The sequence below is a fragment of the Pteropus medius genome, unplaced genomic scaffold (assembly GCF_902729225.1).
Source record: "Pteropus medius unplaced genomic scaffold, Ma_sr-lr_union100, whole genome shotgun sequence".
NCBI lineage: Eukaryota > Metazoa > Chordata > Mammalia > Chiroptera > Pteropodidae > Pteropus > Pteropus medius.
The window spans coordinates 9508804-9611632 of record NW_024351729.1 but is presented as its reverse complement, the minus strand read 5'-3'; the positions used below and the strand labels follow the sequence as shown (position 1 = coordinate 9611632).

The 102829-nt window shown below is 40.6% G+C and overlaps 2 protein-coding genes and 2 pseudogenes across 4 annotated transcripts; all 4 read right to left on the bottom strand.

The window, feature by feature from the left end:
* Positions 1-940: 940 nt before the first annotated feature.
* Positions 941-15480, bottom strand: BZW1 (basic leucine zipper and W2 domains 1). 2 transcript variants are annotated; one of them, XM_039844374.1, is made up of 12 exons: positions 15358-15480; positions 14100-14173; positions 11819-11995; positions 10502-10596; positions 9711-9776; positions 8281-8416; positions 7526-7635; positions 7233-7403; positions 6623-6769; positions 6133-6271; positions 4616-4738; positions 951-4195 (listed from the first exon to the last, which is right to left on the bottom strand). In XM_039844374.1, the coding sequence occupies exons 2-12, from the start codon at positions 14161-14163 to the stop codon at positions 4164-4166; spliced, it is 1260 nt and encodes a 419-aa protein (XP_039700308.1). In that variant the 5' UTR covers positions 14164-14173; positions 15358-15480; the 3' UTR covers positions 951-4163. The 2 variants fall into 2 exon arrangements, with proteins under 2 accessions (XP_039700309.1, XP_039700308.1); XM_039844375.1 differs by lacking the exons at positions 14100-14173; positions 15358-15480 and having other exon boundaries at positions 941-4195; positions 10591-10596; positions 11819-11896.
* A 12253-nt stretch (positions 15481-27733) lies between these two features.
* On the bottom strand, positions 27734-98832 carry LOC120587516 (aldehyde oxidase 2). Of its 2 annotated transcripts, none has more exons than XM_039844362.1 (36): positions 98647-98832; positions 96253-96310; positions 94555-94651; positions 93415-93523; positions 91955-92081; positions 89994-90055; positions 87257-87346; positions 84770-84850; positions 82886-83030; positions 81561-81653; positions 76505-76656; positions 74783-74876; positions 72703-72812; positions 71135-71319; positions 70168-70351; positions 68884-68976; positions 67597-67766; positions 66870-66984; positions 65219-65341; positions 62391-62487; positions 61774-61898; positions 60920-61053; positions 58838-58925; positions 56534-56620; positions 56169-56360; positions 53672-53899; positions 49522-49617; positions 47564-47692; positions 45094-45168; positions 44305-44357; positions 43032-43146; positions 40410-40475; positions 40105-40293; positions 37763-37930; positions 29640-29716; positions 27734-27817 (listed from the first exon to the last, which is right to left on the bottom strand). In XM_039844362.1, the coding sequence occupies exons 1-35, from the start codon at positions 98698-98700 to the stop codon at positions 29663-29665; spliced, it is 4038 nt and encodes a 1345-aa protein (XP_039700296.1). In that variant the 5' UTR covers positions 98701-98832; the 3' UTR covers positions 27734-27817; positions 29640-29662. The 2 variants fall into 2 exon arrangements, with proteins under 2 accessions (XP_039700296.1, XP_039700297.1); XM_039844363.1 differs by having other exon boundaries at positions 87263-87346; positions 98647-98825.
* On the bottom strand, positions 29275-29392 carry LOC120587839 (uncharacterized; annotated as a pseudogene).
* Positions 55796-55914, bottom strand: LOC120587856 (uncharacterized; annotated as a pseudogene).
* Positions 98833-102829: the final 3997 nt, after the last annotated feature.

The window sequence follows — 102829 nt, the reverse complement described above, 5'->3', positions numbered from 1 at the left end:
AAACAGAAATAATGCAGCAATATAACTACTGACTTGGATGGCTGTACTTGAGCTTGTTCAGTGCCAACAACTATCTGGATTATCAGCTACCCAGTTTCTCCATTCTTCAAATGTTTGCTATGCCGAGATCCATTACTCCCAACTAGAATGGAAATGAGCTGTATTTACAGAGAAAATATTTTATTCTTAAGATGTCAAAGAACGTAGAACATCTTTTTGAATAGAGGTGTCAGTCTCTAAATGGGTTACTTACTTCCCCAATCGGTTTACCTCTAAATCAGCTTTTTAAGCACAGCCTTCAGGATTTCAGCTTAAAAAAAAGTTTAAACAATTTTCCTTATTTTAAAGTTGAAATTCCCTTAAATGGAACACTTCTATTACATTTGATAACTATGTAGCACCCTAAATTCATTATACACATTTAATACATAGTTCCCAAAGCTGCACTAATACAATGATAAACATTCTAATCATATCAGCTTAAGATACTATTCCCTCCAGATAAAGTCTACAAAGGATTCAGATTTTACCACTGTTTCCTCTAGGGCACTATAGTAGGCACAACAAGCAGGAGAGCTTTTAATTTAACTAAGGTTCTTATTAAGTTATTAAATTGACAGTGACTGAGTGCATTTTTAAAGCATCCTCATCCTTTTTTCAATTTATTATCAGGATTATCCTAGAATAAGAATAAAAGGATTATAAGTGCACTGGAAGATTAAGATGATTTTAAATGGTTGCCAATTGCCCATAGTTAAAGGCGTGGGGGGGTGGGGTGGGAAGTGGGGAGGGAAAGGGAGTTGGGAAGCCTGTCTGATCCACACCAATTTTTATACAATTATGCATAGAATTGTATTTAGGTAAAAATTCATTGCAATTCAAGTTTTTAGACAAGCCAATTATAAATTATTTTGAAATCAGAAGTACTTATCACATCTTCTAGGTTCCACTTAAAGCCGACTGAAAAACCTTTTATTTCTTAATTTTAAACCTTTAGGCCTGAGTAGGCTGATGAATTTATATCAGTACAACAGGATTAATACATCACATGAAAAATCATAGCAAGGTATTTAACAGGATTCTCACAGAAATGCTTATTAACCTATTATACATGGCACTTGTAAACAGCATCTGAGGAAAATTTTTACAAAGATAATTTAGTAGTCTAAGCAATAATACACACTAAACTTTGGCACCTGTTACATTTAAAGCCCAACAGTTCTGCCATTTCCTGCAAGTAGCCTATTTGAGTATGACAGTGGATTCATCAGTAAAATTTCAATACCATTTATTAAAGGGCTATCCTCAACGTTAATTAAATCACTCGCCTAGAATTTTGATTTTTACAGATTAGAAGAAACCCAAATGATTCTATTTATGATACATTTACAATCAAGTAAGAAGTGTCTTAAGACTTCCAAAGTCAATAGGAAATGACATGTCTGATGCCTGTATGGTATTCTAGGGTGTAAAGCACAGTTACAAGATGGTGAGTGGCAGAAAACAAATTTCCTATTTTCTCATCACCCTGGCAGAAAAAAAATACTTCTTCAGGATATGGATCCGCATAAAGATGCCTGCCAATGCATGTCTATCTCTAGGTCCCCCCTCTTTAAAAAAGTGGGGGTGCTATCACCTCAAAGTATGACCAAAAAACTTTACTCTTTCCATGTATAAAGCAGATATAATACACATACAGCATAACTATATTAAAATTTATTGGGGCGCTATTAGAAAAGTCTAAAAAGGCTTCCTGGGGAAGGGTGATAATGAGCTTTGAGAAACACTGAATTAGAAATCTCAGTCACATGCATTTCCTTTCGCTACCATCATTATGCTAAATCCTGTGGCATTTTTAATATTTGGAGTTTTCATAAGAACAGAATAAATCTCTAGGACAACACTCCTAGAATAATTAAGAAACTTCTGATCAGCTCTAAACGCATATTTAATTATGGCATCTAAGAGACTTATTCTTAGAAACCGACACCAAGTTAGGAAAATCAATTAACATTTATCCAACATAATTACAAATACAGTTTTAACATCCATATTAAGAATTACATTTTGAGGCCAAAGGATGGTGCTGGCAGCTGAATTCCAAAATCACCACTTAAAATCCAAAATGAAAATCTGCAGTCTTTTTAGAAAGCATTCCCTTTCTTTATACTGTCACAGGTGACTTACCCATTTACTATAATATTGTAGTAAGTAAACACTACTTTGTCATTATGAAGAAACTATGATCAGACAAAGATCATAATGTAGTTCTGGAAGACTACACACTCACTATACACAGTATATAATAAAACAGGGTACACTTTGAACGGCAATAACATGCAATGATTTGGTTGTAGAAATGTTAATGTCGTTTCTGCTATATCAGAATTCTATGTTGGTGTTTACAGTTTGAGAGTTATAAGGACAAAAGAGCAATTATTTAATGCTTACATAGTAGAGACACCTGAATGCATACCATACAGTTACCATGGGGTATTAATATGGAATTTACAAAAAAATAAAAAATTAAAAAAGACTGACCTATATAACCTTAAGTGTAAGGATGGACTTTTATTTAAAAAAGTCTTTTGAGGACTACAAATTACAAAGTAAAAGCAGATCACACTACATAGAAACCTAGTGAAATACATTTTGCCTGTGCATGAAAACTTTATCAGAGTTATTCATTTAACAATTTCACCCCATTCACAATGCTCGTTTCATAAGGTTATTATATATCTTTATTTCAAGTTATACTACACCTTATTCCTTCCAGGTGAACTTTTAAACACCAAATTCTTGGCTCATAAACATGGCACCTTTGAAAGGGGCAATTTCCCAGTCTCTGGTGGCATTATTCCAAGCTAATTTCTTTCAACAATCAAAAAAAAAACTTTCAAAATGTTCACTTTTAACATTGTTTTTCCACCAAAAAGTGTGGTCACATTTTGTTTTCTACTGTCTATAATATATATAGATAGGTGGCAGCAAGAAAAGAAAGACAAAAATTAAAAGGCAGCCATTAAAAAAAATGGATCAATTGTATAGAAGACATACTTGGCTCATGGCAATTAAAAGAAAAAAAAAAAAGGCAACTAGGGCATGTTAATAGTCAGATGCTTGAATCATTTGTTAATGTTACAAGAATGAAGCTGGTCTTATATGACCAAGTGGGAATATATCATTATTACACTCCATTCTTTACATCAAATACGCTTAACCCACAGGAAATGAGTTATATTTAAGAGTTCCCAATTAGACCATGCTGATCACTTAACATTTCAACAGTCATTTTCTTTATTCACTATTTCATGAGTCCTTTCCTATCTAAGCATATGACAAGTGTTAAATTCGTTAAACGACAAAACTTTTTAAGGTACAGTTGAAAACGGTATGAAAAAAATACCCATTTGCTTTTCCTGGAAAGACACAAACTGAATGCAGAAGTTTCTCAATGGGAAAAAGCTCAACTTTCTTCTTCCTATCACATCTGCCACATACAATTTCCCAGAGACCTCACTTTCAAGATTGTTCTCCATGGCTTTACCAAGGAATGAAAACCAGAGAGCAAACAACTGAACTCGAGGACATCTGGGGTTAAAAATGCAAGAAAATATTAATATGTAAGCAATGGTTCAAATACTCAAGATTCATGTTAATGAATTCAATCACTGTATGAGACTGTCATTGATGAGGAGGGCTTTGGGCATACCAAATTATCACACAAATCATTGCCTTTTGAGACTTTGGATACTTTTACAGTTTAATTTGCAAACAAAATTCTTATAACAAATTATTTTTAACCAAATCATATCTTGAAAACTGTTTATATAGAAAACCCAGGGAAAAAGTGAACTGTTCATTGTGGAAGGCCTTAAATTACATTATTACAGTAGAAAATACAGGAGGTAGAAGATAACTGAAAAAACTAATGCAACATTAGATTCAAATCTATAGCTCCTGTAGCTACTTAAAACATGGTTTTAGAAACTAAACCCAACATATCCAGTAACCATAGAAACAGTTAAAATAAAATTTGCCATGAAAGCCCTTATATCATGCTTGATATAGGGAGGTAGGAAGATGTAAGAACCAGGACACATGAGACATGACATTTTATCTACAACTCCCTGTTTGCTTTACTGAGGGTGTAGTTTCAAAATTCAGTCACCTTCTTCAGCTTCAGACTCAGATTCTAGAAAAGGAGAAAAATGCAGTCAAGTATTGTATGATATCAGAAAGCAAAAGTTGTGATTTATAACCTTGAAGCTTTTTATTATACTTAAGGAATTTTATTAATAATATCCTACTTATATGTGGGGTATATTCAAAAGCATTTATAAATCTCAAAATTCACATTTATTATAGTCTCAAAACTTTCAATGTTCCTAAGAACATTTAGTATTATTAGAGCCATCAAAATACTTCAATAACTAACATCTAGTTTTCCTCATTTGCCTTAAAGCAAATGAGTATTTGTAGGTCTGTCAAAAATCTGTACTCTATGTATTAAATGGTATCTGAATGAAGGCAGCATGTGTGGACACATTCTATGGCCATACTAAAACTAGTTCTCAGGCTTTACCAAACAAACTGCACAAAGAAAAAGACTTACCTTCTTCAGCATTTTTGAGCCACTCAACAAACTTTTTCATTTGCTCAAGGAAGACACTTTTCCCCTTTGCAACATGTGCATCTTTATACCACTTCAGAATGGGTTCTTCACTCAGGACTTCAGCTATAAAGAGAGTGATCATTACATTCAGGCAGTTTTCATTCACTTCTCTAACTCAGGCAGAGTTAGGACCCATCCTAAAGGTGCACATGCCTGCACGGCAAAGAAGATCCTACTGAAAAGTTAGGTAAAAGCAATTATTTTTGTCACTTAAAAAATAAATCTGTATTCAAAACACTGTTTACTAGTTTCTTCAAATTAATTTTGAAAGATAAAATGACAGCCCTATATTAAAAAACTTTTTAATAAAGTTGTTGCTAAGTATGATCCTACTGCTAGAAAAAAAAACTTAATAAGCTAGTGATTCTCTCAACTGAAGGCAATTTTACCCCCAACCCCAGGACATCTGACAATGTTGAGAGACACATTCATGGTTACTGCACTTGGGAGAGGTGCTACTGGCATTTATTGGGCAATGTCAGGGATGCTGTTAAGCACTCTACAATGCATAGGATAGTGACCTACAAAAGTTATCTGGCCCAAAGATCAGTAGTACCAAGGCTGAGAAATCTTTTGAATGATCAGGGATATCTCATAATTTGTTAAAAAAACTAAGTGTGAAAATGGTACTATGATTTTATGGTAAAAAGGTCCATGTACCTTACAGATCTATAATGGAAAAATTAAGAATTAAATGAAGATTTCTAGGATTTCTTTCTAAATAATCTTAGTGGGAGAAAGTAACTAGGGGTATATTTTCAAGAAACCTAACCACAAGCTTATCACTGAAGCATGGGATATTGAGTTCACTTCATTCTTTAAAAAAAAAAAAAAAAAATCTGGAATAGGGATAGAGCTCTCTTCTAAGTTTAGAATATAGGAACCAACAAAAACATTTATGAAAACCAGGTGATACAAGTAATATGTGTGCACACAAACTATACTTACTGGGATCAAGGCTGGTCTGATTTGTGGAGGAAAAAAGCATAATCACTAACCATAGTAAATTAAATACTGTAATGGGATCTCTCCTAACAGAAGTCTTTTATTTATTCAACACTTTAGACCAGTTTTTTTGAAACTGGGAATCACAGAAAAGGTAAACAGTTAACTGAAATAGGGGGTTTTACATAAGTATTTTGAACTGGTCTTGAAAGACAAGTATAAGTCTACATTGGATAGTGGGGTAGAGTAAAGGAATGACTTCTCATAGGCCAGACTACAAAGAGATATGAAGAGTATGTCTGGGAAGAGAACTGGTAGAGTACAGAAGGTGAAGTTTGAAGCTGCACTAAGAAGGCTTTAGACTTTAACTTGTAAGATTCAGAAATAGACAACTCAGTCCTGTGACTCGAGTAACATTTTAAGGAGCTGTTCAGACAACTACTCAGTGGAATTACTTTGAATATTCTAGGAGTTTTATTAAATGTATTTTCAAAATTGAAAATTTAAATTACCTTTATAAAAAAGCACCACTATTTTCTGGAAGGCTTTCATGAAATGAATGTTATCATAGCAATACTCCTGAATCTTCAGTAACAGAGTCAGTTCAGACTGACCTTGAGTAGTAAAGGCAGCAAGTAGAGGGCTGTATTGCTTTTGAAGGGAAGAGAGAAAAAGATTGTCATTCATTTTGATAACCATCCATTATAAAATTCCTAAAATACAGAACATAACTCATCTGTTACAATCACTGTAAATTATATTCTACTTACTGGAAATAATAAGCTACTTTTAAACACATATTCATTTTTAACCTGTGAACCAAAGAAAGCCAAGTAAGGCTTTTTAGAAGGTTATACCAGTAGTTAATATGTTATTTGTCTATTTACTAGTGGGTTATCCCCAGGAACCACAGATGTAATAAACCTTCTTAGAAAAGTACAGTAACAGTTCACTTATCCCCACTTAAAAGCAGAATGTTTTGTCAAGGCACAGTTCTAATACCTTCAAGTGCTTGATGGCTTGCTCTGCTACAAGCTCCTCTTTTTTGTTCCATTCTACCGTGCTCATTACACTGGACCAAACTATTCCAATGACAACGGGTTCTGGGATGTTGTTTTTTTTCATCTCCTCCTTGACATACAAAATTATCTGCAAAAGAATCCAAATTTAGTAATAGAAATTAGTTTTGATATGTACATACTCCTCCAAATATCAGACTTAGATCTTTTACAAGAGTATAAAAACGCCTTTCCATGCAACTGGCAATCACCACATGTATACCATATATAATCAGAGAACTTTAGAACTGGAAGTATAGACTTCTAGTTCAAATCTTATTTTACAAATGGGCAAACTAGCTAGGAAAAAACTGAGATAGAAACAGAAGGTCTGACCACTGGCTTATACCCTACAAAATCCCCAAGTAGTATAATTTCTGGGCACTAGTAAGGCACTGAATATGAAACAGACTGAGGCAAAGCTTCAGCCTAACACCCTATAGAATTAATTAAAACTTTCTGGTGAGAAATACTCTGAAGTTTCGCAAATGAGTAAAAATTTTCTTTGCCACAAACTTAGCCTTATAAGGATGGTTTAAAGAAAAATATCTTACATCCTTAAATGGATCACCACGGGACATCTGTTCTTGAAGTTCTTTCTGGAGTTCTTTACGAGCTCCTATGGTTTGTTGATTCCGAACATATTCTGAAAGCTCTTTCAAGCCTGCCTCAGTAAAATACTTTGTGAAGTGTTCAACGCTTTGTTTATTGGCAGGAAAAAGTTCCTGAAAGGAAAATTCAGATTAAGAAAAACATTTTTCTTCTCTTTACATATTAAAAATGACAAAGTTTCCTTATTACACTTTCCTTAAATGTAAGAATGGGAAAAAGAATAGAAATTACAAACCATTAATCTGTTATCCATGCTGACTTTCCGAAGACTTGCAGCTACTGCATTGATATCTTTTTCATTTATCCATGATTTAAAGAGCTTTACAGCAAAAGCTGCTGAAACTCCTGTGGAAGAGAAGAACATACTTAACAGAAGCACTTCCTCCCTCCATAGTTCAACCACAAAGGATTACTCACTTTATCCCCACAATTACCCCTGAACTTCCTTCTGCCACTGCTTATCACTTCACTCTTAATTTCTCTATTCTACCATTTGCTAGTTGTGTATTCTTAAGTCAAACTACTTTAAAATGTTTTCTGATGTTAAATGAACTCGGTACTCTAATAGTATAAAAAATTGTTTTATTACTGTAAAGAATTTAACTATGGAAATCACAATAAGGAATATATTTTCCTTTTCAGCTTGACATTCTCTCTAATGTCACTTTCTCTAATAAACATGTTCCCAAGTCTCCCAATTGGAATTAATCTCTTTCTGGGTTACCAATGAATTTACTTTATAATCAATCACATTTGCATCTAGACCCTGGATATTTGCTGTATGCCTAAAGAAAGCCATTAATCCTGGATGCCAAAGGTATACATTAAATATCTAATGAATCTGAATAAACCTATTAAATTTAAGGATAGTTAAAAAGACTATTACACAAGTCAAATCTAGATAAACTATACCCTAACTTTTCTATCAGTTTATCTTTCATGCTCTTATCCACCCCACCCTCAGCCAACTAAAGATAATCCTTTAATTACCTTCTTTCACCAAATTCTCATTGTAAAGGCTATTAAGAATGGACGCATTAAGTGTTCCATTAGCCAGAAGAACACCAGTCAACATAGCCAGCTTGTTCCTCTCTGACTCCGAAAAACCCTTTAGAAACAGCAACAGCTACAAAAATAAATAGTTAAGGGTTAAAAGAGCAATTGCATTACATAAAGAGAAGCAGTAAAACATACTATATTGGTTAAAAGTGTGGGCTCTGGGTACCAGAGTTTGTATCTGTTATATACTCACTAGCTAAATGATCTTGGGCAAGTTAACCTCCGCGCCTGTGTCTTCATATGTAAAATGTGGATAAATGTAAAACTTGCCTCACAGGATTTTTGTGAATGTTAAATGAGTTAATAATTAGAATAGTGCCTGACATTTAATAAAAATTGCTATAAACATTATCAGATTTTCTGTGCACCTAGATATAGAATACCTAAGACTGAAACACAAGTATGCTAAATTTCTTTCTCAATGTGTTAGGTCTGATCCTCTATCCTCTCTTTTAAACAAATCCCACTTGATTTTTATAGCCATTTGTCACTTGTTTAGACTCAGAGCTAAGGAAGTATACAAATTAAAATAAATGATCTACCCCAAAACTGTATTTCAAAGAGAGCCTACCTAAATATCAAATAATCAAATCTAAATAGTACGAAGGTTTCTCAAAAAATTAAATGTAGAACTAGCATATGACCCAGTAATCTCACTTGAGTATTTAAAGAAATTCAAAAAGTTAATTTAAAAAGATATACACATCCCTATGTTCACTGCAGCATTATTTGCAACAACCAAGATATGAAAGCAACCTAAGTGTCCATCGAGAGACAAACAGATAAAAATGTGGCACATATACACAATGGACTATTACTTGGCCATAAAAAAAGAATGAAATCTTACCATTTGAGACACAGATGGACCTAAAGAATATTATGCTAAATGTAATAAGTCAGACAAAAAAACAAATACCATATATGATTTCACTTATAAAAATACAACAAACAAACAAAACGAATAGATAAAACTCATAGATACAGAGAACAAATTGATGGTTGCCAGATGGGAAGAGGGTTAGGAGGATGAGTGAAAAAGAAGGGATTAAGAAGTTCAAATTGGCAGTTACAATATAGACACAGGTATGTAAAGTAAAACATAGGAAATATAATCAATAATATTCTAATAACTATGTTTAGTGCCTGGTGGACATCAGACTAATTCCGTTTGGGAATCACTTCTTAACTTATATAAATGTCTAACAAATATAACTATGCTGTACACCTGAAACTAATACTGAATGTCAACTATAATTGAAAAATAAGAAATTTAAAATGATCTCAAATCTGTGGCTGAATTAGGATTTAACACTTCCCTTTTTGACCTTTTATTTTCCAAAAATGTACATTGCTCCACATACCTTTTTCACTTCATCTTCAAAACCTTTCTCCAGGTATTTATAACGCCTGATTAACTTGTTAAAAACCTATGAAGGATAGTAAAAGAATTTAATGATAACTTCATACATATAAATGCCAGATTCCTAAAATAAGATCTAAGTCAGGGCCACTGAGAACTCTTCCATAGTATCTCTAGAACAAGAAAGAAGCGAACTTTCCACTAGATATAATAGTTTTAAGCTGTATAAAACAGCAATAGATTTTTATTGACAAATATTAAAGCGAAGACTAATTGTTGCTTAAATACAAGTCATTTACCCATTTGTAGGACAGTAACAAAATAAGATCATAAAATATAGTTCTAATTTCCTAATAACATAGATAACAACATCTAAGTTAGATGCACTTGAATTCTTTGCTTACAGTAATGTAAACATAACTATGTATGAAACCTTGAAATGAGATTTTGATTAATAAGCTCATCTGCCTATAACTCATTCATCTTTTGAAAAATTATATGCAGAAGAACTCGATGTTGGAAATCAAGACGGAACTGATTTTCCTATTCAGCTTGACATTGTTTCTCAAAAATGGATTAATTTCAGAGGGACAAATAAGAAAAGAGCAAATTCAAACTTTTTCTACTGGTTTCAACACATTTTAGGCTTCTAATTCATCATACTACACCAAGATTATCTCTAAACCTTTAGTTCAAATTCCTTCAATTCTACCTGCAACCTTAAAAGTAGACTCTTTAAACATTAGAAAATGGATAGTAGCTAACTGAAATAATTACGTAAAGTTTCATTACCTGAGCAAATGCTTGCATGGTCTCTAGGTCTTCTTGTGCTGCGAATACACAGACATCTGTACGCATCATGTCATCTGCCAGTGTACCACCTGGGGCTAAGGATATTTTACAAAAAATTTGCAGTGACTTTCATTTAAAATTAGTAACCATTTCAATCTTACTTTCTGTGAGATTCTCATTATAAAATAAAATGATAAAAATTCTAAGAGATGATTTGAAAGCAAAGTCAATTTCTCAGTAGGAACATGGCTAGTTGGGGTTCAATGTGTGAATAAAGCGATATAATTTACAGGAATAAAATAACCCACTTTAGCAACTCAATGAAACTGCTGCATTAACCATTCAATCAATAGTGCCAAATCTGTCACTCTAGTGGAGATGTTCATAGTTGGTTTTGATATATGACTTTCCATATAGAAAACAACTCTTCAAGCTTCCAAAGAGGCTAGGCTATGAAAACCTACAAATTAGAGACTATCTTTTAGATACGTTTGTAAGTATTTATGGATAAAATAATGTTTGATGAAATTGGTGGGGGCACAGACAAAGTAAGATTGTTAATTACTGAAGTTGGGTAACAGATTAGAATACTATTTTCTCTAGAGTATGTTTAAATATTTCCTTAGTAAATGTTTAAAAAAGGTTTTAAAAACAGGATTATTAATTGCAGTATTATGCATAGTAAATACATATTTTTCATATTTCTTACTACAAACTGGCACTACAACGAAAAACATACTCATGTGACTAGGCATTAGAATGTATGAATATAAGTTCCTGGTTCCACCAAGCAATTGTTTGACTGCATGCAAGTCGCTGAAACCTTTCTAAACCTCCATTCTGCATATATACAAATGGAGTTCTGATTCTGTCAGTTTGGCTGTGAGGGTCAATACAATATTACTATCATCGTTTGAAGACACATAACTAAGTAGCACACTCTGTTAAGATATCCTGAGCTGTTGAGTGTGGAGGTAGGAGTAAGTTAGATTAGGGCAGCACTGTGCAGCAAAAATATGTGAGCCACACAATATAATTTCAAATCTTCTAATTTCAAAATATTAAAAATGGGTAAAATTAATTTTAATATAAAAATTTACCTCAACATATCAAGATGTTTTTAACATTTCAGTATTCAAATTATAATTGAGATGTCTTACATTCTTTTTTATATTGTTTTTAAAACTGCACATCTCAATTTGGACAAGTCACATTCCAAACTGATGCCAACCCAATTTGATAGGCTTGTCAAACAGTTCGTATTCTGGATTCTAACAATCTTCTCCACAGAGCACTCTTTCCACAAAACCCACTTACCCAACATTCCGCCGGCCACCAGAATGTCAAAGAGTGTTTCTGCATATCGGCGGTAATCAAGTTTTGCCCCAGAAGCATCGAGAAACTTTGCTACTGCTTCCAAATCAGTACCAGTTTCAGTTAAGCCTTGAATAATACAGTCTTGAAACTGAGTAGGGTCAAACCTCTCTTTTTCATCTGAGGGAGGAAAACCCCAAAAACATCATTTTAAAAGGCTTACCAAAATGCCATGAAACCACCACCTTATGAAGTTATAACCATGGAATAAGTTAACCACAACCATCACAATGTCATTTATTTCAACAGCTGGAAAAAACAAACACAAGCTAGATTACCCAAGACCTGGAACTCTAGCAAATACAACAGAAAACTAAACAAACATCCTTTGCAAGTTTCATTTCTGCTAGTGCAAGGCAGGATTGCCTAGTCACAAGAATTGTACAAATTGTACCTTTCTTACACTATTTTTTTTACATTAGTCTCATAAGTGAGCCAAATAAGCTAGTGTGTTCCTACCGTCAGAAGACAATTTCTATCTGGAATGCTCTTCCACTGCCTCCGGGCTTTTCTGAAATTCAGAACATCCTCTAAACCTCAGGTAAACTTTATTCCTGAGTGATGTAAGTGATCCTAGTAATTCATATACTCAAGAGAACCAACACTAGAGCTCTTGATTCTTTTCTTTAAATGACTATAACATTTTGTTCTGTTTTTTTTTAAAATCAATCCTTTGCTACTTACTAAGATAATTTTTACACTTATTGGGCGTCCAACATAGAAACTGCAGTAGATGCCTTGCTTTGACCTTTATAACGACCTTGTGATGTAGATCTTTTTGCTCTCACTATTCAGAAGCAGAATGGAAGGCCAGAGAAATTAGAGACTATACTGGGTAATAGCTAAGAGCAAGGGCTCTGGAGTCAAACTGCTTGATCCAAATTCTGGTTATAATCTGAGTAACCAGTCTCATTCTTTATGACTTTTTCTATTGTAAAATGGTGATTAAGACTAGTACCTATCTCATAAAGCTGTTGTGAATGTTAAATAATAGAAATAAAATAGAAAGCACACAAAACAGTAGCCCTGGGTACACGCCTAGCTTTTACTGAGTTGCTGTCACATACTCCATGATAGGGTAAGTGTCCCTATCTAGGTTAGATGCTATCTTAATTTTCACACAGCACTAAGGTGACCAACTCCTCCCTGTCTGCCCAGGACTTAGTTTTTAGCACTGAAAGGCCCATGTTCTGGGAACTCTCTTCAATCCCAGATAAGTCGGGATGGCTGTTCACTCTACCCAGAACCCAATCATCAAGAATTAAGAGGGCACGATCTAGAAGGGGATGTGACATCTCTTCCTGATGCTAACAATAACATTACTAGATACTATATCTATATAAAGGTGATGCCAGTAATTCACATACTCAAGGGGATACAGACTTTTCCCTATTATTGCTGAACTGCTCTGGTTTCCAACTTCTGTTTCTCCTAAGAAAAATCTACTGGCTTAAATGTAAATGAATCTGCAAAGACTAGAACCAAATCACCTTCTGATCTCCCCACTACAAGATGACAGACTATAGAGACTACAAAAGATTCTAAAATATGTACATATCTTAAAGGATCTCTATACAGGGTGGAAAAACACAATTTATAACCAGTAGCTGTTTCCTCAAAATCTCCTCTAAAATAAGGTCAACAGGTGCTTTTGAGCAATAAAATTAAATAGTTTTTGGGAAAATATCAAGCCCAATACAAAATATGAGAGACCCACATCTCATTTAACTTTGCATCATTAGTGCAGTGTCTTGCTACAAAATTCAATACTCATCTAACTGCCCACTAATAAATAAAAATAGTTCATATAATTCTAGTATTTTTCTTTCAAAGCCAGTGAAAAACATTTAATTAAAAAAAAATTAGAATGTTAACTGTTTCATAATTAACATCCATAAGAAAAGTCTGATTTCTTCTCAAACATCTTTACAAAGTTTGGCTGAAATCAGTGATCAAATTAGGAGCTCTTTCTATAAGTTAACCTTTTACCTCTGGCAAAAATTTGCTTAAATGAAACCTAGCTACTGAAAATGCAGCCCATAATTAAAAAAAAAAATACTTAGAAATATTAGGGGTACATCTGAAATAGCAACCAAGAAATTCAAGTCCTTTTCTGGTATTTTCTCTTAAGGTTTTAGTACTGAGCAATTGCCAGCCAGAGGAACCAAGATACAATGTTATGCTGTAAATTTTAAAAGCGATATAATTACAACAAATTATTTACCTCTTTTTCTGGTTTTAAAACGCTGGCCTGATAGCGTTGGCTTTTGCTGCTTTTGATTATTCATAAAAGACACCCTAGGAAAAGAAAAATAAGGCCTTAAAAATATCAATGCCATAACATTCATTTTAAAAACAAAGCATCAAATCTTGGTCTAGTCACATATAAATCAAAGTGAACAGTCAGCCTGACAATAACCTGGGCAGGCAAAAATAATTACCTTCACTTGAATTAAATATAAGTTCAAAACTTGCATTTCTTCCCCCAAGAAACCCTTTAAAGATGTAATGTGAAGTGTACTTTTAGGTTGACTCTACAGCACCGACAGGCGGCAAATCACCCATTATAAACATAATTGTTTGGTCTCTTCCTCCTTTCTCTTTAAATTCACCAACATCTTCCACTACTTCTAAGCACCACAGGAGGATAACAGAAATTACCACCATAGTCAAACGTGTATGTCGATTTCAAGACACTGTCAAAAGGCGAATCGCTTCTGTTGAAGGGCCTGGTTATGGCCACCACCACCCTACCCTACCTTCAAGTCGTGCCTGTGACCGCAACGGCCGCTTCACCACTCCCGCCTGCAAAATGAACTGACAGCAGGCTTCATACCCTACAGTCCAAGCCTCCTCCAAGGGCACGTGTCTCTTATCCATGCCCTTCCTGTGTCTCCCGCACTAGCGACAGATAACCCGCCCCCGCCCAGGATCCCCTTGGTCACGGCCGGGCGCCGGAGGTGCTGCTCCTCGCCCCGCAGACCCTTCTTCACTGACCCCGTCGCCGGCGGTGGCGGCCGCCGCAACGAGCGGACCACAGGCGCCGAGGCGCTTCGCGCCGGGGGCCCTGCCGCCCCGTACATCCGCCCGCCCTCCAGAGAAAGCAGCGGCGGTGGAGGCGGCCGCAGTGGTGGTGGAGGCTCCTCCGCCCCACCCGCAGGAACCCCCCACGCGTACATCACCCAACAGAGGCCGCGGCGGCTTTGTTACCCAGGCCGGGCAGGGCCGGAGGGGGGCCTGTCTCCGCCGCGGCGCACCTCCGGGCCCCACGTTCCGGCTCGGGCCACCGCCCCTCGGCCTTCCTGCTGAAGCAGCGGCCCCGGCCCTACTTTCCAGGCTCCGGATCCTGCTCGGCCTCATGCGGCGGCCTCCGCTCGGGCCCATCCAAGCGGGGCCGCACAGGGCCTGCCAACTCCCTCGCCCTCTGCCCGGCGACGAGGGGCCGCAACCTCAGCCCAGGACGAGCGGGTGCCGACTCTCACCGAATTTAAGGCGAAGAGAAAAGAGCCAGAAATCCGCGATGTGGCGACAACTGCGGCGGTCTCTCCTCTGCGACCGGAACTAACGCGAGGAGGAGGAGGAGGAGGAGGAGGAGGAGGAGGAGGAGGAGGTAAAGAGGTGCCACCCCCGCCCGGGCTGGTAACCTATCGCGAGATTTCTTTCTCTGGCGCCCTGCCCCGCCCCTCCCGTATCACTGCCCCGAGCCCCCGCCTTTTCCACTTTTGGGGGCTTGGGGTGGGAAAGCAGGAAAAGAGAGGAAGAAGGATTTTCAATCATTTCTTATTCCCTTATTGGGTTCCAGGTTTCCTGGACATTTATCATCGACTAGGCCATCGTTCGTTCACTGCCTCGTTATCCGGCGTCTTAGCGCATGGAGGGATTAGGAGGAAAGGTATCTCTCATCCCCACCAGTCTCGAGAAAGTTGGACACGTCCGCTCCAGTCTCCCCTCGCCCCCTATCGACCCCGCCTCTTGAACCGGAAGTGGACGTTAGTGGGAGAGGGGCTGGGGCGGGGGGTGGTGGCGTCCTGGGGCCCTTAGTGGGTAAAAGTTAAAGTTTGTTTGGCCTGCCCTCGGTTCCAGGCAGGGTTGGGTAGAACTCGCTCAGACTAAGGCCAAAGCGGGGAGACAATGCCCTGCGGGGCTGGCTGGTTGGCGGCGGCGGCGGGGGGGTGGGTCGTGCACTTCCCTCTTAGAAGCAAGGGAAATCCGGACAGAGGGTTGAGAAGGAAATTCTGTCCTCCGACTGTGACCACCACGCCTTTCGTGCTTTGTCGTTCTCTCTTGAGTGTGGTGGTTGTAGGGACTTGGAGGGCATCAGAATCCCCGGGAGGACTTTTAAAAACACAGTTTGCTCTGCCTCACCCGCGATGATGAAGGTCTGGTGTGAGACTCAAGAATGCATTTCTAAGAAGTTCCCAGTGATGCCTGTGCTGCCGATCTAGTGACCACATTTTTGAAAACCACTGGATTAGAGAGCATATCATCAGAGAGCTGGGAGAGACGATAATGCGTGTGAAAGCACTGGACGTTATAATACAGTACAAATAATGTCTCCAGGATATAGCCTCATGTTTTTTTTCCGTTTGTTCCTTAAGCTGTTTGCCTCTCTATGGCTTCCTTACGCTCCTACCAGAGAAATCCCCAAAACAGGGTTTGTCCCTAAAATTACATTCCCTGGGGCCTGTTTCTCCTCTTTATCATTTTGGTAAATTAGTCTATGTAAGTTGACTTATTTTCCTTAACTAACCTCCCAACTTCATGGAAAATTACTTTCTCAGAGTTCTTTACTGAAATTATTGCCAAATCCAGTGATTCTGTCCTCACCCTTTGCCTCCTCTGAGCATTTAAAGTGGTATTACCCATCTCTTTAAGACTTCGCAGCAACTGTCCTGGTTACCTTTCCCAATATTCCTTTGTATTTGCTGGTTTCTCTTTTCTGTACTCACACCTTTTATCTTCTTCCATCATGTTTTATTACATGTGTCAATTTAAGAAATGTCCAAACCTGTAGAGAATTTTTATAAGAGCTTATTTGAGCCAAACTGACAGATGACAGAGTGGGGAAGCAAGATCTCAAGTGCCCTGGAAAATGACAGTTTGCAGTCTTTTATGCCTTTGGAATTAAGGAGGGAACAGGAAGTTACAGGAAGGTGAGAAAAAGCAATGTAGGAGTGGATTGGATTACAGGATAGTTAACAAGGATATGTGCTCCCTTGAGGGTGGTTTAAGCCTTTGTGGGGTCTAAAAAAGAGGATTACTTCTAGTATATTAACCTAGATGCACAAGAACAATGAACAGAGCTCGCTTATTAAAACCCTTTTACTAAAGAAATTATAGGCCTGGGACATGACTACCCACCATGACCTGCCCAGTTAGAAATTTATGATCAGATCACCTTACAAGGTTACTTTCAGATTTATTACCATGACCCTTTTTTGTCCACACGTCAGTTTCATACATTCCCAGGGACTTAACTTTTATCTCCATTTGAAAGAGTTCCAAATTCATCTATCGAATCATTAAATATTTGTTGAGTCTAAATTCTGTGCCCTTCCAGGCTGAATGAACAGCAGTGTGAAGGTACTGACATGTTGGAGGAACCAAAAGAGGCTAGTGTTACTGGAGCTTGGTGAGATGAGAGGGGTCTGAGGAGCAGAGGTAACTGACAAAGAGTCAGATCTCTAAGTCTATCCTTATCCCCAAATCCCTAATCTACACTACCTGGTATCTTGTCCACTGAGCACCAAACTAAAAACTTAATACTATTGATTACTCTTCCCTCAGAGCATTTTTTTTCACTTCTAAATTCTGTTAAGGATATAATGTTTCATTAATAAAAAATATTAGCTACTTTTATATACCGACCTAGAGTCCTTAGGCTCTCTATGTAATAGAAATTGACAAGAGGCCAAACCAGAAGCTCAGAGAAAGTATGTTGGGGCTTATATTCAAGCACAAGGGAGACGGCATGGTCAGAGAGGGTCTCTAGCTGCTCAGGGCATTATATAGGACACAGTGAGGGAGGACTTGACATCAGATGGGGTGATCCTCTCCTTTCTTCCTGGTTATGGTGCTTGCATAAATGCAGCTGATGCTGAGGTCCTGGCGCAATCTTGGTAGGCCCAAAATGGTGGTGCTGCTCATTATCATCAACCTAGGAAGGTCGTAGAGTGGTCAACTCAGGGTTGCGTGCACATGTGGATGTGAGGGTCGACTGCCTGGGGGAAGTTTTGTGGTCGGAAAGTTACCTATCTTGGCCTACGAAAGCTGCGGAACTAGCTGAGTGGTACCGGATCTGGCAGTTAAGAGTGGAACCAAGCTCTGTTCCTATTCTGTCTCAATTTTACTTCTCAAAACAACCCTATGATCTAGAAACTATATTAGACAAAAAAGGGTGATCTGATCATAAATTCCTAACTGAGCAGGTCATGGTGTGTAGTCATGTCCTAGGCATATAACTTCTTTAGTTAAAGGTTTATCTTTGCTTTAAGCAAGCCCTGTCCATTGTTTTTGTGCATCACAGTTAACATATCTTTGAAATAAGCTAACCACTCTCAAAGCACATAACCGTAACTATCCTACAATCCAATCACCGCCTTGATTTCTCCCACCTTCAAATAATGTTTACATTCCCTCCTTAATCCCAAATGCATAAAATAAACTTCAAAACTGTCACTCCTCAGAGCATTTGAGATCTTGCTTCCCAGCAATTATCATCAATTTTGGCTCAAATAAACTTATAAAAATTATCTACCAGTCTGAACACTGCTATGTCGACACTCTTATGAGCCCCATTTTATAGATGAGAAAACTAAGATATAGAGAGGTCAAGTAACTTATCCAAGGTCATAGAGCTAGTAAATGGAAAAGCTTCCCTTGCTAAAAAGATTTTATTTATCTATTCAACAAATATTTATTGAGCTAAATAAAGACCACTTAGAGATACAGAGGTGACAAGTTAGACCTGTGCCCTCACAAAGCTTATCTTCTGTATTTGTCACATTTCTCAATTATGTCATCTTTTTTTAGTACCATCTTGATTTAGGCCTCTATTACCCCTAACCAGGACTTTTGCAATAACTTTCTGTCTCATTCCTTTCTCCACACTTCTAGAGTAATTTTCTCAAATGCTGCCTGAATCATTTCTCTTCAATGTTTAAATGCCTTGGTTTGTACTTGAGACCACCCAGGGATAGCTCTAAGCAATGCTTTTAACTTTACTTCCCATTATATTGGTGGTTCTTAACCCATTATTACCACCCATTGTGGGGTGTATAGCAAGCAATTTTTGAATAAAAACTATAAGTTAGCAAATTACTTTCTTTAAAAATTAAAGCAGATTGGAGATTATCTGTTGTAAATTCATTCCTATTTGCACTCTGATGTGTTCTTGGAAGTGAGAGAGGGAGAAGGGTTGCTGGTAATTGTATGTGGCAGGCAGCCTATCTTATCTATGCTTTCGGGTGTGCCCACAGGAGTAGGTACAGTGGGCTGACGAGAAATGTCCTTTTTAAACTGTATTATGGCAGAAAAGATTCCCAACAACTAAAATCCAAGCTTTAGTTTGACTGGACACATTGTGTTTTTCCCCTTCTTGAGTTGTCCTTGCCTCATTTTCTACAGTCAAAATTCTACTTACTATTTCAAGCCTTATCTCAAATATTGCCCTTTCCCTTAATCCTTTCTTAGTCACTGCAGCTGATGTGAACACTCCTTTTGGAATTTCCTTTGCACTTTGTACTTTCTTTCTGATATTTGATCTATTTTTGTATTTGCAGTTGTCTTATCTTTTGTCCTACACTGAACTTCTTTATGACAATAGCAACCTCTTACTAATTTTAATGCTGCCTCAATGTATGACAAGCAACATGTTTTAATAAGTATGGAATGAATTCGATAAAGTCAGTATGTTTATCACAATCTTAGTCTTTACCATGGAGAAAGAAAGGTGACAGGGAAGTTTAAGCTGGTATTCTTACAAGAGTGCGGAAATGTAGACATTTAAAGGAGATTTTAGTCTCTAGCTATTTTTGTGATTTCATACAAGTACTTAACTTCTCTAAAATGTGAGGGCTGATACTTTACATGATGGGTAAGACCTTTCTAATGCTCATAAATGGGATTCTATATGTGGACGAAAAAGTGGGTCTGTGTAAGGTAATCTCACAGGGCGATCTGATCATAAATTCCTAACCAGGCAAGTCATGGTGGGTAGTCACACCCCAGGCATGTGATTTCCTTAGTAAAAGGTTTATCTTTGCCTTAAGCAAGACCTGTCCATTGTTTTTGTGCATCTAGGTTAACAGGTTAACACACCTTTGAAATGCCCCCTTGCAGGCCCCTCTTTCTAAATCATGACCACATCCTCAAGAGAGAACGCAGTCCTAACTATCCTTTAATCCAATCCCTTCCTCTTTTCTCCTACCTTCATGTAACCTCCTTACATTCCCTTCTTAATCTCAAATGCATAATTTGTTGGCATAATGTTGTTCATAATATTTTCTTATAATCCTTTTAATATCTGTAAAGTTGGTAGTTGTGTCCTGTCTTTCATTCCTGATTTTGGTCATTCATGTCTTCTCTTTTTCTTGGTCAGTAGAGCTAAATATTTATTAGTTTTGTTGATTTTTTTCAAAGAAATAAAATATTTTGGTTTCACTAATTTTTCTCTATATTTTTTGTTTTGTTTTTTATTTCATTGATTTCCATTCTGATTTTTATTATTTCTTTCCAGACAAGAGTGCCACCTCCCCCGATCCCCTTCCCGGTTTTAACCTGGAATTTAGCAGCTTTTCGTGAATAAACACTTCTCTTTTTGTTGTTGGCCTTTGGTTTATTTCTGGAATTCTGAAAAGGTAGTTTTGGACAATTTTGTCCAGTTTTGTAGTATTTTTGGAGAGAAGATTTGCTGACTTCTTTACTCTGCCACAGCTGCAAGTTTCCCATAGTACTTTTAGATATAAGATTTTGACTTATATAGATGAAAAATGCTAGGTATAACATGTGAACTTGTTACTGCTTTTAACTTTCATAGTGGAAGTAGATAAATGTTTCTTTTTCAAGGGCAAGTAACAATAGGTCTTTATTCCAGCAACTAGAAGATGCCAAGGGCCTGTTTTAAAAAGCACATTGCTTCCCTTGAAAAATAATCTGGGAAAAATATTTATGCTCCTATGCTTTGGGTAGATGATTGTAGAATACCTTTTGAACCTAGCTTAAAAATTGTAGCATATCTGTATTTATACCTATAGATATAGATATATGTGTGTGTGTGTGTGTGTGTCTAGAAGTATTTTTGTAAACTCCACAAAATGTTTACAATGAAAAAACTTTGAGGTGCCATGAACTTTCAGATACATTTTAGATGAAAATGTGTTAAATGGTTGCTATGTATTGCATGTATACCATTTTTTCCACTTGCTGTATAGAATGATTTTAGTAGTTATTTGTCTAGTAATGATATTTACTATTAATAATATTCGTTATAATCGAGATAATGAAAAATAAAAAATAAGCATTGCTAATTACCTGAACATTTTAATAAAACTTGCTAAATAAGTTATTCTTTTAAGAGGATTATTTCTCTCCTTTTAAACAAACACACTCTATTATTTAGATTTTTGAAACTTAGGGATTCAAGAAAATTAGCATTCTATCTTTCTCATGGTGGGTTAAGATGAAAACTCTTTACTCCTGAAAAGTGTTTATTTAGAAAATATTTTGAGGTGACTTGCCAAGTAAGTAATATTTTGGATGACCATAATATCTACATTCTAAGTTACATAATATTTAAGGCAGTCATTAAAAAAAAAAACCAAAACCAACAAAGTTAACTGTCATGTCATATTATTAGCTACAGCATTATTTAGGACTATTTATTGCTTATTAATTCATATCTCATAGTATTAAACTGCAACTAAAGAACAAGAAATCTTACTGATGACCCAGATCTAAACATCTCTGTGTTAGAAAATTATCTCAAATATATGTTGAACTGTTGCTTGGTATATAAAGGTGACCATCTTTCTTCGATGTCTTTATAAATTCAATTTTCACTTTTTAGGAGTCTCTGTGTGATATAAAGTTATATATGAAAAAGCAACTAAACTAAATAGAACTTAGTACTGCTGTATTATTATTATTATCATCAGTCATAGTTGCAGTAGTAGCAGCAGCAGTAGCAGTAAGTGGGATTGTTTTACTTTCAAAATAACTTAAGTATAATATAACTGATGATGATTATTCTTCCAAAAGAAGGCCATGGACTACCATTAAGTAAATTTAGTGTCAATTTATTTGATGAAAAAAAAGTAGAACCTTTTACTTATGGTGCATTTCAGGTTCCACCTTTATAATGCAGTATTAAAACTGTCTGGAAGAATTTCCCAGGTCTTTCTGGGAGTAAAAATAGTCTTCTTTTATAATATAGCTTAATTTTTCAGAATCTGACCAGTGCTGAAAGTTATACCCTCAGAGGACATTATACATAATAAGGCTTGCCCACAGCAGAGGTTCTCAGCACAAGGGGACTTGTGATAGGAAGTGCTAACGTGAAATTCTCCATCAGTTCTCCACATCTATTACTTTCAATTCAACTCACATGTTTAAATACATAATTTGCATGAAGAATTTTAGAACCCAGGTAAAGAGGTCTTTTTTTTTTTTGTATATACATCAAATCTCCTCAATATTTATGGATGTGAACAACTTGAGAATTGAAAGTTGAAATAAACTCCTAAACTTTGATTCATTTAGTCCTTGGTTAAAAATATAAACTATTGTCACAGTGGTGTTTGAAAGATCTGGAGAAGATAAAATCAAGTACTTTGCATTTTCAATGTGTTGTAGGTCTGGATGAGCCTTGGACAACATTTATATTCCAGAAATTTCTTGAGCACATGAACTAAGAAACCAAACAGGTGGGAAAAGGTCTTATTTAAAATGTCAAAGGCTCTGCTTTTGTTGTATTTTCCTTAAAACAGAAGAAATTTGTCCTTAGTTATAAGTTTAATGTTAATTACATTGGGCTATTTGTTCAAAATTAAGATAAAGTTCCTTATATCTTCTCCCTGGAATATAATCGTCTACAGGTTACATTTAGTTAATAAGTTATATTTGTTGTAGGATATGAAGTTTATTCTATTAAATTGTAAATGTACTGTGTTCATCAGATTCATCATTATATAAATTATGTGAGCTCTTCTGACATAGAAAAATCTGAGTCCTGTCTGTTTTTCCTTGCTAGCTTCCTGTGAGCATCTAACTTTAAAAATATTAAACCGCGACTCTGATACAATATGTCGTGAGCAAGGCCAAAGATATAGTCAATGAGGGAGTCAAGATGATAACACAAGCTCAAAAGAAGACACAAGAAACCATTATGGAAAAAGAATATCAGAATAAGTTTACAGAATTAGGCCCAAAACCCAAAACCTAAAAACCCAAACAAAACTGGTTAATGTCCTACAGGGCAATAAAACTGACACCTTTGGGATCGTTTTTTAAACCATACAAAAATCATTTGCAACTTGTCAATGCCCTACAAATTAATACTGGTATTAGTTTCCTGCTGCCATAACAAATTACCACAAACTTGGTGGCTTAAAACAACACTGATTTATTATCTTATAGTTCTGGAGGTCAGATTCCAAAATGAGTCACATAGGCTGAAACCAAAGTGTCCTGGGTTAAAATCAAAGTGTTAGAAGGGCTGTATTCCTTCTGAGCACTCTAGGGGAGAATTCATTTCAGTCTTTTCCAGCTTCTAGAGACTGCCTACCTCAAGAACGAACTTTTCAGAGTCTGAACCCTAATAAATGGCAGATACATAAAGTTCCATTTCCCTAGAGCAGTACTATCCAATACAACTCTCTGGGATGATGGATATGGTCTCTGTTGTGCAGTTCAATATTGTCTTTGCTAGCCACATGTGGTTATTGAGTACTTGAAAGGTAGCTGGGCAACCTAGAGAACTGAATTTTTTATTTCATTAATTAAAATTAAAATTTAAATAGCCACATTGGACAAGGCAGCCCTAGAACATCAGATTACTCTTTAAAGGATTTATTAGTGCTGGAGTACAGCATTGAAAGAGCACGGAGTATTTTTTCCCCTTTCCAAGTTTTGGAAAATTTTTCTTAACATGCGAAAGTGAAATAGAGACTCCAACAGATTAAAATCCAATAACAATGTGAAGCCTGACTTCTTTGTCAAAGAACTATAGCTTCCTCCTTTTTATCTTCCTTACATCTCCTGGCTCATGGGTATCTGAGTTACATAGCATAGGTTTCATAAATACTTTCTTTTTGAATAGAGCACATTAATTTGCCCTTGCTTAGTCAAACATATGTAAGTATCAGTTTGAGATACACTCTGTGCTAAAGGATGTACACAATACAGTCCCTGACATTATCAGTGGGCCAGTAGTCTAGAAAGAGAGAACACACATGTAGATAAATAGACGATGTGATAGAAGAACCAGGTACAACAGGGGTATGAGGGAGGAAAGGTCACTTCTACACTAAAACTATATCTATTAGCCTCAAAAGAAGGTTTACTGGCATAATGGGTTGAATAATGTCCCCCCAAATTCATGTCTACCTGGAACCTCAGAATGTGGCTTTGTTTGGAAATAGGGTCTTTATAGATATAATTAGTTAAGATGAGGTCATACTGGATTGGTGGGCCCTAAATCCAATGGCAGGTGTTTTTAAAAGAGAAAGGAGAGGAAGAGTTGGACACAGATAGGCAGGGAAGAAAGCCATGTGCTGATGGAGGCAGAGATTGGAATGATGCAGCTACAAGCCAGGGAACACCAGGGAACCACTGGAAGAGGCAAGGAGGGATTCTTCCCTAGAGCCCATAGCCCTGCCAACACCTTGATTTCAGACTTCTAGCCTCCAGAATAAATATTTAAGCCACTCACTTTATGGGTATTTGTCACGGCTACTCTAGGAAACTAATACAATTGGCGATAGTGGGTAGCCCACAGAATTGAGGACAGAGTTAAAGAAGCAGGCCATGAGATGCACAGGGACAGGGGCACCTCTAGGATCTTAGCAGCAGAGCTGGGGGACTTAGTCTCCACGGCCTGGCAACCCTGGGGATCTGCCCCAGTGGCCTTTTAACCCAGTGTACCTTACTCAAAAGTCTAACTCTCAGTAAGGACTGAACATACCCTTTGCCTTTTCTAGCAGCCCTCCTGGAACATGTGGAGTGAAGGACAGGCAACTTCTCAAAGGAAAAGACCCCATGCAGATAAAAACAATAGGTGGCCGCTACACAAATGTTAGTACAATGCTTTACGGAAGAAGAAACTGTCCTGTTGAATGCCCAGTGAGGATGAGGAGTTACAGATATTGAGAAAGATTATCCTGGCAGCTATGTGCAGAATGGTCTGGAGCAAGACCAGCTAGACAGCTGGTGGCACCATTTAAATGTGAAGTTAAGGGAGGGTGGGGGTGTCTGTCCTGCTGTGGTGCCAAGGAAAGAAAACTCTTGTTTTGTACTCAGTGAAATCTTAATTTTAACTCATTCAATGTTGTGCAAGGAGACTGGAAAATGCCTTATATTCTCCAGTGATTTCCGCCTAATTTTTTTACTTTGTTTTAGCATCTTGAATCAAAAAGCACATCTTGCTATTGTCTGTCCAATGTTATGAGACTGTTCAAGAGTTAATTTTCACTGTTTCAGGTGGTAATGCTGGGAGCAGGTTTGTTTTTTCCTTTACAGGAGAGAAACCCAGGCTCAGAAGGCAAGGCCCGGAAGGCAAGAGTATAAACGCCTCCTGTGCTTGCAAGACCTGGGCCAGGGGCAGTGGGGATGGGGGAAGAAATAGGAGGATCCACAGAGCTGAGATGAATGTTAAGGGTCCTAGTTCCTCACTATTATGGGCACCAGGGTACTGCTGAGGTGTGGAAGGGAGTGGAATTGTCTAGACCAAAAGAGGGGGAACGGCATTTTGCTCAGTGGGTCTAGGTGGTGTAACAGGCAGGAACCAGGTGCTTGTCCTGTCACCTTAGACTTCTCCTAACACTTAATATCCCAACATTTGGCCTTTGTGTCCCATCCCATATGTGGGACCAGCCAAGAGTAGCTCTAATCTTGACACGAGTGGCTGGGCATTCTGGGATCAGCTGTTCCTGAAGGAAAAAAAAAAAGAAAAAGAAAAAGTAGCTAATAAAAGTTTTTATACTCCGTGTTTGTGTGAGGATTGGCTGGATGGGGGTGGTCTGAGAGTAAGTCTTTGCACTGTATACCTTTTCATATTTTTGAACCATGTGAATGTATTAATTACTAAAAAAATTCAGTAAGTTTCATTCTTTTACAATGCTTATATTGAGCCCAAATAACTGTTTTAAAGTATATGGCTTTAAATATGTCTTTTAAAAAAGTATTTTCATATCCATGCCATCCAGATTTTAGTGTACCAACTCACACAAATAATTTTTATTCAGATATATCTATTTTTAATGTTTTATAATTCTCAAAGATGACAGTGGAGAATAAATGCCCAGTAGCCATCTTTAGCCCGATTAACCAAATTAAAAAAAATACAAATTATATTCGCCATCATTTAAAATGATACAAATGATAAAACACTTTTCTCACATTCATATTAGATTACACAATTAAGGATTTTATTTTTAAGAGCCAAAACATTTGTTTAAAATTTCTTTGAACTTATTTCACCCCGGCTACTCCCACTAAGTTGCCCAGCTCTTCTGCTCATGTATGTAAAAATCTTGCGTAATTTTTGTCCTGTCCATGACCCTTCTGCTCCTGTCTCCTTTCTCTCTGTGCTCCTGTACCACTTCTTCCCTTGGACTCCTGTGCATAGGAGAGCCTCCAAAGTCAGCAGACTGGGCCTTGAACAGCTATATCCCAGTTCCTTCAATCAGACAGATTCACTGCCTCCTGTGACCTTCTGCTTCCTCCTGGCTTTCCATGCCTGATCTTTACCTTCTCTCACCAATCACCAAGGGCTCAGCTCAGCCTCTCCTCCTTCATTTTCTTCAGAGTCCACCAAGAGGACTGCTTGGTGAAACTGATCATGTGAATTCTGGCTGGTAGAGTGTCAGTTTACCTCCTGACTTTCTGGTCAAATAAGGCCTAATTCATAAACTGATTTCTCTTTTTCTGAAGGAGCTCAGAGAAATGGAATTTAGTGGCTCTTATATGTTTCCAACTACAACTTATGCGTGATTATGTTGTAGAATTCTCTTGCTCCATGTTACCCACTTCAATATATGGGAAAATGAACAAGAAGTATTTCTGAAATTCTGATACCAGCTCAGATGTTTTTCATGAACAAATTTAAAAAATAAAAGGGTTCATGAAAATACATTGAAAATGTTTTTACGCTGTTTTCTCCCTTCAAATTCCAAAGGAATGTCAACCAGTTGAATAGCTGATCTACATGAGGAAAGTGCCACTCCTTTGCGGTCAAATGCACATACGCAGACCCATAGCTAATCCACAGTAAAAACCAAACCAAACAAAACCTTGTAGAACTCTTGTGGTGTCCATAGCTGTGGCCACTGAATCAAACACATCCCTGGGAAAAGCAATCGCATGTTCATCTACTGAGAATTGTCTTTCATTCTAGGATTGTAACTGGTATTACCAGTCCAGTTGCATGGATATGCAAAGGAAAAAATTGCTTTTATAGCAATATTTACATGATATCTTCAGAAACATATCAGTTTTAAATGTGATTGCTGTGACTATTGCAGTGGTTTGTCTCTAGGCTGGTGGCCTCTAGGCTAGAAAGTCTAAGTAAGTAATTTGCAGATAATAAATCATCTTGTTAATGTAATCAGACTTGAATAATGTTTCTAAATTGTGTGTCATTTCTTTTCCCAACAGCATAAGAATATCAGTGTAGAGTCCAGTTAGGATCAAAAAGCTTATCTTTTCACTTGTGAAAAATTGAAACACCTGGAAAAAAAGAAAATAGAATAATTATAAAATGTGCACATCCCTCAACTTTTATGTGTGAGAACAACAAATAGCTGACAATTGGATTGGTAAGCTTTACTGATATGAATAAGTATGTTTAGTTACTTATTTATTCACCCTTGGCTTCCATATCTTCATTTTTAAAATGAAAAGCTGGATGAGATCAGAGGTTTTTACACATTTTTTTAGCTGTGGTTTAAAACGTTATGGGGAACATACATATATGATTTTGGTATAGTATAAATTTAATAAGGTCAACGTTTAACATTTGTTTATAAAGCAAATACAAGTACTTTGAAGAATGCAAAAATTTGAAATTGCAGGTAAAGGATGACAGCTAAAGATTCAGAATGCAATTTATATCTGCATTTTGTCTTAATTGCTCTACATGGAGAGAATTCTGCACACAATAGTTGTATGTGGTAAAGTGGCAAGAGTTTTTTTGTTTTGTTTTTGTTTTTTAAAATTGTCTTGCAGTCTGAAGACAGTCTTTATTTTAAAGTCTGTACAAAACTTGACAACCCAGTTCACTCATTGGTGTTTGCTAATTTGTTAAGATTTGGTATTTAGCGCATCTGTGTGTGTATGTGTGTTTGTGTGTTTAGCTATCTTTCAATGAGTAATAGTGTCAGACATAATGCTATATGCTTCACATACCTTGTTTTACGTAGGAAATATAATGGATTTGCCATCATATTCACATTTATTACTCAGAAAGAGAGAGGTAGAGAGAGAAAATAATTGAAGAATTCAAAAATTCTGCCCGCCATACTTGGGTGTATGTTTTAAAATATAATTTTAAACATTGCCTATTTTTATTTTTGTTGTTATTGTGAAAGGAGAAACAAAAATCTCATCAATTATTTAATCTGATTCAGCAAAACCATCAGTGCAAGTTCTCTGACAAAGCACAACAGAATTAAACATACATATGTTAATATCTGTGGGTTGTTTTAGACATTTAATTGGAAAATTAGAATTTGATTAAAAAAACCTGTTTTCTCTAAATCTGTGATGTAGTTCTCTTGGGTTTCTTTAATGTTGCCCATTAAGTATGCAGAAAAGCAGAAGTTTGATTTTCTAACAATGAAAATGTGTTTCTTTTATCAGCATATATTTCCCAGGTCCTTTCAGGGTTGACTCGCCAAAGTTTTCAGGGCTCTGTGTTTCGTGTTCAGCAGCAGTACAAAACTGTAGCAATTGAACTCAATGAATACAAATAGGTAACTCCCTCAAATAGCGCTAGTTAATTATAAATGTAGTAATCAACAGATTTTATTGTGATGTTTTGCACTCAAGTTGTGGTTCTCAAAAGAATCAGGGAGTAGGATCTTTAAAATATCTTAATCCACAGCATTCTCATTTTAAATTTTATTTTATTTTATTATTTATTTAAAAAAATTTATTTTATTTTATTTTATCTTATTTTATTTTTACACATACAGCACCCAGTCTTCCTTGGTGGTTTCCAATCCAAGTACTAACCAGGCCCGACCCTGCTTAGCTTCCGAGATCAGATGGGTCGGGTGTGTTCAGAGTGGCATGGCTGTAGTAAAATATTTTATTTTAAAATAAAAAGAAAAACTGCTATGTTGGGTTAAACACCCTGACTTTACTCTGTCAGCATCAAAGCCATGCTTGTTTATTGTTAAAGGATTAAAATATTGGATAAGATTTAAAAATGAAACTTGATTTACATACTTGCACAGTCCTAAATTTCCATAGAACACAGTTGGAAAGTCACTGGACTGGCTGATTTTTTTTCTTTCTGAGTAATTATCTTTCAGCTTATTGATCTTACCTTTTAAGGAAATGACAGCAGTGTTATGCTATAGGGATAGACCAAGGTTTAAATGTCTTAGGGTCATCTCTTGGAATCTAAGAAAGAAAGAAAATCCAATACTTAGTATCATAATACCATTGTGTTACCAAACTCAAGGGATTCGTTTTGCCTGCATGCATCAAAGCCAAAGGAGACACAGACAAGAGTTTGCAGCAAAGAAAGTAATGGTTTATTTAAGGAAATGGCACCAAGCCTGAAGACGCAGGTGAGCTAGTGCTCAAAGACCTGGCTCCCCAATGGCCTATAGGGGATAGGTTATATAGGGGAAAACTTGTTAGCTAAGGGAGCTGGGGTTGTGGTCTCTATTGATTGGTCAGGGTTAGGGTAGGAGGCAGTTGATCATTGCATCAAGTCCTGCTGTCAGTCATGGATCATGTCTGGTTTCAAGGGGATGCCGGTAGGGTCATTCAGCCTTCATGGGTGTGGAACTGCAAGGTGTTAACTTTAGTTTGACCGAAACTGTTTCTGTAGTCAACAGACCTGTAGCTTTGTTCCTAAGACTGTTTGATGCTGACCTAAGGGCTCAATGACTAAGGAAGTGATCTGGCAGGATGCAGAAGGATAAGGAAAGAAAAGAAGCAAGTGAGCCCAAGATCAGTTTGAATCAAGGAGAAAGGGAAGAGAAAAAGTCATTTTAAAGAAGTGAAGATTTGCACAGTCGCAAAGAAGATAGGTAACTAATTGAAGTACCCTCTTACTTAGCAATATTAAGTGTAGCAGAAATCATAATACTGATCCACTGCCTCTTCAGAGTTGTCACTAAAAAGAAATGGTACAGTCCCATTCCCCAGGAAGATCCTGCCTCCTTCCATCAGAAAATTTTTCCAAAACCTACAGATTTGATATAATTTTCCTGATGAAATGCTGCATTCAACATTAGTTCTTGCAGTCCTCAATTCCTGTCTCCTGTGCTGGGAATTTTTCCCCTTAGGTTTGGCCAGAAAGCATAACATACATTCCTCGCCTCTACTGTTATCATGTTTTTGTATAAAGAATTGACTTTTAGTTACAAAGGTGTTAAAAACACAAACTTCACATAACAGAAAGTCGTGAAGATTCTCAAAAGCTTTTTTCCTAATATTTGTTTCACAAAAACAAAATCTCCAAATAAACAAAACAACAACCCAACTCCTGTCAGGATACCTTTACCTTCTTAATCTGTATTGGAATGTAAATAGGGGGCTAGGTTTACCCTTCTCTCAGGGCCTTCCCTAATTCTCCACTTAGCTCCTGTGTTGGGAGTTGCCTGGCTATTTTACTTAGAATCAGCCTGTTCTACCTGGACTGGGCTGGACACTGGACAAAGCTCCTCCGTCTAGTCTGAGGTAGATTCAGGTCAGCTCTTCTGACAAATGTGATGGGAATTTTTAGCCTCTTTTAAAACCTACTTCCTATTCTTTTCACAAGATCTAGGTTCCTGGAGTACCCTTCTGCTTTGGGACTCAAATCAATACTCCTTATCTTGCTACAGCAGCTTTCTTGGCTCTCACCTACTCTCTAGCTCTTGAGTGAGGACATCACTTCTTTTTTGGTCTCAAAGATCCAGACCTGGGACTTGAGCTCCTCTTCATTGGCCTTTGGTGATCTTCTTTTTTTCTTCTCCCTTGCTTAGTGCCATAAACCCCTTCCTCTCTCCTTCTCTTTCTCCCCGGTTAGTTCTTGATAGCTATAACGATGGCAATATATTCACTATGGTGTCAGGACTGATTCCACTTTTAGTTAAATTTCAGCTTCTGAGATATGTCTATGCCCAGTCTCATTGGTGTCAAGGCCTAGGTCAGTGGTAGTTGCCATCAATTCGGGATTATTCAACATCAATTTTGTGCAGTAAAGGATTAACTCAGCAGGCCTGCGGTGTGCAAGCCCTGAACATTCTAAAGAAAAGTTCAGCCCTTGACCAGCTCCTGGGAGATAACACCTAAGCCTTTGAAATACTCTGCCTGAAAAGAGTGTCATTGTTTATCTGAGGTCTTGGGCCATATGGTATTTTTGACCTCTTAAAAGGGTTGGACACTGGGTAACTAAGGTTAGCTATGCAGGTCATAACCTTTGCCTATGTGACTTAGTCCTAATAAGAACTCTGACACCAAAGCTCAGGAGAGCTCCCTGATTGGTTATATACTTTGTGCGTTTTCTCACACATCGTTGCTGGGAGAATTAAGTGCTATCTGTGTGACTCCAGTGGGAGAAGACAACTGGAAGCGTACACCTGGTTTCTCCTGGACTCTGTCCTATGTGCCTTTTTCCTTTGTTGATGTTAATTTGTATGCTTTCACTGTAATAAACCATAACCATGCGTGTAACAGTTTTCTAAGTTCTGGAAGTCCATCTAGTCAAACATTGAAATTCAAAGGTACTTTTGGGGACTTTTAATCAATCATCATCATCATCAATGTACATCGATCACTTCCTATGTGTGACAACTGCTATATGCTTTTCATGTGTTAAATTATTCAAATCTTTCAACAATCCTGTAAAGTAATTAGTATTATTCTCTCCACACACCTGTCCCCTCATTTTATAGATAGGGACACTGAGCGATCAGAGAGGTTAAATACATCTTTAAAGGTAGAGCTGGGATTGCAACCCAGGTTCCTCTGATTCCAGGGCCATGTCTTAACTGAGTTAAAACAGTCTATTATTTCTCCTTCCCCCGACCAGATAAGATGGCTGCCTTTCTTCTGTTTCACATACTGCATTGCTCATTCTCTCTCTTAATCTGAGGAATGCCTCCAGCTTTGCCCTCTTCCTTTTTATGTGCTTCCTTTCTCCTGATTCCCTCAGCTAAAGGAAGTAAAGGAGGTCCAGAGACCAGGTAGGAGAATTTTTAGATATAAAAATATGCATTTAATAACAGTATTGGATAATCCTCCTTTAGTAGTAAGAACGGCCACTGTGTGAAGTGCCACCAAGCATTAAAGAGCACAGATTTAGTCCCTGCATCCTGAGACAAAGCATGTTCAATGTGGAACCAGTTTCACAGCCTGTTTTAGTGCCAATAAACCTCTTCTAAAACTGCGTAAGGGGTAGGTAAAGAAGAAGTACACGCCTGTCTGAGTATGTGTGCGCTGTGTGTTTGTGTGTGTGTGCATGCATGTATCTCATTGGAACAGGATGATAGGCTCAGGATTCTGGGGAAGGCACTATGGACGCCTCCACTCTGTGTTGTTTCCTGAGTCCTGTAGCTTGGTCCTGTGTGTTCCATCTCACAGAGTCCATGTGACTGGGTGTGTTTGTGCAGCTTCGAGGCTCTGCCAATTACCCGTGGCATAGCTTTTAGCAGAACAGGCAGGAGACTGCATGTTTTTACGTGCTGTAGGGGTAAGTTCCAGAATCATAGAAAATAGAATGCAGTCTCGTAGGACTGGCAGTACATCTCTCCCAGGTCAGGGAAATGCAAGGATATGGGGTTGAAGACTAGCATTTTGGAAGGAACCATCTGAGACTAGTGTAGGTAAACCAGGCTGCCTGCAGCACAGGAAATGTTTACACGCCTCTCCTCCTACATCTGGCAGAAAGGGCTTCCTTTATTGAACTAAACAGGTGGCACTTTTCGTGCTGCCAACTCTCACTGAATCTGGGCATCTAGAAATACAAAAGATGAGGCTCGGGGGTGGTAAGGGTGGTGGTGATGTAGAGCAAGGGGAGTAGGTGGAAGGAAGCCGGAGTAGGGTTTGCAGAGCAGGGAAGATAAAGGCCTTTAGAAACTACACACTTGCCTACCTTATAGAATACCAGGGGCAGGACAGGTATGGCTATTTTGAATTGGGTACTGGTCTAGAATGAAAGGACTTTTCCCCATTAAGTTACTATAAAATCAGGGCTTAGCCTAACCTAGTCATTTGTTGTGATTGCAAGGATTCCTCATGAGTCAGCATTAAAAGGCTGCTTCTTTGAAATGTTGGGTGAGCTGAAACCTTTTACAAACTTGTTTCTAAGCTGAGTTGTCTGATTTTAGCTTCCAGGAGAGGGGAAACGGATCTGCTAGTTGGCTTTACATGGCCTCCCACTATGACAGCCCACACATACCGCGTTTCTGTAGTTACTTTAATACTTTTTGCTGCTAGTGATAACAAGGTAACAAGGTTTTTGGGTTCGTCCTACTGAAAACTCGCTAAAGCAGTATTTTTGTAATTTTTAACCCATTTCCCGTTTGCTGTGAAAATACTCGCCCGCGGCGCTTGTTTACCCCAAGATAACTCGCAGATTACAGTCCTAACCTTAACCCCAAAGCTTGCCCCAAAGAGAGAAAAATAGTGCTTTTATTATTATTTCCGCATTGCTCTAGTATATCCATAGTCTTTGGAAACAAATGACATCATTCTATTGATAGCATTCTGTTTTTAGTGGCAGTTTTCCATTTACAAAATATAGTAATTCTTGATCACTGAAAATGTCAAATGCTAGAAAATGCAGCGTTCCTACACATGATGTTAAATCAACTGGCAGCAAGCTGCACTTTTTTTTTTCTAAATGGGAAAAGTTAAGGCTGTGGAATTAATTCTCCATGTCTCTGAATCCTGAAGATTTTTTAAAAAATGAAATCTGTTTCTAAGGAAAAGTCCTAATTTGAAAATGTTAATTATGTATTTTTATCTTTATGTATGTTTATCTTTAAGGGACATTTCCTTCTTGGGGTGGGGAATTTAAACGACTATATAAAACACATTTCCCAAGAAATGCATTTTTCTTTCTTTTCTCATCCTCCCAAAGGAAATTATATATAGATATGATGTTCGTGGCCATGTCTGGGTGAGCCAGGCTGCTCTGCTGGGCTCAGAGCAGAAACCATCACCAGCACCACTGCTCTGACCTGGGGTTAACCACCTGAGAAAGGGCCCCAGCCTAAAAGCAACAACCCAGAACCCAGAACCCAGAACTCTGAGCAAGGTAACCAAGGCCACACATGTAGAAAGGTTTTGCTCAAATAATAGAACTTTTTGTAACAAAAGTGTTCTAGCCTTCCTATCAATGTCTGCTCTTTGTTGAAGCTGGAAGCTAATTATCGGTGAAAATGAGGCCGCTAGTCTTATGAGTTGTTTTTTCTGCCCTCAGCAGCCCAACTTGATTTAATATGGGAGGGGCACATTTTGAAGAAGGTCATTAATAGTTATGGGTACTTGATGGAGACCTTAACCCTAATATTTTCAGAGTGACTTTACACAATATTTTTACATGCATTTAAATGCATATTTTACTTAATTCCAAAAGGAAAAGTACTGAGTGTTTGCTATTTCTATTAAAGAAATAGACATAAGCAGGCTGTTATTTACCTTATGATTATTAGAAGATTATTAAAAGAGGAGATTTTGGACTTTCCAATATTCACATTCTAGTATACTCACCTCACTTGTCAGAAAAAAAGTGTGTTTTGATAACAATACTCAAAGATCAAATACAAAGAGTGTTAGTATCTATGTTTCTCGGAAAAAAATTTTTCTGTATAGTATAGTATTGTATGCCAGTGTGAATTATTTTATATTTCAATTAAAAAAACATCTTGTAGTTCGAGCAAATGTAAATTCTGATACAGGCTCAGATTTGTTCCAAGATGCTATAAAAAGACTGGTCTGAGTAGGGAGCCAGGCTGTCAGAACTTCGGGAGGCCTCCAGTGTGAATAAACGGTAATATTTTAAATCTCTGAAGAAGTAGATCTGAATCGCCATAGAGGGTGGGTGCCAGGGAAGCTGCGGATGGAAGGACTACCAAGGTCTCGCCTGCCGATCTGAAGATAAGGGTAGAACCACAGATTTCTATTTCTTTTATTTCTACTTCTTTTATTTCTATTTCTTTTTATCTCTCTGCCAGGGAGAACAATTGCAGTCTTTCAGTTACAAGTTTTCTACCACAGAGGCAAATTCGGAAACTTAATAAGTAGGCTGTTTATTTTTGAGGGCTACTTAATCTCAGCCTACTTTGAATCCATTGAAACTGTCTCAGGGCCTTTGCATTAGCTAGTCTCTGCCTTGAGCACACCATTATCAGCTTTATGCTTGCTCTTTCACTTCATGCAGGCCTTGGCTCAAGTGTGAACACCCAGAGAAAACTTCTCTAATAAACTATCTAAAATAATCTAAAATAATCTCATCTCATTCTAGCTCCCTACTCTTCTATTTTGCTTTACAGTATTTATGATCACCTGAAATTGTATTGTGTTTGTTTACTTGTTTACTATCTGGTTTCCTAAATAAAATGTAAGCTCCATGCAGGTAAAGATTGGCTCACTATTTCTTTAGGTTCATAGCACAGTACCTGGCACATGGAAAAGGCTGAATAAATGTTAGATGAATGAATTACGTGATGAATGATCAAAGCTGGGGCCACATCCATGACCCCTTTGACTTTAAGAAAAGGTTAAGGCTAAGTTAGAAAAGTTTTGTTTTATTGACACACTGGGATAGTCCAGAGTCAGCCAAGCACTTACACTTTACAGTAATTGTTTGTCTTTCTCCTCTGCTATGCTGTAAACAACTTGAAAGCAGGGACCTGTGTCTGGTTCACTATTGTACTCTTGGTTCCTCAAACTATGCAAGAAGGAAAGTATCCAATTAATTTCTTGAATATGATTAAAATATGAAAGGTGGGTAGGGGTTAGCCAGGTGAAGAAAAGAAAGAAGATGGTTCCAAGCAGAGGGAGGAGCATGGCAGAGGTCTCTGTTCTTGATACAAAGAACAGACAGAAGATGGCAAGTGTGGCTGGCATGGAGAGAGAAGGTGGGCTGGGGGACCACGTGTGGCTGGAGAGGTGCATGGGGGCCTGCCATACTGGACTTTGTAGGTTTATAGGCTTTGCATGGCAAATTAAAAAGTCCAATCTTTAACCCAAGAGCAATGGGAACCTTTTCGCTTTGTGTATGTGCTAGAGTGACATGATATTTGTCGCACCACAGGTTTCTGGCTGCAGTGTGCATAGGGAGACCATTAGGAGGCGGCTCTGACACAGGCCAAAGAGATGGTAGTTGGACTTAGGGTCTCTAGAGAATAAGTAGAGATAACTCTACTTTATTCACCTCTGGATTCTCAGCACCCAGAACAATGCCTGGCACCTGTTAGATAGTCAAAAAATGTTTAATGAGTGAATAACATACTGGTTAGAAATGGAGGAAATAGACTGGTACAAGAGATTGTTACGGGTTAAAATGAATGGGACATGGAGAAAGACTGGCTACTGAGAATGAGAGAGAGAAATGTCAGGCCAACTCCCAGATTTTGGGTTTGTGTTCCTACACGTGTGGAGTGGTATTGCCATTTCCTATGACAGGAAGCAGCAGAAGAATCTATATTTTGTGTGCTTCTGCTCCTCTTTGTTAAGCCAAAAGTCAGGACTTCCTCCTCTTTGCTTCCCTTGGCAGGCTTCTGGTTGTCCTCTCTATTGGTGTCCAGCTGAGGACAGAGGGTCTGGAGCCCAGAACAGAGTAACTCATGGATCTCTCAAGTCTCCCTAAGGACTTGAATGGCCTACATTCTCCTGTTATCAGATATACACGAGGTCAGTGGAATGGCTAGGGATATTGTGGGTCAGGATCAGTACAAAGGATAATGGTCATTCTCAATGTGGTCTGAGTAGCCTTATTACCAAGAGCCTATTGTTAAGAAGTTAAACATTCTGCCCTGCCCTTGCCTCTAAAACTTATTCCACTGCCTAGAAATAAAGGTTATGAGTTTGTGAGATAAATGATGTTGGCTAGGTATTTTCTTTTTGTGTTTATTTTTTGAGGGATCTTATGTGGGGAAGAAGTATCTTCTCAATTTAGATTTCCTGTGAATAAAAAAGGCTCAACAGAGTCACTCCCAGTTACAGTGTTTAAATCTTTTCAAACATTTATGCCAGGATATCCTGATTTTTTGAAAACATAAATAAGGTATATTTTACATATAAACATGTGAATTAAAAGATGGTTAAAAATGTGTGTGTATGTGTGTATGTTATGGTGATTTCTAGTTAGTGGGCTTATGGCTGCTTTTAACTTTCATCTTATAATTTCATTAGACTCAGATTAGGTTAAAAATTTACCTCAGAGGTCTAAGAAGCAGGAAATAGAAAAATCACCTATTAGGAAAATAAACAATAATTCCATACCATCTCTGTAAACCGATCTGCACAGGCCATTCGAACACGCTCTGGCGTCGCTGGACTCTTCGCTGTGAAGTCCTCGGCTATGTCTCTCTCCCTGCGTGCTGTGGCCACAGCGTCAGCAATGGCAAAGAATACAGATGACCCTAGGAACATCCCAGACTCCCCCAGGCCCTGCAAAAAAGTACCTTTGTTTTAGAAGCTTCCACACTAGACTATAAGCTGCTAAAAGTCAGGGGCCAGGTCTTGTTCACCATTGTATCCCCAATCCCTAGCACTGGGTCTTGCACACAATAGGTTCTCAATAAATATTTGTGGACCGACTTATTGACTGAATGAAGCTTAAGTGCTCTTAAAATCACAATTTCACATGAACTTCCCCTATCTTTAATAGTGTTTGGGTTACATCTTTGTTCTATAGGAAAGAGGGGGGTGTTTGTGTGTGTGTGTATGTGTGTGTGTGGTGAGGGGAGGGTACCCTATTTAGAAAAACACATTCAGTGGACTGAACTAAGTCAGCTTCATGAGCAAAGAGAAAAATTATAACTCCAGGGTCAGGGAGGCAAGGTACTTTAGAAGAAAGAGTACAGACTTTGGTACCAGATGATGGGTTGAAAGCCCATCATCTGCAAGGAATAGTCAGGTAATACAAATGAGTGATGCGAGGAGATGAAGGGCTATAAGGAATAGTAGGGATTATGGTGAAGTAGAGATACACCCATGTCCTGTCTAAAGGAGGCAGCTGTTCTTCAGTTCTAGCTAATTATTGCCTTTCAGAAATGTAGCTAAAATGATCAGATCATGCAATTTTCCAACAGAATTTAGATATTCATATTTTCATATAAAATTCTCTGACTTTAAAAAAACACTGTATAGGACAAAGAAAACACATCTCCAGGCTGGATTTGGTCAGTGGCCTCAATTTGCAATCCCTGAGCTAAGAGTGACTGAATTTGCATCCTGACCCCGACTCCCTGTGTTTCTCTGGGTGAGGCGTGGGCAAAGACACCTACTTTACAGGGTGCCGTGAAGTTCAGGAAGCACAAAAGCACATAGCAGAGCACTTGGTACCTGGTAGGTCCCTCTTATTATTCTTAGGACACTCCATGGTGCCTATGAGTGGCTGGCCACAACCACAAGGACCCAAGGGCCCTGCTGGCCCTGTTACTGTTGGTGGCCTAAAAGATGCTCTCTGTGGGCTCTGGCATCCTTTTGCCTTTTTCCTGTTGAGTGATTTCCAATCCAAGAAGAATCGAAAGGACCTATTGATTGTCCTTCCTTTCAAATTTTCTCCACCTCACCACCGTCTGTTCAGCGAAACTTTCTGGGCTATAAGAGGGATCCAGTTTGGAAATGATAAAATTCCAGCAGGTAAAATTCCAGAAGAAAAATCATTTATTGATTTTTAGTATTAACTTGCCACCCCTAGTAAGAAGTCTCCCGAAAGATTTTAGAGAAAATTTTAACAGTATATCTCAAACCTAAATGAAGTTTCTATTCCCCGGATGGTTTTCACATCGAATCTGCATCTAGCAATGCAAACACATGCTGACTTTTATTTTAATTTGTAATTTCACTACTTTAGCAATTACCAAGGGCTGGTATGTTTACTTATTGATACTGTTGCCATCTGGACCAGATAATTCTTTGTTGTGGATGGCTGTCTTGTGCCTTGAAGGATGTTTAGATGTCACTAGTAGTAACATCTTCACTCCTAGCTGTAACCAGAAATGTCACTAGTAGTAACATCTTCACTCCTAGCTGTAACCAGAAATGTCTCCAGACATTGCCAAATGTTCCTGGGGGAAGGGGAAGGAGGGAAATCACCCTTCCCCATTGAGAACATTGCTTTAGATCATTTCTGGGTATGGCTGAGGATGCCAAGCCTCTCGGAGGTGAGTGATTTGCTTCACATCATAGGGCGTTGGTGGGGTTGGGGCAGGAATCAGATATTCTAAAGGCCTAGTCCGGAATTCTGTCCATGCTGCCACTGCTTTCTAAGATTTCAGGAGCATTGTGACTTCAATCCAATTTAATATTTTCATCTTATGGCTCTTAAGTGAGAATATTATTCTAGCAAATCAAACCTTTTTGCTGAATTTTAGAGTTCTCAGTGAAAGAGGATTTAATAAATAAAACCCTTGGCCCAGAATTGTCATTGGGTAGGTCATTGGTCTTCTCTGAAATCTCTGAATTTCTCTAGGTGAGTCACCTCCAAATTTTAATAGTCTATCTTGATTTGGTCCCGATAAAGCTTGACATTTATTTTTCATTTTATCCACCTGCTTTCATTTATTATGCTGCCTGATCCGCCACATTGTGCAGTAGTAGGTGGTTTGGGTGCTTACCTTGGATGAATAGATGGTTAGTGGGGTTTGTGATGATGGCAACAAGGAGACATTGAACTCCTCTGGGACATCAGTGATGGTTGGAATTTTGTACTCATCTGGACCTCGAGAGTATAGGACACCTTCTGGAGAATATTTTAGCTCCTCAGTGGTATAAAGGCCCATTCCCTGAATAAATGAACCTTCAATCTGAAGGAGGAAAATGTCAAGTTCTGTGATACTGTATGCTTTTCAGAAGGCCTTTACCTACCCTGCAGTGACTCTCAGGAAGGAAGCAGCATCCGTCTAAGTGGGCCAGCACCTACCTGCCCAATATCAATGGCTGGATTTAAGCTGCAACATGCATCCATGACGATGTCTGTTCTGATTTTCTGCCAAAATTTAAAAATACCTCACTCAGCATAAAAACTTGAATTAAAAATATTGTTTTAAGGTTTATTCGAATGGTCTCAAATTATTCCAGAACTCCTGCTGGTTAATTAACTCTTCATTGAATTCCAGCAACATTACCACAGCAACAATGTGGTAAGTCATTGGCTATGCTCTTCATATTTAGTGCTAGGACTGTCGATGACCCCAGAAGGTCTTTTGCATTCATGATTTTGAGTCCTCTAAAGTGACTCTAAAGTCCATGGCATGTTGGTATGTTTGAGTGTTACTTAGTAAATAATTGGACCTGGTTGTTCATCTGATTCTCAACCTGGATTTATTGCTCTAATGTAATTCATGAGATCATCTAGTCCTCATAATGGTTTGATGTAGGTGGTATTATTGCATTTTACTGAAGAAATCATAGCCTATAGTGGCATATATGAATTTGGGGATGTGTAAGGTCTTGGAACATTATTAGGGCGAATGTTGAGAACACCGTCGACTTTGCTAATCTACTTCCTTCCCTAAGAAAAATCACTCTAATCTAGCCCTTCCGTTTTGGCACTGGGCATGAGCCACAGAAAGCCCCTAAGTCCCTGTGGTCTAACTCAGGAGTATCTGTGGGCTTTCCTTCTGCTCCCACATCCAGTGCTTGTTCTGATATCACTATTCTCTGTTTAGGCCCAATACTTGGGCTCCTATTTCCTATCCAGCCCTTTGGATAGGAAATTCTCTTTTGACTCAAACGTTGAACTCTCAGACAACCTACTGTGGGCACTGGCACAAGCCTTCATCCATTCTCAACCTGGATAGGGCAGGAGATTGGACTCACTTTAGAGTGGGCCTTCAATTTACTTGTAACTTGAAACCTGGTTTATTTTGCATTATGGATGTTGGACAATGGGAAGAGGTGGCTGTGCACTAAATGAATTGTCAGATGTTTTAGTTCATCAACCACAAATAGCTAGTAGCAATAAAGCCTGTCATTTCATCTCCTGTTTCTCTTTAATTAAAAGAACAAAGTATTTCAAGGGACCAAAGCGATATTGAAATGACTGAACCTTAAACTGTAATAAGGGAGGCACAGGGAAGACCAAATTTAGAATTTTCTGGTACCATAAATTCTGGAAGATCCCCATGAGGTTCATTTCTTCAGATATTTATAGCAAGGCCCGAAGGTGAAATTGCCAGATTAAATAAGTATGTCCCAAATATTTCAGGGAGCATAATTATACCAGAAAATTACTTTTGTTTTGTTTATCTGAAATTCAAATTTTTACTGAGCATCCTATATCTTTATTTGCTAAATCTGGCAACACCACCTTCAGGATGGAGGTTTAGAAAACTAGTTGATTTCTCAAAACAGCTTCCCACTAGTGTGGAGTCTTGCAGCGACACTGACACTTGGTCTTTTGGGAGGGCCTGGTGCAGAACCCCCAGGCTAGTCGCCTGCAACCACAGCTTTCTTTTTTGCCACACCATGCTGTGCAAACATTATCACTATCTATATGTGTCATGATGTGAAAAACATTAGGACACACAGTCTGAGCAACTGTGATTCTAATTTCATGAGTTTACTTCTTAACAATGATCTGGAATGAAAATGGAGACATTATACTAATGTATCCTAAAGATGAGCCTGAGTGAAATGCGAGGACAACTGCTCTCCAGATACCCCTTCATTTACTATATTTTTAAAAGCCCTATTCATATAATATTTAAGTGGCAGACAAGTTAACCAACAATGGGGTAATAAAAGACATTTTGATAAGATTTACAAGTCAGTATTTGCAAAGTCCTTTCTATTTTACATGAATAGGCCATTTCTGTTTTGGGGCAAGATGGTTCAAGGTGATGTTGGAATAATTTGTGTATGGAATTTAGATATGTCATTGATCCATCCTGTAAATTTACTGTGCTTTGGACTATACTATATTCTATTTAAGATTTCTGTAATCCCTGTCACCAGAATGATATTTGGCATATATTCATGGATTTATCCTTTATGGTGGAAGGTGTTAACTTTTGCTTAAATATGACTCCCTGTCTTCAATAGGTGGTTTCTTGGATGCTCAATGAAATAGCAAACAAAATTATTTTTACTTTCCCTCTCTCTTCCCTCTAATCTTTAGATGCCTATAAGTACCTTTGGGATACCTGACTTTGAAGAAACGGTATCACATTGCCATATGCTTTTAAAATGTTTACTCGAAACAGTTTGCTAAATTACCTATTCCTTCAGATTAGATAAACTGACCTACCTTTAGAAAAAGAACTTTTTTTTTTTTTGCAAAAACTTTAGAAAGTGGTTTTATCTGAAATGAAATAAGAAACAATGCATTTTAGGCTGTCGTGAGCAATTCCTTTTTAACTATTTCTTTTTAAGTGGAAATTCACTATAAAGCTGGATCTCTAGTCATTCCCATGGAATTGAAAGAAGCCTTATTCTTATTGTACAAGTATTATATAATGAAATTGGGCTACTAATTACAATGCAGTTTTGTTATTGTTTTAACTTTGTAATTGTTTTAAGAGGAAAGTTGTGTTGGAGTTACCTTGTGAGCTCCTGTCAGACAGTCAATTTCAACCTCAGAACAGGCTGCTCCATAGACATAGTATGGAAACGGGTCACCCTCCCCCTTCTCCCAGTCTATGAAGGCCTTGTAGCCCCTGTTGGAAGAAATAAAGCCCTTTTAGCTTGGGGTGTGGGAAGGATACAAAGAGTATTGATTCATTTTCAAACTTTACTCAAGTTTTATGATAGCGTTTCTTTTGATTGATGCTTTTTTCAACTGCCTTTTCAACTAATTTAAACTACTACCTGTATTGACAACCTAGCTGGTTACAGCAACACCTCGTTTGCCTCCAGTTTAAAGAGGATACTCTTTGTGCTGCAGTTTGGACACCAAAAACAGAGAGAGGCCAACAGACTGCTTTGGTCCAGACCTCACGGGATGTCTGTATCTTGATGGTTTAAAGGTTGAGGTTTAGCTCTTCCCATTGAGAACCTCAATTGATTTTATCAGCATTCCCAGAGGGACCCTCCTGCTGGTTAAAAGGGCTGGTAATTTAATGTAGTAATGCATAATGGAAGATGTATTCAGCTAGAGAGATAATTTGCTCTCTTTTTGGGTAACTGAACTCAGGAATTTAGAACTTATTATGTACAGGTCACTGGGTTGGGCTGTTACTGTCCACTTTCCTTCTTTCTTCATGAGCATTTGCTTTACTGCTAGCTCCCCTCCCCCCACCCCCCTCTGTAGTTTGGTGGTTTGCTTCACTAGATTGTTAAACTAATGTCATACAAACACTTCCTGAATTTGATAACCAGCTCTCCTCTCTGTGCTTCATTCAGTTAACATGCATTTACTGATGGCCTCCCACTAACAGACATGGCACAAATGATGACTGGTGATGACCATCTTATTCATCTCCTCCTGCCCAGCAAGGAGCTTCAACATAGAAAGATTTTATGGTAAATGGAGGGAGATTTGTAAAATTGAGTGCAAGTTATTTCTAATGATATCTTTTTACTATTCACAATAAAGAATATTATTCTTTACTTTTTCAAAAGTAAAGAAAAGTAAATAATGATTAGATATCATAAGTCATGTTAAATTATTTTTCCCAATAGAGGTATTTTTATTATTCACTATTTCTTTGAACATAGCATAAAGGCCTATGTGAAGTCATAAAATTTGGAGCCTAGAAGGGACCTCAAAGGTCACTTAATGAAAACTTATTTTACAAATGAGGGAACTGAGGCCCAGAGTGATTGGGTTACCTCATATTTTCTCAGTTATGTCAAGACATTATTGTAATTTTTACCTGAAGTATCCGGTGGCTGAAAGACTGATTCTTTGTTCAAAAGCAGCTTCTATCTGTAGAATGGGCACATTTAATTAAAAAAATATATATATACCATTTGATAGGTGAAAATGAAAATATCCTATGTATCAAAACTGACATCTGATCATTGTTGTTGGTGCTTTGTTACCAAAAATAGAATTCGCCATAATATTTTCTTTCCTCAGCTGGTACACTAACGATTTCCTTCTGACTAAGTTCAGAAGTCTGAATTAAACAAATAAAGTAGAATACTGCTGCACATCCATAATGTAGAGGCTTAGTTCACAGGGTATTTAGGGCTTTATTTCTAAATGTTAGAATGTTACTGTGTATGCAAGTGACATAACTGTACTAATGAAATAATATCTAGGGTATTGTAAAACTGGATTAAATGAGTCATTTCCCTTGAGACTTACTCAATAGCAATTATGGCTTTTAGTTTTCCTCCTCCCTACTTGAACTTCAATATTTTTTTTGTGGCTCAGGAAGTCTCAGTCTTTTCCTCTTTGCAGGGTGGGTAAGGCCTTCTGGGTATTCTTTATACGCTTCCATTTCACCTCTTAGTGATGCTGTTCCATGTGTGCTCTCTCCAATACATACCTAGTATACATCAGGAAGCAGTCTCAACTTTTGGTGATCTTGCCCTTTGGCAAAAATTCACTCTTGACCTGTCTCTACAGGGTGCGGCTGTGCATGGCCATGGTGCTCTCAGCACTGGGTTGGGGGGTTTTCTCATTTGTAGTAACAAAAAAAAAATGAAACACTTACCCAGTCCTCCCATGTACCATCTGGATTTTTCTTAATGATGGGCTCAAGGCGTTTCAGAAGGATCTGACAAGCATTCTTAAAAGAGTAAAGATGTGAATCTCCATTAGAGAAGAACTCAGTGGTTAGGATTTGTTAAGAAAAGTATTTATTTATAACTGATTAGGTCCGTGAATGCTCATGCAGTGGCTGATACTGACACACTGGGAACACAGAGACCATAACAACACAACCCCTGACCTTGAGAAGAGTATGTTACTGGAGGATTTTCTCCCTTCCTAGTTCACTTCCTGTGAAAAATATAGGCTAAGATGAATTTCTATTCTCAGTTCCCCTTTCTAAAAATATTCATGTTCTTAATATTTTCTTCTTCTCTTTTTCTACATTTTTGACTTATATCTTCTTTTGTATTTTCCAGCTGTTAAAATAAATAGAACAAAACATCTTATTTTCATTCAAATTTGTGTTTTCCAATCTGCAACAATGACATGCCACTACCCTTCTGGATCTGAAATGTTATTCGACTCTCTGTCCATCCCTCTGTCTACCATCAAACTACTGCAATTGTTAGGTAGCTAGTCAGACATGAGTGACAGAGGAACAAAGGAATGGAGTCCCAGCACAGAGGCGCCCCAATAACAGCCTACTGGTAGTTTGAGAATCCCTCCTGTCCTGGGAGACAAAGGACAGGAAGGCCATAAACCTATAGCTGGTTTAATCTGGCCACAGATGCTTGTGCAGAAGGTACTACCCTAACCTGCCCACAATCTCAGTCTCATTATACTATCATTATAATATCACGTTTATACTCGGAAGTTCATGAATCTAATTATAACAGACCGAATTCTGGGTAAGCATATGCTCACTAGACAAAGAGTTATATAACAGTCAAGTGTCAATCAATCATGCCAATCACCTAGGAATGCCTTTGTAACCACCCACTGTGGCCTCTATATAATACAGACCTTCCCACTTCTGCATTGCTACAGCTCTCTCTCTTCCCTGGCTGTAACCCGTTCCCCCAGTGGGTTTGTGTCTTCATTTCCACGTGGTTAGCCAGTTTTAGGCTTGACCTGTCTCCTACCTCAAAACGTGCCTTTAATAAACAATACTTCTCATAATTGTCATAGAGTGAAAATTTATTTTTTCATCAGTGATAGGGACCAAGACCTGTGTGTTACCAAAACTCTGATTGCTGCAACGGTAACACAATGATGGCCTTTGCTTGAGCATGAAGTGAGAATATAATTAACTTTGTTTTTTAATAACCTAGATCTACAAAGTTTTTGATACTCAAAACAGAAACGTAAAACTCAATGTCCCAGAAGATGGATTAATGCTTAGTTTGGGCTGACAACTTCCATACACACTGAGCTATTCTTAACTTGTGTTTGATTCTACCCAAAATTGGATCTCATGAATTTGAGATTTTCCACACATTTGTTTTGAGTGAAAGGTATTTCTGGTTTTTGAGCCCCTAAGGGGTGTCTGCACAAAGATAAGATGGATTTGAAGGTGGTTCCTCTTGGTAGCTTAAGTGCAGTGTTCTGGGAGTGAGGGAATACGCTCCCCCACAATGTCCCAATGGAAAAAATGGAGAGTTTATAACAGATGCATGACAAATAGATATTACTTCAAAAGTACATGCAATCGGATATTTGAATTAAGGACTATGAAGTCATGGTTCTATTCTGAAAAAGTAAAAATTTGTCAGGTTTTTTTTTCTTTCTTTTTTTTTAATATCGGTTAGAAAATAAGTACAAAAAAAAAAGAATGAGTACTCTGGTAGAACTCCACTGATGTAGACACTTAACTGCACTATATCTACCTGGCTGTGGCTCTGTCTGCTGACCTGCTTGCAAGAACTTGTTTGTGTCAGGGAAAACTTGCATAATTCTGTATTACTTGGTACCCAAATTTCTTCTTTCCACATCTCCCAGGGACAGAGACTGCCTATGCACAAAAATTCAGTCTCCTCTTCCATAGTTGCTAGGCATATAGTTTCCTACCAGTCTACATTTTCCCAAACTCCCCTGTAATTAGCTGTGGCCTGAGACTGGTTCTCCTAATGGGTGATATGTAGAAGTGACTTGCATCACTTCCAGGTCTGGCCTCCACATTCCCTCCCTTCTCCAGGTCACCGGAATGATGACACTCAGGTCAACTTTGAAAGCCACATGTTGAAGACGGAGGAATTGCCATCAATCTGGGTGCTTGATTGACCAAACACTCACTCTGGATGGTTATATGTACAGGAAAAGGACTTTTGTTGTGTTTCAGCCATTATGTTCTAGGTATATTTGTCACCTCAGTTAGCATACTTCAACTAACACACACTCTCGACATTTTGGTTATCCCAAGCCTCTTTAGTGACACAGATGACTTCTCTGAAGCCAACCACTTGTGTCTGTATCCAGCTAAGAAAACCAGGGATGTGGTAAAAGTACCCAAGGAAAGAGACAGAAGGAGGCACCTGCACAGCTCTGCCGTTGACATCTGAACCTATGGATGCTGCTGTAGCAATTGTATTAGGCACCATGGCTGTACTTGTTTCGCAGATGTGCACATAAGACATGGGTATTTTTAATTCACGGCTGGCCACCTATAAGAAGAATAAATATTTTCAAGTTCAGCAGAGTTCTATGAAGATTTGAGTCATTGTTTTTCTTAATAAAAAAATTACTATTTTTATTATGGTCAGGATATCCTTTAAAGTCTAAAATAATGTGTCTTATAAAAATTAAAACCACTTTTTAGGAGAGCCTTATGCTAATTTTTAAAGTGTTTTCTTAGTAATATTCCACAGTGGTTCTTTCATTCAAATTTAGTGTATTTAGGATGTTAAGGATTTCCTTTTTTCTAAATTTTACATGTGTAGAGAGTAGGCCAAGTTGAGATTATTCAGATTTATTTTGTGGCAGTGGCAGGAAGAGAGCCAGGGTCTGGACTGACTGACTCAGAGTTCGGTTTTAAATCTCTTGGTATCAGTATCAGAAAAACATAGATTGACCCTGAGGGCCTGTCTTCTTGCCCTCACCCCCACCTTAACTTTAGCTTCCTCTCCCTTTTCTTATATTCCTCTAGTATTTGCTGTTCATTCTTTTTTCTTTGCTGTTCTTTTCCTTCCAGTTTCTTTAGCAGATGCATGTGGACATGAAGACTTTTAATCAAGAAGAAATGAAATAAAAAGAAAGAGAGGTAAGGAAGGAAAATAAAAAAGCATTATTTTGGCTGATGTTGTCTTTTCTTTCCAAAAACACCTTCTCCAGATGTCTGCAGATTCCCAAATGCCAATCTTCAGACTAAGGCCACTCAATGATTAAAATTCCCCAGAAAGATGCAAAATGAAAAAAAAAAAATTATTGGTTCTCGGTGATGAAAATCCAAAGGGAATTTATTGGTTCACATAACTGGGAAGGACAGATGGAACTGGTGTCATGTATGTCTGTATTTGGGGCTTTATGGTCTCATCAGTGTCCTCTCAGAGCCTCTAACATTTGCTTTTCTTTATGATGGTCATGTTATTTCCAACAGTAGACAGACTTTCTCATGGCACAGGAGAATTGCCTCTGACAACTCCTGGCTTCTAGTGTAGTAGCTAAATAACCACAGGGGAATAATAGTTCCTTTCTCCCAAGATCTACATCAATCCCAGGAAAGGACTCTCATTGGCCTTACTTGGTCATGTGCCTTCTTCCCAGACCAGTGCCTGCATCCAGCGGGATTCAGGAACCATAACTGGCCAGACCTGGGTCATATGCCTATATCTGTGGCAGGAGTTGGGGCAAGGAGGGGGATGGGGCTAAAAGGTATGAGAATTGAGGAGTTCTCCAGAACTATGGGGAATGTGGGAGTTGTAGTCCAAAGGAGCTGAGGGGCTGGATAATCAAAGGCTGCAGATGTGCACTATAACAACCCAGCAAATTAGTCAGAAAGTTCAATTTGTTCAATTTAAAGGATTATTATTTTTACCGCTTGGATTATAGATCTTCCTACATTGTGTGTACATGTGTATATGTTAAAATATCCTTTAAAAATTATAGGACAATTGAAATACTTGTCCTTACTAGTTAAAACAATATATTAGCAACCTAATATTATTGTCCAACATTTAAAATTATACATACTGGTCTCAAAAGAGAAAAGTTGAGAAACTCCTACTCTGGGTAAGCCTGCATGGCACAACCACCACAGTGCTCCAGGGGCTCATAACTGGTATTTTCACTAATAAGCACCGGCCAAGTTCTAAGAGTATTCGCATATGTGTGCGATTTCTGCTATTCTATTTGATATGTAAAATGTTTTTCTAACTAAATAGTCAAGATATTAGGGTTTCAGCACAGGGAGTTGTTATTTACCCTAAAATTAGTGCCAAATGTCAGTCATGTCAAGAATGTATGGAGAGATTAATGGCAATTTTATTTGTCTTACCTGTAGCATTTTGGTGTGAATACCTTGTCCCAGTTCATTGCCTCCATGTGTGACCAATACAGACCCGTCTGTGTAGATATGAACGAGTGCAGCTGCCTAGTAAAACAAGCCAGAAGGCACAACTCAGTGCATGTTTAGTGAGGTTCAGTATAGGAAATGAGGTCATAAAACAGCAGTCTCATGGAGCAGGGTGGGTCAGAGAGACAAGCTTTCCTGGTAGGATTCTGGGGCTTAGTTCTGTTTTGTAAAAAGTTTATCTGTAAAGAACATTCTTACTTAGGAACCTGGTTTTAGTAGGAGTTCCTTTGGATACTCAGGAGTTGTGAGTATTGGTTCCAATGACTTGAAAGTCTTCCCCTGCTTAAAATCTCTGGCAAACCACTCGACTAGCGAATTAAACATTTTTAAGTACTTGCACGTGTTATGTGCCAACCTGGGCTCAGCTCTAGATATATAAAGATGAACAAGATGTGCTTCTTCTTCAAGTAGCTCGCAGTGCAGGCCGGGCCAGGCTGGAAAGCAAGTCATTAGAATTCAGGATGACTTGTGAAATAAAGGGGTGTGGCACGAGGGGCCCTGGGGACCTGGAAGGGCAGATCTGACTGCTTCTACGAGTTGAGGGAAGGGTCCCCAAAGTGACGACTGAATGGAATTGTGAAGGCAAGAAGGGTTTGCCTCTGGGCGAGGTAGGCAGAAACTCCTCTACTTCCTGCAAGGGAGTTTCTGAAGGGAGAGCCCTGCTCCCTTTTATAGTATGAGGCCCTGTAGGGTTTGGTCTCTTGTCCTTTTCCAGTTTCATCCCTGTCTTTTCCTGCTTTGTTTCTATGTCTGGCCTTGCCCGTGCTCCTGTCTGACCCGTGCTCTTGCTTATGCTGTTCTGTCTTCCTGGCCCGCTCCTCAGCCTTCAGACCCACGCCCCATGGTCTCTACTCTTGTTAAAGCTTCCTGAACACTTCTTTTTCCCCTCTGGGAAGGATCAGTGACCCCCTTCTCTGCACTTACTCTTAAAGGAGTATACTGGGTTGAATGGTGTCCCCTCACCAAATCCCTGTCCACCTGGAACCTCAGAATGTAACCTTATTTGCAAATGTAATTAATTAAGATGAGGTCATACTGGATTAGGGTTGGCCCTAAATTCAATGATCATTGGCTTTATAAGAGGCCATGTGAAGATAGAGGCAGAGATGGGAGTTATGTTGCCACAAGCCAAAGAATACCAGTAGCCACCAAGAGCTGGAAAAAGCAAGGAAAAATTCTTCCCTGGAGCCTTCTGAAGGACCATGGCCCTTCTGAGATCCTGATTTTGAACTTCCAGCTTCCAGAACTGTGAAAGAATAAATTTGTTGTTTTAAGCCACTCAGTTTGTGGTTCTTTGTTACGGCAGCCACAGGAAATAAATGTAGGGAGTGATAAGTTCTTCTGTAAGAGTCTCTTGGAAGACAAGCACCTGGCCTCATTCATCTTTGTGTCCTGAAGAGAACTTTGAGCAGGGCTGAATCATAGAGACACTAAATAAAGGTTTGTTAAACTGGACAAATGGAAATGTGGTATTTTTTCTTCCAGGAGGAGGAGGAAGAATTAGGACTTCAGTCTATTCTGTCCAGAGATGCCTGGAGGCCCAGGATGGCTTGGAGAGGGTACTGGCCATCAGGGCTTATAGGTGTTAATAATAGTATTTATTCACTGTGGGACTTTTGACTCCCTCTGAGGACAGTGCTCCTATACCTAGTTTAGGGAGTAGGTGTTCCAGCTTTGTGAGTCATCAGCTGACCTGGAATAACAGGCTTCAGTTCTTAGCCTAGTGATTCTTGAGAACATCAATTTGGAACTCTGTGGGGAAGCTGGAGGCCTTTCAAATGGAGACTTAAAGTCATTGCTTGATTTAAAGTTTTTTTTTGTGGTGAAAAGAGAAGTTGGTAGGAAGTAGGCTATAGTTTAGGTGAGCAGCAGCCATACAGGTGAGGGGAGGTGTGGTACAATAAAAAATAAATATGTGGTCTTTGCCTCTGGTTTTTAGCACAGAGTTCCTAAAACCCTTGAAATTTACTGACTTTTGTACACTAATGAGATGACTGTGGGAGAAACTTACTTAGATTGGGGTGAGGTGGGGTGGAGGGTGGGGTTGGGAGTTGCTACAAAGATCAACCACTGGTTAGAGAATCATAGCTTTTAGCTCCACCCTCTGACCTCCAGGGAGATGTTAGGGACTGGAGATTGATCTCAATCACCAGCGGCCAATGATTTAATCAATTGTACTTATGTAATGAAATCTCCATAAAACCCCCCAAACAAGGTTTTGGGAGCTTCTGGGGGTAGTGAACACATCCACAAGGTGGAGAGCAGCATACCTAGAGAGAGAGGGGCATGACAGCCCTACACCCCCATACTTTCCCCTATGAATCTCTTCCACACGGCTGTTCTTCTGTTATACTCTTTATAATAAACTGATAACGTGCTTTCCTGAGTTCTGTGAGTTCTAGGGAATATTCAAACCTGAGAGGACGAGTAGTGGAAACTCCCAAATTTGTAGTCAGTTGGGCAGAAGTACGGGTAGCCTGGACACCCAATTTGTGTTGGCATCTGAAATTGGGGCAGTCTTGTGGGACTCAGCCCTCAACATGTGGGGTCTGTGCTAACTCTAAGTAGTTAATGTCAGAATTGAACTGAATTGTTGGTTACCCAGTTTGTGTTGGAGAACTACAGAACTGGTTTAGAAAAGACACATTTGGTGTCAGAGGAAAGACCACACAGACATCTATCCCCTCACCAAAGAGGATCTCTTATGCCCTAGCTGTTGATTCAATCTAGGCTTGTAGACGTGACAATGAACTTTTTTGCACCTCTATAAAATGGGCACGTTGGACCTGAACAGGAGTGTGACCCAGGAGTCAGGGAGCCTCATCCTCCAGGCCAGGGGAGCCACAGCCCTGAGAGATGTGTCTGACAGCTCCTGGGGTGGGGGATGGGCTGCCCTGGATAACTACATGGTGTTCCAGGAAGCCTGCCAAGTGCTTAACAGTCATTTTCTCATGAATCCTCTTCAGTCCTGAGAGAGAGGATGATTATTCTCATTTTATAATTAAGGAAGCTGAGGCTCTGAGAGGTTAAATAACTTATTTAATATCACACAGCTAGGAAGTGGCAGGGCCAAGTGACTCCAGTTGATTAGAGATTTAGGACAACTGTTTCATTCCCTAAGAAAGATTTCTTTTGACAGGGCAGCTTTTGTGGTGTGTGCGTGCGTGCATGCGTGCGTGCGTGTGTGTGTGTGTGTGTGTCTATTGGCTGCCAGTAGTTGGGTATAACTGGAAGAATGCTTTCAATGGTATACACACAAGGGAGATCTAATGCATTTTTGGATTTAGATTTTAGATTTAGATTTAGATCTAATGCATGTTAAAAGATTTTTTCAGTTGCTGAGTTTCTGCTTTTGTTGGAAAATCATGGGGAGGCAACAACTTTTTTCAGTTTTCTAAACAACTTTCTTGTGTATGACCCATTGGGTTTCCTGGGAAGACACGTCTGTATCAGTCTTTGTGCTCTTCAATGGACTCATCTTTATGCCGCCCTCCCTCCTCCCATCTGGATAGGACCTGTGAATGACTTTCCTCTTCCTTTGCAAACCTATCTGGGAGGATTCTTGGCCCTCCACCATTTCCCCATCAGGATTGACACAGATTCCTGAGAGATGTGGCTTGAAACAGCCAGCTGGTCAGGACAAAACAGAAAGACTTCTCTGCCTAAGACTTAGGGTGTACTGAGGAGTGTTGTCATGGGGTCTGGGGCACAGACCAGGAGCAGCCCCATTCCTGCTCAAGCCATGAGACCCTTGAGCTCAGAAAGCACAGTACTACAGGCCTTGTGGGCTCCTGTTCCTTTTTTAATAGGGAATTCAGAGTTGGGGTGAGGTTAGTGCTCCACCTTGGCAGTTACGCTGCTGCAGGTCTTAGGTTTGCTGCTAATGTTTTCTGTCATTGAGGGATTTTTCTACTGCACTGTGTTGAAAGTGCTTGCAGATGCAGGGGCTGCTCAGGAGAGTTCTGTACATTTCACCCAGGGGCTATGAGTAGTGGTGGTAGAGGGGCTCAGTGCCTTGGGAAATGTGACACTCTCCCAAAGTCAAGGTTATTTCTCTCATATAGGACCTTACCTGATGATAGCTTGTAGCGGCAAAGCCGACTGAAAACTTCATGGGGATAATAGCAATGCCTTTCTTCTTCCAGTAATTCTTCTTATTAAACTCTTCCACTTGTATTCTTCTGCTGTGAAAGGCAGATTTGTCCAGACATTCATTCCAACATCTTATCAGGGTCTCAGGGTTGAATGCTTGTTTGTAGATGGTTTTATCAACAGTTTTGTACATGTTTTTCTCCCTAATCTGAAATGGATGGAAAATTGATCAATAGTTATGGTAAGAAAGAAACTGACTGCAAAGTAGAGACCTGACAAGCTTCCCCATTAAAGCACAAACTTTGATGGAGAAAAGACAGGGTCTTTTTTCTTTTTCTTTGGAAAGCATGTGCTTTTGCAAAAACAACAGAGGTTATTTCTCATCTTTCTTCAAAGAACCAGTCAGGGTCTCTCCTTCCTGGAAGTGGAGGACAGTGGTAGTGACTGGTCTGTGAAGAGCAATGGGATGGAAAAGCCTAAGGAGGTAGAGTCTCCTTTTCCCCCACAAGGTTCATAGATGGAGCAGAGTTGATAGATGGTATATAAAAGCAAAGTTTTATTGTCATAACTGAAGATTTGTTCTGCTAGAGAGGAATAGCATTGCAGCTAATGCAAATAGCAAATCTTCCCTAAGCCTTCCAGTTGCCTTTGGAATGTGTGGACAAATCTTTTTAAAAATGTATTTGATTATGGGTGTGTCATTTCCTGGAAGCCTGCAACTTTTGACAAAGAAGAATCCACTGGGATATGCTCAGGAGTTTTTCATTATCCCCATCTCACTCTAATCACAAATAAAATAATTATTATTATCAGCAGCAACACTGGAATAATACTATCCAGTTTATGAAAACAAATATTTTAACAAATGCTAACTCATTTGATTCTTGCAAGAATTTGTGAAGCGAGTCATCTTGTCCTCATTTTATAGATAAAGAAACTGAGCCAGAAAGAGTTTGCCTTTCCTTGTTCAAGCTGTTCCACTCGCCTCGATCACCCTGTCATTATCTGTGCCTGTCATTCTTTAAGGCCTATCTCAAGTGCCATCTTCTTCAGAAAGTTCTTCCTGACTTCCCTCTCGCCAAGCTAATGTGATGTCTTTTTCCTTGTACCCATAGAACTCTTGATGTGACTTCTCTTAGGATAACTATTGTCTTCCTTGTTCTATGTTTCGATGTTTCTTTTTGTGTAGGGAGTATCCTGACCATCACAAATCCCTGATTAATTTAGGGACAAAGACATTCAAAGGACAATACATTGAAAGTCCTGGCTGGAGTAGAGGGTCTATATTGAAGAAATGGGATAGAAGTCTAAAAAGTAGGCTGGGGTCTGATTGGAATATATGAGGAACAGAAAGGTGTTATCAGCAATTATCTCAGTTGCCAGAGGCTGCCTCTCTCTGGCCTAGCATACTGTGGACCTTCTAAAATATTGCACAAAATAATATTTTTGGAGGGCATTCTTTTGGCAGTATCTCTCAAAAGTTTTCAACTACATCAGCAATTCCACTCTGTAAATTTATCCTAAAGATAACACACTAGTGCAAAGATAAACCCTTGGTACATCTGTACCAAGATGTTTATTGCACCATCATTTTAATAGACCAAAATGGGTAACAACCTGAATGTGTATCAGTAATGGAGTTGCTAAATAAATTACAATGCATCCATATTACATAATACTATTCAGTCATGAAAGAGAATGAAATAGATTATGCTATTGACACAGAAAGATGGCCATGACCTATGGTCAAATAGGAAAAGTAAGGTGCAGAATAATGTGTTTATTATGGTTCTGTTGTGGTAAATAACCATATACATGCACATAGAAACATACATCAATGTTTATGTATGTGTGCATGAATACAGATGGGTAGACACACATAGGTAAAGGGTTAGAAAAATAAATGTGAAACTGTTAACAATGGTTACTTTCAAACAATAGGGATGGGGGGATAAAAAACGGGACATTCACTTTCCACTTCAACTACTTCAGTGCGGTTTGAATTTTATTTTTATTTATTTATTTATTTATTTTAGGCGAGGCAATCCTTGGTTGACCTCACAGATTGCAAAGACCTTGTCAGCATACAATCTCTTATTTTTTAGGCCTACAGCACCTGGTCTTCCTAGGTGGTCTCCCATCCAAGTACTAACCAGGCCCGACCCTGCTTAGCTTCTGAGATCAGATGGGATCGGACTTGTTCAGGGTGACATGGCCATAGATGGGTTTGAATTTTAAAAAGAGTAATTGTTTGTGTAGAAATTAAAAGAAGAAAGAAAGACAACGAGAAATCTTTGTACAAGGAGGGTGGAAGATAGGGGAGGGAGCCTAGTTCTTTTAGGTAGTACTGAGTTTATCTTGAATTCCGAGCCAGGGCTAATCCGAGTGATTCCTTGAGGGTGTTTCCCTGAGTAGCTTGTTCCCCACCTGGTCTGATCCTTCAGCAACCTTGGTTGAGACCTTGATTACAATCCTACCTTTTCTGGCAGAAGGCCACATTTGGCTGCCACAGCTGTGATGCAAGATTCTGTCACCAGGGTTCCTTGTGGGAAGCCAAATCCTCGAAAGGCTGTATTGGACGGTAAATTTGTCATGCATGCACGGCCCCGGAACCTGAGGTTACGGATTTTATACGCGTTTTCCAGCTTTAGTACAAGAAATTCTATAACCTAAAGTAAAAGGAGATATTCACATATATTGGACACTTTTTTTCCCCCTTTTCTCTAAAAGTCACATACTAAGTTGAACTGTTTGTGGAACTTGGTAAGTACTTGAGGACACATGCTGTCCAATGAAGACTTGTCTAGAAATTCTGCATTTCTATTTGCGATCAAGGACGTACCTGCTCCGAATCGTCCAGTGTGCATCCTCCGTTAATGAAGCACTCGATGTCTAGAGCTTTGATTCGCCCGTTATTCATGAATCCCACCTGTCATTAAATGATGGACATTTTATGATGTGTTTAAAATTTACATGCCAAAGTTGCAACCACAGCTCAGCTCCATTATTAGGGGGACTTCAGACAGACTCTGTTCCTGTTTGCTTGGTGGTGTCCCAAACTTGGCTATTCCCTTGTTTTACAGTGTTTGGCTGACATAGACCTCCTCGGACCTGAATTTTGCTGAGCCCTTTCCTTTCAATGTGTAATTTTCTGGCTTCATAGTCAGTATAGAATTCTAAAGCTCTTGCTTATCTCCCCACATATAATTGTTATCCTCTTCTTTCTTATTCTGGAAAGGTTTTCCTTCACTTTTTACTGGTCTTTCTAGTTTAGTTTGTGGTTTGCCCCCTGTGGAAAAGTCTCTAGAATTTCTAGCATGTATTGGAATGAATCGCAGTGCATCTTATTACAGGAAAGCCTCAGAAGCTGAGGTAGGGGAATGGACCCAGGAGTGACAGAGTGATGGAGTGACGACTCTCTTTGTACTGAGCTGGTGAAGTGCTTTGCCACTGGTTACAGATTTAACAAATGTGAGTTAGTGCTGCTATTCTTACTGGGGCTCACAGAAGGCACCTTATATTTTCCTGAAGTTGCCACGCCCCTCCCACCCACCTAGACCAGTTTGTCTGTATAGTCCAGATGGAAAAGAAAAATTCACACTTTCTGTTGTAGTTCTACCAAAAAAGGATTGGCTCTGGTCCCTTTGCCTTTCTGAAAATGGAGATAAGTACAACGGATGGAACCATCCAGCTATATGATTATTGTCATCTACTCCAAGGGAAATGTTGGATAATAAACCAGAGCAGTTAGGACATGTAGGAAAATCTACAAATTCAGAATTTATGGTAATTTTGACAAATGCTAGGCTGAAGTTTATCTTTGACTTTTCATGAAGAAAAGATTGCTAAGCAATGGTAGCAGAGAGAATTCTTAAACTGTTTAATATAAATGTTTCAAGAATTTCGAAAGAACCTATTCACACATAAACTTCTACTATGCTAATTTACAAATAGTTCTAAATAACCAAGCAAAAGTTTGTTAGCTAAGTTTGAATAATGATGTATACATACATATAGACACAATATTATTATATTGGAAGTAAACTTATGTATTTTTAATAAAATAAAACTTGGATTAAAAAAGTCTGATTATATCACTCTTTTAAATTATATTTTATATTATTATAACTACCAAAATATTTACATTTAGGACCTTTTTAGTAAGTACTAGTACTAAACAATCTCATGACAATAATATAAATAAAGCCTGATTTATAATCTAGGCCAAAACCAAAGAACTCAAGAACCACCACAACACCAAATGCCACAATCCCAGAGCTGCCTCTACATTGCTCTTGGTACTAGAAGAAAATAATATATCTTAGTATTAATTTCTGTGCATTTGAAAGCAAATAAAAAGTTTAGTGGCCAACTATGGTTCATTTCTCTCTAATTATAAAAATTACTAATGCCAATGGAAGAAATAAAATTGTGCTGTGGTCTGGAAAGCTGTGAGTTTAGTAATACAGGGAATATAACAATTCGGTAATCTAAGGCAGTGAAAAATCAGATAGAAAATCTAGCTATATGTATGCAATAAGCAATTCCCAAATAAAGCATATTTGACAGGGAAACATTATATTAGAACTGTCCCAACAACTCAGTCATAGATTTGAAAGTAGTATTGTTATCAACTAGATGTCAACAAATATTTTTAATAGTGTTTATGCTATAGTTGCATAAAAATGCAAGGAATGTGGTTTGAAACACCACATTCACTTGTTAGGGGATTATTATTTTTTTCTATTTGCAAAGAACTTTTGTGACACTTTCATATCACTTAGTGGCAACACTTGTAAAAATGAAGTTTTGGTATAACAATGTCTGTAGCTTCTTTTAGTGGTTTTTTTTGCCTTTGGGGCAACCACTAATGTAAATTCTTATTCCTTCAATAGCATTTTTTATCATTTTTCGAAATTGTATTTTTATCCTCCAACTTTTTCATAATTCTACACTAGATTTATTAAAAGTTCCTCATAAATTGTATACGTATTCACATATGCTAGTATCCTCATTAAGTATTTTAGATGCTAAGACTATTGTTTGTTTTTAGAATTTAGCAAAATCAAAATAATAGAAAAGGAAAAAATTGTTCAAATAAAATTTTAATAATTTCATCTTTAATAATTTCATCTTTAATACTCACTTTATATTTTCCAAATAATGGGTGTCTTCCCCCGGTTATTAACATATCATCCTCCCGATCAAGAACAAGGCGAATGGGGCGACCAGTTCTAAAGAAAACAAATCTTAGATTCTCCATCCTGCTCACCCATCCCTCCTCCAATCCATCCATCTACTCATCTAGCATCCACCCATCTATTTACTCATCTCATCATTTAACTATCTACCCACCCATCTGTCTACCTACCTTTCTACCTTTCCATTCTCCATTCACCCTCTTACTCATTTATCCAACCATTCATTTAACCATGCAACCATTCCATATGTATTCATTGAGTGCATTCAATGCTAGGTATTGATCTAAATTAATGTATAACTAACTTGCTAAATTACTATTGTCTCTGTGGTCTATAATTCGATAGTTGGAGATCTGGCTAAAGTGATTAATGTCATATGCCAGTCAAATTTGATGCTCACCCAGATCCAGTTATATTGCATATCCCCACTAAGTTACAAAGGAGAAAGAATGTGAACAAATAAATGCAAACTTAACAACACAACAACAAAAACAAGACCAACACTCGTCTTAGGATATCTGGTTCAGCATCTTCATCTTCACCCATGACTGCTACTATGTTGGCCAAGTTGGGCCCTTGGAAAGCTAGGAGCTTTGGCCTTTCTGTATCTCTAGGGTAGAGGTTCCCAGACTTAGGAGTACAGAAGAATCATCTAAAATGCTGGTGAAAAATGCAAATTCCTGAGCCTTTAGCACTAGAACTTTGATTCAATAGGTTGGGGAGGAGCCCTAGAATTTAAATTTTTCTCAGCAGTTCTGATGCGGGTGTCTTTAGATATACATTGAAAAATACAATTCGAGCATGGGGTTTCCTGGTCTTTAATGGTAAGGACCATCTGGAGCATCATTTAAATGTATGGTTTCTGGGTTCATCTTCTGGTGAGTTTGATTCAGTGGGTCTGGGATGGGGAGGCAGGAATTTCTATGAGCCCAGGAGACTCTTATTATCAGCAATTTGGGAACACTGCTCTGGGGATCACTTAATGCACGACAGGTGTGTGCTATGGCAGGTTGTAGCTTAAGACACAAATCCCCACACTTGGCTGTACAGTGGAACCACTGGGGAAGTTTTAAAATATACCGATGTCTAGGTCAGTATGGGGCAGTCTAGGCATTAGGATTTGAATGCTCCCCAGGTGATTCTAGTGTGCAGTCATGTCTGAGAAGTCTTAAAGGCACAAAGCCTGATAGGAATATGAACTGATTATCCCTTGCTGGGTCCTTGGTAGGTGTGAACAGATAGAGGTTCATTATGGAAAGAACTGGAGATGGAATTCAGATCCTGCCTTTTCCTACCTCTCATTGTGGAAGGAAATACATATCTAAGTGCCTTGGGACCTAGCTCAGAACAATAAAGAATTTGTCAAAGGAAGCAGGACCTTTGAACTTTGCAGGCTGATTGGTGTTCTGAGGAAGCACCAAAGAAAAAGCTATAGAAAATGAACAAGGAACAGAAAAGCCAGCACCGTGCCCAGCATGGACAGTGAATAAGTGAGCCTGTGGGTTGAGGTTAGCCAGGGAGCTCGCTTTGAGGGTGTCATCCATCCATTAAGTACACAGTGAAGAGGCAGCCCTTCCCAGGTGCAAGGAGGCAGAGGTGGGCAGCCTTTCTTTTCTTACCCAATCCTCCCTAAAGCTGAGAGTAGGAAGGAAAAGTGGAGGAGCAGACTTCCCTTTGGCACGCCACTTTGGCAGGTGACTTGCCCCACCCCTAGATGGGTTACCTTCCCTGAAACTCAGGAACAGAGCAGCCCCAGCTCTGAAGGTGTTCAACGAATACGGCTACTTTTCTTTTTACAGCAAATTAGCCTATTCGAAGTTCTCTCTCTCTCTGACTTTTCTAATAACTCTAGGAGGTTGAGTATTATGTCTATTATTATAAGATATTATAAAGAAAAAAGAAACAGAAGGCTGAGTTGCCCAAGGACACACAGGTGGTTATGACAGCAGCCACAGTGACTCTCAGGTCACTGATTTGCCCTCAGCTCTGTACACTTTCCACCCTCTTGTGTCCCCCAGGGCACTTACTTGATAGCGCCTACAGCTGCAATAGCTCCGAATACAGCTGGTCTTCCTACCTTCCCACCAAAACCTCCACCCACTCGTTTTACATGACAGGTGATCCTGTTGATGGGGATGTTTAAAGTAGAGGACACTGTTTTCTGTAAAAGTTAGAGATTGGGAAAGTTTTACAAGAGTGAAATGGCAAAGAAGACTTTTGTCTGCTGAACCAAAACACAAAATTCATCCACATCTATTGTTAGTAAAAAAAAAAAAAAAAAGACTGAGATAGTCTGAATGTGTCTTGCGGAGCCCTATTGAATTCATAAACATGAATTGTCATCACAGAACAGCTTTTCCAGCAGAAAAATGGTACTTTCTATAAGGGAAACTGTCAGGTCCTGGATTCCTGTCAGAGGTGAGAATCCTAGCCAAATGCCTAGACCTAATGTCCCAACAAAGTGAAACTTCTGACAACCTACTAAAGAAGATATATTTGCAGCTAAAAACTAGAGCACTTCATGACTGTATGGAAATGGAAATGTGCTAGAAAGTGATGTGTTTACACCAAAAGTTATCTGTAATGATAATTTCAGAGAAAAATCAAGTATAGACATAACTTAGTGTTGCCATCCAATCACAGAGTTCATTTAACATGATTGATGCAAATGAATGTACTAAGTCTGTGGCTGTTCATTTACTTACTGGACAAGCCCAGAAAAAATAAATGGGTCCTGGGGTTTTATCTCTCTACTGATGGCCAATACTTGGATTCTAAGTCTCTGCAGGTAAAATGGCTGCTAACAGTGAGGCTATGGGAATTGAAGGCTATGTTGGAATTAGAACGTTGTGGAGGGGTTGGGGGAAATTCTAGACCTCACCTGCACGTGGGCTGGATCCTGCGTCGACACATAAATGTCTAGTTCTTTGTCCTCTGTCTTTGGAATAATGAGCACTCTTTGTGTTTCCATGTAAAAATGTTCTTGTCCTCCAGCATGGACTTCTCCTGTTCAGTTCAAGCACAGGGAAATTCCTGAAGGTGAGTGCAGGTTGGAAATTGCCATTTGGGGGAACTCAGCAGCAAGTAAGACATGAACTGGCCAGCCTGGATATGTCCTGACCAAGGAGCTGACAGATTAGGCATTTGTCCTGTGGCAACTGAGGGTAATCTGTTTCAGAGACTACGGTTCTATGTAACCAGTTGAAAGTATCCGGTTCTGTTCCTCACTGGCTCTTGCATCATCAAAGTCTTAGGTGTTTTTCTTCTGTTTATTCTGTTGCTCCCTACCTCCCACCCCCAAGAGTCTCACACACGCACACGCACGCGTGCGTGCACACACACACACACACACACACTGTTTAGAAAGAAGAGATATAAGAGAAATTTGGCAAAGGGCCATTTAGAGGCTGGACTTTCTGAGAGGAAATCCCATGTTCTCAGTATCTGTTTCAGAATGGAATCCTGCAAAGATTCTGTCAAATATCCTGAGACTCTTACCTTCGACAATTTGATCTACTTTTTCAAATGCCTCCTCAATATTTCCTTGTTCAAGTTTTTTTTCAGGGCATAGGAATGAGTTGTGTTTTATGGCCTCCTGAGTGGCAGGAAAAAAAACACAAAAGCCATTTTTTTTTCTTTTTTCTTCCACTGGCAGTGTGTTCTTAATCAAAAGCCAATACACTCCTGAAAATTGCCTCCTACTAGGATGCATGAAAGGAATCATGCAAGCAAGAGAGTACTAGATTAGTGGGCTTGTCAAAGAGACAAGATGTCAGAGAGAATTTCTTCTAGATTTCAGAGAAAACCAACAAAGGTTAGAGAACTGAGATCTGAAGACACTATGATGGTCCAGGATGATAACTACTCATTTCTCATTTTCAGTGTGGCTCTCCAGGGGACAGGGGACAAGGGACAGGTGACAGGTCCAAATGCAGTATGGGTGAGGTTCTGGGCCCTGCATTTATACCCTCTCCCTGAAGAAAACTACTTGTGTCAGACTTAGGTGGCTCATGTACAAGAACCTCTAACTCAGGGATCTGAAAGAACCAAGGCCACGATGAGGGAGAAGACTCAAGTCCTAACACATCTCTGGGCAAGAAAGCCCAACAGACACTGTAGGAAGTTTGTTCATTTCTTTGAGTATTTGGCTTATCTCACAAGGCCTTTCTAGCCCTTTGTTATATATTTTCTTTCTGATAATAAAATGAACTGACTCACACATGAAGACTCAGAACTATCTCATTCTGAGGTTCAGTGAATTGACCTACTGACAGCTGATCCTTGCTTTCCCTTCAGAACCAAGGTGATTTTTCATACTTGAGAACACCTGTCTTCTGCATTCTTACTCTCCAATAGCTTTAAAGTCATCATCTTTCTTGCTGGTGATGATAATGAGAGTAGCTAATATTTTTTGAGTGCTTGCTTTGTGTCAAACATTGTGCAACATAGTGTATTTACATTCTCGCATAAATTCTATTATGATCTCCATTTTCCAGATGAAGAAACTGGGCTTGGAGAAGTTATAACTTTCTCAAAGTCATGCTGCAAATTAGTGATGGAGGCAGCTTTCAAGCTCTGGCTTAGTTTTCAGAAACATCTTGCTTAATATAATGAATACTTGATTTTTAAAAGCAGCAGAAAATGAACAATACAGTCAAATTTTTCATTTTTTCCTATACTGAGATCTCCATCAGTCACCCTAGTACACGTGGAAGTATGTTTATTGCCACACCGTTTGTGTCATAAAATAATATAATCTTATTATAATACATGTTATATTTACTGAGCACTATGTGCCAGGCACTATTCTAAGTGTTTTATGTGTATTAACTCATTTAGTCTTAGGACAACCTGATGAGGTAAGTATTATTATCATTACCCCTATTTTTTAACGAGGAAACCTTAGCACAGAGAAGTCAAGTAACTTGCCTAAGGTCACACAGTTAGTAATTGGTGCAACCAGGATTCAAATCTGGCAGTTTGGTTCTGGAACCCATGCTTTTAACCGCTATGTTATACTGCCTCTCATATATGTATAGCCATATAAATGAATGAATGGATGGATGAATAAGTATTGGTATATATGACTATTTTGTTGCCTACTTTTGTTCACAAAGGAATTTTTTTGCTGATTTTGGATAGTCCAATTCTGAAGGAATTCTAGATTGCTAAGCATTCTGAGTCCCTGAGTTCATGGATGTGTCCTCTGAGTATGCCATTTCCCTCTTGAAGAAATGGGATTCTAATTGAAAATTTAAAAACCCTTATTAGGATCCTGGTACATCCCTAGAAAGGGGAGTGAGCCAAGAAAAATGACCTGGACTTCTTGCAACCTTGGCAAAATGGGAATTTTTGTCAGAGTTGATTTGGTTTAGAAAGATCAAAATTTAAAAAGGCCAAGAAACATGACCTTTTAAACACTTTGAATATTGAGCAAGTATACCCGTTAGGCACATTTTAAAAAACGTTCAAATGGTTCACTAAAGCCTTTGAAAATATTTTATTTTCTATCATAAGGACATAAATAAGTAAACTTTTACCAACTCAATTACTCTGAACTTGTCTTTCATTGAGTTAGAACCTGAAAATCTTAGTCCACATCAGGCTTTTCTATTCTAACTTCATTATTTTTTCTGAAAATAGCATTTGCATTCTATTATCTAGATCCAGAAATATGAGTGAAATTTCTGTGAGCTCCACTTTGAAAACATTATTGTTCCCAACATTCACTCCCATCGTCTTTCTCGAATCTCCGATTTTTTGTGGATACCTGATCATCTGGAATGAAATTTATGTTTCCCAGCTCGCCTTGCAGTTAGGTATGGCATGTGACTAAGGTCTAACCAATGAGATGAAGGAAGGTATGTGCAACTTTTGGGAGTGTCGTTAAAGAGTAAGATACGCCTTTCGTCACCACCTCACTGTCTCTGCTGTCCAGAATGTGGACTTAATGGCAGAGCATTAGTCGCTATTTTGGGCCAAAGTGTGACCTACAGAATAGAAACTGTGCATGATGAGCAACTAGATAAAAGGAGCCCAGATCCGTGACACATAGAACCCATATAAGCCCTGGAGTGATCACTTCCAGACTTTTTGAATGTAAGAGAGAAATAAATTTATGTTATTTTTATTATTTCTCGGTTCTTGGAGCCGAAGTTAATTTTGATTCATGCAAATACCTTTCAGAGAATGCTGATTTTTTTTTTTTTCAGAGCAAGCTAGTGACAAGAAAAAATTAGAACCCTGAATTAGTCTTGCATTAAGATATTTTCAAAGGTACTTTTAATTCTACAACCTTACAGGACAGACTGGTCAGCTCTGCTTACCTCGATGGTGAAGATTACGGGCTCCAGATCTTCGTAAGTGATCTTTATCTTTTCAGTGGCTCGCTTTGCCTGTACATTTGTCTCTGCAACCACAGCACAGATGATCTGGCCCACACAGAGTACCTAGGGAAAATACATTATGGAGGCAGGTAGGAAATTCTGGGTAGGAGTAGGCTTAGCTCAACCTTACCAGCAGCTGGTATCTTAGTGATCATTGTTGAGCAATAATAACCACACAGGAGGCACATTTAACTGCATGTGCTTGGCTAAACATTTTTTTCTAAATTTTAACTTAAAAAATGATTTAAATAGCACAGAAAGTTCCACTGGCCATTTTACTCAGTGAATATAAATCCCAGAGTGGAAGTGAGATTGGCTGTGACCTGAATTTGCTGCATCCTGCGTCAAGCTTGGTTCACATGTGTCACCTTCATGGTGTCATTTTAAAGTTTAAACAAAAGAAAAGCATCTTTTGTAAACCACACCCCTCTCCAATTCATGTGTTGAACCCCCAAACCCCAATGTGACTATATTTGGAGATAGGGCCTTTAAAGGGGTAAAAGTTAAGTGAGGTCATAAAAATTGAGCTCAAATCCAATATAACTGATGTCTTTATAAGAAGAAGAAGAGACACCAGGGAGGCTCATACACAGAGAAAAGGCCACGTGAGGACACAGGGAGAAGACATCTGCCAGCCAGGAAGAGAGGCCTTGGGAGAAACCAAACCTGCCGGCACCTTGATCTCGGACTTTCTAGCCTCCAGAACTGCGAGAAAATACATTTCTGTTTTTAAGCCACTCAGTTTATAGTATTTTATGTCAGCCTGAGCAGATAATACAGCTCCCAAATGACAACCAACCTCTTCATCTGGAGTTCAACCAAAAGAACAGTGATTCATTCCATCGTTGGAGGAGAGACAGTCTGTGAGGGACTCATTGAGATGTGACAACAATAGCTAATACTTACTGAGAACCTCACCCGCCAAGTGCTGTTGTAAGCACTTCACATATATTAACTCACTTAAATCTCACAACAACTCATCGAGGTAGGTGCTATGATTATTTCCATTTTACAGATGATGACACCCAAGGACACACAGCTCGTGAGTGGCAGAGCTGGAGCATGAACCAAAATAGCCCTGCTCCAAACGCAATTGCTCGGTGAATGATTATGGAATTGAATTAAAAGGTCAAAGACGACAAGAACAACTTTATTAAAAATAGAATGTATGAGGTAGATAGGAGGTGGAGGGGCTGGGGTTGGTCTAGGAAGCAAGAGAGTTCAGTGTAAATAACAGGGAGTGGCTGTGCTTTTTTGTATTCTCATTTCTAGATCTTTCAGGATATTCTATCTTGCTACAGGTCAGTTCCTGCATTTATGCTTCAGATGAAGGTAAATTGACTCAAGAACATACAGTGGGAAAACTAGGACTTGTCGTTTTCTGTAATAAGTTTCCCTTTTCCTATGTTATTTCCAGACTCCAGAAGAGTAGGTTTGTCTGAATAAAGATGTTAGAGGTAGAGAGAAGCTAGAAGAACTGGCACTTCTATCCCTTGGTGGCGGAGAGGGCTGTGAGGCAATGGGAAGCCAGCTGGAGGTGGTACCTTGGCGATTATCTGCACAAAGTCATCTGGGAAGGCATATTCCATACCTCGTCTATAGCCAACAGTTTGTCATCTTCAGCACCATTGGTGCCAGGAATGTCTTTGGCTGTTATCACATCAACCACCCCGGGTAGTTCAAGAGCCTCAGACAAATCAATTGATCTGAAAAAACAGAAATACTTAAGAAGTAGAAATCAACAAGCTTTGAGGGCCCCAAACCTGAGGGAGGGATAGAGCATGGTTGAAAATCAGAATATGTAACAACTAGTTCAGCTTTGGCCCTGACCAATCAGAGCTGACTTGCCAGAGTAGGGCCCAGGAGGCCCCCTGCTGGGCCAGGGGGATACCACTTCAGCTGCTGGGAGGGGAGCCAGAGGAAGGACCAGTGTGGCTGTGACAAGGGGTATCCTTAGGAAGTTTAAGACAGTGGCCATTACCATTCAGTAATGACGTATTTTAGTATATTCAGTATCACCAGCTGAATATCAGCCCTGCTCAGAGTTACTCCCTGCCTGAGGCTGAGCAGGGAAATGGAGCGCTATGAAGTTAGAATGGAAGCCATGGGCCCCTCACTATGATTTTTTGTTCTCTCTTTCATGATGGTATTTCTAAATACTCTCCCTTCTTCCTTCTGGGCCTGGTGGCCTTTTCTTTATTTTTTCCTTTTTAGGTTCTTTGGGTTAAGGACATTGAAGAAGAATGGGCATATTCCTTCAAGTGAATCCTCAGATGTGCTTTTAAAAGGCTTTTTGAAAGCTTTAATTTTTTACTTACATGATTTTTGCATGGGCTCTGGTACTGGTCACCAACACCATGTACAGCTCGTTATCCACCCTAGGGATGTCATCACAAAATATAGCTTCACCTGTGGCATGTTTAAGACCTGATACATGCATGATGGGGCGTCCGACTGGGTCTTGGAGGGGCTGGCGAGAATCCACACTCTACAGAGGAAGACAAGAGTTGCCCTGGAAAACTTTAATCTTCAGAAGTCGCCTGGCCTGTTACCACACTCGTGACTCAGGATTGAGAAACAAGATAGTCACCTTTGGGTAACAAACACTGGAGTGGCTCAGATGACAAGCATGACAATTTAGTGATGTAACTGGACTGGGAAATGGTTGTTTGAGTTATGTGGCAATAGCTCAGACAGGGCCAACTGTTTTAGCAAAATTGTTCAGTAGGTGAAGGGATACCCCAGCTTCTCCTTTTGGCACCTTCTTTTCCTAAGTGGTCTCCCTGTATCCCTTTCTTCAGGAATTCAGAGGGTCTCCCTACCCTGCTTTCTTACTTTCCAGTAATTAATATGTTCACATATAAAGTGATCATGATGATGATATAAAGTGATATAATTCCTGAAGGTGGAGAACCAAAATCTATGCCTAAAGCCTGCTATTGACTTGAGCAGGACCTCTGGTGGAGGCGGGGGTAGCAAATGGCAATGGAATCCAGATGTCGATCAAGGGACCTTGGCTGCCTCTCTAAGTGGCATAAAAACATCCCTGGGAGTATAACGAAATGGAGAAAATGTTTACTCTGGAACTCTTCTCAAGGAAGATCTGCGAGCGTGTGTGTGAAGAGATGGGTCGGGGGAGGGGTTGTGCTCAAGCAGATAATAACAGATACTTTCTAAGCTGTCCTTCAAGAAGGGTGGGTTCAGCTGCTTGCAGGGTTCTTGTTTTGCTGACTGGAGATTAAACATTTGCCATCTGGGCTGAAGGCTGAACCTTGCTACTTTTCTGCTCTGTCCTTCCCCCACACCAGGCTCAGCTGCTCTTCAAACAAATGCACAAAGATCAGTTTGATAGTTTGAAGAGACTATCAATTATCAGTCAGATGGTCAAACTGCTCCAGGTTTGTTTTAGCTTTGAGTGTATCTAGCGGTAGCTCAGGACTGATCTTAGAGCCACCGTCTCCCTGACATGGCCTAAACAAAGGGCCAGTATACTAGCAAAAACTACAAAGCCACAACTAAAAATCACAATTCTAAAGTGCTCGCTTGTTCGCACAGCTATCGCTTATCTCTTAGTGTTAAGTTTCCATTAAATTAAACTCACTGACCTGGTATTTTTGGACTCCCTGGGGTACTGTGACCGGGAAATCTTCTAGAGCGCTTAGGAACTGGTCTGAAATTTCAGGGTAATGAAGGCAGTCCTGAGAGAGGATTCAAAACAATAAATATAAGCTGATGAGTCTGTGATTACGCTGGGCTTTGATTTATGTAAAAATATCTTGGCTAAAGTACTCATGAAATTGCAAGGCCAGAGTAGCCTGGATAACCAAAGTCACCTCTCAAGATTTCACTTTTTATGAGAGTTTCTTGCCCTCCCTCCCTTTCCACATAATGAGGATCTGGACTGACTGGTTTGAATCTGATTCTCAAATCATCTTGAGATGGGAGAGGCCTGTTAGTGAGCTGGCCTGTGGACAGGAGGAGGAGCAAGAAAATTTGGGGCTGGATAAGCCATCCCTGAATGTGCTGGAATTCAATGTACACAAAACAGCCCAGATCCTGATTGTTTTCTCAGCCACTCCGCTTTTTTGCAGTGTGTCACTGCAACTCAGCATCAAGTACGTGTTGTCATTCAGCAATTAAATGGCAGCAAAGATTATCCTGGTGAATGTGGTCAGTGAGGGTCTTCATCTGAATAAATGAAAATCAGGCACTGTAGGAACATGGGACTGTTGGAGTACGGTGTAGGGAAGCAGGGGGTACAAAGCAGGGCCAAAGCTATAATTGTGATTAGAAGAGGGAGGAGAGAGAGAGGGAATTTGCTTTGTTCAACTTTAGAGTTTACAATCAGAAAACCTGGAATGAAGCTACTTAAATATTAGCATCCAGGTAAGATGTAATATTTTTGATAAAATCTTATTTATATTCTATATTGAAATTGAAATTTGGTTGCCTAGGGGCAGGGGTGGGAGGTGTTGACTGCAAGGGGAAGAAAGAGTACTTTTTGGGATGATGGAAATGCTCTGTGTCTTATTTGAGGTGGTGGCTACATGGGTTTACGCATTTGTCAAAACGTGCTGAATTTAAGTTAAATAGGTGCGTTTTATTATATGTAATTATACTTCAATAAAATTGACTTTGAAGAAAGAAAACTGTACACCAGAGGCGGGGGGACTGTAATGTTTCACTGCTTGGCACACAGTAAACATCTGTGGATTGAAGAGAGTCTATCCTGTGCTTCATGAATCCCAGAAGCAGGGGTGGCTGGAAACTGACAAAGCCTGAGCCAGAACAATGACAAGCAATGGCACAGGCTGCCTACAGTTTGCAAACATAGTGGGAGAGCTGGGAGCTTATGACTGCAAGGAGCACATACAAGCCAGAGCACTTACAGGTGCAGAGAACAGCTTCGCTAGCTTCTTCAGTTCCTGCAGAACTTCTAGGTAGAATTTGAAGAAGAAGCTGATCACCAGAGTCCTCTTGAATTCCACCCTCCCCCCTGGAGCTGAGCCTGGGAGGGAGACTTCGTCCAGAAGCAGCCTGCAAGCCTCATCTAGCATCAGCTCATTCCAGTGCCTGGTAGGTTTGGAAGCAGGAAGGAACCGGTTAAAGGCAGTCTGAATCATGTGGCATGAGCTAGATATTGCATAGTGATCATTTAAAGATTCCAGAGTCTTTTTTATGAGTTTGAAGGGAACTTAGAAATTACTTAACCAAGCCTTTCAGGAAAACTGAGGCTTGGAAGGCTGCACCAAGTGGCTAAGGATCACGGCATGGTGAGGATGGGACCTGTTCCGTTGCAACATGAACCAAGCGTGTTCAAGTGAGAGCATGCTGGAACCTGGCATTAAATAGACCATTAGGGTCGATTCCATTATGAGCTGGACAAGACTCACACTTGGACACTGCTTTCACCGAGGAAGAAATAGAGTGCACCTGAGCAGCCGGAGTGGCAGGTGCCACTTGGATGCTACCCGGTGTGGATTTGCTGGAGTGTCGATGTGCACAAGATTACTGAGGCTGAACGCAGTGCTGGGCCATTTTTGTTGTATCCCTCACCCAAAGAGTGGCACCTAATTAATCAATGCCAAATAAGGTTTGATTCATTTAGCAAAATTACGAAAGAACAAGCAGTGATTCTACACATCTTTCCAGGCATTTTAGGCAAGGCAACCCTTGGTTGATCTCACAGATTGCAAGGACTTTATCAGCTCACAATCCCTTATTTTTTTATTTTTTACGCCTACAGTACTTGGTCTTCCTAGGTGGTTTCCCATCCAAGTACTAACCACGCCCGCCCCCCGCTCCCCTTTTTTTCTGAAGTTGTTTCACCATCAGGGTGCAGGGGGCCCTGCTTACCTCCCTAGCAGCTGCTGGCAGGATTTGCGTGCACTGACGGTGGCCGTCCCGACCCCTCCATAGGCGATGCTCAGGTCCTCAATGGCATCTGTGCCTTCTTTGAGGAGGACTCGCATGCCAGCATTCACATCAGCCAAGGCATTTTGCTGGCATTGAGCCTGTCGGAAGGCTGACACAAATTCCCACTGTGGAGACAAAAACCGTTTAGAGTTATTCAATATGTCAAAACTAAGAGCGTGGTTTCTGCTCCTTGGTGCCACTAGTTAATCACTAAGACTCAATCTAAAGGACACTCGGCACAATTAGAAGACAACTTGGCTGACTTCTCATCAGAGTGAGAAAGTTGTTCTCCCAAAGGCCCGGCCCCAACACCCATCCCCTCAAGGAACAGGGATCTCTGCGCACTTTTCTTCCAAGGCCAGGAGACCTCCACACGGAACACCCGCGTTGTTTCCATCTGCTCTTATTTCCAGGTGCCCTTCCCTCTAGTTTCCAGACACCTTCGTGCCCTGTGAGAATGGAGGAGCCCTCCTAACACAGGTGCTTTTAAATGTGATTTGCTCAAAGTGCAAAAGAGACCAACTACACTTCTAGGTTTGCAGAAATTATCACTTTCTGTTTTGCCTAGCTCATAAAAGAGTCAAAATGAACTTTCCAGCGGTGGACTAAGGAATCATATCAGGTACAAGAGTCAGGAGGCTGATGGCTGCCCTACTGACCCCTCGGTACTGTGACTGTCGTGCTGGGGCAGCGTGCTGACGTGGAGTTAACGGATATGGCCTGTGCCTTGACTGTGTTTCCATGTGTGGCCACTGAGGGTGTTGTGCTTGAGTCTGCTTATTTTTCTGTCTGGGGCCTTTATGCAGATGCACATTTGACTGGGAACACATTTCAGAGTTTCCATTCCACAGGAAAAATAAACGAAGACCACATATGGCTGAAAGCATGACTTAATATAAGACTTCCTGCATAACCCAGCTGATGCCTGGCTTTTGATCAATGTGTGTGTGTGTGTGTGTGTGTGTGTATTGCGTCTCCCTGGGAAGACTGTCCTCTTGGATTCAGGTACTGTTTTGGGGAGAGATACAGGAGACAGAGAGTGAGGACAGAGGGCCCACTCCATAGCTGGCTGGGTGGTCACATTGGCCCCAGGGATCCTGTATTAGCAGACATCTGGGGCCCTCATGTTCCTATGGACTACTGGGGAGTGGGGCAGCCCAGCCTTAGCCTCCATCTCCTTGCGGATCAGGCAGAGAAGCTCATTCCACAGCCAGGGAGCTCTAATTTCTGCTGCCCAGAGTCGATCCGTGATCACAAGGAAGCAGGACCGCAGGCCTTCAGCAGGCCCCACCCCACAGCTGAAACAACACCCCAAGTCCACATCCTGGAGCTGCTTGCTCAAGGGTGTCTGTGGGCCTTGGTGCTGGGCCAGTCTGCAGTGGACAGGAAGTTATTATTTTCAGAGCAGAGTTTTTTTCCTTCCATCTGTTTTCAGATTTCTAAAGATGACTGGACTCAGATATGAAAACGGAAAAACAACTCTCAAAAGTGACCGGTGGAATTCTTACCTTTTGAGAATGAGGGATATACACAGATTCCAAAATTTCCTCTGGCTTAAGGTCTGCACTTGCCAACCCAGCAAGAAAATGTTCATTTAGAGGAATCTGCCGCGTACCTGCTGTTGAAGAAAATGACATTTCTGCATAGTGGCAACAAAGAACACGAGATTATTCTGTACTCTGAAATGTCAGCAGCAAAGAAGGAAAGGTCATCTTCCTTTGCACCAAGTGATGCAGAGGTCTGCCTACGTGACCATCAGGGCTCCCTCTGTCCCACCACAAGGAGGGGTGGTGGCAGCTTCGTGACATTTGCTCTTATCAGTGCTCCTGCTGTGTGAACCAGCTCTCCACCCGCTTCCAAGGCCTGCCAGGACTATGCTGGGTCCATCTTTCAGCAGAGGGCAGTTAACTGAACCTAACTCGTGATTCTGTGATCAAGGAAGGGTGTAACAAGCTGAGACAGTGTTTCCACTGTTAACCGGAGTTCAAACCATTGGATTGGCTTTTCATTCTTGCTGTTGCTGTTGGCTCCTAAGCAGGATATCTACACCTTTAAAGTGAAGGGAACAATTCACCAAACCTCCTTTCAGCACTACTGCTGACACTGAGTGGTCATAGCAGTGCCTCTGGCTTTAAAAAGTGGTTTGTGCCTCCACAGGATGTGCAGCAAAAAGCTCAAACTACAGCCTACGGATTCTGACACGGGTTCGATTCCTGGCATGAGCAGCAATATGCTGATTGGAATGTAGGTGTAGTTGAGAGGGGAGGCAGGAGCACCCCAAAGGAGCCCCTGCTGACCTTTGCGAGCTCATCTGCTGGAGCTGCACCTCACTCAGGGTGGAGGCGCTTTGGCAGAGCTGGGGAAACAAGACCTTAAGCGGAGGGCAACAGCTAACAGCCCGGTAGAAAAACCCTTCTCCTGCTCCCCGTGTGGTAGAAGGCCTGCGCGCGGGCCAAGCTGGCCCTGCTATCTTGATGCCCCAGAGTCTCGGCTTCTTCTCTCTTGGTTTTTAGGGGTTGAACTGGGGTCTGCTTGGACCACAGGCCTGGAGGACTCAGCAAAACGGCTGATAGGGCCCCACAGGGGTGAAGAGAGGTGGGAGAACTTTTCCTCAGCCACCAAGTCTATCCCAACACTCTGAGTTCCCACTAATCAGGTATGGGCTTATGTTGGCCAACACATCCCTCGGAGGCTTATGAAGCCTGTGATAGAATTCCTGGTTGAATATGTCCCGGAAGTTCACATGGGGAGACAGTGATTGCTTCTCCGCACCCCAGTGCCTGGGCCTTTGTGAGCCCATGGAGGGGTACATGACAGAACAGCTGAGCGGGACGAACAGCAGGAGTGGGTATGTTACGGCTGTGGGTGAAGGAAGGAGACGAGTGATGGAGAGGGGCAGTTAGAGGCCCCAGGGAGGCGGCCCAATGGAGAAGAGGCAAGCACACCCATTTGGAAATCAGACAGGCTAGGGTTCCAATCCGACCTCCACCTCTGCAAGTGACCTCCACTGGGTAGTTGGATGGATTAGACATGAAGCGTGTAAAGTGTCCAGCACAGCCTGGCATGCACTTCGTGTCCAGTAAGGCGAGTGTCAGCATCTTGGAGCAGCAGGAGGCAGTGTATGAACTGAGCCCTTCTGGGGAGACAGGAGTACTTTAGCACGAAGAGGGAATATCCCTGTCAGCTAGCACGTAAAATTAATCATTGCCTTCCTTCTGCCCACAGAAGGCCTGAAGTGTGTGCAGTGTGTCTTTAGTAGATTTGTGGCTTCTCACAGAGCAACTGGGGCATAGCGGGGTGGTTCATGAAGAGGTGGAGGGAGCTGTCCTTAGGCTGCACAGAGCCTTCGCCACAGCCTCTGCACATCACCCCTGGCTGACATGAGGGCTGACCAAGCTGTGGTCCGCGGTGGGTGTTGTGTGTATGTGGGAGGTGGTGCCACAAGCGAGCACTAAGCCACCCCCTGCATCATCATGCCCTGAGTGCATTGAGAGCCAGTGACCTGGGCTCTGACTTAAAGCAATTTCTTAAAAAAAAGAGAGACAAAAGATCTCTAGGTGCTGTTCAGAGTGTTCTGAGGTAGCTTACCTTCTGATATCAGATTGAGGGTAGCGTTGCCCGCAGCCAGAATTGGATTCAGGTCCGAATAGAAATGCCGGCTTATGATATGTCCTCCTAAGGACTAAGGAGAGAGAGTTACAGCCTGGGTCATTCTACCCCTCAAATCCTATGCCCCACAGGCACGCACTTATGGTCCTCTCTGGTAGTGGAATGGTCCAGAGGTGTCTAGGTCTCCTTTGCAGAAGGGGCTCAGTTCACACTGTCCGGGAGTTCGTTCTGCCTGAGAGGGGCCCTCCCACCTGCTACTTTGGGTCATCAGCACTCACATACCATTTGGTATGTTCCACATGCTGTCAACCTCTTCACATATATTTATTCACTTATCCTTATAACGACCCAGTTTGATTGATGCCATTTCTCCATTCTACAGAATGAGGACACTGGGGCACAGAGAAATTGTAAAACTTGACTAAAGTCTCCCAGCTAGGAAGGGGCAGGAGTGGGATTCAAACCCAAGCAGCAAGGCTCAGTGGCCAATTCCGAACCACCTCCAACTCAGCCTTGGCCACAGTGCAGGTGGCAATAGTGATGGCTACAGAGATGCTGTCCTGCCTTGAGTACACAGCATCTCAGTTTTACGTCGCAGAACCTCTGAGATGGCCACCCTTCATTTGGGTCATGTGAGGGTTCTGGGCATCTACACCATAGTGGGAGGGGGGCCTTTTTCCTCTTCTTGAAGACTCCCCTGGGATCTGGTTGAGCCTGTAGCACCTCAGAACTTGGGAGGGCAATGACTGGCCATTCAACTCAATACCCTCCTCCCCACGACAAGACGGAATCCACAGTGACCACCCAGTTTGCTGCAGTCTGGGCTGGAATGTGGCTCCATTCCTTTATGTAGAGCTTGATTTTAAAGTTCTCACTTCCGCTGGGCTGGAATCTGCCTTCCTGGACTCTCACGTATCAGTCATACTTCTGCCCTTTGTGAGCACGTGAACTAAATCACAGGTGTCCTCAGTAATGTACAGATATTTGGAGGCAGCTCTCATGATCCTCTGACTGTCCCCACCCCTGCTGTTCCTTCTACTGGTGTGGTTTCCAACTCCTCATTGTCCTGCCACCATCTCCTCACCAGGCTCCAGGGTGTCAGTCAGAGTTCTTGACGGGGGGAGAGAACATCTTGGAATCACGTGAAGAGCTTTCTCTAAAGAAATATGGCCTCCCCCGATTCTCCATATCCTACGGATTTCTGAGACAGCATTTGGGGTGTGTAGAAGAGGGAGCATATGTATTTTGAAAACCCAACTATGTCTCTTCTACTTTCTTCTGAGGTCAAAAATAACCAGACCTTAAAGTATGCCTCCCAGATGTGAGCATTGTCTCCACCTGTGGTCTAAACGAACTGGAGTAGAGAAGGCTACCCTCCTTATTTTAGGGACTATACTTTTGTTAATGCAGCCTAAGACAAAATTATGTTCTTGGGCAGTCTTATCATAAAACTAGCAAAACCATGAAGTCCTTTTCCCACCTATATTGCTACTTGGCTATTCTACTAAACTTGACTTAGACTCCTTCTTTAAATATGTTATTAAATAATGTCTGTCAACTATAAAATATTTATTTACTGTGTCTGTCGTTTCAATCTGCTGAGACCGTTTTGCATACGGATTCTGCCAAGGCCTATTTCAACATTTCAGTGAGATTAAGAAATAGGTGCAGTGTGCCTGACAACTGTCCCAGAGAACATACCGCCATATTCCGGATCTGCTGGCCTGCCAGACTCTTCAGGTGCTTCAAAAGGGCTCGGTAAGTCCGAGCTTTCTCCTCCGGGAGCTCAGAAACCCTTTCAGCCAAGATGTCCTTCACCTGGGCCAGACTGCAGCCAGCACCTATTGTCAGTCCTGGAAAGCAAATTGTTTTCGTAGGTGAAGGAGCAGCTGACTAGTAATCATGGCGCCAGGGCCTTCATGTTTGACTAATGCAGTGACTCTCCACACGGGCTGCACAGAGGGTCACTAGGTACTCAAAAACAGCATAGATGCGCCCCTCTCCCAGGTCAGTTAAATCAGAATCTCAGTGTGGGGCTTTTTACAAGGCTCCCCTTGTAATTCTTCTCTGTAGTCAGAGTTAGAAACCCCTGGGCTGGTCTACGCTTTTTTTTTTTGAACAAACACAAGGGAATAGAAGCTACAGAGAAGGACTGACGGTAACAACCAGCAAGTAGCAGATCTTACTAGAACTTTCTATGACGCCCTCCTGACTGACCACAGTGAATCTATGCAAAGATGTTTTGTAATTAAGGGGGAGAAATCTGATGGCATTAAAATAATGGCAAAAGTCTTTCAATTGCTTAGGTTATTGTCTTAAATCAATAATGCTTTGACTGCTGATATGTACCTCTATGGTAGTCTTGATACTCAAAATCTTCAACAACAAGTCCCATGAGGGGCTCTGGATGATCAGAAATCAGAATGAACACGGCCCATGTGAGGAGCTGCCCCAGGTATTCTGTTGGCTGTCGTTGGGCGTGAGGCTGTCGAGGGTCCCCAGAGAGGGGCCAGGGAAGCAGGAGCAATGGGAGAGCAATCAGGAGGTTTGAGGGCAATGCTATTTACTACCTGGCAAGGAAGTAATTCAAAAAATTTAACAACTATTGCAGCCATACTTGTGACATACTTGTGATTATTGGCAGGATATTAGCATTGTCTTTGGGGTTTCTCTATAACAGAAATGTAAAGGTTTGAGATCAATCTTTGGAAGTGAAGAAGTCACCCAAACCATCAGGAGATAACTTAGTTGGCTGTTTAAAATTAATCCTTCACTCATTATCAGGTTCAGAACGTTTCCTTACATTCCTAGTTTGCTCTGAATTTATATTATAAATGGTTGTTAAATTTTTATTAAATGTTTTTTCTCCATCTATTTAGGTGATTATGAGATTTTTCTTTTACTATGTTAATGTGATAAAGTAAATGATTTTCCAATGTAAAGTCTTTCTTATATTCCTGAAAGTTTACTTGGTCATGATAAAGATATTAACCCTTCACTTCCCTGGGGTTTGCAGGACGAACCACTAACACATAGAGTCCGATCACGTCCAGGGATGGGTTCTAACTGCAGTTAGTCCCTTTTTATCAGGTTGCAGGCTATGCTTTCATTTTTCTCTTGTGGATTAAATTTTTTTTAATTACGTTTATTGGGGTAACATTGGTTAATACAATTATATAATTTTCAGGTGTATGTTATAATTTAACATTTGTATATTCTATTGTGTGTTTACTACCTAAAGTCCAGTTTCCTTCAGCTACCATATATTTGATCCCCTTTACCCACTTCACCCTCCCCTACCCCCTACATTTTTTACCCCCATCTACCTCCCCCTCCTCCTCCCCTACCCCCCTCTACAAGTCTATATTCCGTGTCCATGAGTCTCTGTTTGTCCTGTTCCTTTGTTGCTTTTAGGTTTTTATCCCACATATAAGTGATATCATGTGATTTTCAACTTTTTCTGTCTGGCTTATTTCGCTTAGCATGATTATCTCTAGTTCCATCCATGTTGTTGTGAATGGCAGTATTTCATCTCTTCTTACAGCTGAGTAATATTCCATCGTATATGTGTACCACAACTTCTTTAGCCAATCATCTATCGTAGGTCACTTCAGTTGCTTCCATGTCCTGGCCACTGGGAATAATGCTGCTATGAACATTGGTGTGCAAATATCTTTATGGATATGATTTTTTAAGTCTTTGGGGTAAATACCCAGTAGAAGAATTGCTGGATCATATGGTAGATCAATTCTTAGTTTTTTGAGGAACCTCCATACTGTTTTCCATAGTGGCTGAACCAATTTGCAGTCCCGCCAGCTGTGTATGAGGATTCCGTTTTCTTCTTGCGGATTAATTTTTGAGAATATTTCACCTTCCCATATAGCTTTGTTTTCAATCAGCATTAAAATTGTATTTGACACATGTTTCCCTCACCTCTGCCAATGTACCTGCACAACGCCCCCAGCTACTTCAGTACTCTCAGCTAACCTAATTGATTATGGAAACCACTAGCTGCTCCATATTATCCTTACGCTGAACAAACCTTGCCTAAAAGCAACTAAACTCCTCCTCCTCTCTGGAATGCCTCAACCTAGAGTCCTCACCCTGTTTCCGCTTCCGAGTCCCATAAAAGGCCCTTGGTAGCATGGTACCCCACCCCAGATCCATCTGCCATGGTCTGTTGCTTCCATCACCCCAGGTTCCACTGGAGTTTGGTCTTTAACTTCTGCAAAACCTCTGACCTTATCTTTGCCCACAAGAGAGCTGGGAAGACCGAGCTTGCTTCATAGAATTCTTCCTATCCTACAGACCCAGAGTCTTACTGGTAGGGAAGAACCCAGAAACAAAAATATCATTATTATTATCATTATCATCTTTTTTAAGGTCAGAAGTATCATGCAGCAGGACGATCTCTTATTTGACATAGGTAGAAAAGGGCAGTTCAGCCTGAGGACAGAGTAAAATGTCAGCTGTCTGCTCTGTTGCCTGAGTCCTCATAAATACAGATTTCAAATTCAGGTTGAGGCCAGACAACCTATTTAGGGACTTTCGTTGGGCTATTTCTATTGCTCACATTACCCCCTCACTTTGTGCTCAACATGATACCTCTGTACTGAGAAAATTCTTTTTACTGTATTTCTATTCATATTTTATTTCATCTTTGGTTGCAAAATCTGTTTCAATGGAATTGAAAAGAACTTTAACTTGTTTTGATTCTCAGAACGTGGATCTTGTTTTAACTCCATGCTTCTCAGAGTTCATGGGTCTATGAGATAAAGATGCAGTGACTTTCTAGAATGTTTACTATACTAAAGATCTTGAGGAGAAAAAATGCATACTGAACTAAACGTGTATGTAATATAGCAGGAAAAATCTAAATGAACATAAGCTTTCACAGAAATTTATGTCCTGGGAATGCTGGTGGGGTGGGGGGCACAGCTGCCTCTACTGACCTACCTGTGTCCTTCAGTCTTCAGCCTTAAGAAAAGATTGAGAATCCTGGGAAATGTCACTGGGAGGCCACTAGAGGGCACTAACACCTTAATTTTAAGAGGTCCCGACTGAGGAAGGCATGGGATTGGTTTCCTCACATTTCCGAATCTGGCTCTACTTTGCCTGCAGAGTCCAAACTGAGCAATGCCTTCAAACAGCCAATTGGACAGCTTTGGGGTAGGCCTGGAGGATGTCCATGGCAGTACCAAAAGAGCTCTGATTTGGAAATGGGAGATGTGTGGCTTGGTGACTTGGCCACCAGCCAATTTAGAGACCTTGGGCAAGTCTACTTTCTTTTTGTCTTTCTGCTTCATTACCTATAAAATGAGGTCCTGGAGTCACATTGAGGATTTTAAATTGCGCCCTGAAGAGCTCTCTCAGGGGCATATATAGGGAACTCAGTGACCCCGGGTGGGGGTGGGTGGTGGTGGTGGTGCGGATGTTGAAAAGTCTTACCTCTCCTTCAAACAGAGCTGCTTATTTCCATTTACTTCTTTAACTTAAGATCTATTTGAGGACAGTGTTGTGGTGCTCAGAGAAGTTTGAAAACTGCAGGCTAAGTGATGCCTGGGGCGAGGTTAGGAGAAGGGTTTTCTTGTCAACCTGCTGCTTAAACAAGCTGTCTACACTCCCAGTTCGCCCATTTTACCATTTCCTCTTCTTCTTCTCTCCTTTCTGTCAACACCAAGATTTCAGGTAAATCTAAACACACGTCCCTCATTTTCTGAGTGGCACTCAAGTGCGCTACCTGAATTGTCCCAAAGCTGAAGCCGGGAAGCCATGGGGGAGGGGCAAAACCATGAAGGGCCTCTTCCCTTGCACATAGGAGGGGTGAGGCCAGGGCAGGAGGCTTGCTGGTCTGCAGCGGTGATGATGGTAAGAGGCCAGGAAGGCAGGACTCCTAGATGGCAGTGATACAGCCAAGGCGGGTCCCCTCCCCTGCCCACCAATGACTCCCATAAACACGTGGTGGCCTGCAAGTCAGTCTTGACTAAACCTAGCCTCCTTGTTGGCTAGGTTAAGAAAGTCATTATTACCACCGCATCCCAAATTCAAGTTCCTGACCAAGTCATTCATTTTTTTCCCATTAAGTCATTGACTGACGCTTATATGCATATATAGTACCCACATGCTAGAAGCTCTGGGGGACGAAGAAAGGCATAAAAGCAGGTTCCTTTTGTCAAAAGATTGTTGTGCATCTTGAAGACAAAGTCTTGTATGTTTCCTTTCTACTTTGTTAGAGCCATCTTGCCTGATGACATCTGCACATAGTGGGTTCTTAAGGATGTTGTAAGAGACTGGGGGTGCTTGCCCAGGCAGTTCTTTCTCCCACCTGGCCTCTTGCTATTGTCCCCAAGAGACAAATAGTATTTGAATGCCAGACGATATTTCTCCTATTTTCCTCTGCAAACATCCTTAGTCCCTGGAATGGACCATTCAACCTATGGAAAACACCAGCCCTCTCTTGCTGTCTTCCTATCAAAGTGACATTGCAAATTTATTGTCTCTAGGTCACCATGACATTTCACAGGCAAGAATCCTGCAGGTGACTACAAGGTTTTGAATGATATCACGCGAATACCTTATATTCTGTGTAAAGGTTTTGATAGTAAACTTTCATAGTGTGAATGTATATCACATCAGAAAAATGATGACCAGTTGGAAATAGGCCCAACAAGACAAATGTATAAGGAGGTTCCAAACTATTCGGCAAATAGAAGTTTAGTGCAGGGATTGATATTACACAAGAACACCAGGAACTCACCCTCGCTTGTTTTAGACACCGTATTCAGCTCAGAAATCCTAGCAGGAGAGAGGAGAATTGGGTGCAAATGTCCTCGAGATTTCATTGCAGGTCCTAAAAAGTAAATATCTATTTTAGAAAGACTTAAGAAAGAGAAAATGCCTTTTTTTTTTTTGGCATTTAAACTTTTTCATGAAAATTTTCAGTTACTAATTTCAAAACTGAAAATAAATCTTTATCAATGTAAAAGCAGTGGCCAAATACTCAGCCAACTACATTTACAGTGCGTGCTCTCTCAGTATATATATTTATTTGTACACTCACTGCATGCAGATAAAAATAGGAAGTAAAATGAATGAGAAGTTCCTAGAAAATTCTTGCACATGGGCACCAGGAGACAGATATTAGAATATATATAATAGCCAAAACTTAAAAAGCGCCCTGTATCCTTCTACAGAATGGATGAGCATATCGTGTCCTCGTCATATGGAATCTAGCACAGCTACATACAACCACGTGGCTGAATCTCAGCTCAAGAATGTCAAATGAGAAAAAAAACAAAACAACAACCACCAAAAAAAAACCAAAAAAAACAAAAAAAAACTGCAGCAGGAAATATTGTGCCAGTCTATTCATGTAAAGGTCAAAAATAGGCAAAACTAAATGACATATTGCTTAGGGATTCAAATATATGTGGTAAAACTATAAAAACAGGAAAGAGACGGATCAGCACCGTATTCAGGCTAGTGAACGCCTCGAAGACGAAGAGAAAGGGATGTAGTTTGGGAGGGGCCGTGGACCTTCAAAATTCTTGGTAGAGTTCTTGTTCTTAAACTGGGTGTGGGTGATAGCTGGATGTGCACTGTTAACATGCCCATACATATTTTAGAAAATTCTATTATGTCTACTCACTATTTAACAAAAACGATATGAAAAAGGACAAGATAAAGCAAAGGACAAAAAAAGCCCTCTAATGCTTTTTCCTCACATCTCAAAAGGTTACCCTGCATACTCCCAGGGTCTCCAACTTTAGAGGCCATTTTATTATAATATAATATAATATAATATAATATAATATAATATAATATAAATAATACTGCTTATATTATAATTTTAATATTGTTATAATATAGACTATATATTACTTATATATAAAATATAATTATATGTAATTATATTATTAATTATAATAGTATATTTTATAGTGTATATTATATTTTAATATTTTATTACAAAAGATAAGATTTTTATCCTTAAAAAGCAGTGTTTGTGACTGAGAGCCGAGTAGGGGACAAGAAGTCCAGCTTGGCAGTAACGATGGCATGAGAACAGTCATAATCACTCACCCAGTGAGGTGTTGCCAAGGATGAGAGGGGCTTCGGGGTGTTTCACTTTCAGCTCCAGGAGATCCTTGAGGGTCCCAGGAGAGATCCAGGTAACCCTCTCTCCGTGAAAGTTCAGGGTTCTTTTCTCTGGGTTCTCTGCCATTCTCTAAGTGCAAATGACAAGTGTGTATGCGCATGCGCACACCTGTCTTCCGGGGTTATGTGAGACCCCAGGTGGAGGTATGTCCCTCTAGAGAGATTTCTGGAGTCCTGGGGCCTGCTTGACTGAGAAGATACTCACTACACCCACTGGCTAATGCCTGAATTTCCACCATTAGATATTTACTCCTTCAGTTTAAGACTTGTTAATATGTATCTCTTTGGAGACAAAGTGACAATATGAGCTGGCACCTGTCATTGACACTTCAGTATAGATTAATTTAACATAATTTGATATTATGGCCTTAAAAATCATAATTATACTAATGCTCCTAAATCACTATCTTCAGCTTAGATTTTCCTCTGAAATCTAAACTTATATATCTGAATGAGTACTCGACGTCTTCCGCCTAGATGTGTAATTGGCATCTCAAATTTAACATGTCCAAAACAGAACTCCTCATATACCATCTTCTTACAGGTCCCTGAAAAGGACACACACGGTGCTGCTCAAAGGTCTTCGTCTTCACTGTAAATGGCCACTCCCCTTTCCAGAGTCAGCCTTGACTCCTCTCTCCCACGCCCCACATCACATCCATCAGTGAGTCCAGATTCCACTTGCTCCTCACCTGTACACCTGTTCAGGCACCCCCATCTCTTAGGATCCTGACTGGGCTCCCTGCTTCTTCCTTTGCGCCTGCGCAGGCTACTCCCACCCAGCAGCCAATGTGACCTCAGATACCAGTACAATGCTAATAGGAGGAGGCGCATACCCCTCAGTGTCCAGCCTCCACTCTAGCGTCTCATCTTACACAGAACAAAAGCCTCAAGTCTGTCATGGTCTGCCTGCCCTGCCTTCCCCGCAGCCACGTTGGCCCCTGCTCTGCCCCTTGATCAGGACCCCTACGTTCTCCTACCCTTTGCACCTTTGCATTTACTGTGCCCGGTGCCTGGATTGCCCTCCCCTCACGTGTCTTGGCGGCGGCTCCCTCACCTCTTTTAGGACGTCCTTCAAATGCTGCCTTCTCAGAGAAGTCTTCTCTGGCTGAATATTTGAAATTGCAACCCCTTGCATTCTATCTCCTTTCTCTGTTTTATTTTTTCTACTCTTCACCTGGTAACAAACTATATGTCTATGATCTATTATTCTGCTTATTTTCTGTCTCTCCCACCAGAAGAGAAATTCCTTAAGGTCTTTGTGTTAGTTTTGCTCCCTGCTGTATATTCAGTACCTAGAACAGGGCCTGGCACGTTGCTGGATAAATAAATACTTATTAAATGCATGAATAAACGCACCAGAATCCCTTCGGAATTAGGTATTTTATAGAATGGGACCTCTGCATGCCTGAGGAGAGAAACAGGGATGCTAAGAAGGGTGAGGAATGGGAGTGGGTTGGGGGTGCTGAAGTTCTCCTCGGGGTCAATGGACCGTTGTGACTGGAAAGACCAAGTTAGAAACTGAGCAAAGCTGCATCATCGCCTGAGACAGTCAACAGGGACACATTCCAGATGACAATGATGAGACTAATGATGACGTCATTGAAAAAATAGCCTCAGCCGAGGCTTTGGGGAATGTGCCCAGGGCATCAGTCAGGGCTTGGTGAGCTGGGCAAGGAAAGGCATCTTGATCTGATCAAACATTTTCATAATTTGACAATTTCACAGGAAGGAAGGGATGGTTTTAGAAAATTGAGTTTATAACCAGTGCCATTTAAACAAGCATATAAAACAGCCGATTCATCTTACCGAGAGTTCTGGGGGAAATATGAGCTCCTGGGTAGGGTCCAAAGGCTGGAACTCGTCTTTCGTAAATAACTCTGTGGAAATCTTTATAAAGGGCAGAAGAAGATGGCACTGTCAGCCCAGCTTAACTGGAAACAGCATCGTAATTATTTACTTTAATTATAGGCAAAATGAACATAGTAATAACTCTCCTCGAACACGGAAATATTTCAAACCAAATAGTTTTAAGTAACAATTTCGTTCTAAGAGAAATACTGATTTTCCATTAAATGATACTTAAGAAAGAGTGTTCTATGAGATACTTTAAATAGTACACCATGAAACACCAAGACGGTCTATAAAAAACTGTCAGAAGTCAAATAAGTTTGAGGAATCCTCTCCACTGTATCACAAACAACCTCTATCTTTTCACCTGTCAAGACAAGATTCAAAATGCTAAACGCTCTGAGAAGTTTTATAGCATAAGTAAAAATGACTAAACATAAATGCCCATGTGTAAACACACACACATACCCCACTAACTTTAATAACAGCAGTTAACATTTATGGGGTACTTACTTTTCAAGCGCCTTTACATGTATTAGTAATTTATTTAATCCTCACAACAGCCGTACAAAGAAAGAAAATTATCTCCATTTTACCGAGTAGGAAACTAAAGCACAGTGAAGAGTTACCCAAACTGTAAACTTGTCTGAATCAAACACTTATTCCCAGAAAACGTTCCTGAGCAGGTTAGAGAAATTGGGAGAGAATTATGGGAAGGAGGACTAGAAGTTTGTGTGCTGGAGAAGAGAGTGGGGAGATATTGGGGGCACACAGATCTGGGTTCATTCTCAGCCCTGCCACAATTCTGACCCTTCTCATGGAAAAGTACTTAACTTTTCTGAAGGCTAAATGGAAATATGCATTTTTTGAAGGGTAATTGAGACACTTAGATGAAATGGCCTGACATTTGTCCAACACTCCCCATCTTTTTCTATCTCTCTGAGGTCTTCCCAGGATCCAGAAAGAAAACTTGGAACTGTTTCTTGTAAGGGTTCTTAGCAGGACCTCAGATTGAAGCGTTATAGGCCAACATCTGAATGATCAATTTTTGTTAGCTGAAATTAAAAACGTAAGCAGTACCTGAGAGCAATACTGTGACATATCTCTAAAACCTGGAAATAAGACCATGTCTGAGAATTAAAATGTAAAACAAACATAATGAGAAATTAGAAGTTCCCCTTAATGGGTGCTAGGCCAAGATGTAACAGTTACCCAATGGAAGATATTAACATAGCTTAGAGGGAGGGAGGGACTGAGGGGTAGACACTGGCCAGCCAGCTGGTCTACCCTGGTGGAAGAGAGGGGTCTTCTACGATGTCACCCTTAAGATTATTCAACTGCTCTGTATACATGCTCACCAAGCAACTTTCTCATATTGTGGCTTCCGATGTGTGTTTTCACATAGGGAAAGGACATGTGGCTCAATGATTATAAGATCTACTTTATAATTGTGTTTCTCTTTATAAATGAATATCAGGGCACATTCCAGTTTGAATATCATGTTCTTTTGAGTTTGGTTCAGGTGAGTCAGGTGGTTTCTGGAGCCCAGTCATTGCCCAGATTGAATCTCGGAAACCACAAAATCGAGAATCAGACTTTAGAAGGTACTGGCCCCTCCAAGGCACTGATCCTCTGTGAAATGGTCCTGGGGTGTGTGGTGGTTGGGGGCAGCCCATTTTCCTTTGCAACACTCTTCTGTTCCATTGCATACCTTCTTCAGACCAAAAGACGGTGGCAGCGGGAGGCAAAGAATGGGAACAAGGTAGGTCTGAGGGATAGAAATGGATACAGGAAGGATGATGGGCTCAGTTTTCTCTAAGGCCAACTCTATTCTCTCGGATTTCCTTGTCTGCAGGGAGCCGACTCTGTTTTATTCTGTATTTCAGCTTCTCTAAATAATTTATTTAAGACCTTGGCAGTGGGTCTGTTCTGGAAACTAGTATCTCTGAGAGAGCAAAGCCGGGAACTAGGATGTTTCAGGCTGGATTTCCCAGCTGTGGGGCCATGAACTTGCCACCTGACTTTGGATGAGCTTCTCAGCCTTCCTGAGGTTGCAGTGCCCTCTCCCGACAAAGGAGGAAACAGTGATAGAGGACAACTCTGTCTGAGTAGTGAGTGGTGGGCACAGAAACCCATTTCCACCAGAGGGCAGGACTCGTTCTTACTGGGATAGGTCTTTTTTCTCTTGTTTGAACAGGTTTTTGTTTCCTTGTTTCAGCCTTCCAAGACCATAAAGGGGAAACTAAGAGCGTGGGCTGTGAATCACCACTTCACTCAGTGGTGGTTTACTTGTGAAGGCGCTTTGGACATTTGTAAGTAAAGCAGAAAATGAACTAACAAGCACAGTTTCAACACTGGGCTGGTATTAAGCAGTGCTCTCTGGGAGTGGGGGAGTAGGGGAGGTGGGGGTGGGATGGAGAGGACAAAACAAAAAAAGGGACTCACGTCACTGTTCCCGCCATGTGAGAAAGAATCATTTTCTCCCTGATCCAAGCAGCAGTTTCCTGTTCCTTTCTGTTGACAGCCATTTGACTCCTAGGGAAGAGAAACGCCTTGAGATGAAAAACTTTTTAATAGGTAAATGAATGTGTGCCTGGAATGTTTTGGCAATTTAAATGAGACTCCAGATGTTTTTTAGTCACTTTTGGTGGTTTCTATTGCAATAGATAATTACAAGATCTTTTTATCTTTTGCTTTATTTTTAAAGTAAAATGATACAGATGGAATTGTAAATTATATAATATGATATATGTACCATATACGAAACATATAATTAAAACAATAATATATAATATCGAGAAAAGAAATAAACTATCATTGCCCTATTCTACTGATTATTCTTACATAATATATATTTGTACTATATTTATAGTACTTTTTATTTTGCTTTTTTGTTCATTTATTTGCCTATTGTTTTGTTCATTTATGTTGTGTGTCTTTTTCCATATCATTAAGTGTCTTTAAAATATAATTTTGCTGATTGTATAATAATCCAGCTTTTAAAGATATATATACATATATATCTTCACACAGATAATATATACACATATTTATACACACATATATATATTTTTTTAAAATTTGACAGTGATGTATATACTTAGGTTTTCTCCTACATTTTATAACTACAAATAACATTGTAATAAACATTTCTGTCTTTACTTGTACAGCTTTATGTACATCTCTGAATTTTTTCTTAGGTGGACTCCTAGTGGTAGAATTAATTGCTAAGATGCTTTTCGAGGAAATAACAATTTATCTATTCCCTGGCATATATAAGATTCAAAAACACCGAATATTATCATTTATGTAAGAACCTTATAAAAAATAAAAAATAAAGAAAGATGGAAAAAAATCACTTTGGTTACCAGACATTTGGGATCTGCAAGGGACTGACTGAGAATTAATGGGCAATCGATAAATTTTAAAGCAGATTTCCATTTGCTGGCTCTTTTATTTCCTATTTCTTCCAAATTCACCTCTTGTGTCTTCTTCCTTAAACAATTTTTCTCAAATATCTAGCAAAATACTTGCTGCCAGATGCCCCAGTTCTCTGTCTCTGCTAAAATGTTCCAGGCTGCCATCTTCCTAAGTCTGTCCCAGAAGCAAAACAGCTGGGCCAAGCTAACAGCACTTTATCTCTTACTCAAAGCTCTGAGAGGTGTCACGATGGGATGGCCAGTGATAACAGAAAAACCCAGTCTTCTCTTGGCCTAGTAGATGGGAACCTCAAATATCCCCACTGGGGACAGGTTCCTTTCACGCATTAAAGTTCCTGGTGCCTGCTGGCCTCGGGGTGGGGCTCTGACCACATTTTTGCCTTTATCCCCAAATTCTGTGCTGCAAAACTCGCACTAGATGCCGTGGCTCTTGGCGATCCACATTCCAGAGGGGTAGAGGTTTCCTTTAACTTACTTTATCTGTACTGCACAAGTGCTTTTCCATTTACACCAGTAGTTTAATGGGTATTCATGTTATTGTATTCATGTTATTTTTCGGCTTGTCAGCTTTGGCTCCCCCATGTGGCAGAGCCTGGGACATGCACGCAAGGGGAACCCGCCTGGCTCTGGGGAATGGGGCACGCCACCTCTACTATTTGTGGACATAGGGCAAGAGAACAGCTGGAGGCCCCCTGCTGCCCTTCTCTCCCCACTTTAGCTCTGTTCTGTACTGTGAGGGGCTTCAAACAACCGTGTGAGCGCCCCAATCTGGATGTCCAAGCTCTGTCCATTCCCTCCAAAAACAGCCAGCCAGTGGTCGCCATCCTTTGACCCAGGGGTGCACACATTGACCATTCTGATCTGCCTTAGGTAGATGGACTCAGGAAGAAGCTTGTGTCAGGCTTGAGAATGGGGTCAAGGCTGTACCTGGAGACTGGTCTACAAAGAGGTGAAGGCCATAGGTGAACAAGTCACCTTGCCCGGTGGCCTGAGAATGGCAGGAGGAGGACCAGTGAGGGGTCGTTCAAAATGTGGGGTCTCTCTTGCTTGAATCTAGAGGTGGTACTGTCCCCATCCGTCCAACCCTCCGCAGAGAGCGATCAGGTGTGCTTGTCTGGTCTTCCCATCAAACACCATTCGTAGCATCAATAGTATTTCTAATAATGCTAATAACTATTTGTTGAGTTCTTAGTAAGTGCCAAGCAAGACTTTGCTACGTGCTTGGCCATAAGTTCTCATTTGATCTTCACAGCAGCCCAGTGAGGTATCCCCATGTTTCAGAGGAAACCCCCTGTTGCTCTTGGACTTGGGGTGAATTTTGGATTCCACACTGCGTATTTGGCTTCTTCATGCTCACACTTGCCCGCTGGTCTGGACTCCTGGGACAAACCTTGCCTCCTCAAAGCAAACTCCAGTCTTTCGCTTGTCTCCTTCCATTTGCTGGAGCCCTCCCGCCTGTCCTGTCCTGAGGCCCCGCTTACCTAGTCACGGAAGATGTCTGCAGGGCTGGTTAGATCACCTGACTGATCTCAGTGGTGTGACATGAAACATCAAAAAAGGTGTAACGTTCACCCCGTCCTCAGCAAATAGCTGAAACTCCCGTGAGTCGGTTGGAGCTAACTTGTTGGTCTCCCTTACAGTCTATTTAGATGGTCTAAAAAATTAAGCTCCTGTAGTCCCAGCCTTGACCAGCTGTCACTGTCATTTTGCTCTGTAGAGTGTCTCCGCAGTCACCTACTTACCACGCAGAATGTCCTTCCACTCTCGAGAATTGGCCGATACCCAGTGCAGCGGCATAGATTACCTAATCAGAGAAGAAGCCTTGTTATCGGCAGGCTTTATTTTTACAGGTTTCTTTTGAAAGTTAAAACAGACTCAGGTTTTTTTGAGAGTATTTAGATATCTTCCAAACGGATCAACACTTTTTTCTTTTCATAGAACATTATCTTTTCCACCACTTCCATGGCAGTTTTATTCTCTGTGCTAAAGAAGATGATAGTCTATCTGGCGAGCTCGCTTGCATCTATTCATTCATTCAGCATGTTTCTATGGACAACAACTATATTTCAGACATTCTGTAAGATGTGGGGGACCCCAAAACACAGAAAACGTAGGCCATTGCCAAGGCACTGTATGAGCAGGATATTATGCCCTGGACAGTTAGTGGTGCTCCTCATGGTGTTTAGGTCATTGCATCAGAATTTCCTAAGGGCGCTGTAAATGCAGATCCTTGCCATTCTCCACTTCTCTTGAATTAGAACCTCTGGAGATAGGCTCAGGAATCTGCATTGAAGAAGTCTGTAGGTAATTTCACTGCATAATAAAGTTTGAGAACCTCAGGTTTACAAAGATGAAGGGGTAGGGGTGGGAATGGAGGAGGGTCAGTGTGGAATAGAGTTCATTCAGGAGGGCTTCACGAAGAAGCCCAGGCTGGAAGGATGAGCAAGCAACGGGTTGATGGAGAGTGGGAGGAGGGTGTTCAGGGTTCACAGAGCAGCATGAGCAAAGGTGCAGAAATGGGAACACGCAGAGGAATTGGAGGTGGAGAGGAGAGTGCCCAGGAGGGAGTCACGTAGCAGAGGAGGAAGCACAGGTGAACGAGGCCCATTGGACTTCTTTGGACGCTTGGTGAAGGAGAGTAGACTTGGCCACATTTGAGGGGTGAGGAGCTGTTGAAGGACCTCACATAGTGGGAGAACTTAAGAAAGATGGAGATTTTAGATGAGTTGATCTGATTTTCTATAATGGAACAGAGTAAAGGAAGTCTATCAGCAACTGGTAGAATAGGAGAGTGTGTCTGTGCTCACCTTTCAGGCCTCAGTCTAAAAATGTGTGTATCTAAAAGACTTGTTTAAGGATTACTGACACCTGAAAATGACGATTATTAATTCTGAAAAAGGGATGTGTTTAGGAACTCCTCTTTAGTAACTTAAACCTCTTGCGAAATTTAAGGGAGCTTTTCAATGTGTGAAGGGCTCTGTGATGGGTTGAATTGTGTCCACCCAAAAAGATATGTTGAGGTCCTAACCTCTGGAACCTATGAATGTGACTTTATTTGCAAATAGGGTCTCTTAGATGTAGTCAAGTTAAATTGAAGTAATACTGGATGAGAGTGTGTTCTAATCCAGTAACTGGTGCTCTTACAAAAAGAGAAATTTGGACACTGTCACACGGGGAAGAAAGCCACGAGAAGATGGAGGCAGAGATTGGAGTGATGAATCTATAAGTCAAGGAATGCCAGGGTGGCTGTCAGCCACCAGAAGCTAGGAAGAGGCAGGGAAGAATCCTCTAGAGCCTTCAGAGGGAGCATGACCCAGCCGACAGCTCGATTTCAAACTTCTAGCCTCCAGGACTGTGAAAGAATAAAATTCTGTTGTTTTAACCCACCCGGTTTGTGGTACTTTGTTACAACATTCCTAAGGAAGGCAGCCAAATAAGTCACTGTATAGAGAAATGGGGTGTCAAGATGGGGGTGTGGTCCACGTGCAATATCAGTTCTGTGCAGGCCGCTCCAGCAAGTACTCTGATAAGCAGGGTACAGCTTGACATTCTCTTTCTTGGGTGAACTGTAGCTCATTTAGAAACAACCGAGGGGGTCTCCGAGTGGGACTGGGGTGGCATTGTGCGTGGGGTGGAGCAGCCCGAGGCACACTTCCCACCCAGCCTTGCGGGAGGAGGCGGGTTCTCTCCATGTCAGACCTACCTCCCAGGGCTTCCATGAGCTGCTCCTCTGAGGGCTGCGGGTGGTTCCTGAGCAGTGTGTACATGGACATCACCATCCCAGGGGTGCAAAACCCGCACTGGGTGCCGTGGCTCTTGGCGATCCTTTCCTGAAAGGACACGTACATGGTCACAGGCCCTGCTTTCCTGCTGCCACCACCTCTCACCAGAGTCCACATCCTGGACCTGCCTTGTCAGGATGAAACCCACTCCTTGAGCAGTGCACTCTGCCCCTCAATCAGAGGTGGCCAGTGTCTCCTTTCCTATCCTGCTCCTGGATGAGGTGACTCAGAAGCTGTTTTCAAGCTCCAATGCCCAGATCCTTCTAACTGAGAATTAGCAGCATGCAGCCTCCATTCCTAAAATGAGAATTCTCCAGAAATCAGTAATTATAAGGCAAGTGTTGTATCAAAAACCATTGTCTCGAACACCCTGACATCGTGTCCAGCTTAGTTCTGACTATAGGGCCATCTCTTTTTGGTTAACTTGGAGACTATGTACTATTGACCTCTTGTTACTTTTTTCTTTAAATTCTTTCATTTGGCTCAAAAAGGAGCCCGACTTTCAAAGGTCCAGGATTCTGGTCTGTGTTCTAGATCCTGGCTATTTAAAGTGTAGTCCAAGGACTAGTGGTGTCAGTTCCACGTGGGAGCTTGTAGAAAATGCAGAATGTCCATCCTCTGCTCCAAACTTCCTGCATTTTAAATAAGCTCCCAGCTGCTTCTTACACACATTTGTTTGGGAATCTCTGCTCTAGATTTCACAAAGTGATTAATCCCAGTGGTTGAGTTATTGGATCTCGGCATGAACATCCTTCTCAGAGACCCCAGTGAACTCTATTGGGTCCTTGGCCTTGGCTGACCTCCCTGGAATCCATTCTCATGTGGTTAAACCCAGGCTCCTCCTTCCTGGAAAGACTTGAAGTATTGGTAGGTCTGGATCTATGAATCTCCAACCCCCCTGTGACAATGACAGTGGTATCAATGTGTTTCTGCCAACGCGTGTCACGGTACTCCTAAAACCAGCCTCTTTGTTTCAGCTTCAAGTTAAGCTTTGTAAAAATGATTGTCCTCATGCTCTTGCGCAGTCACCCTCAATTCTGATTTTACTCCAAAGGCCACCATGCCATAGGGATTAATCCTGAATTTTATCCTGTTAGCCTCAGAGACATTTATTTTATTTATTTATTCCACGCCGTAGTCCAATAGGCATTAATAAATGTTTTGATAATCCTATTTATCATTCAAGTAGGAAGAGTAAGAAAAAAGATGATCATCTAATAAAATATGGATGAATTTCCAGCTTTCTTTCTTATCTTGAGCAACATGCAGCCAAAACTTCTACTTACCTGGCCACAACTGAGAAGCCTCAAGCAGCACAGTCAACTCAACATTGGTTAAAAAGATAACGTTAACAAGTTAGAATATGAGCATGTGCTCTTACCTGTACGGGATGAAGCTTGGTTTTGATGCTTCCGACACCTTCTACAGTGGTGACAGCAGCTCCATACAGAGAGCAGATGGGCACCAGGCATGCAGTGATGGAGAAGTGTCTTTGTATGAAAAGCACAAGGAAAATCAAAGGGAATAACATAGTCCTGCCTCATGGGGAACCTGTGAAACCTGTGAACCTGTGAACCGAAAAGGGCTGCAGGAAATCCCACCCCCCAAACCTGTCAATCAACCTGACAGCTGAGGAGCTGGAGAGGTGACAGGGAGGAAGAATTTAGTCTCCTCTCTGCTGACTCTGTTATCTGTAAGAACTGGAGATCCTCAGGGGGAATATAGGCATTCTGAACTTCAGAAAAAATTTCCAAGCCCAAAACAGACCCACCTGGGTCTGGACTCAATGGAATGGACTCATGTCACCAGAAGTATGGTTGGACCTCAATGGTATTCATTAGGACAGTGACCCCATAATAAGGTAAAAGGCACACCTATGTCTTTTTCCCATATTCATGAATTTTTTTTTTTTGCTTGTTAATTTTAAACTCCCTGTATAAGGTCACTCAACAGTGTTAGATGGCTTGTGTTCTGAGGGCATTTCTTGATTTCTTGGGCCAGTGAACTTGGGAGCAGCCCAAGTCCTGGAATCTGGCCCTAATTTAAGGATGGAATTATGACTCAGGCCCCTGCTGTGCAGGATTGGTCCAACCCAACAGTAGAAAGAGCATTAATGTCCGAGCCAGAAAATATGACTTGGAAACCCTATCTCAATGCTTGTTCTACAGCTCACTAGTTGTGTGACCTTGAACAAGTCACTACACATTTTTGAGCCTCAGTTTCTTCATCTGTAAAACGAAGGGCTGGCCTACGTTGGGGTTTCTTAACCTGGGATGCATAGATGGGCCTTGAGAGGTCCATGCTCTCCCTTGAAACTGTGTGAAAAATGTAATTTATTTATGCATTTTCCGAGTAAAGTGTTCCTAACTTTTATTCAATTTTCAGAGGGCCCTAAGATCCAGAGATACTGAGAATCACAGGCTGAGAGGTCTTAGAGATCTCCTTCAGCTGTGAGATGAGAATATAAGTCTGGCAAAGAAACAAAGCCCTCCCCTGGCTTCTGGGCTTCTGGGCAGGATACCTTATCTTCTTGGATATGGGGTCACACTTAGACACCATCACGGTGCAGGCACCACAGCCTCCTCTTCCACAGGCATACTTGGTTCCCGTGAGGCCTACTGGAAGGAAGTGGTCAAGGAGACGATACCAAGGTAGACATGTCACCTCCATTATAGCTGCCTCCCTAGGGTGTTACTAGCGAGGAAAGTCTTCTTGGGGGCGGGGGTGCAGGTCTGAGAAGTCATTTTCCTGCCTCCAGGTCTCAGGAAAGGCCACTCCATATCTTATCAGCTGTGCGACACTAATTGTGTTAAACTCTCCCTGTCTGTTTTCTCACTTGCAAAGACAGAAAGTAACACCTACTTTATCTTCACAAGCTTATCATAAGCATCTTGTAGGATAATGGATGTAAAAGTAAAAGCCCTTTGAAAAATCCTATTTTGTTATAAGTATTCTTTTGGGTTCCAATCATGTAATTGGAAAAAAGGAACTTATTTTTAGCAGTTCAAAGTACTGCTAGTTTTGCCAAGTAATTTGTATTGCATTTGAATGCAAGTGAGGGCCTTTGGAGAAAACGCCCACCCTTATTTTCATATCCTACTTTGCGTGTTCCTCTGCTCCCGTTTGGATCAAGTTTAATCCCAAATCTATGCTCAGCCTCTGTTCCCTCTCTTTAGTCACCCTTCTCTCTAAATTGTGGTTCATTTCCACAAAATTTATGGGATTAGAGTTTGAAATCACTGACTGGCTTGCTTATTCACTCACTCACTCACTCACTCACTCACACACTCACTCACTCATTTATTTATTTATTTATTCATTCATGCATGCATGCATGCATTCATTCATTCATTCATTCATTCATTTAAAAGCCATATGCTTGTTCATTTAAGTTAAGTCATAACCTCAGATGCTTATCAGAGTGGTTACATGAAAGTGGCTGGCAGTACTGGAGAGCTCATGCCCCACTTTACACAGGGGACTAGAGACAGTCCCTACTCAGCTTTAAGTGAGACTGTAGCCACACAGGGATGACTATTCCCATTTTTTATGAGAAGCAGGAAAACCTCAATTTTTAAAAATTTGAGATTTCTTAATTTTCAAACATTGACAATGAAGAACCATGTGGGCTTTTAAACAAAACTTTTCTGGGGCTGATTTCCTCAATTTTTAATTTCTTTCTTTCTTTTCTTTTTTCTTTCTTTCTTTCTTTCTTTTTTTTTTTGCTTCCCTGAGAGATCCATTAATTTACCAATTAAAATATATTTGCCATCATAAAGATCCAACTTTCAGAATGCAAAATGGTGGGGGAAAATCTGTTGTAAGAAAATGAAAAGCGATCTTCCTATGACATGTGTTCTTTTCCTGATTCTGGAGAATCGGGTTTCCCAGGGCAGGGTACATGCACCATAAGCCTTCATTTCATAATCACCCTCCTGGGACCTGGAAGGCCTTGAAAGCAGTAATTAGTGCTAAAGTAAAGAGCTCAGCTTCTATTTCAGTGCTACTAAATCAAGATATAAAAAACTCTAGGGAAACTTCATCCTCTCTAAATAGTCCAGTTAACTTAATATCCTTAAAACCATTGCCAACAGCAAAGGGAGAGCAAGGGCCAAGGGGGCTGACTGGGGATGAAGAGTTCGATTAGTTTTCATAAACACAGCTGATCTAGGTTTTAAGGCAAACATAGACACAGCCAAGACTTCGATCAAAAGGGTCCAGTTCTTTCGTAGGAAGGTCAGCAGAGTGACTTCAGGGTCCGCATTCCTCTCTATCACCTGAGTTGGAAACAGAAAGATGATCATGGGGACTGTATCAGTGACCCAGGGGAGTGGCTGTCGTAGTCTGCTTGATTTAGGGGTTGGGATATAATATTAGGTGCAATTTCATCTGCCCCTGCTTTTTCTGTGATCTGATAGCAAACAATCTTCACATGCATTTATAGAACAAGAGACTCACCAAGCAAGTGTGGCCATATTGCTTGTCTATGTGATCACAGCCAGAACCATTGCTGCGTAAACGTGCCCTGGAGGCTGTATTCTTCACGTTTGCACCACTATCTATTTTTGTGGAACCTTCCAACCCAGTTGTTTGTACTTTTGAAATATTTCAAACTGGGAAGAGACTTGGATGTTGTAAAAAGGGAAAAGTAGCGTGCAGCGAAAAGTGTAAAAGGCATGTGCAGTGTGTGTGTGTGTGTGTGTGTGTGTGAAAGAGGAGAGAGAAGAGAGAGAGACAGAGAGAGAGAGATAAGGGTCCTGGAGGGAAGAAAGCTGAGTAGGAAGTTTCTATTCTGTCATCTCCGACACACCTCTAGTGGGGAGTACATTTGATAACATCAGGGACTTTAAGAATTGGCAGCAAAAGGGGGAGGTGAGAGAGTTGCTGGTTGCTGTCATCTGGAGAGCCCTGGAGTATGCCAGCCTCCTCACTGGAAGAGTGACTGATGGTGAGCCTTGTTGCCTCAGCTCAGCACCTCAGGGCAAAACACTAGAATTCCTTGCTCCCTCACCTTGAAAATCGAGGGACTTAGCACTAAAAGCCATGGAGGGACCTTCTTTGGTGCTTCTTTCCCATTTCTTATTTGGGGATATTGTTTTTGACTTTATCTTGGGGTGTTCTGCAAACACCTCCAGCTATTCTCTTGCATCAGTGGAAAGAAAGACACAGTGGGCTATTCATGTTAGGTTCTTCTTTTCTCCCCAGAAGAAAAACATGAACCTGTGTAGACCTCAAAGAATAAAAAAAGTACAGGAAGATGCTTCTAACTTGAGGTATTAAAATTCAACTGCTTTCTGGATCTCTGGGGGGCTCCCGACAAAAGAAGAAGCCCTCCTCTGCTCCTCCCACCCCAGGTGCTTTAAAAACATTTATTGAGAATGTGGTTGGATAATATTTTTATTATCTAGCTGACTTCTATCCCCACCCCCACACCCCCGCCATCACACACACCTGTATTTCCTCTAACCCTTGACTTATTCCTTGTTCTGGCCACTTCATTCTGGGCTTATGACTAGAAGGGACATGGAACAGAAAATAGAGGAAGCAACCTCTGAAATCTAGGGCAGCAGATCAAGAGAGTAAGGACTCAGCTCATAAGGGACAGTTTTGGAAGAATGTATGGAGGCTGCTGGCTGTGGAGAGGAGAGAGAGTTAGAAGGGAAATGACGAGAACTTAGAGGCTTTATGTTCTATCTCCTTTCTTGGTCCAAGCCCTGGGATGGGCAGTGAGGTGAATGTGACCAAATCCCAATTAGGTTTGTGGGATTGGAGGGCTGAGGGGCTCTGGAAGACAGGTGGCGAGATCACAAAGAAGCTGCTTGCCTTGGGAACTATAGAATGGTTCCCTAGAGAGACAGATAGAGACTCAGGAGCCGAGGAGGCCTGGCAGAGAGCACTAAGGCTTTACTAGGGGTCTGTATGGACTGACAGTGAGGACTAGAGGGGAGGATGCCAGGAAGAAATGCAACAGAAGAGCCTCCTCTTCTTGTCATATAAATTCCTCCTGGAACGGAGCCATAACTCAGGGAAAGAGGGAACTCAAAATTGACTGCGATTACATTTTAATCAATTCTGTGTAATGGAAACTCAACCAAAAAATTAAGTTGATAAATAGAAAAATAAAGAAAGCTCTGTTTCTTGTCCTCTTGAGTTTGAAGATCAAGGTATGTTAACAGATAATGAGCTTCCGATAGATCAGGCTCAGTGCTAAGTGATTTATAAGCATTTAGGAGATTCCTAATCAGCGTTAAGAGGTATCTCTTTTTCAATTCTGACAATCACTTTAGAAAGTGGATTCTAAGGATGGGTACTTTGAGGCTCAGGGAACAGTAACTTGCATAAGTTTATACAGTCTACACCAGAACTGGATTGGAACCAAGACTCTCTGACAACAAGGCACATGTGATTAACCCCAATACTTTACCGCTTCCCACATTCCCAGAGGCTGAGCCTTGGCTGAGTGGAAAACAGTCCAAATTAGTATGGGTTCCATGTCCCTGGCTTCTTGTCTCTGACTAGAGGGGTTTCAACCAAAAGAGGCCACAGGTACTCCCGTCAAGCTAGTAGATTCCCGCTGTCTGTGCAAACCGTAGTAGCAGCACTCAACACTCACCTTCCTCCCGTTCACAAAGAAAAACAACTCATCGGATCTCGAGGGGCAGGGCATCGCAGCTGTGAGCAGGTTTCACCTACAGCTCTAGGTGGAAACGCTCTTTGGCACTAGCCGCGGAACTGAGCACAAAGGATTTAGGTCCAAGCACTGAAAGACGATTTCCTGGTTTTGTGGCCTTTTAAGTTTGAGGTAGCTGTGTGGTCCCGCCTCTTACCGCATGCCTCATTCTGCCTTCCACAATCCTGGTTTCAAAGCTTGCTCCATGCACGGGCCACACCTCGTCTTGCTTTCTCTGAAATTGGAGGGTCTGAGTGCGAAAACCTGAAAATAACCATCTAAGCTTAAACCCACTCTGCACACTGCCTCAGCCCCATGAATATATTCTGGGTAGGTTTCTTTCTCAAAGAGAGATAGAAGTAAGATTTCTGAGACATCCCATTTTCCCCAACTCTTATCTTGTTCTACTTGCAGAAATGTCTCCTTGTAGGAAATCATGTGGACAGTCCAGTTTGTGCCCTAACGTGGAGGTGTGGGGCATTGTATCCACCTGGCTCCTCCATACCCTTCCTACATTTTCTCCGCCTGCAGGATTTTATTACTGGAAAATAGAGATCTAATCAAGGCAACCATTTTACAGGTAAATAGAGGCTCAGATAGGTAAGTAGCTCAAGTAAGTGGCAAAGCAAGAGCTAAAACCAAGATCTGCTGGATTAAAACACCTGTGACTACATAGACGGATTCCTTGATAAAAAGCAAAATATCATTTTTGATCTTTCTGAATATCTCTAGTTAGATATCTGTAGATAAAATCAAGCAGTTCTTATTCTTTCAACTAAAGTACTGCCCAGGACTTGGCCTCACACCTGGGTGAAGCAGGTAGCTACACAAGTGGTCAGGTTTCAGGAGAAGAGGTAAGAACTCTGTCCCCTGACACTTCTGTGATGAGTGTTTGGAGCCCAGGCACGCCATTGTTAGAGTCAACCCTTCATCTTAAGGTGAACTCAATGTGTGACAGTGCCTCCTGCCAGAGACAGCAAATACCTGGCATCAACTTGACGTTGCTAACTTGGTCCAGATGTGGCTTCAGAATCCTTCCCACCATGGAGCTAGTACAGAAACATTCCTAATCAAATGCAGTTGGCAGCTTCCAACTTTCTTTACAACTCCAATGCCCAGGGCCCAGCCATATCCATCTTCATGCACCTGTGGAGATGAGTGTTTATGCATGCGCGCATGGTGCCTACCCCAGAGTAAGTGTCCAGTAAGAGTGCGTATATGGGTATTTCACATGTGTTGAAAAGTTGCTTAATAAACACACGACAGGGTCATGAGAGGAGAAATCAGAGGTGACACTGTACATATATAGCCTTCAGGTCAGATTTTTTGATCATGCCATTTCGGATAAAAAATACCGCTAGTAGCTCTCTGAGGCCTAGAACATAAAGTCCAAATTGCTTGGCCCACTGTGCAAAGTCCTCCACAATCTATCCCTGTTTTTGGCTTCAGACCCTCTTGCTCTTCAAAAACAATCTCTTGCTCCAATCAAACTACTCTTCTCAGGGTTATTCTTCTGCTTAAACCTGGCATTTCTCTACTTGAAAGTTCCCGATGGCCTTGCATCACACTTAGCAAACTCCATGTGCTTTCTGTGGAGGCCTCACGAGATTGGCCCCTTGCATCTCGCTGAGTACCTCTTCAAGCACGTACTCCCTTCTTTGTAATCTCTGCCACTCTGGCCCCTTCATGCTTCTTGAAAGTGCTAAATATTTTCCTGTCCAAAGGCTTTGGTGCATGTTATACATTCTGCCTCGATTTCTCTTTTCTCAAATTTTAGCATGGCTGATGCTTTCTTGTTATTCGGATCTGAGCTCTTCTCTGATCACACAGTCTGAAGTAGCACCTCCATCACGCTCTCTTCTACCACTCCATTTTATTTCCTCTGTAGCACTCATTACTGCCTGACATGGATTCTTGTTCACCTTTTTATTTGCATTCTCCACTAGAATGTAAGTTCCAGGAAGGCAGGGATGTTACTTTCAGCTCACCACTATATCCCTGGGCATAGAATGGTGCCTACCCCAGAGTAAGTGTCCAGTAAGTATTTGTCGAATGACTGAAGAAGGCTCTTCTGTGTCTGCGATGTTAACAGTCCCATTCCTGTCCCCCTGTGATGGGCTTCCTTCCTTTATCTACCATCAAAAAGCATCTTTGGGCCTCCCTTCTCCCGCTCAATTCTGAAAGCATCCGCAGCTCCAGCTAATCACTTCTTTCTTTCTTTTTCGTTTAATAAACCACGAACCAGAAAACTAGTCTCTTGTCTGCCATTAATGGTTGTCTTTTCAATGGTCATGTCTCATTTTTCCAATTAGGTAATAAGCTCCTGGAGGTTAGAATAATTACTTGTATCCCCTACAACGCTTAGCATGAATGACAACTTGTTCTTTGCAGGGGTTAATAAATGTATGACTGATTACCTAAAGGTAATAATGAAGAAGGCATTAATGATTCATTCATTCATTCACCCCATAGGTATTGAGCATCTGTGTTGCACCAGGCACTATGCTAAGAGTCACAGTGGGAAACAAGATTTATGAGTTTTCTTCCTCTAAGGAGTTTGTGGTTAATAAGAGAGACCATTAATAAGCGATCAAATATATACCATTTTGAGAAGCACAGAACAGGGTAATTATCTTTGTTTTGGGGAGAGAGATCAGGGAAAACCCAAGGAAGCGACAGCTAAGCCTGAGAGATGAGTAGGAGTTGATTACATGAGAACTGGGAAAGGAGCTAGGTAGGAAGAGAAAGAGTGAAGGCAGAAGCCTTTCTGGAGGGCTGCTACCACTTTGGGGAAAACTGGCACAAGGATTGTTTGTGAAGGTCCACAGTCTGTTCCCCACCCTACTTTGCCCCTTAAAGGAGGGAAACCAGTAACCCAAAGAGCACACGATTCCAGCTTACAGGAGCAGGGAGGCTGTCAACAAAAAACATGGATCACGATGTTTCAAAATATTTATAGGAATAAATCCCTCAGTGTGACATAAAATACAACCACTTAATGTAGAAGAACAGTTTTAGAGTACTAAAATCGGATTATGGTGTTAGAGTTGGAAGATATAAAAGTACTTCGGATTAAGAGAATCAAATATATTAATTTCTGGGAAACTGAAAAATGACCTTGAACGGCTTTCGGGAGTGTTTTCAAGCTTGTTTCAGCCAGAGAAACTTTTGTTTGAATGTAATCTTATTAAGTGTGAATAGATTAAACACAAAGGTTCCTGCTTGGCTGAGTGGGCTAGGGGTGAGGCCTGCAGTCTTCTGTTTTTTTTTTTCTCCTCTTATCAGAAACTCTGTGAGCTCAGTCTAAAAATCACTCACTACAGGGTTGACCAAGATAGGATGCGTCTCTGCTGAGTGTTTCTCCCAGATCGCATTCAAATCAATGGAGAAAGCAGCCAGTGCTTTTTTTCTTTTCCTTTTTTCTTTAATAAAAAGGGAAGATTAAATTCCTTCACTTTTAAGTGGATTGTTCTGATGGGTGAAACTCATATATTGACTCAGGTGCTTGTTTGTTTTTAAAAAGGTCTTATGAATTACTTGAAAGATCCCTGTTATGCAATGATAGAATTAACATTGGAAATGACACAGCCCTCCTCCACAAACTCGAACCTATTTCTGGAAAAAAACTGTAACAAATCCCGTTCACTGATGTAAATGGAAAAGTACTGGCCATGATGTCCATGTCCCTGGTGTTCTGTGGTCTGTTGTGAGCTCTTCAAAAGCCAAAGTTGGAATGCAGGTGAGCAGACTGATGGCGAAGCACTTTTTAGGACCCATGGGTTGGTCATTAAATGCCTGTGTTCCAGACCCTGCATTCTCAACCTTTCTGGCTATGAGGCCTCCTCCCTACCCTTCCCAGTTCCAGTTGTTGGCCTCTGCTGAACCAGGTGGCTGCTGCACTTATGGGAAGTGGGTACCAGTGAGGCCTTGGGCTGTGTAAGATAGGGTTCTCTCTCCAACAGGCTAGGGAAGTACCTGGACATCCGCACCCCGAGAACCGTGAATCTGGAGGAGATCTTGGTCTTTCGGGGCGTGAGTGGGGCATGGAGAAAGTTTGACACTCGTGTGAATAGGAGATCAGGATTGCCAAATGAGTCACCTGAGCCCTTCCTGCACCTGGGTCTGG

Bases quoted from the DNA above. Each gene is read 5' to 3' on its own strand.
- BZW1 (XM_039844374.1), bottom strand. From the start codon at position 14,163: ATGAATAATCAAAAGCAGCAAAAGCCAACGCTATCAGGCCAGCGTTTT. The intron at 7,636-8,280 runs GTAATTAAAGGA...TCTCTTCCACAG, and splicing joins TGAGAATTTGGTGAAAGAAG to GAGTTTCAGCAGCTTTTGCT. The intron at 7,404-7,525 runs GTTTGTAATTTC...TTTTCCTTTCAG, and splicing joins GCATGGATAACAGATTAATG to GAACTTTTTCCTGCCAATAA.
- LOC120587516 (XM_039844362.1), bottom strand. From the start codon at position 98,700: ATGCCCTGCCCCTCGAGATCCGATGAGTTGTTTTTCTTTGTGAACGGG. The intron at 93,524-94,554 runs GTATCCTGCCCA...TTTCATACAAAG, and splicing joins CCCATATCCAAGAAGATAAG to ACACTTCTCCATCACTGCAT. The intron at 56,621-58,837 runs GTGAGTATTAAA...ATTTAATGACAG, and splicing joins CATTATTTGGAAAATATAAA to GTGGGATTCATGAATAACGG.